Source organism: Melanerpes formicivorus, unplaced genomic scaffold, assembly GCF_026170545.1.
Source record: "Melanerpes formicivorus ecotype bairdi unplaced genomic scaffold, bMelFor1.0.p_v2 SCAF_1, whole genome shotgun sequence".
NCBI classification, from domain to species: Eukaryota; Metazoa; Chordata; class Aves; order Piciformes; family Picidae; genus Melanerpes; species Melanerpes formicivorus.
The window spans coordinates 58774407-58888397 of NW_027142353.1; the positions used below are offsets into that span (position 1 = coordinate 58774407).

Here is a 113991-nt window from a genome sequence, read left to right on the forward strand (position 1 = left end):
GTTCAGATAACAGAGCTACAGACTCTGCAAACATTTCTTGTTCTCTGTATATATACTGAATGTTGGATGGGGCTTTTGAGCAACCTGATCTAGTGAAAGATGTCTGTGCCCATGGCAAGGGGTTGGACAAAGATGATTTTTGATGGTCACTTCTAACCCCAATCTTTCTATGGTTACAGAATCTCCCATTATGACTTGATTGCTTGTTTCATTCCTGAGGGAACTCTTATATTCCTATTCCACTGCAGGAAAGCTGGGACAAAATTGCTATCTTTCAGTTTCATCCCATTTGCCTGAGTCTGGTGAGTGTACTGGCTGATGGCCATCAGTTACTGCCTCCTTTAAACAGGCACAGTGGTGCTGCTTTGTGCAAAGAGTGTAATGGTTTAGCACAAGGGCAATGAGGCTGGGGAGAGGCCTCGAGCACAAGCCCCACAAGGAGAGGCTGAGGGAGCTGGGATTGTTTAGCCTGGAGAAGAGGAGGCTCAGGGGAGACCTTACTGCTGTCTACAACTACCTGAAGGGAGGTTGTAGCCAGGTGGGGGTTGGTCTCTTCTCCCAGTCAACCAGCACCAGAACAAGAGGACACAGTCTCAAGATGTGCCAGGGGAAGTTTAGGCTTGAGGTGAGGAAAAAGTTCTTCACAGAGAGAGTTGTTAGCCATTGGAATGTGCTGCCCAGGGAGGTGGTGGAGTCACCATCATTGGAGGTGTTTAGGAGGAGACTTAATGGGGTGCTTGGTTAGATGGTTTAATTGATTAGGTGGTGTTGGATAATGGGTTGGACGCGATGATCTTGAAGGTCTCTTCCAACCTGGTCTGGTCTATTCTATTCTATTCTATTCTATTCTATTCTATTCTATTCTATTCTATTCTATTCTATTCTATTCTATTCTATTCTATTCCCAGATGTGTTTACAGGATGCTACATCAAAAGTTATTGCCATGTCTGGATGCTGTCAGCTGAACTCGATTCAGCACTTTGCATTGCAGCCTCTTGCTTCAGCAGTTCCTCAGGTCTCAGGGCAGTGTATTCAAAAAGAAAGTAAAGAGCTCAGCTATGTGCTTAGGTTTTGACTTAGATGTGTGGTTGTAGATCTTTTTCTAAAATACTTCAGTATTAGCTGCTTGCTTGCTTGTACCACTGAGAGGATGTTTAGTTTCTTAAAGGTGGTTTTGCATATGGACTGGAAGAATAAGGAATAGGCAAAGGCTCTACTAGTCTGACTTAGTTTTAGTTTCTGAAATGCAGTAGAGGATTGTGTTGCTGTGACTGGAGGGTGAAAGAGGAAAAAGAACATCATTTTATGCTATATTACTCTTCTGCCCTTTCCAAACCCCTGTCTCTGTTCTTTAAGTGCTGTTTTAATCAAACAATGACAAGGTTGCCACAAAGCCACGATCCTCAAATGTCACTCTCTTATGGGCTGGAAAAATGAATAAGTAGTCTGTTGCAGGCAATACTGTGCTCTGCTTTTCCTCCCTGTTCATCCTGACTGCACTGATGATGGGGTTTTGTGCCTTCAAAATGGTCTGCATCATCTTGTGGCCTGTGTCTTCTGCCTATATAGCCACAGCTAGAGGGAGCTAAATTGTACAGATAAGCAGGAGTTTTGATAATGTGAATGTGCAGCCTATGCCTCTGAACTCTCCTGTGCCCTTGCCCTGCAGAAGTTGATAGGACAGCCAAGGATTTTCCTCTTCTGCTGAAACTGGACTATTTATAGTGGTAGGTTTTGGGGTCTCTCAATATCAGAATAGTTCAGCCTAGCTTCAGTGTGAGCCAGAGATCTGTGCCACTTAACACCAAGAGGCTGCATCTTTCTGCCAGTGACATGCCTTGATAGTGTTCAGAACATGGACTGAGAGCATGCCCACCACTGGCACTTCTCCCCCTTTCCTGGGCAGCTGGGCAAAAAGAAATCATGGTTCTTCTGGTCAGCAAAGAAGGGATTGTTTTTCACAGCTTGGCTATGATAGCTGATGTAGCAGTATCCCTTACAGCTGACCCTCCTCTTACAGGCATGCCAAGTTCTGGCTTTTTGCTATAAAATACAGTAAGCTTGGTAAGATCAGATTTTGCTTGATCCACTATCTTCAGGGACCAGAATCACAGAGTGGTAGGAGTTAGGGACATCTGGAGATCATGTAGTCTGACACCCTGCTAAAGCAGGTTTACCTCAAACACATTATACAGGATCACATCCAGATGGGTTTTGAGTATCTCCAGAGAAAGAGAGTCCACAACCTCCTTGGTCAACCTGCAGGACAGTAAAAATGAGATGCAGAGCCCCATGAGAGAAGGCAGCAGGCAAGTGGGCACTGCAGTCAGACACTGTCTGGACAGATTGCAGCCTCATCCTCTGCTACACTCCAGCAGTGTTGGGATCCTGTCACTGGAGCCTAGGAGGCCACTGAGAATCCATATTGTGGGCCTGTGCTGGTGACTTGGAGTGCCCTGACCACAGTAGAGTTGGTGCAGTGGACCACTCCAGTGTTCCCACTTCATCTGTGTTGTTCCCATTTTGTGATGATTGTGCTGATGCTCAGCCTGTTCAGCACCATGGTGGAGGCCAGGCAGCCTTGGTTAGGTGACCACTACATCACACCACACTGTAGTGCCATGTGGGGTGGTGTAATGTGGCATGGTGTAGTGTGATGTGGCATAGCTGCTAGTGCTTGCTGTCAAGGGAGGCAGGCTGAAAGTGCAGGAGGGGACAGGTGGTCTTGGCCCTCATAGCAAACTGAGACCCATGTGCCATGCCCAGCAGACTGCCCTGGGCATGCTGAGTGTGCTCCCAGGAGCTGCTGTGAGCCATGAGGTGTTCAGACTCCAGGCTCAAGAGCTCCAGATCTCTTAGCCTTTCCTTGTAAGAGAGATGCTCCAGCCCCTTAATCTTCATAGCCCTAAAGAAAGGGCTAGACCCTAAAGACCCTAGAGAAAGCACAGAAGGTGGAGAAGGGTGGCACTGGTTGATAAACCCTACATACAGAGAGAAAATACTTTGGAACAGGAATGGAGAAACTGTTTGACATTCTGTTAGTAGTAATGTTCCTGTGCTGGGAGAATACTTGAGAGAATCTTCTCTTGAACATGGAAATCACCTGGTGTGGTGCTGAGTACATTGAGAACTGAGAGATAGAATAATAATAGAATAATAAACCAGGTTGGAAGAGACCTTCAAGATCATCGCGTCCAACCCATCAACCAATCCACCCCACCTAAGCAACTAACCCATGGCACCAAGCACCCCATCAAGTCTCCTCCTGAACGCCTCCAATGATGTGGTGGCTCCACCACCTCTCTGGGCAGCCCATTCCAATGGGCAATCACTCTCTCTGTATAGAACTTCTTCCTAACATCCAACCTAAACCTCCCCTGGCACAGCCTGAGACTGTGTCCTCTTGTTCTGGTACTGGCTGCCAGGGAGGAGAAACCAACATCTGCCTATCTACAACCTCCCTTCAGGTAGTTGTAGAGAGCAATAAGGTCACCCCTGAGTCTCCTCCTCTCCAGGCTAAGCAACCCCAGCTCCCTCAGTCTCTCCTCAACAAAGATAAGATGATCATGAAGGACCCACCTGATGTGTCAGCTCTGCCCACACCTGCCTACTTTTCCACCAGATGAACCTTCCAGTCCATATAAATGCAAATAAACCTTTATTTAGAATAAACCAAACCAGGTTGGAAGAGACCTTCAAGATCATCGTGTCCAACCCATCAACCAATCCAACCCACCTAAACAACTAACCCATGGCACCAAGCACCCCATCAAGTCTCCTCCTGAAAACCTCCAATGATGGCGACTCCACCACCTCCCCGGGCAGCCCATTCCAATGGGCAATCACTCTTTCTGTATAGAACTTCTTCCTAACATCCAACTTGAACCTCCCCTGGCGCAGCCTGAGACTGTGTCCTCTTGTTCTGGTACTGGCTGCCTGGGAGAAGAGACCAACATCTGCCTATCTACAACCTCCCTTCAGGTAGTTGTAGAGAGTGATAAGGTCACCCCAGAGTCTCCTCTTCTCCAGGCTAAGCAACCCCAGCTCCCTCAGTCTTTCCTCATAGGGCTTGTGTTCCAAACCCCTCACCAACTTCACCAAATGCAGATGTGCTTCATATGTACAAGGAAGTGTAAAGTGTGCATCATGCTCCTGGCTTTTAACTGAGAGAGTTGATGTTTATCACATCCTTGTTGGTACCGGATATCAGGAAACTAACTCACATTTCAGTGTTTTAGAGGTACAAGGCAATGTAGGAAGTCATGAAGTTGCTTTAATATACTAAGAGATATAAAATGAGAGAAATAATAAGAACAGGATTTGGGCAAGAGCCTGGTGAACGGAAATTACAGCTTAATACCAACAGAGCATGCCAGCAAAGATTGGAGACTTAGTGGTCAGTTAAATGGCATAATGCCAGGAGGAACAATTAAAGTAAGAGGACTTAAAATATAGGCTAGAAAAACAGCCATCAGTCTGAGTGAGAGTTGTTTCAGTATTCAGTAGTTTCAGTATCACTAAGGTTGGAAGAGACCTCAAAGATCATCGAGTGCAAGCTGTCACCACAGATCTCATGACTAGAGTAGGGAGGACACTACTGCCCACTGCAGGCGAGCAAGCTGCTAATGTGTATATGGGGTGAAAAGAACTTCTGAAACCAGTACAGAAACTCTGCTGTGTAGGTAAGGTCACTGCTGAGCAGAGCTCAGACAAGCTCCATGTAAAGTGAATGGGGAAGGGCACATTTTTAAGAACCACGTGCAAGAAATGAATGCCATAGAGCTGTCACTGCACACAGCAGAGTATGAGAGTATGGAAAATGCTGGGCGGATGGGAAGGCATCCCAAACACTTATGAGAGATTTAGAATGATAACATTTTTCACACATTACGAGATTTTCAGGTTTTCCAGAACTTGGAACTCCAGTTCAGATATGCTGTACCTGTAAATGCCACAGAAAGTTTCCATTCACAAAGGGAAAACCCTGAAGATTTGTCCACAAGTACTAAAGAAGATTAATAGTGACTGTCTCCAGTGAGCTTTGTTTTGTGTATTCCTCTGGCTGCTACAGTTAAGGATTTCCTGCCATTATCACATTCTGGGTCACTGTGGTTTGCTATAATTTATTGGGGAGAGAAGAGGGAAAGACATTTCATTCTTCATTGCAAATCTTTTGTATGTGTATTAATGTGCTTTATATGAAGTGATTACACTGACAACAGCAGCATTTGGGCCCACATTTATTATGCAAATAACTTGCCCCACATTAACTAATGTGTGTTCCCCTGGGGCAGAATCAGAATTGCATGGCTTTGTCCAAACTGCTCGGAAAGGCCACACTTGACATCTCAAGTGGCCAGAGATGAATAATTTTCCTCTTCTCACCTGTGTCCACACCAGATACTTGCTTCAGAGATCAAAGCATCACAGTATCACAGTATCAAACTAACATTGGAAAGGACCTCGAGGATCATCGAGTCCAACCTATCAACACAGACCTCATGACTAGACCATGGCACCAAGTGCCACGTCCAATCTCCTCTTGAACACCTCCAGGGATGGTGACTCCACCACCTCCCTGGGCAGCCCATTCCAATGACCAATCAGTCTTTCTGGGAAGAACTTCCTCCTCACCTCAAGCCTAACCTTCCCCTGGTGCAGCTTGAGACTGTGTCCTCTTGTTCTGGTGCTGGTTGCCTGGGAGAAGAGACTAAACCCCTTCCCGGCTACAACCACCTTTCAGGTAGTTGTAGAGGGCAATGAGGTCACCCCTGAGCCTCCTCTTCTCCAGGCTGAACAATCCCAGCTCCCTCAGCCTCTCCTCATAGGGCTTGTGTTCAAGGCCTCTCCCCAGCCTTGTTGCCCTTCTCTGGACACGTTCAAGTGTTTCAATGTCCTTCTTAAACTGAGGGGCCCAGAACTGGACACAGGACTCAAGGTGCGACCTAACCACTGCAGAGTACAGGGGCACAATGACTTCCCTGCTCCTGCTGGCCACACTATTCCTAATGCATGCCAGGATGCCATTGGCCTTCTTGGGTGCCTGGGCACACTGCTGGCTCATGTTTAGGCGGCTGTCAATCAGCACCCCCAGGTCCCTCTCTGTTTGGCAGCTCTCCAGCCACTCTGACCCCAGCCTGTAGCTTCGGCATGGGATTGCCATAGCCAAAGTGCAGCACTCAGCACTTGGACTTGTTAAATGCCTCTCCTCAAAGGGCTTGTGCTCCAAACCCCTCACAAGCTTTGTTGCTCTTCCCTGGGCATAACTCCTTCTGATGCAGATACACTCTGTGTTATCACTCTAACACAATGGCAACCTTAGCTTTGGTGTGTACCCACTGCCCTTTATCTAAAAAGTAAAATCAATCATCTATTCCAACAACCAGTCACATTGATGCATTTAGTATTTGCTATGCCTTTGTCTTCTATTCATACTGAAATTTACACATAAGAAAAACTACTAAACTAAAGTGTCAAACAGTATAACAGTTGAGTGTAAAATCTGTATTTTTGCAATTGGTTTTGTGCTGCTTCTTGCAATGCCTCGTTCAGAGTCTAGACAAAACCAGAAGCAGTGATTCTAAGACCTAGAATGAGTTTAGAAATTGTTGGCATCACAAATACCTCTGTCTGTGGCTGAGCCATCCTGTTTCCTCAGCTAGTTCATCTTTGATGCCTTGCGCAGAGCAGAAGCTGGAGAAGCACGTTTGTCATCACATTCAACTGCTCCAGCACACAGCAGTACTTAATGTCAGGTTCTCACACCCTTGGATGAGTTCAAAGTATAAACTTTCAACAGAGCAACTGCTAAACCATTCATCTCACGGAGGCAGAGTCCCTTACTCTGTGCTGCAGCTCTCTTCAATCATTCAAGTTGCAATCTGACAATAACTAAAGCTCTGTTATGGAACAATTACAGTGGCTATTGCACTCTTGCTATTGGAAGCCAAATCTTGCCTTCAGTTTTCCATTTCAAAGCTCCCCAGCTTTTCACACAGCTTTATTCTTCTCATTAAAGATGGCAAGGATGAAAAAAGGTTGGCCTTTTTTTTTTCCTCCCCTTGCCTCTTGCTTAGCTTCCAAAAGTAATTTGCACAGTATATGGTCTTGCTGCATTCTTTTGTTCCATCTGAATCTTTTTCTTCCTCTCCAAATCAATCTTCTGGGCATAACATCCCTTTCTGAAGCCTTGTTTATGTCTTCTGTTCATCTCTGCACCTTCATTAATGTACATATTTCCTGTCTCCAGCCTCATTGAAATCCAAATACTCTCCTCAGACTATTTGCTCCTCACTGCAGGACAATCTTTTGCATATCAACATCTTTTTTTCACTTTCAACCATCTCCTCTTGTGGCTCTTTTTTAACCACGTGCTGGCTTTTAAAAGGAAGTCTGCCATTCTGAGGAGGGATTCTTGTGAAGGAATTATGTGCAATGTGAACCCTTGAGCCTCAAAGAATAGTCTGTCTCATAATCAGCTCTGCACTTCCCCAGAGGATAACCCACTCACAAGGCTCAACACTGGCCAAATGCTACTCTTTCTGGATGAGTCTTTGAACCCTCTTTCTGTTGCAACCATAGCAATAAGCAGTGTGAGCAATCTGACAATATAAGCTTAGAGCTTGATAGAGTGGTAGGCCATGCTTAGCATAAGTGTAGAAGTAACTAGTAGTTTAGCAAAACAGTGCTGTGCTAGCAGTGTGTAACTAAACCAAAGCAGTGGTAGCTGTATACACAAAGAGTTATCTTGGAATAACAGCATGCATACATCAATCAACAACTTTGCATGATATTAGTAGTTTAACCAATCATGTATAACAGTAGGATGCATGGACAGTTGTGGGGAACCAACGAAGTTATGCTAACCATACTCTGTGAGTCTGTGTGTCTATATAAGCTGTAGAGGTTCCTTAATTAAACTGAACAATACTTTGATAATATTGCTCATCCCTGTTGATTCCGATCTCTGTCGCCAACATCTTTCTGCTTCAGGTATCCACAGAGGAGCAAGCATAACCAAAGGCCTGAATTTCACAGAGCTTAAAGCAATTACTTTTAGACTTTAATGATTAATATTTAAGTCTATATGAGAGCAGTTTGTAATTCGTGAAGCAAATTTTGGTTCTCTTTAGGCCTCTCAGGCTGGGAAATTTTGACATAAAGCCCTGTGGCCAGCAGGAGCAGGGAAGTCATTGTGCCCCTGTACTCTGCATTGCTTAGGCCACACCTTCAGTACTGTGTCCAGTTCTGGGCCCCTCATTTTAGGAAGGTCATCAAGACACTTGAACGTGTCCAGAGAAGGGCAACAAGGCTGGGGAGAGGCCTTGAGCACAAGCCCTATGAGGAGAGGCTGAGGGCGCTGGGATTGTTTAGCCTGGAGAAGAGGAGGCTCAGGGGAGACCTCATTGCTGTCTACAACTACGTGAAAGGTGGTTGTAGCCAGGTGGGAGTTGATCTCTTCTCCCAGGCAACCAGCACCAGAACAAGAGGACACAGTCTCAAGCTGCGCCAGGGGAAGGTTAGGCTTGAGGTGAGGAGAAAGTTCTTCCCAGAGAGAGTCATTAGTCATTGGAATGTGCTGCCCAGGGAGGTGGTGGAGTCACCATCCCTGGAGGTGTTCAAGAGGGGATTGGATGTGGCACTTGGTGCCATGGTCTAGTCATGAGGTCTGTGGTGACAGGTTGGACTCGATGATCTTTAGGTCTCTTCCAACCTTGGTGATAACTGTGATACTGTAACCAGCCTGATGCTGTTTTTAGTTTACCATAGAAAACAGATTCCTTGTAGGGTTATGCCCTTCAAGAAAGCATGGCTTCTTTGAGGAATGATTCCTATCTCATTTTTTTTAATGGCTACTGTGATGATTTCTGCTGTGTGCTCCCTTCACTTCTCACTTTCCTCTCTCTACATCCTCTATTCTGATAAAGAATCAGAGGATGTTTTGTTTAGAGGTCATCACTGCCTCTCACCAGGCCACCAGAAGGAGTGGATGTATTTCATCTGGCACAACTGTTTGGTTCCTTGTCTGCCTTCAAGCTGCTTCCTCTCAAATTGCCTAGATGTTAAATTACTGCAAGGATACTGGAAACTAGCATCCATATTCAAAGCATAAAAAATCTTTTTGAGTCCTCCAACCAATTTTTGAGAAATTAATTAGACTCTTCTCCAGTACCAGTGCTTTCTACTCTGGCCTTCGTGAACTGGGCTTTGCAGAGATCCTCAGAGAGAACATTAAAAGGCATCTAGTTTTTGCAGGTGGTTTGGTTTAAGACCTTCTACAGCACTGACAAGAGAAGGCTGTCACCTACAGCTTTTAACACTCTCTGTGAGCCTAAAGGTAGTGCCTGTTATAAGTCTCCATTGGTGAATGCCAGAGTAAGCCTGGTTTCCCTGTGAGATTCCTATCTGCTAAGTGCAGCCAGTACTTCTGGAGATACCTAAGACTGCAGAGGGATGTAGGAATCCTGCCTCTGGGATCTACTTGGTTTCCCAGGTATACAGGCCACTTACAGAAATTTTCCCTCTTCCTCACAATGAAATAAGGTCTCCTCATCTAGATTAACTTAAGCCTCAGACAAAGAAATAATGTTTGTAAAGGAGTCAGAGCATTACATTGACTGTATTACATTAAAATTAAATGAAAGGAGACTGAAATGCATACTGAGATTTCTCTAGGCTGTGTCACCTTATTCTGTCTTGCAAACATGTTTAGTGAAGGTGGTGATTTACTGTGCCATTCATTAATGCTGGGCCTATCCTCCCATGGATGGTTCTTTTATCAGTGTATAGGAGGAACATATTTGAGTTTTAATTTTTTTCTCCATATTTTTACCAGAAAAAGATCTCCAACCTTTCTTTCTAGGGCAATTCCATGTACCAGCATGTACCAGCACAGGTTAGGACTGATCTGTTGGAGAGCAGCTTAGGAGAAAGGGACCTGGGGGATCCCGGTGGGTAAAATAGAATAGAATAGAGTAGAGTAGAGTAGAGTAAATTAGAGTAGAGTAGAGTAGAGTAGAGTAGAATAGAATAGAATAGAATAGAATAGAATAGAATAGAATAGAATAGACCTTTGAGATCATCAAGGCCAACCTATCATCCAACACTATCGAATAATGACCGTGAGTCAACAATGTACCCCTGCAGCCATGAAGGCCAATGGCATCCTGGGGTATATTAAAAGGGGTATGGTTAGCAGATTGAGAGAGGTCCTTCTCTCCCTCTACTCTGCCCTGGTGAGGCCACATCTGGAATACTGTGTCCAGTTCTTGCCCTTCAGTTCAAGGAGAGGGAGCTGCTTGAAAGAGACCAGTGCAGAGCCACAAAGATGATGAAGGGAGCGGAACATCTGTCTTATGAGGAAAGGCTGAGGGAGCTGAGTCTCTTTAGCTTGGAGAAGACTGAAAGGTGGCCTCATTAATGTTTACAAATACGTGGAGGCCAAGTGTCAAGAGGATATAGCCAGGCTATACTAAGTGATGTCCAGTGATAGGACAAAGGGCAATGGATGCAAGCTGGAGCACAGAAGGTTCCACATGAACATAAGGAAAAAATATTTTACTGTGAGTGTGACAGAACACTGGAACAGGCTGCCCAGTGAGGTTGTGGAGTCTCCTTCTCTGGAGACTTTCAAAACCTGCCTGAATGCATTCCTGTGTGACCTACTCTGGGTGATCTTGCTCTGGCAGGGGGGTTGGACTGGATGATCTTTCAAGGTCCCTTCCAATCACTAATATCCTGTGATTCTGTGAATGTTATTAAGAATACATTCTTTAAAAAGCATCTTTATTTATTGTGTGCTTTCCTTGGGTCTCAGGCTGTATGTGGAGAGATGTAAACTAGAAGAAGGTAATCTGCAGTGAAACACATTCACAACAATTCCTTTTTAATGAAACAATTCTGATTATAAAGTATCTTATCTGTGTACTTTAAGTTAGAATGTTAAGTTACTGTGATTAATCTCTCTCTTTCTTTTGATACCTCACAGATTAAGTAAACAAAATTCTGCAATCTATGGAATTGTTCTTGTTCTCTCTTATTTCTGTTGTAAAACCTGAAAGACACGGAGCCAGCTTGCAAGGCACAGTCAACACCAGGATCCCTAGTAGGTGTGTTGTTCAGAGGGCAAGAGTTCTTGTCTCACCTTTGCTCTTCCCAAATAATCCTCTCAGATGAATCAATTCACTCAGGCAGGCAAGCATGCCAGGTAGTTGCCTGGGGGAACAGGCAAGAGTAAATACAGGGGCAGACATCACTTCTCATCCATCTATCCTGTCTAATATGTACTTATAAGTCACAAAGGCCTTACTATAAGGCATCATTCCTGTGTAACCAATCCCTTTCTGGATCCACCCATCTGGGCAGGATATTCTGCAGGGTTCTGTGTATCTTTGCCTGTGTCAGCAGCATCCTAGGATGCTTTTGACAGGCAGAGTGAGAGCTTGAAACCACATCATGAAGAAATACTGAGTGGGCTCCTAGGACAGTAGAGGCCAAAGAATGCACTAAAAAAAACCCACCATAAATCCAAGCTCCTCTCACTGTATGGTCTCTTTTCTGACTTGGTGCTATCCAACACCATGACATATGCTTGAAGTTCTCTGTGCTTGATGCTGCCTCTGTATTTGCAGTAACAGCAGCCTGGAAGGGCATTTGGTGGCTTGGGATATCAGGCACATTACTCAGTATTTGCAACTATTTCTGGGTCAAGAGCTGAGACAAGAACTGGCTGTGCAATTGCACTTCCATCTTGTCACAGTGCTATCAAATAAAGAAAAATGAAAAGCAATTCCAGGAATTGTGGGGCAAAAATTGGAGAGAAGTAAATTGTTCAAGTTGCTGCCAAAAGAGACAATTATGGACACGCTCCGTGGCAGCCAGATTCTCTTTAAAATTATCCTTACTGTGCTGTAGTGCCCTGGAGCCCCTTCCGTGGAGCAAGACCTCATGCTCTCAATGATTCTTTTCTGTGAGCATTTCATTAGAGAAAGACATGCTCTCATCCTTGTGTGGTTTTTGATTTTCTATTGCAATTCAGATGGGAGACTCTGCTCTGATACCCCACATGAGGAGTCCAGCTGCAAGTGTTGAAGCAGCTTCTTATAGTTTGCTGGGTACTGCCCTTGCTGCGTTGGACTGAGTAAGAGTGCTTGCAGGATAAAAGGGCAAAGAGAGCTCCAAGGTCTCTGGAGCAGCCAAAGGTGGTGATTTCTCTGCACAGAGGGTCTGCAGTATCATCTGCAGTGTCAGCTTATGGTATTGCTGCTCTTGTAACTAATGGGCTGATACAGCTGCCTGTGGGTCTAGGCTACAAATGGGCTTCTAGAATGACTTACTTTTAAAACAGAAAAATATGCTTCAATCTCACTTTAAAAACAAAGCAAACACATTGCATTGCATTGAAGCTCTGCCTAAAACTGTTTGAGGTTTTATTGCATTGGTCTGACGCAAAAGGACTGATAAACTAAAGGCCCAGAATTTCACTTCCTGCCCTGGCCAGGTAATCTCAGTCAGTAATTATGCCTCATTTTCATAGAATCATAGAATCCACAAAGATGGAAAAGACCTCAGAGATCATCAAGTCCAACCTATCACCCAACACGTCATGATTAACTAAACCATGCCTTCAAGTGCCACATCCAATCCTTTTTTGAACACCTCCAGAGACAGTGACTCCACCACCTCCCTGGGCAGCACATTCCAATGGCAAATAACTCTTTCTGGGAAGAACTTTCTCCTCACCTCGAGCCTAAAAGGTAGCTGATTTGAAGCTCCATGACATGTGCATTTCCATGACATGTGCATTTCTGGAGCCTTCCAAGTTGAGCAGGCACCAGAAAATACTTTCTCTCAAAGAAATGACTTCTGAAAAGGTATCATAGTATCATAGTATCATAGTATCATTCTGGGTTGGAAGGGACCACAAGGATCATCTAGTTCCAACCCCCCTGCCATGGGCAGGGACACCCCACACTAGATCAGGCTGGACAGAGCCTCATCCAGCCTGCTCTTAAACACCTCCAGGGACGGGCCTCGACCACCTCCCTGGACAACCCATTCCAGGGCTTCACCACTCTCATGGTGAAGAACCTCCTCCTCACATCTAGCCTGAATCTCCCCACCTCCAGCTTCATTCCATTCCCCCTAGTCCTATCACTACCTGAGATCCTGAGAAGTCCCTCCCCAGCCTTCCTGGGTTTCCAGACTCAGTAAATCAAGGACAGGATGTTACCACTGATGAGAGCTTCCTGCCAGTTTTCAGCTTCTGAAAGGAGGGGGGAGGGGGGAAGGCATGTAGAATTCCCACAAGAAATGAACGGAATGAGTTATCATTTCACATATGTAACAGATTCTCCACAAAGCTTGTAGTAGTGGTAATTGTCTAGAGAATTTCCCAGATGAATGATTCTCTTTATTACTATCATGAAGCTGGGGTTTCTAAAGCCCATCTTCCTGGTCTACTCAACTATCGCTGAAGCGATCACTGGTTTTCAAAGTAGCTGAGCAAGTTAAGAAAACACCTATGGCTCAGGGGCAACCGACACACGATTTGCTATTGATTAGGGAACAATGGGTGAATCATTCTTCGATCTGCCACAGTCTCCCTGTTTGTTTTCACTGCCATTTCAGCTCTCCTTTCCAAGGCAGGCTGTCAGGATTCTCAATGTCACAGGGGCTCTTTTGTTGCTGCCAGGAGCACTATTTTTGATGGACAGCAGAAAGTTGTCTGGGTTTTTTGTTTTGTTTCAATTCAGGTGCTCACTGCACAATTCAGGAATGAGCAACTAATAACCCAGGCATTGCTGCTGCATTGATTTCTGGGCAAGGTGTTCTATCATTTTACAGCACTGAGTTTAGACGCAGTTGCTTAAATTTTCTCCTGGGGACACATAATGAAGTTTCTGCGAAGGCAAGATGCGTCATTCATGGTGTGTGGTTTTGTTGGGGTTTGAGGTTTGTTTTTTTTTAACCTCTATGCAATTTCTCCAAGGACTGACATTTTATTTCTGAGACAAGTCATTGAAAATTCCCATCCCAGTCTAAGTAATCCCTCAGAGTTGAATGTAAATGATCAGGTGACCCGTCTGGTGGACATGGGGAGGCCTGTGGATGTGGTCTACCTGGACTTCAGCAAGGCCTTTGACACTGTCCCCCACAGCAAACTGCTGTCTAAGCTGTCAGCTCGTGGCTTGGACCACTACACTATGTGCTGGGTTAGGAACTGGCTGGAGGGCCGGGCCCAGAGAGTGGTGGTGAATGGTGCCACAGCCAGCTGGCAGCCAGTCACCAGTGGTGTCCCCCAGGGATCAGTGCTGGGCCCCATCCTCTTTAACATCTTCATTGATGATCTAGATGAGGGGGTAGAGTCAGTCATCAGCAAGTTTGCAGATGACACCAAGTTAGGAGCAGATGTTAGTCAGAGGGTAGAAAGGCTCTGCAGAGGGATCTTGACCAACTGGACAGATGGGCAGAGTCCAATGGGATGGCTTTCAACAAGTCCAAGTGCCAGGTGCTGCACTTCGGCTACGGCAATCCCATGCAGAGCTACAGGCTGGGGTCGGAGTGGCTGGAGAGCTCCCAAATAGAGAGGGACCTGGGGGTGCTGATCGACAGCTGCCTGAATATGAGCCAGCAGTGTGCCCAGGTGGCCAGAAGGGCCAATGGCATCCTGGCCTGCATTAGGAATAGTGTGGCTAGCAGGAGCAGGGAAGTCATTGTGCCCCTGTACTCTGCATTGGTTAGGCCACACCTTGAGTACTGTGTCCAGTTCTGGGCCCCTCAGTTTAAGAAGGACATCGAAACACTTGAGTGTGTCCAGAGAAGGGCAACAAGGCTGGGGAGAGGCCTTGAGCACAAGCCCTATGAGGAGAGGCTGAGGGAGCTGGGATTGTTTAGCCTGGAGGAGGCTCAGGGGTGACCTCATTGCCCTCTACAACTACCTGAAAGGTGGTTGTAGCCGGGAAGGGGTTGGTCTCTTCTCCCAGGCAAGCAGCACCAGAACAAGGGGACACAGTCTCAAGCTGCGCCAGGAGAGGTTTAGACTCAAGGTAAGGAGGAAGTTCTTCACTGAGCGAGTCGTTCGTCATTGGAATGTGCTGCCTGGGGAGGTGGTGGAGTCACCATCCCTGGAGGTGTTCAAGAGGAGATTGGACGTGGCACTTGGTGCCATGGTCTAGTCATGAGGTCTGTGTTGATAGGTTGGACTCGATGATCGAGGTCCTTTCCAACCTTATTTATACTGTGATACTGTGATACTGTAAATGACTGTTCAGCAGAACCAATGGCAACTGAAAGCCAGGTGGTGTAAAAAAAGTCAACAGAAAGAGAATTAACTCAAACTAAGTACATTGTTAATTGAGTGCACCCCCTCTCTCTCCTTTTCTCAGCATCCTACTCAATACTGTGCTTCTTTAGTATGAAGACTTCAAAATGTGTTATTAAAATTGAAGTAAGAAATTCTCCAGTGGCACTGTGGAAAAAACATTTCATATTCTCAAAGTAAAGAACCTCTTTTCCCTAGTGAGGCATTGCCTTTCATGTAAAGAGAGCTCCACAGGATCACACTGAGTGGAGAAGATTTTTTTCTCCAACCCTTTTCATATAAAAATAAAATACCAAACAGAGCACCAAAGGCTAGTAGTCAAGGTTAGCAGCATGGAGGTTTATAACACAGGTCAGTTGGAGAGTCACCAGCTTCCTTCATAGCAAATGTAAAATGTGCCATTAAATGGGAAATAGTAATTCACTCTGCAAGGCCAGCACCGCCCTCCAGGAGTTCTGCAAAGATCAATATCTCTGAAGCATTATTGGTTGATTAGCATGCTTAATTATGGCACTGAGACTGAGATGACTGAGCAGAGGTGCCCACTGACCATTAAAAATGGTACACTAAGGAAATAGAATAGAATAGAATAGAATAGAATAGAATAGAATAGAATAGAATAGAATAGAATAGAATAGAATAGACCAGACCAGACCAGACCAGACCAGACCAGACCAGACCAGGTTGGAAGAGACCTTCAAGATCATCGTGTCCAACCTATTATCCAACACCACCCAATCAACTAAACCATGCAACTAAGCACACTATGAAGTCTCCTCCTGAACACCTCCAGTGATGGTGACTCCACCACCTCCCCCGGCAGCCCATTCCAATGGGCAATCACTCTCTCTGTGTAGAATTTCTTCCTAACATCCAGCCTAAACCTCCCCTGATGCAGCCTGAGACTGTGTCCTCTTCTTCTGGTGCTAGTTGCTGGGGAGAAGAGACCAACCTCTGCCTGTCCACAACCTCCCTTCAGGTAGTTGTAGAGAGCAATAAGGTCTCACCCTGAGCCTTCTCTTCTCCAGGCTAAGCAACCCCAGCTCCCTCAGCCTCTCCTCATAGGGCTTGTGTTCCAAACCCCTCCCCAGCTTTGTTGCCCTTCTCTGGACATGCTCCAGCAACTCAACATCTTTCCTAAACTGAGGGGCCCAGAACTGGACACAGTACTCGAGGTGTGGCCTAACCAGTGCAGTGTACATGGGCAGAATGACCTCCCTGTTCCTGCTGGCCACATTGTTCCTGATACAGGCCAGGATGCCATTGGCCCTCTTGGCTTCCTGGGCACACTGTTTTCTAATCTAAAAACACATTTTCTAGTCTCACTGGAGATTTCTAAGGATGTGAGGAATTATCTGACATATTGAAAGAAATAAGGCTAAACTAAATTATGTCACTCTTTCCCTAACTGCTGACTTCAAAATTAAACTCAACTCTCAAAACTCCAATAGCAGAATGATTGTATTTATAAATAGCTTTCCAGTTGTTATTGTTCTTCAGATGTTGAGATTCTAGAGGACATTATAGCGCAGTTTCTCTCCTAAAAACAGGGGTACTGGAAATGTGGTTTTAAATGAAAATTTAAGTATCCTCTTATTAGTGTTGTAGAGAGTTACAGACACCAAGAATAACATCAAATGCTGCAAAAGCTCACATTCTACTTTGAGTTCTCTTCTTTGTCTGTCACTTTCTGCTGCAGGAAACACATTTCCTGTTCCCATTCCACTACTGGTGGAAGAAATTGTCCAAAGCTATTGCTATCCATGCTCTGCCACAGTTGCCAGGCTTTCTGCTCTCATGCAGTCCTTCCAAATACTTCCTAAACTCACTTATTCACAACTATTAGGGTCAGCTCAAAGAATCACAGAATCACAGAATAGTAGGGGTTGGAATGGACCTCTGGAGATCATCTAGTCAAAGCTCCCAGCTAAAGCAGGTTCTTCTAGATCAGGTTGCACAGGAATGTGTCCAGGAGGGGTTTAAAATTCTCCAGAGAAGAAGACACCACAGCCTCTCTGGAAAGCCTGCTCCAGTGTTCTGTCACCCTCAAAGTAAAGAAGTTTTCACTTACATTTAAATGAAACCTCCAGTATTGTAGTTTGTGCCCATTGCCCCTTGTCCTGTCACTGGGTGCCACTGAAAAGAGTCCTGCCCCATCTTTCTGACACCTGCCCTTTTTGTGTTTCTAAGTGTTGATAAGACCCCCTCCCAGTCTTATATTCTCTGGGCTAAAGAGCCCCAGGTCTTTCAGCCTCTTCTCATAGGACAGATGCAGATGGACTATCAATTTGCTGTTTAATAGATTTAATATAAATCTATCAGGCAAATATGCCTGGTCACGTGCTGAGTGAATTAGGAAGCACCAACCTGAGATGTTCTGGCTGCCTGGAGCAAGTGACAACACTGAGTGGAAAGAAACCAGTTTGCTTCTAAGAAGAGCACATCACAATCAGAAAAGAGGCTTTTCTTACTTGGTCAAACATGCTCTTCTCTTGCTTCTATCTCAACCAGTGTCCTTTGCTACATATAGCCGGGGACTGAGTCAGTCTTGCAGGAACATCTTTTATAGCCATCTGTTTGCTTTCTACATGGCTTCCCAAAGGGGTTTCACAGGCTGCTTTTCCAAACAGAGCCTAAGAAGCTATTGGTTATCTACAACAGATTCATCTTCATAGCTTAACTATCATAGCATAAATTGAACAAAGATGCAAATACGATCTACACATTTAATACCACCATGAAGAGGATGATTAAATTACCATTATCACTCTGAAAACATACTGTCCCATGCAAATAGCTAACAAATTACCCAACCACTTCACTCAGGCCTTTACCTAATTCATGTTGTTACGTAGCAACTGTGAACAGTTCGCATCAGACACACTAGTAACGCTATGATCTCATCTCAAAGAAACTGAGACAGGAGTCTGTCTCAAATCTGATTTGAGACAGCCAGCATGGCTTTACTAAAAGTGAGTCCTGTCTGACCAATCTAGTGGCCTTCTACAATCAAGTGACTGCATCAGTGAACAAGGGAAGGGCAATGGATGTCATCTATCTGGGCTTGTATAAGACATTTGACACAGTTCCCCACAATGCCCTTCCTTCTGGGTTGTAGAGATATGGATTCAAGGTGTGGACTGTTTAGTGGGTAAGGAATTAGATGGATGCTTGCATCCAGAGGGTAGTGGTCAATGGCTTGATGTCAAGATGGAGATGGGTGGTGTCCCTCAGGGGTCCATATTGTGACCAGCGTTGTTTAGTATCTTCATTGATGAGATAGTGAGATCGTGTTCACCCTCAGTGAGTTTGCAGATGACACCAAGCTGAGTGGTGCGGTTGATATGCCAGAGACACAGGATTTGATCTAGAGTGACCTGCACAAGCTGGAGAGGTTTAGCAAATCCAAGTGCAAGGTCCTCCACCTGGATCAGAACAATCTTCATTATCAATAGAGGATAGGGGATGAGGTGACAGAGAGCAGCCCTATGGAAAAGGGCTTGGGGGTGCCAATGGAGAAAAGGCTGGTCATGAGCCAGCGATGAGCACTTGCAGCCCAGAAGGCTGATCACATCCTAGGCTGCATCAAAAGAAGCATGGCCAGCAGATTGAGAGAGGTGATTCTGCCACTCTGCTCCAGAGTACTGTGTCTGGCTCTGGGGCCCTCAGCACGAGAAGGACATAGGCCTGATGGAGCGGGTCCAGAGGAGGGCCACAAAGTGATTGGAGAGGTGGACCAGCTCTCCTACAAGCACAGGCTGAGCGATTTGGATCTGTTCAGCCTGGAGAGGTCTCTGGGGAAGCCTTGTAATAGCCTTCCGATACCTGAAGGGGACCTACAGAAAAGCTGGGGACTGTTTACAAGGAGGACATATAGCAGTAGGACAAGAAGCAATGGTTTTAAACTAGAGAAGGCTAGATTTAGACTGGGCGTTAGGAAGTTCTTTGCTACGGGGGTGGTGGAACACTGGAGCACGTTGCACAGGCAAGTGGTTGAGGCCCCATCTCTGGAGACATTAGAAATCAGGCTTGACAGGGCTCTGATCTAGTTGGGGAAGCCCTTGCTCACTGCAGAGAGGTTGGACTACATGAGCTCTAGAGGTCCGTTCCAACCGGCGCACTCTATGAAGCAGCGCCGGGGGCGCCCGCCCCGGCCCGCCCGCGCTGCCAGGGACGCCGATTACGACAGTGTCCCTCGCTCGCCGTGCGGCAGAGCTGCTGCGCGGCGTCTGCGCAGCTTTCGTTTCCGGGTGAAACGGCCATGGCGTCCGGCTTTGAGAGCGAGCGGAGCTTGGCGGCGCGCAAGGAGCAGCGACAGCGGGAGCGGGAGGCGCTGCTGGCGCAGGTGGGGTGCCTGGCACGGCACGGCACGGCTCGGCTCGGCTCGGCTCGGCTCGGCTCGGCTCGGCTCGGCCCGGCCCAGTGCAGTCCAAGCTTTCTCTGGGGGCCGCTTAGCCCCTTCTCGGCTGGAGGCCGGGTGCTGGAGCAGTCGTGTCTTGGGCAGGGTCTGTGCTCTCCTGAGGGCAGCCCTGGCCGCGGCCTCCTGCGCTCAGGCCTGGCAAGCGGCAGTTAGAGGCGGGAGTCGCCGTGGGGTGAGCCCCGAGGGTAGTCGGGCCGCGGTACCAGGAGTGTCAGAAAGCAATCGGAACTTAGATTTGAGTGGCAGCCGTCTGAGCTTGTACGTTTTGCCACTTATAGCGGTATGGAATCGTTTGATATTTCACTTGCTGTGTGTTTCTGTGCTTACACCTTTGGACAGAGCCAGTCTTCGTTATGCCTCCTCTTCAGATCCTTCTGTACATCGATAAAACAACACCACCCTCACTTCCTGGCCTCCTTCCTGGCCTTCTTTAGGCTAAACAGCCACAGCACTCTGCTGTTCTTTAAACAACACATAAAAGACAACTCCCTCTCCTTGTCACTGGCGTCCCCAGTGCAAGATGGATGGGGAACTGTTGGAGCAGGTCCTGAGGAGAGCTGCAAAGATGATCAGAAGTCAAGCAGCCCTCCCATGAGGACAGGCTTGGAGGGCTGGGGTTGTTCAGACTGGTGAAGTGAAGGATCTGGGTAGACTTCACTGCAGCCTTTCAGTATTTGAATATGGCCTGCAGAATAACTGGAGGAGGACTTTGTAAAAACATGTAGTGATAGGATAATGAGTAATGGCTTCAAACTGGAAGCTAGATTCAGATGGACATTAGGAAAAAATTTTTCCCCATATGTGTTGTGAGACACTGGAATGAGTTGCCCAGAGAAGCTGTGGAAGCTCTAACCCTGGAGGTATTCAAAGCCAGGTTGGATGGGGCCTTGAGCAACAGCAGAGGGGTTAGAACTGGATAGTCTTTAAGGTCCCTTCCAACCCAAACCATTCTATGGTTCTGTGTTCCTGTGATCATGCAGCAAGGCAGTTCTAATTTTCTGTACACAACAGTGGGCTCAGAGTTGACTTTTTACCATGCAAGACTAACAGCTGGGGAGTAAATAGCTCTAGAAAGATCATGCTTTGTTGCTCAGACAACAGCTAATCAAGTGTTCAAAGATACTGAGAAAGGATCAAAGAACAAGGAAGTGGTTACACAGGTGTCTTAGTGATTTCTGTATAATATCACAGTATTGCTAAGGTTGGAAGAGACCTCGAGGATCAGCGAGTCCAACCTGTCACCACAGACCTCATGACTAGACCATGGCACCAAGTGCCACGTCCAATCCCCTCTTGAGCACCTCGAGGGATGGCGACTCCACCACCTCCCTGGGCAGCCCATTCCAATGACTCTCTCTGTGAAGAACTTTCTCCTCACCTCGAGCCTAAACTTCCCCTGGTGCAGCTTGAGACTGTGTCCTCTTGTTCTGGTGCTGGTTGCCTGGGAGAAGAGACCAACCCCTTCTTGGCTACAACCACCTTTCAGGTAGCTGTAGAGGGCGATGAGGTCACCCCTGAGCCTCCTCTTCTCCAGGCTAAACATTCCCAGCTCCCTCAGCCTCTCCTCATAGGGCTTGTGCTCAAGGGCTTGTGCTCTCACCAGCCTTGTTGCCCTTCTCTGGACTCAATGTCCTTCTTAAACTGAGGGGCCCAGAACTGGACAGAGCAGCTTGTCTGCAGCTTGTCCTTGTTGAGGCTTTACATTTCTGAGACACTAAATGAGACACTGGAGATGCATCCCACTGTTACTGGTCCATAGAAGAAAATACTACATGATTCCCTTAAGAAAGCAATATAACTAAAACATATCATTAAGACATGACTAGAACAGTCAGCAACACAGACAGCTTTCTCTCCAGGTCCCTGCATCACAAGGAGAAGTCAGTAGTCTTGAAGAAAGGTATCACAGTATCACACAGTATCACAGTATAACTTAGGTTGTGTTGGAGATGATCTTGGTACCATCTGTCCAAGGGTTTGTGGAGCAGGGAATAGAGATTTGCTATCTACTGTTTATTTCAATGCAAGAACTACATCCTATTAAGTTGATTTGCAGGTAGGCAGCTTGGAGCAGACAAAAGAAATGAACTCTCAGGAGATGCACTTGTAGGTGCTTTTGTATAGCATGTTGCAAATACTGACACTTCATTTCTATCCAGAGAAGGATAGCCTAAAGGTAAAAATTCACTTTGAAAGTTATTGACTGAAAAACTGCTGGGCCTCAGATTGCCACAGAATACAAGAATATTTTGAAGATGCCTCACTTGGGGCTTAACCCTGTATCTACTTCTGTCAGCTTCCCTGGTCTTCATTGTACATTTTTCAGTTGGGATACTAGATTTGCTGTCTACAACTACCTGCAGGGAGGTTGTAGCCAGGAGGGGGTTGGTCTCTTCTCCCAGGCAACCACCACCAGAACATGAGGACACAGTCTCAAGCTGTGCCAGGGGAAGTTCAGGCTTGAGATGAGGAGAAAGTTCTTCACAGAGAGAGTTGTTAGCTGTTGGAATGGGCTGCCCAGGGAGGTGGTGGAGTCACCGTCCCTGGAGGTGTTCAAGAGGGGATTGGACGTGGCACATGGTGCCATGGTTTAGTAGTCATGAGGTGTTGGCTGACAGGTTGGACTTGATGATCTTTGAGGTCTTTTCCAACCTTATTGATTCGATGATTCAAGTCTTGGTTCTGAGAATTACAAAGTGCTGAGAAATTCAATACAGGGAAGCAATATGGAGTATAATTGGTGAAATACTAGGCACTGTGCTTTTTTCAAGTCTGCTTTTTTGTGGTGTGCAGGAAGAGGTCTGGAGACAATGGCATTGTTTTCTACAGTATTTAGTCATTAGAGGTGCTTGGTCTATGTATGGCCATTGAGAAACTTTTGCTGTATGACTGTTGTGTGAATTGGGGGGTAGATTTAGTAAGAGATTAACCCCCTTGCATTCTAGTCAAGTCCTCAGAGACCAGAGGGGCTAGGTGTGCCTGGACTTACCTCTTTATTAAGGATGCCAGTTAGAATGGGTTTTTGTTGTCTGACACCAGACACACTAACAGCCCAGTTTTGCTGTAGGTTTGGTTCCCTTCAAAGGGAGCAGTGGGGTGCACAAATAACCACCACAATTTCCCATGATTATAGGTGCCACACCAGGTGTACAAACAGCCTGGTTTGCTGTAGGTCCAGCTGCATTTCAGCAGTCAGATGCACAAACAACATGGTTTATTGACATCTGTGATACAGAGTTTTTATGATTGCTGCTGATAGGAACGTAACTGCAGAAATCACTGTACAGCTTTAAGAGAAGGCAAATGGCATCCTGGCCTCTATCAGGAACAGTGTGGCTAGCAGGAGCAGGGAGGTCATTCTGCCCCTGTACTCAGCAATGCTTAGGCCACACCTTGAGTCCTGTGTCCAGTTCTGGGCCCCTCAGTTTAGGAAAGATGTTGACTTGCTGGAAGGTGTCCAGAGAAGGGCAACAAAGTTGTGGAGTGTTTTGGAGCACAAGCCCTGTGAGGAGAGGCTGAGTGAGCTGGGGTTGCTTAGCCTGGAGAAGAGGAGGCTCAGAGGAGACCTGATTCCTTTCTACAAGTACCTGAAGGGAGGTTGTAACCAGGTGGGGGTTAGTCTCTTCTCCTGGGCAGCCAGCACCAGAGCAAGAGGACACAGTCTCAAGCTGTGCCAGGGGAAGTTTAGCTAGATGTTAGGAAGAAGTTCTTCATAGAGAGAGTGATTGCCCATTGGTATGGGCTGCCCAGGGAGATGGTGGAGTCACCATCACTGGAGGTGTTTAGGAACAGACTGGATGGGGTGCTTGGTGCTATGGTTTAGTTCATTAGATATTGTTGGATGATAGGTTGGACTTGATGATCTTTAGTTTTTTTTCCAACCTGGTTAATTCTATTTCTATTCTTATTCTTATTCTTATTCTTATTCTTATTCTTATTCTTATTCTTATTCTTATTCTTATTCTTATTCTTATTCTTATTCTTATTCTTTCTTATTCTTTCTTATTCTTATTCTTATTCTTATTCTTATTCTTATTCTTATTCTTATTCTTATTCTTTTCTATTCTATTCTAAAAACACTCAGTAGCATGGAGGTTGCAGCTTACCCAAAGGGAAACCCGTCTGGGCAGGGCAAGGATAAAGCCTGTCAATGTGTCTCTAGGGCTTTGTTGTTGATTTTTTTCTCCACACCTGACCCCAACCAACATTTGTTTTTTTGATCCTGTCACAAACATGGACAGCTGGGCCTCCACTCCATTGCAATGTATGTTTTAGATCTGGATGCTAATCAGCAGTTATGCTTTCCTATTTCATGGAACCATAAAGGTTGGAAAAAACCTTTAAGATCCTTGAGTCCAACTATAACTGAACTACCATGACTACTAAACTGTATCCTGAAGCACCACATCTACATGTTTCTTGAACACCTCCTTGGATGGCGACTCCACTGCCTCTCTGGGCAGCCTGCTCCAATGCCTCATCACTCTTTCAGTGAAGAAATTTTTCCTAATATCCAATCTAAACCTTCCCTGGCACATCTTCAACCCGTTTCCTTTTGTCCTGTTGTTAGTTACTTGGGAGAAGTGACCAACACTGGCCTTACTACAGCCTCTTTTCAGGTAGTTGTAGGGAGCAGTGAGATCTGAAACTGGAGGTGGGGAGATTCAGTCTGGATGTGAGGAGGAAGTTCTTCACCATGAGAGTGGTGAAACCCTGGAATGGGTTGTCCAGGGAGGTGGTTGAGGCCCCATCCCTGGAGGTATTTAAGACCAGGCTGGATAAGGCTCTAGCCAGCCTGATCTAGTGTGGGGTGTCCCTGCCCATGGCAGGGGGGTTGGAACTAGATGATCCTTGTGGTCCCTTCCAACCCTGACTAATTCTATGATTCTCCCTCTAGCCTTCCCTTCTCCAGACTAAACAATCCCAGTTCCCTCATCGACTCCTCTTATAACATGCCCTCCAAACCCCTCTCCATCCTTCTTGCTTTTCTCTGGACATGCTGCAAGACCCCAATATCTTTCTTGTTAGTGTGGCACCCAGAACTGAAAGCAGTGCTCAAGCTGTGGCCTCACCATGGCCAAGTACAGCGGCATGATCACGTCCCTACTCCTGCTGGAATTTCAGTATCTGTGCTTCCAACCATGACTTTTCATCTCCTTACTGAAAGGGCAAAAGGCACGTTCTAAAGTCTGTTATTTTTCCAAGGTGTAATATTTTGACTTCTGAGCAGCCTAAATCTAAGGCAGACTCATGACTCCCAGGGCTTCTCTTGGGTGGATTGGGTAGCACTGAAATGTACAGTAGTGATCAGAAGTTTATCATTGCTGTTGCTTGTGGAATTACTGTCTTCATCATCATATATATGCTCTTGAACTATTTATTTTCCTTGCAGTAAGAACTGAAAGTTTTACTAAGGAGTAGATGTGTTGAAGGTTAGTAGCTCCCCTGCTGCCTTTACTGTACCACAGTTTTAGACTATGCTAGCAAAAGAGTATAATAAGCATTTTATCCTATTTAAGTTGAAGTGGGTCAAGGATAAAGGGAGTTCTTAAGCTCTGGTTCTTGACAGTTAGGACAGTGTGAAGAGTCTGAGAGAATGCTCACTATTTCTTTGGAAGTAATCCTCCCCAAATCACCCTTGCAGATTCCATATCCATAATCATTGGGAGCAGATGTTAGTCAGTTAGAGGGCAGAAAGGCTCTGCAGAGGGACCTCCACCGACTGGACAGATGGACAGAGTCCAATGGGATGGCATTTAACAAGTCTAAGTAACAAGTGCTGCACTTTGGCCACAGCAACCCCATGCAGAGCTACAGGCTGGGGTCAGAGTGGCTGGAGAGCTCCCAAACAGAGAGGGACCTGGGGGTGCTGATCGGCAGCTGCCTGAATATGAGCCAGCAGTGTGCCCAGGTGGCCAAGAAGGCCAATGGCATCCTGGCCTGCATTAGGAGCAGGGAAGTCATTGTGCCCCTGTACTCTGCTCTGGTTAGGCCACACCTTAAGTCCTGTGTCCAGTTCTGGACCCCTCAGTTTAGGAAGGACATTGAGACACTTGAATGTGTCCAGAGAAGGGCAAAAAGGCTGGTGAGAGGCCTTGAACACAAGCCCTATGAGGAGAAGCTGAGGGAGCTGGGATTGTTTAGCCTGGAGAAGAGGAGGCTCAGGGGTGACCTCATTGCTCTCTACAACTCACAGAGAGAGTTATTCGTTATTGGAATGTGCTGCCCAGGGAGGTGGTGGAGTCACCATCCCTGGAGGTGTTCAAGAGGGGATTGGACGTGGCACCTGGTGCCATGGTTTAGTCATGAGGTCTGTGGTGACAGGTTGGACTTGATGATCTTTGAGGTCTCTTCCAATCTTGGTGATACTGTGATCATCAGGAGATTAAATATTTAGTAGATTTTGAAACAGTTACAGAAATAGATTTCCTTAGTGCCCTTTAAAGCAAGCAGCAGAATTGCTTCTTGTTGATTTTTGGTAACATTTCTTTATTGTTGCCTATTTTTTTGCTGGTTATATGAACTTCCACTTCTTTTGAAGAAGTATCATCCCACTAATCGAGATTCCTTTTACATTTTGGAAGCCTATTCTTTTCTTTGTGTAGTCTGTCCTCCCAGCTGCACTGGTAAAACCCAGCAGCTGGTGATGTTTATGATAATGCTTGGTAATCAAATAATTAAGTGTTGACAAGCAAACTGTTATTAAGCTCCAGAAATAGCACGGTGTTTTGATGAGTGTGACAGTTCATGACACTGCTGTTTCAGTTTGCAAGTTTAGAAAGAGAAAACAATCTGATAGATGTTTTGTGAGTGCAGGGGTGTGTACTTTTTCTGAGCATGAGCACATTTTTTCCTCTTTGTTTGTTAAAAGCTAGCAATAATTCAATTTTGAATTACTCTTGCATCTGTGCTGTGACACAATATTTTGGTACTTCATGGTTGCCCTCTGTTACGTGGTTGGGGTTTTTTTTTGATGGGTGTGGAATAGAATAGAATAGAATAGAATAGACCAGGTTGGAAGAGACCTTCAAGATCATCGTGTCCAACCTATCATCCAACACCACCTAATCAACTAACCCATGCAACCAAGCACCCTGTCAAGTCTCCTCCTGAACACCTCCAATGATGGCGACTCCACCACCTCCCCGGGCAGCCCATTCCAGTGGGCAATCACTCTCTCTGTGTAGAACTTCTTCCTGACCTCCAGCCTGAACCTCCCCTGATGCAGCCTGAGACTGTGTCCTCTTGTTCTGGTGCTGGCTGCCTGGGAGAAGAGACCAACCTCTGCCTGTCTACAACCCCCCTTCAGGTAGTTGTAGACAGCAATAAGGTCACCCCTGAGTCTCCTCTTTTCCAGGCTAAGCAGCCCCAGCTCCTTCAGCCTCTCCTCATAGGGCTTGTGTTCCAAGCCCCTCACCAACTTTGTTGCCTTTCTCTGGACATGCTCCAGCAAGTCAACATCCTTCCTAAACTGAGGGGCCCAGAACTGGACACATTACTCAAGGTGTGGCCTAACCAGTGCAGTGTACAGGGGCAGAATGACCTCCCTGCTCCTGCTGGCCACACTGTTCTTGATGCAGGCCAGGATGCCATGGGTCCTCCTGGCCGCCTGGGCATACTGCATTGCTCTCTGTGTTGGATAGTTTTTCATGCTGTCTTGCTCTGGTGGTGTGCTGTAGAGTTTCTTCTGATTGCTTGTTGGAGATTAAGGCTTTTTTCCTTCTTCTTGATGGAGAAGTTATCTACCGAGTGGTGGTGATTATCATGTGAAGAGTTAGAGGTTGAGAAGAGTTAAAAATGAGAAAATTGCATGGTCTCTGCAGTGGCATGCAGAGTTTTTTCTGGCCTTGGTGAGAGCTGGAATGGAAAATAGAGTTGGCCCCAGGAAAGTGTTAGTCAGGGTTTCTATGAGCAAGGGAGGAAGTAGTTTAGGCTGCCTCCCTAGGTGACATCTCTCTATCCCTTCTGGGCATATTTGAGAAACTGTCACCTAATGACCTCCATTTATTATGTGGCCTGGACCTTGGCCTTTGGCAGTGTCTTTGATCTTTTCCACTTCTTTCCGGGGTGGCATGGTACAAATTTTACAGCTTTTGGTGTTTGTGTCTGCAGTCTTATTACAGGCTGCTTGGAGCAAATGTTAATCCTCATTTAGCTGATGCTGTTGTCAGCAACCACACAGGCTGGCCTTAATGACCTGACTAATGAAAACCAGAAAGCACTTTCTCTGAGCTTGTTTTCTTTCCTCATTCAGATGGGGCCGTGAAATGCAAGACCTTTTAGCCTGCTTGTGCTGGATAACACAAAGTTTGGCTCTCTTCACCTTGACAAACATTGCTAACATAGTGTAATTATTATTTTTATACAGCACCTTACCACCAGAACTTTCAGAGTGCTTTTTCAGCATTGTACTTCACCTTGTGCTTGTTGCAAAGGAGACTGTGAGCAACTTTGTTAGGGTTTTGCCAAAGTAGCTACTGTAGCTTTAAGTCTTGCCCTTCCTGACAGGTTGTTGCTTGCAACAATCCTCTGTGTTGGTGTGTGGTGTGCACAGTCACTTGTATAATTGATGCATTACTTTGAAACTGGTATTTGAGAAATGTGGCATTAGGTATTTATGAAGAAAAATTTATTCCTTTGGTGACCTAAAATGTACTTAGTGGTAAGTATTTGTTTGTAGAGGGGAAGGGATAAATTGTGGGATATTTTTGTGGTGTCATGAAATATTAGTGAACCTTAATTTGCTGAGCCCAAATGAAAAAGTTTTTCACTGTCAAATCACAAATCCATCAGGTAACTCTGGCAATTTGAAGTAGGGCACAATCTACTCACTGTTAGATTCTAGTTTACCCAAGTGGCTATCTCTTTGCTTTTTAACATGCACCCCAGAGAGAAGCATGATACTGGACTCCTGAACAGTATAATGGAGACGTTTACAAAGGTCTTGAGAAGCTGTTCCAAAGGTATCAAGAGCCCTTGTCCCTGTTATTTGACCCAACACGTGAAAGATTTGAACATGGGGAGTTAAGGACTGTGGTGACTGGAAGCTGATGAATTACTCTGAGAGCAGTCCTGATCTGTTTGCCAAGGCTGCCCTTCTGGGTACCAGGGGAGCATTCACAACTGAAATCAAGAATTCATACAGCAGACCACAGGTACAGAGATACTGAAACCACTGGTAGGATAAAATTGGCAACTTTATAGCCATGGAGCTATTCTGAAATATACAAATACACAATGTAGCTACATCATTGGAAACTTTACACTTAGCATGTTTGACCATGGATTACAAATTAACATTAGTGCTTCTGGATTCCTACCTAAACAAATCTAAAGGAATGGGCTGCCCAGGGAGGTGGTGGAGTCACCATCACTGGAGGTGTTTAGGAAGACACTGGATGGGGTGCTTGGTGCCATGGTTTAGTTGATTACATAGTGTTGGATGATAGGTTGGACTCAGTGATCTCAAAGGTCTCTTCCAACCTGGTCTGGTCTGGTCTGGTCTGGTCTATTCTATTCTATTCTATTCTATTCTATTCTATTCTATTCTATTCTATTCTATGAAATGCTTGAACTCCTCTGGGTTGAGATGTGAAACTATTGCAGTTTGCCTTCATAGCATCAAATAGTAAATAGCCTTAACTAGTTTTTCTTTCTTTTCTGTATTTTATAAGGTGGTAGTAAGCCCTGCATCATTGTAAGTAGAAAGGTAAAGTTTGAAGCTAATCATGTAGACAATTTTCTTTCTCTCCCTCAACTTGAAATAATTATGTATGTGTGTGAAGGGAGACAATTCACTGGATGGGGTGCTTGGTGCCATGGTTTAGTTGATTAGATAGTGTTGGATGATAGGTTGGACTCGATGATCTCAAAGGTCTCTTCTAACCTGGTTTGGTCTATTCTACTCTACTCTACTCTACTCTACTCTACTCTACTCTACTCTACTCTACTCTACTCTACTCTATTCTATTCTATTCTATTCTATTCTATTGCAATATTTCAGGAAGAAATGCTCCCAGTGTTAACATGCAAAGGCTTGCATGTAGCTGCACTGAAAAATTCAGATGTGCCGACTAGGGAGTCAGAAATTTAAGTAATACAGATACTGCTCCTAACTAGCAAACACCATCTTCATTCTTGGATATCACAAGAAAGTTCTTCCCTGAAAGGGTTCTCAAATACTGGAATAGGCTCCCCAGGGAGGTGGTTAAATCCCCATCTCTGGAGGTGTTTAAAAGAGGCAGAGATGTGGTGCCGAGTGACATGATTTCATCCCAGCCTTGGTAGAGTTAGAGAATCATTGGACTCCATGATCTCAAAGATCTTTTCCAACTGAAATGTTTCTATGATTCTTTTATGATTTCTGAAGTTCCCACAGTGTTGCAAATGACACCCCTGGAGGTGTTCAAGAAGTCTGTAGATGTTGTGTTTCAGGATATAGCTTAGTGGTTGTGTTGGTTGTATTACTGTTGGACATGGTGACCTTGAAGGTCTTTTCCAACCTTAGTGGTTCTGTGATTCTAACAGAATAAAAATTAGTATTGTAATTTGATGGTAGTAGAAACTAGAAACTGTGTAGTCTTAAGCTAAAATGATAATTTGGGAGAAAATATAACTTCTTTCACATTTTGAATCTCTAGGCAGCTTTCTCTTTATTTTACATACAGATGTTGTGAAGAATCTTCTATATTTTATGGTTTTGTCTAAGAAGAAACAATCTTCCACCTGATGCTTTTGTGTCTGTCTCTCTCCTTTTAACAGTCTGGTGGCATTGCCACTACAGGCTGATCTTGCTCAGTCTTCTTTCATTTAGTATTCAGGAGACAACAGTCTGCAGTTCAGTGATGATTTCCAGTCATTCTGTGTTCTGAATATGTATTTGTATACTTCAGCCAAACTGATGATCCACCTCTCTTGTTCAAAACATGCATCTCAATTACCTAAATACTTGTCTGTATTTTTTATGTTTATTCTTAGATCTAGCAAAAAGTATAAAAGCCAGTTTTGTTCTTTGCACGAAATGACATTAACATTGCAAGTAATGTATGCTTGTAGTGTTGGTAACATGAAGAAAATAGTCATTTAAAATGCACTGGTTACTATAGAGAAGTGTAAGAGGCTAAATCTTTGTAGATTTAGGCAGAGAGCATATTAAATGTAGATATGTTGACAAGCTGATCTTGACTGGCCTTTATTTCAGTTGTTTATAGATTTATATTCCCAAGAACTGAGCTATTCTGTCCTGTCCTATCCTGTCCTGTCCTATCCTATCCTATCCTATCCTATCCTATCCTATCCTATCCTGCTAAATGGGTGGGAGGTATTTCTCAGCTGAAAGTGGAATGGGGTATGCAGAAAGCCTGTCATTTCCCCAGTCTAAACACTTGCAACAGGTTTTGTGTTTACTTTTTGAGCAAATGAACGTGGAGTATGTTTTAAATTGTATTTTTCCCACCTAGAACTATATTCAAGTTCCCTTTACTTTCATCTGTGTTCAGTTAGGAGCTTAACTTTTGTGAACATGTGGCTTCTAAACATTTTTTTGAGTTGTGTAGCTGAGGTTATTACCTTTCACTTGTCCATGAAAGTGGAATGCTTAATTACTTTATTTTAGTCCAATTATTTTAATTTTAAGACAGAAGGGCCATCATCACAGTATCACAAAGGTTGGAAGAGACCTCAAAGATCATTGAATCCAGCCTGTCACCACAGACCTCATGACTAGACCATGGCTCCAAGTGCCACGTCCAATCCCCTCTTGAATACCTCCAGGGATGGTGACTCCACCACCTCCCTGTCCAATGACAAATGACTCTCTCAGTGAAGAACTTTCTCCTCACCTCAAACCTAAACTTCCCCTGGCCCAGCTTGAGACTGTGTCCTCTTGTTCTGGTGCTGGTTGCCTGGGAGAAGATACCAACCCCTTCCTGGCTACAACCACCTTTCAGGTAGTTGTAGAGAGCAATGAGGTCACCCCTGAGCCTCCTCTTCTCCAGGCTAAACAATCCCAGCTCCCTCAGCCTCTCCACATCATCTATGTGAACTGAAAATACAACTAGTGATTTCTGCATGAACTTTGCAAGAGTGTTGTTCCAGATGGTTAGCTGTCTTAGGGTGGCCGAGGTTAGCCAGGGAGCTCTCTGGATCACAGAGAGGTAGCAGGAACCACACCTGCAGTTTTTGGAGCCCTGGGTGGCAATTCAGAAGTATTTTTATTGTATTTGTATTGCAGTCCTGAAAAAGGAAAGGTTCTGAACCACAACTCTCAACACTGTGTTCGGTTGTGCCAGTGTGGCTTACAAAGATGTGTCTGTCACTAAATGGTACTGAACTCCACCTGGTTATTTTTCTTCTCTCTTCATCTCAGGCCAAAATCAGTTATGAAAAAGAGCAGAGGCACAAGCTGCTAAAGCATCTTCGGGGTGAAGACACATGGATGCTTGCTGACGTGAATGAACGTGTGGAACAACTGGAAAAGGTGACTAAAGTGTACATTACAGAACTCTGTTACTAGCTTAAACAGCATGTTCATATGAACAGAAGGGTTTGAGGGCTTTAAGATGAGCTTTAAAACCCCCTTGATTTCTGAATTCTCCATGCTTTCCTACTAGCTTTTTTTTCAAGAGGAAATAATCTTTTACTCCCAAGAAGGAAAATTTCTGTCATTCAATTGCAGCTTTAATTTCTGCCAAATGCAGAAGAGGAAATGCTGCCAGATGAGAGTCGTGCCATGGGAAGAAATCTGTGTAGATACTTCATCAAAGCACAGATGTGTATTGATACAGGGATTCCCAAGGAAGATTTCACTGAAATAAATGCAGTGTAGACGATGTTCTGTGTATAGTTGTGCCTTCATTCTGGTGAAAAAGATTGAGAGGAGGAAGAGGGGAAGTCAATTATGGGTGTGAGGCGTGCCCTCCCCATTCCAACCCCAATAGAATGGTAGAAGTAAAATATAGCTATGTCCAGCTCTGTATGTTTTACCTGTTTCATTATGGTTTGGCAACTAGGTTGTGATGGCTTTTTTTGTATGTGGGTGATTTGGTTTGTTCATTTATAAACATTTACTTACAGGAACATTCTGTGCAGAAAAAAAAGAAAAAGGATAAGCATTCAAAAAAAGCTAAGAAAGAAAAGAAGAAGAGTAAGAAACAAAAGTCTGAAAAGAGGGATGACTTACTTGATAGTTCTTCAGTAAGTAAGAAACTTTAAATACTTCAGTTGATATTTTTGAAACCTGCAGCATTTTAGTGTCTTTGGCTACACAGCACAAGCCCCATGGAGCACAAGCCCCGTGAAGAGAGGCTGAGGGAGGTGGGGTTGCTTAGCCTGGAGAGGAGGAGCCTCAGGGGAGACCTTATTGCTGTCTACAACTACCTGAAGGGAGGTTGTAGCCAGGTGGGGCATGGTCTCTTCTCCTGGGCGGCCAGCACCAGAACATAGAATACATAGAATAAACCAGGTTGAAGGAGACCTTCAAGATCATCGCGTCCAACCCATCAACCAATCCAACCCACCTAATCAACTAAACCATGGCACCAAGCACCCCATCAAGTCTCTTGAACACCTCCAATGATGGTGACTCCACCACCTCCCCAGGCAGCCCATTCCAATGGGCAATCACTCTCTCTGTATAGAACTTCTTCCTAACATCCAACCTAAACCTTCCCTGGTGCAACAACAAGAGGACACAGTCTCAAGCTGCACCAGGGGAGGTTTAGGCTGGATGTTAGGAAGAAGTTGTTCATAGAAAGAGTGATTGCCCATTGGTATGGGCTGCCCAGGGAGGTGGTGGAGTCACCATCACTGGAGGTGTTTAGTAAGAGACTGGATGGGGTGCTTAGTGCCGTGGTTTAGTTGATTAGATAGTGTTGGATGATAGGTTGGACTCGATGATCTTGTTTTTTTTTCCCAACCTGGTTAATCCTATTCCTATTCCTATTCCTATTCCTATTCCTATTCCTATTCCTATTCCTATTCCTATTCCTATTCCTATTCCTATTCCTATTCCTATTCCTATTCCTATTCCTATTCCTATTCCTATTCCTATTCCTATTCTATTCTAAATACCCTCAGTATGGTGCCATGGTTTACTTGATTAGATGGTGTTGGGTGATAGATTGGACTCAATGACCTTGAAGGTCTTTTCCAACCTGGTCTGGTCTGGTCTGTTCCAGTTCTGTTCTGTTCTGTTCTGTTCTGTTCTGTTCTGTTCTGTTCTATTCTATTCTATTCTATTCTATTCTATTCTATTCTATTCTATTCTATTCTATTCTATTCTATTCTATTCTTATGTTAAGGTGTTATTTACATAAAACTCTGTTTCCAGGAGTCATCAGTTGAATGGGTTGAATCAAATGTGTCACAGTCAGATAACACAGAAGATAACACAGAAAAGGCTTGGAAGGTCAACAAGCAATCAGATACTGTGGAAGAACCTTCCCTACAGGTGAGCAGTCTGGTAGCCACTCCAGAAATAGATTCAGCATGACCAAATGTGAAGTGTGCTTAGGTTTCTTGACAGCTTCTTTGCAAAGTATTGAACAGAACCTATTTTACAGACAAAGAAATATAAATCATTGGTAATTATACTACAAAACCATTTTTAAAAGCATTTATTGTAATCTGTGTGCTTCTCTGTTTTTGGACTGAGAGTGAATTTCATGGTCATTCCTACTTTCTGTATTTTGGCTTATGTTGTGAAGAGGTCATGGGAGTATATAATCTATTTCTTGTTAAACTAAATTAGAAGATAGGTTCTCAAAGTGCACCTAAGGTGCTCCATGGGACCAGTCTTGGACTAGTCCACAGTGTGCTTACAAAAGAAAACATCCCCAAACCTAAAAAACTTAAGTCAAGTCCCCCAAAATTCCCCAAATCATAGATTCAAAGCCTATATAGAGAAGTCAGGACCAGGCTCTTTTTGGTGACCCCAGTGACAGAACCAGAGGCAGCGAGTACAAACCAAACCACAAGTGTTTGACCAAGAGAAAATAGTGTTATGCTGTGAGCATGACCAGGCACTGGCACAGATTACTCAGAGGATATATTTACAAGCTGTCCATATGTGATCCTGAGCAACTTGAGCAAGGTGGTAGGACCAGATGACCTCCAGATGTTCCATGCACATCCAGTTGTGTTGATCTATGTTGATTGCTAGTGTTGGCATAGATACTAATGAATCAGTTGAAGACAGGTTATTTTCAATTCCTCCTCTTCCTTAGAGGAGATCCAAGAAGTGGAATGTTGCATTTCATCTGTGAAGCTCCTTGGTGTGTTGTCTAATAGAGTTTTTGAGTAACAGAAAGTGTGAGATACAGCATCCATCTGGGTTGACAAGTCAGACTCAAGCCCTGCTGAAGATATGGAGACTTTTCTGCAAGGACATGTTTCAGAATGAATGTAATCTTGTTATTTTGATTGTGATACTACCAAAGTGTAGCGTTCCAAATGCTTGTTTTATAGTGTGTACATCACTGCCTTTTTTTGAGGCTTCAGGTTATGTGTGTGTAAAGGTAGTAGGTATATCTGGTTTTCTAATGTGCTATTTTTCTTCAGAGAGTAGTCCTTACTTTTAAAATATTCTCAGCTGGGCTCAGGCTTTGTAAATGCAGTTTTCTACCTGCTGTTGTGGGCACAGTTCACAGAGCCTCCATGTGTAACTTAAATTTGAGAGTGCAGTTGGTGCCTAGATACCCAGGATTTGAGCTGAGCTCCATTATGATTGCAGATGTTGTATACATTAAGGGGTGACAAAGCTAGAATAAGCAAGAGGACAAAAGCTTTGGTCCGGCTGTACAGTGTTCATTTAAGCACCTGGAATGGGCTGCCCAGGGAGGTGGTGGAGTCACCATCCCTGGAGGTGTTCAGAAAGGGATTGGACGTGGCACTTGCAGCTGTGGTTTAGTAGTCATGAGGTGTTGGGTGACAGGTTGGACTTGATGATCTCTGAGGTCTTTTCCAACCTTATTGATTCTATGATAATAAGCAGTCTGTACAGTTTATCATAGAATCATAGAATCAGTCAGGGTTGGAAGGGACCACAAGGATCATCTAGTTCCAACCCCCCTGCCATGGGCAGGGACACCCCACACTAGATCAGGCTGCCCAGAGCCTCATCCAGCCTGGTCTTAAACACCCCCAGGGACGGGGCCTCAACCATCTCCCTGGACAACCCATTCCAGGGCTTCACCACTCTCATGGTGAAGAACCTCCTCCTCACATCCAGCCTGAATCTCCCCACCTCCAGCTTCATTCCATTCCCCCTAGTCCTATCACTACCTGAGATCCTGAGAAGTCCCTCCCCAGCCTTCCTGCAGGCCCCCTTCAGATACTGGAAGGCCACAATTAGGTCACCTTGGAGCCTTCTCTTCTCCAGACTGAACAGTCCCAACTCCTTCAGTCTGTCCTCATAGGAGAGGTGCTCCAGCCCTCTGATCATCCTTGTGGCCCTTCTCCGGACACGTTCCAGCACCTCCATATCCCTCTTGTAATAGGGGCTCCAGGACTGGATGCATACATTGTGAAGGTGTGCCTCAAATTACAGAAAGACATGAAATTATGAAATTGGTTTGTGTAAGTGAATGTTTAAAACTCGAAAGGTGGAAGTTCTTAAAATCATATTTACTTTTCATTATAGTATTTAATATGTGTCGGTAAAGCCTGTACTGTTTAGTTTAAATAACATTTGTCAGGTGTGCTGGTTGGATTTGTACCTAAGCCATATTTTTCATGGAAATATGACAGGCAGTTCTCTGTCTTTATTTTAAAGAGGGAAGAATGGATGAATTTAGACTTCATGTTATTGAAAACCACGTCAGCAGCAGCTGTCAAAGGTGAGAGAAACAAAGAAAAAATACTGGAGCGCCAGAAAGCTCAAGAACTTGAGCAGGTAGGAGAAATTGATATATATGTGTTTTTCCCCCTTTATGTTACTAAATTCTGTGTGATGAATGAACCAATGAATTGGCTCTGATACCTGTCTTTGTATAGTTTTAAAATGAATGCCTGACATGTTGTGTGATAGTGATTTTGGATTTTATTGATCAGCTGTTTGTCCTGTTTGGGATGGGAACGTCTCATACAATAAGCTTATCTTAGTATCATAGTATCATAGTATCATTCAGGGTTGGAAGGGACCACAAGGATCATCTAGTTCCATGGGCAGGGACACCTCACCCTAGATCAGGCTGGCCAGAGCCTCATCCAGCCTGGTCTTAAACACCTCCAGGGACGGGGCCTCACCCACCTCCCTGGACAGCCCATTCCAGGGCTTCACCACTCCCATGGTGAAGAACTTCCTCCTCACCTCCAGCCTGAATCTCCCCACCTCCAGCTTCATTCCATTCCCCCTAGTCCTATCACTACCTGAGATCCTGAGAAGTCCCTCCCCAGCCTTCCTGTAGGCCCCCTTCAGATACTGGAAGGCCACAATTAGGTCTCCTCGGAGCCTTCTCTTCTTCAGACTGAGCAGCCCGAACTCCTTCAGTCTGTCCTCATAGGAGAGGTGCTCCAGCTTGAAACCATCTTCTAGGTATGGAGAAAGCCAGTTTTATTAGTGCTGTGTTCTGTAGTATTTGAAGGGCTTTGGAGATATTCTGCTCAATGACAATGACACGCTGTTGGTTTGGCCTTCCTTCCAGTGGGTTGTGTATGAAAGAGAGGTTGTAGGCAGGTGGGGGTTGGTCTCTTCTCCCAGGCAACCAGCACCAGAGCAAGAGTGTGATGGTTTAAGCCTTAACTGGAAATTAAGAGCTCAGATGGGGGCAAGGCTGAGAATCTCTCCCCTGATCCCCCCTCCTCCCTCCCAACAGAGAGGGGGAAAAAAGGGGAAAGGAGCAAATCCACTAAACAGTAATTTGGAGTTGGCTTTGAAGTGGAGGGGTAAACAGTTTTTCTTTAAAAAAAGACAAAACAAAACAATATATATATATCTCAATAACAGGTAAGGTTCACAAGGGCAAGGAGCAAGGATGGATGGGAGGGGACAAATAGGAAGAATACAAAACCAGGCTTTTCTCTGAAGAGGCATGGAGGGAGAAGGATCAGGCCTGACCACGTGGCAGAGGAGCAGGAGGGCAGCTTCGGTAGCTCTCATCCAGGAGAGGCAGGAGCCAAAAGGAGAGCTAATGACCCCAATGCCTCCCCTTTCATACCCTAGCTGGGCAGGGAGGGGGGAGTGGAACAGACTCAGTTTCCCAGGGGGAAACACCCTGCAGGGAAGGCAAAGCACTCACAAGCCCCCCCCTCTTTGTTTTCAGAAAGGGTGTTAAACCACCACAAAGAGGACACAGTCTCAAGCTGTGCCAGGGGAGGTTTAGGCTGGATGTTAGGAAGAAATTCTTCATAGAGAGAGTGATTGCCCATTGGAATGGGCTGCCCAGGGAGGTGGTGGAGTCACCATCACTGGAGGTGTTCAGGAGGAGACTTGATGGGATGCTTGGTGCCATGGTTTAGTTGATCAGATGGTGTTGGATGATAGATTGGATGCGATGATCTTGAAGGTCTCTTCCAACCTATTCTATTCTATTCTATTCTATTCTATTCTATTCTATTCTATTCTATTCTATTCTATTCTATTCTATTCTATTCTATTCTATTCTATTCTATTCTATTCTATTCTAAAATAATTTCTGTTTTAGGCCATGCTGTCTGAGAGAGAACTCAATCCATACTGGAAAGATGGTGGTACAGGTTTGCCACCAGAGAAGGATGAAGCAACTTCAGTTAAGAAAGGTAAACAGCAACTTTTAGTAATAATCTTAGATTCCTGACTCCAGGCTCTGGTCTTTGTGCTGCTATCAAGTTACTGATAATGTTGATGTAAAGAAGGTATTGATAACATGCAGTAAAATGATATTTGGATGAAAATTTGATAATGAATAGCAGGTTCATATCAGTCTGTTGGTTTGTAGAACTTATTTTCACTGGTTTTTAATCTTGAAGGGTTTGACCTTGTACAGAAATTCTCCATTTTGAACTAATTAAGGGAAATCATGATTTAACCAAGACAAGATAAATTGTTGTCATCTCATTTGGTTCCTTTCATTCCATTACACAAATTATAGTTTTAAAATATTCAGCCACAGAAGTCTGAGTCACATGAAAATGAAGCACATTACAGATGCAGCTTGTGAAAAATATTTCTGTAACCTTTTCATTTCTTTCTTTACCCCAGGGTTATCCAGCCTATTTCCATCAAGAGCAGATAGATAATGTTTTCATAATGTCATGGAGTGTTTATTTTTTTATAAGAAGGGTCCTTGTATTCTGTCAACAGGGAACAGTAGGGTCCCTGGCTTTTCTGTTTGAGAACCTTTCCCTGTGGACAGTCTGTCCTGCAAACCATTAGCCTCATGCTTCTCTTCTAGGAGTCACAGAGATCTGTGATCTCTAAGAGGTGACAGGCATCAGTGAGTATGTGTCCTGAATGTTAAGAAGTCTGTTAGCTTCTCAAATGGAAAGCAATGGGCACTCATTAATTCTCCGAGGAGGCAAATGGACTTTTTTGTATGAAAGGGGTATGCCAAAGAACAGGCACAGAAAATGGAAACAATAAGAAGATTCTTTAATTTCATAAAGCCACCCCTGCAACTTCTCATGTGGCACTACTGTGGTGGAAACTGTTTGTGGTTTATGATAAAAAGCTGGGGAGGGGTTTGGGGCACAAGCCCTATGACGAGAGGCTGCGGGAGCTGGGGTTGCTTAGCCTGGAGAAGAGGAGGCTCAGGGGAGACCTTCTTGCTGTCTACAACTACCTGAAGGGGGGTTGTAGCCAGGTGGGGCATAGTCTCTTCTCCCAGGCAACCAGCACCAGAACAAGAGGACACAGTCTCAAGCTGCACCAGGGGAGGTTTAGGCTTGAGGTGAGGAGAAAGTTCTTCACAGAGAGAGTTGTTAGCCATTGGAATGTGCATCCCAGGGAGGTGGTGGAGTCACTGACCCTGGAGGTGTTCAAGAGGGGATTGGACATGGCACTTGAAGCCATGGCTTAGTTAGTCATGAGGTGTTGGGTGACAGGTTGGACTTGATGATCTCTGAGGTCTTTTCCAATCTTATTGATTCTATGATTCTCTTTCCCACTTCAGTTACAGCTGTAGAAGATGCTGGATTAAGCTGGTTACGAAAATCATACCAAAGGATGAAGGAGCAGGCTGAGAGAGAGAAACGAGATTTTGAGGAAATTGTGGCTGAGAGATATGGGGTAAATGCTTGGAAATGATTACTTTCATGGTTATGATACAAATACTTAATATGTAGTGTAAGACATAATGAAAGCAAGAAGAAATATCCTCTGAAGAATTTCTCAAGTGGATAAGAATTTAAAGTTATCTAGACTTTTATATCTGGGTGGTTTTTTTTCTTTTTCTCAAACATTTTTTTTCCTATATGGGATCCTATAATAAATTTAGAACAACTTATCCTCTACATCAGGAGGTTCAGATGATCCCAGTACCTGAGGGCTTCCAAAATTATCATGCATACCAGAAAATATATTCTGTTCTCTTGCATGTAGCAAAACAACCCCATGGTAAGCTACAGACTTGGGGATGCATGGTTGGAAAGCTGCAGCCTGGAGAGGGAGTTGGGGATATTGGTTGATAGTTGACTAAGTATGTCAGTGGTGTGCCCAGGTGGCCAAGAAGGCAGATGGCATCCTGGCTTGTATTAGAAACACTGTGGCCAGCAGGAACAGGGGGGTGATCATCCCCCTGTACTCAGCACTGGTGAAGCCACACCTGGAATATTGTGTTCAGTTCACTGTAAGAAGGGCATTGATGTGCTGAAGCACAGCCAGAGAAGGACAATACAGCTCATGGAGGACTTAGAGCACAGGTCCTACAACGAGCCTCTGAGGGAGCTGGGTTGTTCAGTCTGGAGAAGAGGAGTCTGAGAGGAGATGTCATCCCTCTAAAACTACCTTCAAAGGAGGTTGGAGTGAGGAGGGGACCAGCCTCTTCTCCTTGATGGCAAATGACAGGATCAGAGGAAATGGTTACAAGCTGTGGGTTTAGCCTGGATGTGGGGAAATAGTTCTTCACTGAAAGGGTTATCAAACATTGGAATGGTCTGCCCAGGGCAGTGGTAGAGGCACTATCCCTGGACGTGTTGAAGCAGCATGTGGACCTGGTGCCTGGGGATATGGTTTAGTGCTGACCCTTCAATACTGGGCTGAAGGTTGGATTGGATGATCTTGAAGGTCTCTTACAACCTAATATATTCTGTGATTTTGTCTGTGAAATAATGATGGACGTTGTGACTAATAACAACGCTAACGTAATTTGGAGAGCTTCTGGCCACTTGTGATCTGCTCAACCCAGATATGCTGAGGAAGCTGAAGGGTTTCAAAATCTTCAGATGTTATTTTTAATAAAACAGTCTGCCATAACAGTATTAACCCTTTAAGGCCTGGCTCTCTACATATGGTGTTGTCTTTAGAAGCATTGATCAGAGGTCTGGGGTGTTATATCTTTGCCTTAGTGTTGTATTTGAGTTTTCTGGTTTTGTTTGTTTGTTTGTTTTAGTTTTAATTTTAAAAATGTTTATTTTTACTTTTATTGTTTTTATTAAGACTAGCTTGGTTGTGGAAATGTGAAATAAGTTGATATGCCTGTTGTCTTTAAACTGAATTATAGTCACTCCTGAGTGATGATGAGCGCTGGTAGAAATTATTCAGTGATTGTAAAGAATATTATTTTCATTGTTTTTCTCAAGAAAAGGGAGCTCAAACAGCATCAACCACACTGGCTGCTGAAGGTCTGCTCCTGCTCTTTCAATTACAGGATAGTGATTGAAAGAGATCCCTGCCTGATTTGCTTCAGTATGTAATATTTTGAGAGAAGAAGAAAAAAAATGATCTATGGCTTTTCATTCAGTTCAAAAGAGAGAAGAACAGTCCACAATTTCATAATTGCCTAGTGGGTAAAGTATTTATCCAGTAACCTGGAGACAGGGGTTCAAAACCTCTTTCAAGCTAAGGATTTTGAACTCACTCTCCTGTGTTAAGAGTTTAACTAGGCTGTGAAACATTTTAGTGGGAACATCCATTGGTTCTGTAGAAGCTGAGCATCTGGTGAGCATAAATGCAAAATCAGTGAGTAAGAAAGAGGAAACCTTTCTCCTTAGCTCATGCCCCTAATCTCCAGGAATGCAGGAAGAAACAAATTCTGAGGCTTTAGCATTTTTATCATCATGGCATGAAAGTTAGGAATCGTTTAAGAGAAGGGATCAGAAAGCCTTCCCCACAGATCATTTAACACACAAGGCTGTAAGGGACTTTCTAGTACTCGTCTGTCTTTCTGCTCTGTGGCTTATGCCTTGCCCTCTGCACAGCAACTCATTTTCACAGAGTGATACCTGTTTTGTAGTACTTTGTAGGGAGCTTCACAATAGCCCATGATTTTAAAAGCAATATAACTTTTGTTGTTGTTGTTAAACTCTTTCCTGCAGTCAATGGAGATATTTCAGTCACGATTAGAAGAGGCTGAAAAAGTTGCATCCAGAAACAAAGACTGTGATAGAATTGGAAGATGGAAGAGAAGTGACTCTTCCAAAGGTGAGAAAGAGAAGACAGAACAGCATATGAGAAAAGAGACAGGAGATGAAGATGATAGGGGATCTGCTAGAGAGAAATACGGCAGGAGATGGACACAAGAAGACAAAGGTTATAAAAGAGAGAGGTCAAGAGAAGACCAAGAACGTGGACACAGTAGCACAGACTCAGTAGCGAGAGACTACAGCTCCAAAGCAGGAAAACACTCTGATTTCAAACGAAGCTGGGAAAAAAGTTCATCTCTAAGCAACATGAAACACAAATTTCTGAAACCCTCTGATGATGATTTACCATCTTACAATGCATCTAGAGACTCTAAGTCACAACAGTCCTCTTCCAAAGAGCCAGCTCACAGCTCTTTGAGCAGTCGTTTCCAAAAGCCTAGTGAGGATACTGCACTGTGGACCAAAACACACAGAGAAGATGTCCATGAGAAATTGATGTCTGATCAAAAATCATCAGGTAGAAGGGAACAAACTGATGACAGTAGTTGGGAGAGAACTTCAAGTGAGGAAAAAGAGAAGTCACCGCAGGAGTACCTGAGTGATATACCTGAGAAGAAACAGAAGTTAACTGACAGTACACCATCATTTTCTAGGTATTTTACAAACATCTTTACTTGTCTTTTATTTGCTGTATTTTTTGTGAATCTTTATGTTCCTTGTGACAGTATTAGGTCAGATCTCCTTAGTTAGGAGGAGGTGAACCTCCCAGCCTAGGGATGGCTAAAACGGTCTGCTGTGGAAGTAATGAACAGTCCTTACTTGCCCTCTCTCCTCAGCATATTTGAGAATTGTTAATGATAGATTGTCTTCTACTTCATTATAAATGTTCATTCACACTGCAGTAGAACTGGCCTCTTGGTCAAAACCCCTGCAGAACAGTAACTTAACAGAATTTATAAAAGACAAACTGGAAATGTTAGAAAGTGCTGACTAAAAATTCAGCTAATTAATACAGCAGGGATAGGTTTGCCACCAGTGAGGTGAACTCATGCTAAAGTAGTAGTAGCATATGAAAAATAGTAGAGGGTGTTGATTGGAAAAGTGAATTTTCTTTGAAAAAGAGGCAAAACTGCGTAGGAGAGGGAACACAAACGTGTTTGGAATCTCAGTTTGCCTGGCTTGCTTTTGTGAAAGCCAGCACAGAATAGTAAGGAGTGATGGTCAGAAAAGTAAGTTCTAGACAAGTGAGCTTTTGCTCTCCTCAAAGGTGCCTGCATGACCAGCTTACTGGTTCTTCAAGTGATATGAGTAATGTGGTTATTACTGTGAATGCTTTCCTTCAGATCTTCCCAATAATATGTAACATGTACAGAAGTATTTTTGAATCAAGATGGTGTTATTTAATTGCTTGGAGAACCTGGACAATAAAAACTCTTGGTTGTGGGGTGTAAGAAGGATGATTTCAGTTGGAAACAGCATTTGATGAATATGATGAAGTGTAAGCCCTTTCGTATGCTTATGTCAGTTATTTGTGTTGATCTGTTGGAGGGTAGAAGGGCTCTCCAGAGGGGTCTTGACAGGCTGGACAGATGGACAGAGTCCAACATGATGGCATTCAATAGGTCCAAGTGCTGGGTGCTGCACTTTGGCCACAACAACCCCATAGAGCGCTGCAGGCTGGAGTTGGAGTGGCTAGAGAGCAGCCAGGCAGAAAGGGCCCTGGGGGTAGTGGTTGACAACTGGCTGAACATGAGCCAGCAGTGTGCCCAGGTGGCCAAGAAGGCCAATGGCATCCTGGCCTGTATCAGGAATAGTGTGGCCAACAGGAGCAGGGAGGTCATTGTGCCCCTATACTCAGCGCCAGTTAGGCCACATCTTGAATACTGTGTCCATTCCGGGCCCCTCAGTTTAAGAAGGATATTGAGACGAGTCCAGAGAAAGGCTATGATGCTTGGGAGAAGTCTGGAGCACAAGCCCTATGAGGAGAGGCAGAGGGAGCTGGGGTTGTTCAGCCTGGAAAGAGGAGGCTCAGAGGAGACCTTATTGAAGGGAGGTTGTAGCCAGGTGGGGGTTGGTGTCTTCTCCTGGCTGGCCAGCACCAGAACAAGAGGACACAGTCTCAAGCTGCACCAGGAGAGGTTTAGGCTGGATGTTAGGAAGAAGTTCTTCCCAGAAAGAGTGATTTGCCACTGGAATGTGCTGCCCAGGGAGGTGGTAGAGTCACCATCACTGGAGGTGTTTTGGAAGAGACTGGATGGGGTGCTTGGTGCCATGGTTTAGTTAGATTAGATAGTGTTGGATGATAGGTTGGACTCTATGATCTTGAAGGTCTTTTCCAACCTGGTCTGCTCTATTCTATTCTATTCTATTCTATTCTGAAACAGCATTTGATGAATATGATGAAGTGTAAGTCCTTTCTTATGCTTATGTCAGTTATTTGCAGAAATCTTATAGCAGGGGTACGAATTTAATACTTAATTGTTGGATTCTTGCAACAATATGTTAAATGTATTTATTTGATTTGTAACTATTCCTTCATGTAGTATTTGCAGATATCTCACTATGTATTTGTAAAAAGAAGTTATTCATTAGATCAGTACTGCATGACTATCCAGAAACAGGTAGCTTACTTACACAGTTCTTTGCATTATATAGGTTGGGTATGTTTTCCAGATTTGACTTGCTGTATTTTCTGCTTTAATAGGACCCTATGAAATTTACATTTCCTTTGATAGTGGGAAGATAGATTGCATGCAGTTCACTTAATCTAATGTGTTATTTATTTACTTGTTAATTTTTAAAGCATGAGTTTGAATACACATCGTGGCAGGCCCAGTTCCCATTCTGGCATGAATAGTTTGTGTGCGCTACGGGAAGTCACAGTCAGAAGTGTTTGTCATGTCCTGTTTTAGTGTTTATTTTAGTATTAGCCTGGGCATTACTTTGCTGGGAAATAAGAAATATATCTTTATAGCTGTTTTAGTTACTCTGAAAAAGAGGTCTTGTAGCATTAAGCCTGTGATGTATGAGACATAGTAGACTTCTGAATTTAGACTAGACTAGACTAGACTAGAATAAACCAGGTTGGAAGAGACCTTCAAGATCATCGTGTCCAACCTATCAATCAATCCAACTCACCTAATCAATTAAACAATGGCACCAAGCACCCTATCAAGTCTCCTCCTGAACACCTCCAATGACGGTGACTCCACCACCTCCCCAGGCAGCCCATTCCAATGGGCAATCACTCTCTCTGTATAGAACTTCTTCCTAACACCCAACCTAAACCTCCCCTGGCACAGCCTGAGACTGTGTCCTCTTGTTCTGGTGCTGGTTACCTGGGAGAAGAGACCAACATCTGCCTGTCCACAACCTCCCTTCAGGTAGTTGTAGAGAGCAATAAGGTCACCCTTGAGTCTCCTCTTCTCCAGGCTAAGCAACCCCAGTTCCCTCAGTCTCTCCTCATAGGGCTTGTGTTCCAAGACCCTCACCAGCTTTGTTGCCCTTCTCTGGACTTGTTCCAGCAAGTTCACATCCTTCCTAAACTGAGGGGCCCAGAACTGAACACAGTACTTGAGGTGTGGCATAACCAGTGCAGTGTACAGGGACAGAATGACCTCCCTGCTCCTGCTGGCCACACTGTTCCTGATGCAGACCAGGATCCATTTAGTGATCCTCTTTGTTTTTCTATACATTGCATTGGAGTGCCTGGGGTTCTTACCACTAAAATGGACTCTGTAAACTTACATGACTTCAGTCAGGTACAAGATCTGCACAATCCACAGGTGTTTTCTGCCTGCCTTGGATGGTACATTGGTTTACATAAGGAAACACAGGTATTCCTGTAAGGAGGAACGCTGAGTGAGTTCAGAGAGTGCATCTGTGTGCAGTTCAAAGACTCCATGAAAATGAAAATACACAGAACTACCTCTGGAAAAACCCTGCCAAGAAGCTTCTTTTTCATGCACAAAAAGGCATGATTATACATGGTTAGGGTCTTATCCTTCTTTTTAAATATCATACATTTAAAAAAACCCAAAACACAAAGTTCACTGATTAGCACAAATAATCTGTGCCAATCACATAATCCTTTAGTATGTCTACCTTCCTTTTCATTCCACAGTGTGGTGTCTAGTCATACAAATAGAGCATTTTGTTTAGTTGTCTGCTTTTTTGTGGGGTTTTTTTGTTTGTTTGTTTTTGAGGATGGGGGAAAGTGTGGAGCTGGATGTTTCTTTGCATGTTTACCTCAGCAAGCAAGTAAGCCCATATCCAGCTGCTTGCTCATTCTCCCTCCTGCAGAGGGAATCAGAAGAACAAAAGGGGGAGAAACTCCTGTATCAATAAAGACTGTTTAACAAGTGAAGAGACAAAAAGAAGTGATGCAAAGGTAGTAACTCACCACCTCCCATGAGCAGACTAATGCCCAACCAGTCTCTGAGCAGCAGCTACGTTGGAAGGGCTGCACTGCCCATATTTTATTGCCGAGTGTGATGTTATATGACCTGGAATAGCCCTCTGGCCAATTTGGGTCAGCTGTCCTGGCCATGCCTCCCCCAGCCTTTTGCCCACTGCAGCCACCTTGCTTGGGGTGTGCAATGAGAACCGGAGAAACACTTGAAGCTGTGTAAGCAGTGTTGAACAACAGCCAGAACACTGGTGTGTTATCAGTGCTGTCACCAGTTATGTCCAAAGCATGGCACCATACAGGCTGCTATATGGAGAGTATGAGCTCCATCCTAGACAGACCTAGTAGGGCATGTAACTATTGAGTAGAAGTTTAGTGATACCATTGCCTCATGAATGTGTCCTGACAAGGGTGACAAAACTAGTGAGGGGTTTGAAGCACAAGCCCTATGAGGAGAGGCTGAGGGAGCTGGGGTTGCTTAGCCTGGAGAAGAGGAGGCTCAGGGGTGACCTTATTGCTGTCTACAACTACCTGAAGGGAGGTTGTAGCCAGGAGGGGGTTGGTCTCTTCTCCCAGGCAACCAGCACCAGAACAAGAGGACGCAGTCTCCAGCTGTGCTAGGGGAGGTTTAGACTGGATGTTAGGAAGAAATTCTTCATAGAGAGAGAGATTGACTATAGGAATACGCTGCCCAGGGAGGTGGTGGAGTCACCATCACTGGAGGTGTTTAGGAGGAGACTTGATGGAGTGCTTGGTTGCATGGGTTATTTGGTTAGATGGTGTTGGATGATGGGTTGGACTCAGTGATCTTGAAAGTCTCTTCCGGTCTGGTCTGGTCTGGTCTGGTCTGGTCTATTCTATTCTATTCTATTCTATTCTATTCTATTCTATTCTATTCTATTCCTATTCCTATTCCTATTCCTATTCCTATTCCTATTCCTATTCCTATCCTATTCTATTCTACTCTATTCTATTCTTCTACAAAAAGAAGCAACTACTCCTTTACTTTTTTTGGTTGTTGTTAGTTCAATAATGGTGATTCACTTTTTATTGCAAGTACAAAAGCTGTACCTTTAGCTTTTGATTACCCCATGTATTAAGTGCAATGCTAACTGTAACTGGACAAAGCTGCAAATTGGGGGAAATTGAATTGTGTGCGGAAGCAGTTTGCTTGTTCAAGCTTAAAGAATTTGATTATTGTGATAGAAAAGATAATTCTTTGCTGTTCCTCACAGAAAAGAACTGAGCACAGAAACTATTCACCTGATACTTTCTTTTGCATGTGTGTTCTGGTTTAGTGCTGTTAAACCGAATTGTGCATCTTCTTTGATATTTTAATTCTATTTCTTAGCCAATACAATTACTGAGCTGATTTATTAGTGAAGTGGTGATTATTTAAGCCTGGGAAACCATATAGCCATATAGCCTCTGCCTATTGACTTAGTCAGCTGCCTGAATATGAGCCAGCAGTGTGCCCAGGTGGCCAAGAGGGCCAATGGCATCCTGGCCTGCATTAGGAATAGTGTGGCCAGCAGGAGCAGGGAAGACATTGTGCCCCTGTACTCTGCATTGGTTAGGCCACACCTTGAGTACTGTGTCCAGTTCTGGGCCCCTCAGTTTAAGAAGGACATCGAGACACTTGAACATGTCCAGAGAAGGGCAACAAGGCTGGGGAGAGGCCTTGAGCACAAGCCCTATGAGGAGAGGCTGAGGGAGCTGGGGTTGTTTAGCCTGGAGAAGAGGAGGCTCAGGGGAGACCTCATTGCCCTCTACAACTACCTGAAAGGTGGTTGTAGCCGGGAAGGGGTTGGTCTCTTCTCCCAGGCAAGCAGCACCAGAACAAGGGGACACAGTCTCAAGCTGCACCAGGGGAGGTTTAGACTCGAGGTGAGGAGGAAGTTCTTCACCGAGCGAGTCGTTCGTCATTGGAATGTGCTGCCCAGGGAGGTGGTGGAGTCACTGTCCCTGGAGACGTTCAAGAGGAGACTGGATGTGGCACTTGGTGCCATGGTCTAGTCATGGGGTCTGTGTTGATAGTTTGGACTTGATGATCCTCGAGGTCCTTTCCAACCTTAGTTATACTGTGATACTGTGATACTGTGATTTCTCAGTTCTTTTAAGCTCCTGTACGACCCTGTCTTCTTCACTAGGGAGTGGTAGAATTTTGTGGGAAATTTTGCCTTTTTGGAACATTTCAGGTGTGACTGTATGGGGTAGTTATCTGTGGGGAATCATTTATGAGCTGGTGCTATTTTTTTCTTCCTAAAATTTCAAGTCATGGAATACATGTACTCCCTCAGTGGTGCTGTCAGTCACAGAAAATAAATCTGCATTGATGTGGAGGCTTGGATTAATAGGTGTTGCTGGTTCAGTTCCTCATCTCTCATGCTGACAATGTACCTTTAAAGTTTTATGCCTTACAAAACACAGAGTTTCTTCAGCCTATAAATCAAAGTGCTTTGAACAGTTATGACACAGGGTAATTAAAAGTGCTGATTGGATGTCCAAGGGATCTCTCCAGAGGATAAGTCCATCCAGCTAGTGTTTGCTGGAAATCACAGTAATGTGGCTGGTGCAGAGTTTAATTTGAGGCAAGACAAAAAAGCAAATCAAAACAATGTCTCTAGTGTCAGAAAGTTCAGATGATTCAAGCTCTCTGGCACTGCTTAAAAAAAAAGCATATAATATGAAGAAATAAACATTTCCTCCCTTTACTGAAGTAGTCTGCCTTACTTTGAAAAATACAAGTTAAGGAGAAGTGAGAACTTAATCTTTGAGGGTTTTGTTTCTGGTGAATGTAATGTGAATGTTACTGCTGAGTTTTGGGGCTTTGGATTTGGCATCTCCAAAGCAGACAAAACCGACTTTGGTAATTTCCTCAGGGCTGAGGAGATCTGGCAGTTAAAGGTGACAAAGTTCACCTTCAAATCCTGCAAACATTAACCATATTGAGTAGTGAGGGGATTCTTCCTCCCTCTTTTATTTCCTCTGCTCCCTGCCCCTACTCCCAAGTCCCCATATTCTTATATCTCTTTAGTGTTTAGGGTTAGTTGTTTTTAGTCTTTCCTAAGGTTAGAGGAAAAACCCCTCAAACTTGTCATAATTCTTAGAGACCTTATTTATTATTGTAAGAACTCATACACCGACCTTTTAATACTAAAATTAAGATACAGTGCTCTTTATTACTAGCTGTGGCTTCTTTAGGGAACTTCCTATTTTGAAAAGGGCACCTGCTAATTTTCCATCGAAACTTGACCATATCAGCCATAACATCCTTAGAAGAAGAGCATGTGCTGTGCACACATGGAGAGTTTTCAAGAGGTGGAAAGCCATTTGGTGTACAGGACCTTTGCTTAAGCTGTGAAGTAAAAACATGACCAAAGCCTTTAAAGAAGAACTACAAAATGGTTTAAATTACTCTTTCTGCTCTATTTCCAACCTGGTCTATCCTATCCTATCCTATCCTATCCTATCCTATCCTATCCTATCCTATCCTATCCTATCCTATCCTATCCTATCCTATCCTATCCTATCCTATCCTATCCTATGCCTATTCCTATCCTATCCTATCCTATCCTATCCTATCCTATCCTATCCTGTCCTATCCTATCCTATCCTATCCTATCCTATCCTATCCTATCCTATCCTATCCTATCCTATCCTCCTTGTGTTTTGTCTGCTAATACATGCTACTGGCTTTTGACTGGTTTTCATGCACAGAAAATGGTCACAAATAGCACTTACATCTTAATTGTTCTCAAAAGCAGGAGGAGACATGCCTTATAAAAAGTTTGTTCAGGCTTTTTGGTTTGAGTACTTGGCAGCTTCTGCAAAGACATTTCCATATTAGGTTGTTGCCAATTTTTTGGCAATGTGAGCACATGTACTGGTACAGTAGGCATATAAAAATTAGTCAGGTGACTACTACATTGTGTTTCCTGTGGGTTTAGTATTGCTGGTGTTTTGCAGTTACACATCAAAAGATGAGCCACCTCGGATCCTAACTGAAGAGGAGATGAACAGACTGGGAGCAAGGATTGTGAAGGCAGAACTCATGGGAGATATGGTAATGTCTTCAAAAATTGTCATGTGTCCTGGTTTCAGATGGGATTTTCTTCCCAGTAGAATCATAGAATCAATAAGGTTGGAAAAGACCTCAGAGATCATCAAGTCCAACCTGTCACCACAGACCTCATGACTACTAAACCATGGCACCAAGTGCCACGTCCAATCCCCTCTTGAACACCTCCAGGGACGGTGACTCCACCACCTCCCTGGGCAGCACATTCCAATGGCTAACAACTCTCTCTGTGAAGAACTTTCTCCTCACCTTGAGCTTAAACCTCCCCTGGTGCAGCTTGAGACTGTGTCCTCTTGTTCTGGTGCTGGTTGCCTGGGAGAAGAGACCAACCCCCACCTGGCTAGTTGTAGACAGCAAGAAGGTCTCCCCTGAGCCTCCTCTTCTCCAGGCTAAGCATGCCCAGCTCCCTCAGCCTCTCCTCATAGGGCTTGTGCTCCAAACCCCTCCCCAGCTTTGTTGCCTTTCTCTGGACCCAAATAAGAGTAATTTGAATTAAAAATTGCAGATATTTCTGTGGGGAGAGTGCGATTCTTCTATTTCTCTACCATTTTGTTTTGACCAAAACATGTAGCAGAAGCCAGCATTACAATTTCACTGTTGATTTTATGTGGACATGCACTCTGAATTAGCCTAATTAATCAACAAACCCCACCATGTAAATAATAAAATAATGAATCTTTGCCTTGCTGCTCTCTAAATATTTTTTCATGGGCTTTCTCTGATGAGATTGAAAATGTAGCTTGTTTAAACAAGTTCATCACACACCAGAACAGATGGTTATGTGACACCATGTCCTGGTGGCTGAAGCTCAAGGTTGACCATGTGAGACAAACACATTTTGCATCCGTTTTTGTTGCTGACTTGCTGCTCAGTGTTGGCCAGATGACTTAATTTAGGGTGGCAAGTGTAGGCATGATTGTTGGAGTCCAGTCAATGAAACTGATAGTGTTCAGAGTAGAAATGGTTGTATTTCATATAGGTTAATAGGTTGCCATCTGGCAATTCCTAGCAAACAAAGATATTGTACAATGCTAGAATTTATTGAACAGACAGATGGATGAGAAAGCAGGATCATCAAAACCAATTTGTGCAAAGCTGTAAACAATTCTCATTTTCCACCTCTTGTACATTTTAATACCCAGAGTAAGGTCTTAAGTGCCAAGGTTGGATATGCAGCATAGAGATACATGAAACCAGGGAGGTGGTGGAGTCACCATCCCTGGAGGTGTTCAAGAGGGGATTGGATGTGGCAGTTGGTGCCATGGTTTAGTAGTCATCTATTTTCCTTATACTGTAATTGCATTTTATTACAGTATCACAGTATCACAGTATCACTTAGGTTGGAAAGGACCTCGAGGATCATTGAGTCCAACCTGACACCGCAGACCCCATGACTAGACCATGGCACCAAGTGCCACATCCAATCTCCCCTTGAACGCCTCCAGGGTCGATGACTCAACCACCTCCCTGGGCAACCCATTCCAATGCCGAATGACTCGCTCGGTGAAGAACTTCCTCCTCACCTCGAGTCTGAACCTCCCCTGGCGCAGCTTGAGACTGTGTCCCCTTGTTCTGGTGCTGGTTGCCTGGGAGAAGAGGCCAACTCCCTCCTGGCTACAACCACCCTTCAGGTAGTTGTAGAAGGGTGGTTGTAGCCAGGAGGGAGTCATGACCTCATTGCCCTCTACAACTACCTGAAAGGTGGCTGTAGCCAGGAAGGGGTTGGTCTCTTCTCCCAGGCAACCAGCACCAGAACAAGGGGACACAGTCTCAAGCTGCACCAGGGGAGGTTTAGACTCGAGGTGAGGAGAAAGTTCTTCACCGAGCGAGTTGTTCGTCATTGGAATGTGCTGCCCAGGGAGGTAGTGGCGTCACCATCCCTGGAGGTGTTCAAGAGGAGATTGGACGTGGCACTTGGTGCCATGGTCTAGTCATGAGGTCTGTGTTGATAGGCTGGACTCGATGATCCTCGAGGTCTCTTCCAACCTTAGTTATACTGTGATACTGTGACAGGTTGGACTTGATGATCTTTGAGGTCTCTTCCAACCTTGGTGATTTTGTGAAACTGCATAGCAAAAATGTCTGAGATATTTCCCTAGACCCATTGCATACATATGTGCGTGTATACATACATCTGTATATTTTATATATATATTAAATAAATGAAGGGATATACAGCATAAGATGGAAAGGTTGTACATTTGATGTGTTCAGCCTTCCTTAGCTTTCTCTACCTAAACCAGTGTCTATGCTTAACTACACAGAGCATTTATTAGGATAACTAAGTGATGTTTAAGCATAATTTTCTGATGTTTTTATGACAATATATACTTTTATCCTTTCAGTGCCTCTGTTCTGAACAATTTTTTCTTCCATTTTATTGTCAGTAAAGAGTAGTGGGAATTGCATTGACATCTTTTCTTTAGTCTTTTATGCCATTAAAGTGTAAGAAAGTACCAAACATGAAGAAATGGAATGGTTAATTCTGATGTTTTCTTTAGTCTTCTATGTCATGAGAGTTTTATAAAAAGCACTGAACTTGAAGAAATAGAAAGGTTAATACTGATGTGAAAGGTCTCGAGAAGTTTTAAATGTTTAAATTAATGGGGTGCTGCCACTTTCTTTGAAGGAGTTAGCTTCAAAACTTCAAGAAGAGCTTGAGAATGCTCGTAAACTGAGAGAGACTCAAGGGCAGCTTCCAGCCAAGCCTGGAAAAGAGGTAAGGGGAAGTACTCTTCTTTTCTTTGTGCTAACACATTGGTACAGGCAGGCAGCAACTGAATTACAGAGAACATGAAATGTACTTAAGAAAATTATGGGGTGTGACTTTAGGTGAGTTACTGTTCAAACTGACTTTTGTTGTAAACAAAACTTTTTTGATTGTGCTTCTGCAGCTTCCATAGGATTTTTTTTTTCCTGGTAATATCTTCTCAGCAATTAAATGTATCTTCATAGTATCATAGTATCAGTCAGGGTTGGAAGGGATCACAAGGATCATCTAGTTTCAACGCCCCTGCCATGGGCAGGGACACCCCACACTAGATCAGGCTGGCGAGAGCCTCAGCCAGCCTGCTCTTAAACACCTCCAGGGACGAAGCCCCAACCACTCCCTGGACAACCCATGCCAGGGTTTCACCACTCTTATGGTGAAGAACCTCCTCTTCACATCCAGCCTGAATCTCCCCACCTCCAGCTTCATTTCATTCCCCCTAGTCCTATCACTACCTGACATCCTGAGAAGTCCTTCCCCAGCCTTCCTGTAGGCCCCCTTCAGATACTGGAAGGCCACAATTAGGTCACCTTGGAGCCTTCTCTTCTGCAGACTGAACAGCCCCAACTCCTTCAGTCTGTCCTCATAGGAGAGGTGCTCCAGCCCTCTGATCATCCTCGTGGCCCTTCTCTGGACACGTTCCAGCACGTCCATATCCCTCTTGTAATAGGGGCTTCAGAACTGGACGGAGTACTCCAGGTGGGGTCTCACCAGAGCTGAGTAGAGGGGGAGGATCACCTCCCTTGACCTGCTGGCCACACTTCTCCTGATGCAGCCCAGGATCTGATTGGCTTTGCGAGCTGCAAGTGCACACTGAGAGCTCATGATGAGTTTTTTGTCCACCAGCACCCCTAAGTCTGGTGTCCACCAGCACCCCCAAGTCATCCATTAAAAGTAAGACTGGTAAGTGTTGTGTTACTGACTGTGCTGACTGTTAGATAGCTCTGATGTCTGAAATAGCTGACACTTCAAATGTTGCTCTTTTGGAGGGGTGATGTTCAACAAATGGATAGTAATCTTCCATATCAACTTTGATACAGCTATAAGGCAGCAGGGTCAGTACCTTCATTTGTGAGCTCTGTCGTCATGATGGTGAGGAGACTTAGGCAAAAACTAATGTTCTTTTCCAATTTGGCCCCAGTGAAAATTCCGTTGCAAGTCAGCTGAGCTTGAAAAGCTACTAATGTTTTTTGAAAAGGCTTCATCTCAGACCTGGAAGAAATAGGGAATCTCATCAGTGCTTATAGATATCTAAAGGGTGAGTGTTAGAAGGATGGGGCCAGTCCATTTTCAGTGATGTCCTGTGATGGACAAAGGGCAGTGGGCACAAACCAGAATGCAGGAAGCTTCACCTAAACATAAGGAAAAATTTCTTTACTTTGAGGGTGATAGAACACTGGAGCAGGCTTCCCCAGAGAGGCTGTGGAGTCTCCTTCTCTGGAGACTTTCATAAGCTGCCAGACACATTTCTGTGCCACTTGAACTAGGCTGACCTACTTTAGCAGGGGCTTTGAATTATTTGATCCCCAGAGGTCCCTTCCAACTCCTACCCTTCTGTGATCCCCCAGGAGAAAAATAATTCAGAATTTAAAACTGGAAAGTAGAGAGCATGTTATGGGTGGTCCTTAGAAATACTCATGGTGACCTGTTAATTAAAAACTGAATCACAAATAACAGTTTGGGATAGCTTTACTTTTTTGCCACAGTCTGATTTTATATTTTAGTGATAAGACTTTTGAAATTAACAGCAGGCAGTCATTACAAAAGTATCAAATGTATATACTTGGCTTTTTTAATTGTTTTTTTCTTCCTGAAAATTCAAGTGAGACATGTTTCGTGTGAGGTCTCTTGGTCCAGATCTTCATCCTGAAGCAAGTGGTCTCACAGTTTATGCTTTTTCCAAGTGACAGGCTGCTCTGGAACAGGGAGATTCCACCTTAGTATCATAGTATAGTATCAGTCAGGGTTGGAAGGGACCACAAGGATCATCTAGTTCCAACCCCCCTGCCATGGACAGGGACACCCCACACTAGATCAGGCTGGCCAGAGCCTCATCCAGCCTGGGCTTAAACACCTCCAGGGACGGCGCCCCAACCACCTCCCTGGACAACCCATTCCAATGCTTCACCACTCTCATGATGAAGAACTTCTTCCTCACATCCAGCCTGAATCTCTCCACCTCCAGCTTCATTCCATTCCCCCTAGTCCTACCACTACCTGAGATCCTGAGAAGTCCCTCCCCAGCCTTCCTGTAGGCCCCCTTCAGATACTGGAAGGCCACAATTAGGTCACCTCAGAGCCTTCTCTTCTCCAGACTGAACAGCCCCAACTCCTTCAGTCTGTCCTCATAGGAGAGGTGCTCCAGCCCTCTGATCATCCTCGTGGCCCTTCTCTGGACACGTTCTAGCACGTCCATATCCCTCTTGTACTAGGGGCTCCAGAACTGGAGGCAGTACTCCAGGTGGGGTCTCACCAGAGCTGAGTAGAGGGGGAGGATCACCTCCCTTGACCTGTTGGCCACACTTCTCCTGATGCAGCCCAGGATCTGGTTGGCTTTGCGGGCTGCAAGTGCACACTGAGAGCTCATGTCGACCCTCCCTTCCACCAGCACCCCTAAGTCTCTCTCTTCAGGGCTGCTTTCCAGCCAGTCACTGCCCAGCCTGGATTTGTGCCACCTTACACGTAGAAGTAGCAAGTGCAGCAGTGCAAGAGTTTGAGGATCCAGAAGGATAAACTGGCAGAGGAAAATAAGTTTGCATCTTTCTGGCCTCCTAATCTGTCTCTGGACTGACATCTGAAAAATGCATACATAGTCCAGGAAGAACCTTACTGAAAAAGAAAAATGTATTGTAGACTATAGTGAAAATATGATCTTGCTGTTCTATAGCTCAGAGGGATTGATTTAGTAATTTCTATTCATGAATATCCTGTAAGATAATTACAATGTTTATTTTACCTTTTTTTGTGCCTGTCCATATTCAGTTTTGCACTCTCTGTGATTATTTACTTAAGCATGAGTCTGGGGAGCTAGGGGGCATGTCCACTCTGTTTTCCATTCCCGTTAAACATGGTGGAAAGAGTTGTCAGCTCTCTTATTCTGCCTTCTTTCTTTATTCCTCTCCAGTGTGAGCTTGCCTTAGCCCCCACTGATCACCTTAGTGTTGTGATTGATACAGGCTTCTGTGGATGATTGAAGAGACACAAAACCAGGGCTCTTTCCTCTCTGAAATATCTTGATTGCAAAGTGTCCACCCTTGTGAGTTCCATTTTGGCTTTCTCTGATGCTCAGGGTCAGCTTACACAATTCCAGACAAATGCTTGTTTTATGGACCTCTTGATCTTGGAATATTTATTTCTATATTAGAGTCCATCTGCCTTGCAGAAACAATCTTCTGTGGAAGCCACAACTTGTTGGCACTCCCACTGGTTTGGACTTTCTGTGGTTGGCATGGCCTGTGTCATGCTGAAAGGTCCTATAACATGGCTTTGCCTTGTTTTAACTTTTCTGTTGGGAGAACTGGGGAGATAAATCAGGCAGCAGTGAATGCAATTCTGAATGCATCTCCCTAGGAAGTTTCTTTTCTTCTTGATTAATTGGACATGGATCAATATCCCAATTCAGTTTGCTATTTGACTGAATGAAGACTCCTGCTAGTAGAGAGGGATGTGCTTGGGCAGCTGGGCTTTGTGCAGAGGACAGGATTAATTCTTTTGACAGTGACACTGGTTTATTCTGCTTTAAAGTGATCAAGAGATTGAAGGACTGTGAAGTGGAAGCTTAAATCCTGGTTTTATTTATTTGTTTGTTTGTAAATGAGAATGAGTTCTAGGCCCCTCAGTTTAGGAAGATGTTGAGTTGCTGGAATGTGTCCAGAGAAGGGCAACAAAGCTAGGGAGGGGTTTGGAGCACAGCCCTATGAGGAGAGACTGAGGGAGCTGGGGTTGCTTAGCCTGGAGAAGAGGAGGCTTTGGGAGACCTTCTTGCTCTCTACAACTACCTGAAGGGAGGTTGTAGACAGGTGAGGGTTGGTCTCTTCTCCTAGGCATTCAGCACCAGAACAAGAGGACACAGTCTCAAGCTGCCCAAGGGGAGGTTTAGGCTGGATGTTAGGAAGAAGTTCTTCACAGAAAGAGTGATTGGCCATTGGAATGGGCTGCCCAGGGAGGTGGTGGAGTCACCATCACTGGAGGTGTTTAGGAAGAGACTGGATGGGGTGCTTAGTGCCATGGTTTAATTGATTAGATAACGTTGGGTGATAGGTTGGACTTCATGATCTCAAAGGTCTTTTCCAACCTGGTTAATTCTATTCTGTTCTATTCTGTTCTGTTCTGTTCTGTTCTGTTCTGTTCTGTTCGTTCCGTTCCGTTCCATTCCATTCCATTCCATTCCATTCCATTCCATTGGCAAGTCTTGCTTTTGTAGTTTGATTTAGACAAGAATTCTACCCCAGGTGACCTTATGATTTCTGATGTGTGTTATTTGTGTGCTTTGCTTTTTCAGGTTTATTCAGGTTTTTTTCATGCTTTCTTTGGTATGGTCCCTGTGTAAGATTTATAATCAAATCTGCTAAGTGAAAACCAGCTTCCTTTTGTGTTGCTGCAAACTGACTTAATTGTGGTTATTTTTTTAATCTGGAAGTATCCTGATGTGATACAAAACTAGGTAAAGCTGGACTTGCTTCATGGTGGTGGATGAATGAAGTGTAAGGGGATGCATCTTTCAAAAGCTGTTTTCAATTCCAAATGGAGTGTATGGCCTTTAAGGAAAAATGCTTCTCAACCTTAAGCCTGCTGCTGTGTTCCACAGCACTTAATCAGTATGTAGGAAACAGAAAGCAGTCTCTGCTGAGCAATTGCTAGAGACAGTTCTTAATAATGATAAATTGTGTTTAAAATACAAAATCAATACAAAATGGATGGAAAGGTGGAAGGTGGTACTTTAAGGAAAATAACATGGTAGAGGATATACTGTCACAGGGTATTTAGAAGAGGAGAGTGAAGCTCTGAAAGAGAGAAACAAATACATGCTATTCTGCCCTGCATTTGGGAAATTGTATGGAAAACACAAATGATTTCAGCATAGCCTATCTTCATTTGAATAACTGAATTTTCTGTGTAAGTCTCTCAGCATTCAGTCTGCTAAAATTCATTTGATGGATAAAGTGTAAGGACTAAAGCAGTGATTGGGATAGGTGCAGACATATATACATACACACACATAATGTATGTAAATATGCCCATATATTTTGCAAGAGATACATACATTCCTCAAAACAGAGCAAAAAACTCCAGAAGCTTTTCTAATTAAGGGTGTGAAACGCTTCTGTGGAGCCTTTTGGACATCTATAGAGCAATAGTCAGCCATTTTGGGAGACTCTGTATTTCACTTTGTAGTAGGCGTGATGCTGCTTTAAAGGAGAATACATTTACCTGGGGGTGCTGGTTGATGGCAGGCTGAACATGAGCCTGCAGTGTGCCCAGGCAGCCAGGAGGGCCAATGGCATCCTGGCTTGCATGATGAACAGTATGGCCAGCAGGAACAGGGAGGTCATTCTGCCCCTGTACACTGCACTGGTTAGGCCACACCTCAAGTACTGTGTCCAGTTCTGGGCTCCTCACTTTAGGAAGGAGGTTGACTTGCTGGAGCATGTCCAGAGAAGGGCAATAAAGTTGGTGAGGGGCTTGGAACACAAGCCCTATGAGGAGAGGCTGAGGGAGCTGGGGCTGCTTAGCCTGGAGAAGAGGAGACTCAGGGGTGACCTTATTGATCTCTACAAGTACCTTAAGGGGGGTTGTAGACAGGCAGAGGTTGGTCTGTTCTCCTAGGCAGCCAGTACCAGAACAAAAGGACACAGTCTCAGGCTGTGCCAGGGGAGGTTTAGGCTGGAGGTTAGGAGGAAGTTTTGCACAGAGGGAGTGATTGCCCATTGGAATGGGCTGCCCGGGGAGATGGTGGAGTCACCATCACTGGAGGTGTTCAGGAGGAGACTTGACAGGGTGCTTGGTTGCATGGGTTAGTTGGTTGGGTGGTGTTGGATGATAGGTTGGACGCAATGATCTTGAAGGTCTCTTCCAACCTGGTCTGGTCTAGTCTGGTCTGGTCTATTCTATTCTATTCTATTCGATTCTATTCTATTCTATTCTATTCTAATTTTCTAGGCTACCTGTTGCTTCTGTAAAAGTAACACTCTCCATTCCATGCTTGTGCTCCTCAGGTGGAGAAAATTTAGATTGCAATGAGAAGTTCATTTAGCTTGGCTAGGGCTTGTCTTCTCTGGTGAAAACTTCCATAGTATTAAGTTTCCTGTATTTTGAATACAGGAATTTTTAAATTTAATTCTAATGTAAATAATGAGGAGGATTTGGTTTCCAGTGCAACCCCTTAGAAACTACAGTTTGATATGTTGAACGTCTGATATGGTGAATGTCTGATGTTTAATTTGGATCCCTGAGGTGCGTTAAAGTCCAGACTGAGAGAGAATTCTGGGCAACCTAGCCCAATATAAGTGAATTTAGTTTTATCTTCTTTTTGAAGAATTGTCACACCATCTTCCAGAGAGGGAACTGAACACAGCAACTTGACTTATACCTCAAATCTCACTTATGATAAAGTACCATCCGTTGCATACCGTTGTGTCTAGTTCTGCATTAAGACAGACAGAATGAAAATGGCTGGTGTAGCAGTTTGGGCTGGGTGCCCTCTGCTGGGTTCATATGAGGGGTACTTCCTGTGTCCAAAAGTCCAGCCCAGAGGGCTGGACACAGGAACCTAGGTATTTCATCCCATAATTCCCTGCACCACTATAAGATCCCAGTGCGGGGTCTGGCACTTTCTCTTTCTTCCCTCGCCGCCACCCGGTAACTTGGGGGAGATGTCTCCCAGCCTTGGGCCTGGCTAGGCCCAAGGCTGGGGGGGATGAGCAGTCTCAGACCTGGCCAGCTGAGACTAGCCTAGCAGTGGAGTGGGAGTTGGGGGAAGAAGGGGCACTGGGGGTCTTGGGTGTACCCTCAGGTGGGGATGGGATGTTTCTGGGTCTGCTATGGGATTTCTTTTGTCACTTCTTCTGGCTCTCTGTAAACATTCACCGCTTCTCATTTAAACTTTCCACCACTTTAGCAATCACTTTGTCTGAGTCATTATTTTTTGCCTGTGGTGGGGAGGGGGTTTGCCCCAACCCAGAGAAATTCTAGAGAAATGACTTGCAGAACAGTTATTGTCTTGAGACAAGAAAAGCATATGACATGAGGAGTAGCTGAGATGAATCAGTTGTGAGAAAAAAATTGAAATAATATCCTATTTGTCCCAGTAATGATAATAGGGAAAAATCAGGATTTTCATCTTTTCAACATTAACCTTTTCAAAAGTAGCTAAAAAATTACAGCAATTTCTTCAGAAAAGAACCAGTTATGTAGAAGTAAAGTGGGGGGGGTGTGTGTGTGTGTATGTACATATGTGATTGTACACATAAAAAACTATCTATTTATCTATATTTTGGAGCAGGAAGTGAAATAAAGAATAATAATCAGGACTTCTGATGTGTTGGGTTTTTTCCTTCAAAAACCCTTCAAAACTAACACCAAAAACACCTAGCCCAAATCACTCTCAAAACTGACATTCAAAATTGTGAGTGTGCCAGCATGTTTAATTTTAGGTTTGGAAATAGAGTCCATCAACACACGTTTTTCTGTGATAAAAATACTTGCTTGTCGTAATTGACCTGTAATATGTTTTAGTAACAAATAGTTGAGAGATGTTTTAATGTGACATACCCAATGCAGAACTTAAATACAGTTATATAGAATGGAATGAAATGGAATGGAATGGAATGGAATGGAATGGAATGGAATGGAATGGAATGGAATGGAATGGAATGGAATGGAATGGAATGGAATGGAATGGAATGGAATAGAATAGAATTCTCCAGGTTGGAAAAGACCTTTGAGATCATCAAGTGCAACCTATCACCCAACACTATCTAATCAACTAAACCATGGCACCAAGCACCCCATCCTGTCTCTTCCTAAACACCTCCAGTGATGGTGACTCTACCACCTCCCTAGGCAGCCCATTGCAATGGCCAATCACTCTCTCTGTGAAGAATTTCTTCCTAACATCCAGCCTAAACGTCTCCTGGTGCAGCTTGAGACTGTGTCCTCTTGTTCTGGTGCTGCTTGCCTGGGAGAAGAGACCAACCCCCACCTGGCTACAACCTCCCTTCAGGTAGTTGTAGAGAGCAAGAAGGTCTCCCCTGAGCCTCCTCTTCTCCAGGCTAAGCAACCCCAGCTCCCTCAGCCTCTCCCTGTAGGGCTTGTGCTCCAAACCCCTTCCCAGCTTTGTTGCCCTTCTCTGGACACATTCCAGCAACTCAACATCTTTCCTAAACTGAGAGACCCAGAACTGGACACAGTACTCAAGGTGTGGCCTAACAAGTGCTGCAGTAATGTTTTTAGAGTTACTATACATAAAGAATAATTGAAAAAATATTTAAAACTTCATCTCAGGAAAGGAGAAGCTGAGACACTTGTCTGAAAACTAGAATGCTGGGGATTAATGATCCTTGCTAAATGCACAGTAAAAAATCTGTGATTTCATTTCAAACTTCAGATGGTGGCGAGATACAGCAACAGATGGCTCTTGGCCTGTTTACTCTCAGATGTTTTCAGCTCCTCATAATTTCTAATTCCTGGTGTTCTGTCACACTTGAATCATGTCTGCAGGATGGCTCTGCCATTCTTTCTTCAGCAAAAGTTGGTGTTTTTCATGAACTGATTTCTCAAGCTCTAACTGGGAGAGGGAATAATGAAGTGGAGATACTTCAGCAGAACAGCTTTCATGTCATTAGTGCCTACTTGTAAAAAACAATAGGTATATACACTCACCAGAAACTGTCTGTCATGAACACTCTTAGTGGTGTCTGTAAGAGAAGATTACACAGATAATTATAAGACAAAAATCTATTGAGGCAAAGTGGCACAGCTTCCTGAATGTAGTTTTTTAGGAAGTTGGGTTTTGCCATTAAAAAGTACTGGAGAAATTGTATCAGTAACTAAACAATGTAAAATCATACTGACTTCAGTGTATGTAACAAGTCTAAAGGGCAGAGCAGATAAAACTTCTAAGAGTTCTAACTGGTAATACAGAAGCTTTAGAGTAAGCTTTGACACTGGAAGCAAAAGCTGTCCGCCAGTGCCATTCTGCTTTTGCATTTGTTGTAGTTTGGGCTGGGTGCCCTCTGCTACAGGGGTGTTTCCTGTGTCCAGAAGTCCAGCCCAGTGGGTGGACACAGGAAATTATGTATTTCTGCTTTCTCCTCACCTCGAGTCTAAACCTCCCCCGGTGCAGCTTGAGACTGTGTCCCCTTGTTCTGGTGCTGGTTGCCTGGGAGAAGAGACCAACCCCTTCCTGGCTACAACCACCTTTCAGGTAGTTGTAGAGGGCAATGAGGTCTCCCCTGAGCCTCCTCTTCTCCAGGCTAAACAATGCCAGCGACCTCAGCCTCTTCTCATAGGGCTTGTGCTCAAGGCCTCTCCCCAGCCTTGTTGCCTTCTCTGGACACGTTCAAGTGTCTCGATGTCCTTCTTAAACTGAGGGGCCCAGAACTGGACACAGTACTCAAGGTGTGGCCTAATCAATGCAGAGTACAGGGGCACAATGACTTCCCTGCTCCTGCTGGCCACACTATTCCTAATGCAGGCCAGGATGCCATTGGCCCTCTTGGCCACCTGGGCACACTGCTGGCTCATGTTTAGGCTTCCTCTGAATAAATTCTGTGTTTTATTAAAAACCCCAAGAGAAAAGATACTTTCAATCCCAAATGGAAAGTTAGAACCTCACTGATGGTTTTTTTGGTCCTCACATAGCCTTGGTAAACCACAGAATCACCAAGATTGGAAGAGACCTCAAAGATCATCAAGTCCAACCTGTCACCACAGACCCCATGACTAAACCATGGCACCGAGTGCCACGTCCAATCCCCTCTTGAAATACACAATATTGAACCTTTCTGGACTTAAAATAATTTACACCTAAAGCCATTTATTAAAGGGTGAACAGTAAGTTAATCTTTTGTGTGTTTAATCAATGAAACACAGTAATTGTGTTCAAAATGAGATTTTGAAAGGAGAATTTGATCAACTAATGACTGTTGGCACTACCCAGTCTTTAGTGTAATTACATGTTAGGTCTCATTAGCCATTGCTACCAACATAAACCAGAAATATTTTATAGCAATAGGCTGTTTAAGAGGAGCAATTAAACTATACACCCATCTCCCTAAAATAAATGAAGACATCTGGGTTTGGGCCAGCACATCTGGGTAATGAGACACTTTCAGCTAGCGGCGTCTTTACAGAGGTTCTTCCCAGCTGCTGCACTGACGACTGTGGAGAGTGAGGCTGGTGTCTGGGATGGAAGTGCAGCTACCAATGACAGTGTTAGCCTTGCTATTCTATTCTGCTTGCCTACGTTAGAAGATGTTGTGGACTCCTTCGTTTTGCAAGTGTTTTGTTTTCTTCCTGAAATAACAGAAGTGCATGAATGGACGCTCAAACAGATGCAGAGCTGACTCTTCGTTCTGCAACATCTAGTTGTCCACGTTCTTTCTCTGGTTTTTTGTTTGTTTGTTTTTTAAGACCATTTTCTACATCCACTCCTTTAATAATTGTTCAGGTTGGCCTACCACTCTTTCTAACAAAAATGCATTATTAAGTTCCCTCATATGCCTGTGTGGTAGTTTGGCCCACCAGCACTGACAAAAGCTCGGCTCACTCAGTCAGAAGCAAATGGAAGCTATATTTACAGAGCAAAAAAAACCCTGTATTCTATGATGGAATGCAAGGAATATGTACAAATACACAGGGAGGTGGTGGTGTCACTGTCCCTGCAGGTGTTCAAAAAAGGATTGTGTGTGGCACTTGAAGCCATGGTTTAGTTAGTCATGAGGTGTTGGGTGATAGGTTGGAATTGATGATCTCTGAGGTCTTTTCCATCCTTACTGATTCTATGATTCTATGATGTCAAAGTATGGCTAACAATTTCAAATGCCCAATAGTCTCTTCACACCTTTTAAAAAGTTGTATTTGCAAGGTCATGTGGCTTCCTGATATCCAATAATATGTTGAGTCTTAGTTGCTTTAGTTTTTGCCTTTACAAGGCACATCACTGGACACATTGCAAGCTGCTCTAAGTTCTAGTTCAAATGGTAGTTCTAGTTCAGGCTGGCAGTATGACTCTTTGAGATTTGAGATTTGTGTATTTGTCCATTCTACTCCATGATATATAATTCTGATTGCCTGTGTCAGAGGTGCTCTGAGGAAATAACTGCTGAAAGCAAATAGGAAGATTTTTGAATACAAGGATGATTGCAGGCATTTAGTATAAACAGGAGATGAATAAGAAGGTTGGATTACTTATTCTGAATGATTAACAGTTTAGCTAAAGTACTCCTTTTCAGAATATAAGAACAAAGAATTGTTGAATTTAAGGAGCAATTTATTTTATAGCCACAAGATGAAATTAAGTTTTTTACATAACATGTTATTGACCTGTATCACCAACTGAGGGAAAGGACAGAGACTAAACAATTAGTGCTTATCTAAGTACCTAATCATCTCTAATAATTAATGTTTTTACTTATAATTAAGAGCTATGGTTTAGAATTTTTCTGTGTTTGTGTTCTTTGTTTTGGTGATTCTTTTAGTCTCATGCTTTACACATAGTTTTAGGGCTACCTGTTGAAATACTGTTAGATCATCTAGTTAATTTCTATTTTCTGTTCTATTCTATTCTATTCTATTAGACTAATTCTATTCTATTAGACTAATTCTATTCTATTCTATTCTGTTCTATTCTATTAGACTCATTCTATTCTATTAGACCTATTCTATTCTATTCTATTCTATTCTATTCTATTCTATTCTATTCTATTCTATTCTTCTAGTGCTAGTCTGCATTAGATTTTTAAGGCTTCTCACTGTTAAACACAAGGTCCTGATTATGGTAGACCAATTTTCTGATCTTGTAGAGCCTATTTTTTAATCCTATTTTCTATTAGTTTAGTACTTTTGCAGGTCGCATTAGCAATGCTTACTACTCTATTTACTGAGCGCTGAATCTTTCTTGGAATACTAAGTTTTTAACCTAGGCAGAAGTTTGCTCCCATTTCCTTTTCTCATGCTGCTATTTTTGTTTATTTATCTCTTTTTTTTTTTCTGCTATAAGAAACCCAAATTGAAGATGCAAGTTTCGTACCGTGGACTGCTGTTACACACCTCTGATCATTTTATTTCACCCTGCTGGGGGATCCATGTTTTAGTCTTGGCATGGGGAATAGTCTACCTATTGATTTTATAAACATTACCTCTAAGCTGACAGTTCCATTTTTCACAACAAATGAGAGAAGCATATCTTAGGTGCTTTGAAAGCTATACTGCATGAGGACTCCAGGCACTGACTCCTCAGTGATGAGGTGTGCCTTTACACCCATCACTGAAAGAGGCAGATTGCTTCCTCTAAATGGAATTGACCCATCTTTCTGGTAACTCTGGTGGTGAGGGGTAAACCCTGATGACAGGTAAACTGTGTTGATGATGGGAGAAGAAAAAGTAATGGAAGAGAGTGGGAGGCAGTGAATAGCTGCATCTAACACTCTATGAGAAATGCTAGATGTCTTCTAGATGCTCACGTTGTGTGATAAGGATAAGCTTTCCCAGAATGCAAAGCATGTCCAGTGAAAGGAAACAAGTTGTATGCATAGTCCGGTATCCAATTTGTCCATGCCTGGCTTGTGAAGGTAGATGTTTGTTCCTTGCTGAAGACTGCCGCTGAGCTTTGTTGTTCCTTCATTATACTGTGATTGTACTACTTTAGTGTAGCTCTCAGTGTAACATTTGCAGATAGCTCTCAACTCAAGCAGCATGCAGCTTTTTGTTAGCACAGAAATTACAAAAAAGTTTGATTTGCCTCGCTCAAGTTTCTTCCTGTCCCACAGTATACTGACTCTTAAAATATATTTTATTCTCTTTAATGCTGAAAACCAGTTCCAACTGAGTAGACCCTACCTCAGATACTTGGCCTTGCTGACTCCCTTTGTTCACCTACGCTGGTGTCTGTTCATCAAGTTGAAACGTGCACCTGGTGGCTGAAATTTTTCTTTCTCCCCTGCTGGCTTATGGAACAGACATCATCTCTGGACAGCTCAAAAAACACTTTTTCAGAACTCTTCTTTTCTTCTTTCTCTCCTTTCTTTCTTCCCTCCTTTCCTCCTTTCTTTCTTTCTTTCCTCCTTTCTTTCTTTCTTCCTTTCCTCCTTTCCTCCTTCCTTTCTTTCCTCCTTCCTTTCTTTCCTCCTTCCTTTCCTCCTTTCCTCCTTCCTTTCCTCCTTTCCTCCTTCCTTTCCTCCTTTCCTCCTTTCTTTCTTCCTTTCCTCCTTTCTTTCTTGCTTTCCTCCTTTCTTCCTTTCTTCCTTTCCTCCTTTCTTCCTTTCTTCATTTCCTCCTTTCTTCCTTTCTTCCTTTCTTCCTTTCTTCCTTTCTTCCTTTCTTCCTTTCCTCCCTTCTTCCTTTCTTTCTTTCTTTCTTTCTTTCTTTCTTTCTTTCTTTCCTGCTTTCTTCCTTTCTTTCTTTCCTCCTTTCTTCCTTCATTTAAAGCATTTATCTTTCACAACCAGGCTTGTCTGCTTTGTTCAACTGGGTGTTAATCACTGTGCAGTTATTTGTATGTTTGGTGAGAACAACTGTGTACTTTGCATATTTATTTGGCCTGAAGTAAAATTCATGTTCCCTAATTAATAGCAACAAGCAGTTCACCTCTCATTCTGTAAATACACACTATCTTTTTGTTCCTTTCAGGCTATAAAGTATATTGCTAGTGTAAGAGTCGTCACAAAATTCAGGGATAGTGATTGTCTTCTCCAGTTTCAAATTTAGCATTTAATAATATGTATTATAAGTTGCCACCCTCCATTGTTTTTGTGCTGGACTGATTTAGGTGATAAAATGCATACTGAAGGATGTGGATGTTAAGTGTTGGAATTCTTTGTGGGAGCTCTAATGAAAGTCAGCTCTTCATGGCAGCTTCCTTCTACTGGTATTTCAATTGCTAAAGTTAAACTCTGTTTTTCAAAAGCAAAAATGAGTTGTTCAATAGGAAAATCTTAGAATGCAAATGATTAATTTATTATTCAAATGTCATCTTCTCATACTGCTATAAGCATTTGGACATCTTATTTTTTTCTAAGCAGAAAGCTTTCGGCTTCTGATGTGTTTATAAGCAGCTTTAGTATGTATCATTAGTGATATCTTCCTCAAAATCATCTTTGGTCTTGTTTTTTAACACAGCATTCTGTATTTGTGCTGTGTTTTTAATTCTGTTCTGTTTAGACAGGATTTTGATTCCAAAAGATTTCTCTACTTCTAATAACATCTTTAATCTTCTGAATAATCATGCCTGGCATATTTGATCCATTGGATTCATCTCGAGTCCATAGCATGCTTTTACTTTTAGTCTCTAACATTACTTCACATTAATCTTAATGCTGTCCATAATTATCCTTTTATCTGCTGCTTTAATTTGTCTTTGATGAACTGCTCCTTTCCCCCACCTTTGCCTTCTAAAGATAAATATTACTGTCATTTTTGTCTTTCCTTTTCTCTGGACCATTAAATATGTTATGGTCCGTCTCGTATGCCTTTTATCAGGACTCTGGACTCTTTGAAATTAGAGAAAAAAACAAGCACAAAAAACCCCAACTTCACAAACCCCACAAAAACTTCCCAGCTGTATGTACTGTATCTTCAGGCTGGATGTTAGGAAGAAGTTCTTCACAGAAAGAGTGACTGGCCATTGGAATGGGCTGCCCAGGGAGGTGGTGGAGTCACCACCACTGGAGGTTTTTAGGAGGAGGCTGGATGGGGCACTTGATGCCATGGTTTAGTTGATTAGATGGTGTTGGGTGATAGGTTGGACTTGATGATCTTGAAGGTCTTTTCCAACCTGGTTATTTCTATTTCTATTTCTATTTCTATTTCTATTTCTATTTCTATTTCTATTTCTATTTCTATTTCTATTTCTATTTCTATTTCTATTTCTATTTCTATTTCTATTTCTATTTCTATTTCTATTTCTATTTCTATTTCTATTTCTATTTCTATTTCTTTCTATTTCTATTTCTTATTCTGTTCTATTTCAATTCTATTTCTTTTCTATTCTGTTCTATTCTATTCTATTCTATTCTATTCTATTCCATTTCAATTCTATTTCTATATCTATTCTATTTCTATTTCATTCTATTTCTATTCTATTCTATTCCATTTCTATTCTATTTCTATTCTATTCTATTCTATTCTATTCTATTCTATTCTATTCTATTCTATTCTATTCTATTCTATTCTTCTATTAATTTCTATTTCTATTTCTATTTCTATTTCTATTTCTATTTCTATTTCTATTTCTATTTCTATTTCTATTTCTATTTCTATTTCTATTCTGATTTCATGTTGCATGACTGAAAGCCTGCTGAAATCTCTCATTAGAACTTAATTATTGAGCTTCCCTCCCATGCCAACTCATTCCATGGTTCAGATACAGAAGATACTCCTCCACAGCCTCTATGTTAGTGTGTTGGCATGTAGAAATGAGAAGAGAAACGTTTAACTGTTGTTAAACACACGTGAATGCAGACAAAATCTGGTTTCTTGACACGTAGAACACCTTGTGAATTCCATTCATCTGGGGAAAATACCAGGCTGCTCAACAACATCATCCTTTTTGAAGTGTCTGTATCTAGAAAAATTTAGTGAAGACACTTAAATCTTGGAATGAGTACTTTAAAAAGGAATTCAGTGCTTGTAAGTTGACAATAAGGGTCTGAGGTTTACTGTGCCATGCAGTTGCTGCAGAGTTTCTCCTATGATGCCTGCTGTTTTTAGTGATGTATCTTTTTGAGAAATTATGTGTACAATGTGGTGAAATTCAAAGACTGGGAACAGATAAATTGTAGCCATTGCTTGTGAGAAATTTCCATCCCTTCTCTTGTCTCAGCAGCAGAGGGGGGGAAGGGGTGAACAATTAGTGTTTCTGAAGGGCCCAGTTTATGTGAAATCCTCAGTCAGCTATGTCTTTCCCTTCCTTCATATCATTTGACTCCTGCTACTTGCTGCCCCTTCTGTGTGTGGATTTGATGAGTTCTTTTGGGAGAGCTGCCATATTGCTTGGCCACGTGGTTTGGTAGGTTTGGAACAAAGTAGGGTTTTTTTTCCCTCCACAAAGGTCGGTTTCATTTCATACTAATAAACAATGCTGTGGATTGTTGTGGTTTTCAGTGTGACTTCTATGGCTATGTCTTCAGCTTCCAAACTTGTAGAGTTATCCAAGTCTTTAAAGAAACTAGGGCGTTTATTACTGCTTCCTATGATGTGTTCTGGTGGCGTCAGCTTCACCTTGACTTTCTCTGTCTGCTGTGTATAACTTTTTTTAATGACTGTTTCCCACCTCATGACTGACTAAACCATGGCTTCAAGTGCCACATCCAATCCCTTTTTCAACACCTCCAAGGATATCGACCCCACCACCTCCCTGGGCAGCCCATTTCAATGGCCAATCACTCTTTCTGTGAAGAACTTCTTTCTAAGATCAAGCCTAAACTTCCTCTTGCACAGCTTGAGACTGTGTCCTCTGTCACAGGTTGCCTGGGAGAAGAGACCAATCCCACCTGGCTACAACTTCCTTTCAGGTAGTTGTAGAGAGCAGTAAGGTCTCCCCTAAGCCTTCTCTTCTCCAGGCTAAACAATCCCAACTCCCTCAGCCTCTCCTCATAGGGCTTGTGCTCCAAACCCTTCACCAGCTTTGTTGCCCTTCTCTGGACACATTCCAGCAACTCAACATCTTTCTTAAACTGAGGGGCCCAGAACTGGACACAGTACTCAAGGTGTGGCCTAACCAGTGCTGAGTACAGGGGCACAATGGCTTCCCTTCTCCTGCTGGCCACACTATTCCTGATACAGGCCAGGATGCCATTGGCTTTCTTGGCCACCTGGGCACACTGCTGGCTCATGTTCAGCCAGCTGTCAACCAGTACCCCCAGGTCCCTTTCTGCCTGGCCACTCTGTCCCCACTCTGTAGTGCTACATGGGGTTGTGGTGGCCAAAGTGTAGAACCTGGCATATAGGCTTATTACACCCAGACCAGTGGTGGACATCTTGGCTTGCTTTGAGAAATGAAATTTGCCTTTGGTGATACAGAAGAGAAGGTGTTTGCTTAGGCAGCCTTTTGGTCCATAACTTCTAATTTAATTTTACTTTTCTTGGAAAAATACATCATGCCAGTGTACTTCAGAATGTTCAGACTTTATTGGGGTTTCTGGGACAAGCTTTCATTAGGCAAGGATGGCAGATGTTAAGCAGACCTCAGTTGTTTGGTGAAAAATAGCTTCAAATTGAGATGAATAAAGCTGTTAATAAGATTTGACAAAAGTCTGTCCTAATATCACCAGATGTAGTGATGTTCCCATTATTTGCTCATTTAATCAACCAATGTGCCTAAACATCTTTGTAGTGTAATCAAGGAGATTTCAGGCTTTCTTAATTTATATTTAGATGAGGTTTTTTTGTTTGGTTTCTCAATTTTGTTGAAGGTTAAGTGCCAGTTTTTCTGGGAAAGAGTTTCTTTTTTGTATTTCCTTTTTGTATATGTATATGTCTTTAAGTGTGAGCATGCTCCTATGAAGCAGATATATCCTGTTGTCTGTGTTTTGGAAGGCTCAGAACAGGTGTCCATCGGCTGTAAAGGTAGTAATTTCCATTCCAAATGAGCAGGTAGTTGGTATGAGCAGATGAAGGTTTGAGAAGACTGGGGGCTGGGCACATAAAGGGAGTGGTATGGAACAGCACTTAGCACTCCTGTGCCTTACCTTTAGGCAGGTGGCAACAATAGTGCAACTGTAAGTACCTAGAAATTGGGATTGCAATAGCTGAGGTGTAATGAAGTATTTAAGGAGTCAGTTGGGAAATGGATATATTCATTTCTACTCCCTGGTGTTTTGTCTGAGGACTGGAATCCTAAATTCTGTCTGGATAATGAGTCCTTAATGGCAGCTCCTCACTTCTGCTATGCAGGTATTCCAGGCCTTGTCCTCCTCTCTCTGCTTGGCGAGAGATATATTTGTAATGTTCCTGAGCTGCTAAATCAGTGAATGCTACTCCTCCAGAATATTTTCACAAAAGGGCTGTTTTTCTGCATTACCTCTGTGGCCACAGCCTTTTTCAATAAGCTCAAGAGTTGTAGAATAGAACAGAATTAATCAGGTTGGAAAACACCTTCGAGATCATCAAGTCCAACCTGTCATCCAACACCATCTAATCAACTAAACCATGGCACTAAGTGCCTCATCCAGGCTCTTCTTAAACACTTCCAGTGATGGTGATTCCACCACCTCTCTGGGCAGCTCATCCCAACAGCCAATCTCTCTGGGAAGAATTTATTTTCAGTGAGCACTGGATCTAAATAAATCAGCTAGGGATAAAACTTGGGAATAAGGGTGCTTTGTCCAGGCATTCTGTTTGGGTTTTAATATGAAATAGATATGAAAAAATCTCTAGCTGTGCTGGAGTGCCTGCTGTGGCCTCTCTCTGTCTCACTTGGAGGTGTCATCTTCAGCAGTGGCCCCAGATTTCTTCAGAACACAACTGCAGTGAGGATGGCTGAGGAGGCTTTGGGCCAGGGAGGAGCTCAGGAGGGTTTTGGCCAAGGAGGAGATGAGAGAAGGGTTTGGGTCAAGCTGAAGCTCAGGACAGTTGTGGCTTCATTTTGGGCTTCTCCCTCCAAAGCTGCTGCTTGGGGTGGGCAGGGCAGGTGACTTTCTGCACCTTGCCTCTGCTGCCAGTTGCAGGTGACCCGTCCTTGGTCTTCCAGGTGTTCAGAAAAGGTTTGGATGTGGCCCTTGGACCCATGGTTTAGTTGTCAGGAGGTGTTGGGTGACAGGTTGGACTCGATGACCTCTGAGGTCTTTTCCAACCTTACTGATTCTATGATTCTAAATCCATTTGGCAAAATGGGAGCAGATTTGGGGGTGCTTAGAAACATAACTCCACTGGGAAAATTAAGGTGCCTTTAAGACCTTGAGTGCTGAAGGTTAGACTGGGAATTCAGGGATTACACTTTTCTGTGCAAACTAAAATGAATGTGCTTCTAGGTAATTCCTTGAGGCAGGTGTTTCCTCCTGAAGATGCCCATGAGGATTTATGCCACCTGGCAAAATGTTCCTATTGTACAAGGGATGTCTCTGTGCTCATACAAGTGACAGTGATTTTACTATCCACTTGCCACTAGCTGACAGACTAAAGTGAAGCTAAGCAGTTGAAAGCTTACTTCTTGGATTTTGATGGAGTGAAATCACTGTTACAAGTAGCTTTCATATTAGCCTTCTGTGTCTGCACCTAATGGTGAGGACTACTCCGTGGACATCTGTCTTTCTGATATCCAGCATTTAATGTGTTCAGAGTTCTGTTTTCCCCCTTTGTAACACAATCTCAGAAGCACTGCCAGTCATGGCTAACAGGGCTTTTGGGTGGCATTTCTTTTGTCCCCCTACCTTCCAAACATCCACTGAAAGATTAGAAGCATAATGCAGAATGGAGATGAGATACTTTTTTTTTATGACAGCATCCCATAACATTCCTATGTAAGTCATGACATGGATCTTGTGATACCTCACCACTAGTGATCTACCTTTCAAGTTGCTGTGTAAGAGTTCAAAACTTCTAGGCCAGATACAATAAGAAGATTAAAGAAAAAACCCCAACATACTCTTATTTTTTCTTTGCTTGTGTCATAAAAAAGGTCTCCATGCTTTGTTAGGCAATAGTGATTGTGAAATAGCTGGTAAGGGGAGACCTTATTGCTGCCTACAACTATCTGAATGGTGGTTGTAGCCAGGAGGGGGTTGGTCTCTTCTCCCAGGCAACCAGCACCAGAACAAGAGGCCATAGTTTCAAGCTGTGCCAGGTGAAGTTTAGGCTCAAGGTGAGGAGAAAGTTTTTCACTGAGAGAGTTCTTAGTCATTGGAATGTGCTGCCCAGGGAGGTGGTGGAGTCACCATCCCTGGAGGTGTTCAAGAGGGGATTGGACGTGGCACTTGGTGCCATGGTTTAGTCATGAGGTCTGTGGTGACAGATTGGACTTGATGATCTTTGAGGTCTCTTCCAACCTTGGTGATTCTGTGAAGATGTGCATTTAGTGCTGCTTATTTTAATCAAGAAAACAGGTTAGAACCTGTTGACCACATTAGTAGCAGTAAGAGAGCTGGGTTTTGCTAAGAAGAAAAGATGTCTTACTGGTATCCATTGATTACAAGGGAAGCAAAGGCAATATAGAGACTTGTGAAGTGCATAAGTTTGTCCCTGAGATTTAGCCTTTTTGAGATTCCTGTCAGCCTGTTCTTTCAAGCTGCTGAAGCTCCCTCTGAATGCAGCCCTACCCTCAAGCCCTATCACCTGTTTGATGTCTCTGCAAACTTTCTGAAACTGCATTCTGTTCCCTTTTTCAGAGTGTTGAAGTTAAGTTGTCTTGATAGATATCTACCCCTGAGGGATGGCATATGACCTAAATAATCAATGTGTATCTACTCATCTGTTTCTTCTTCACCACAGAGACATGCTTGTGTTTGTATTTCCTATTCTGCATGTCCTAGAGTCAAGATTAAAGGAAAATACCAGTGTTACATTGTGATAAAAGTGATGTGGACTGGTAGTAGGTGTAGTGAAGGAAACAAAAGTCTGATCTAATGGAGTATCTTGAAAAGCAGGAGCTAATGTTCTGCCCAGTAGTTCTTTAGCCAAGTTTTGAAAGGAAAAAAAATACACAAACCAAACACAAAACACCCCCAACACTGCCAGTCCATAAAAGCCCAGGAGTTGGTAGTGTGCTGCAGCTTTTCAGATGGTTTTGAGGAATACACTGATAGAATGGTGGTGGTGCATGCTCATTTATTGTTATTATAGATTTCTTTGGGTTTTATTATTGTATATTTCTTTGGGGGTTGAAGCTCTAGGAGAATGAACCAAGAATACAAACTTGTTTCTTTTTTTGAATGGATTTGTTAGCTCTGCATGTCATGTGGTGGGTTGAAAATTCCCCCCTCAACATTAAATTCACCAGACCAGCTTATTTGGAAGCAAATGAAAGCTGTATTTACAAGCAAAACTGCAATCTACAATGGAATGCAATGAATATGTACAAAATACACAGTATTTACAGGTATTTACAATTGATAAACAGCACAAGGATCCCCCCTGGCCTAAGACCAGAGGGGCTGCAACAGCTTCTCCCTCCCTGCCTCCTGCTTAGCCCCTGTACTCAAAAGGGACAAGAGAAGGAAGCAGAGAAGTTAATACCAGTCACAACAAAGCAGTGCAGCCAAGGTCAAGCAGAAGCCAGTTAGTGACTCCCAGTCTGAGGAAGTGAGAAGATTGTTTTGCACAACTGGTTTAAGTCCCTTATCTCTCCAATGGGATTGTTTAGAACAATTGTCACCATCATTGGAGGTGTTCAGGAGGAGACTGGATGGGGTGCTTGGTGCCATGGTTTAGATGTTTAGGTGGGTTGGATTGGTTGATAGGTTGGACGAGATGATCTTGAAGGTCTCTTCCAACCTGGTCTGGTCTGGTCTATTCTATTCTATTCTATTCTATTCTATTCTATTCTATTCTATTCTATTCTATTCTATTCTATTCTATTCTATTCTATTCTATTCTATTCTATTCTATTCTATTCTATTCTATTCTATTCTATTCTATTCTATTCTATTCTACCATTATTTTCCTTTTTACACCCAATGGTGATTTATTTACATTCTACCACTTTTCTGTTCAAGATCTGGGGAATATTTTAAAGGCACAGCCTAAAACTACCCCACTGCACTTAAGCAGCTGAATATCATTGTAATGTTCTGTGCTTTGTGACCATGGAAAAGACAACCTTGTGTAATGTCTGGTTTGAATTACAGTGAATCTCTTACTTGATCTTTTGGATTTATCACACTTAGATTTAAACCATTTAGTGTGGATGAAATGTTTCTTTTGGCTTTGTTTATATCATCTGTTTTAAACTTCTTCTTGAAATCTGACACAGGCTTCGAGCCGTCAAGAAGAGCAAGTGGTCCTTGTCAGAACAGATCATAGCGGAAGGGCATGGCCTGTGGCCTCAGCAGCTGAACCACAGGAGCCAAGAGGAGGCCGGAGAAAGCGGCAGATGGTAAGTTCTGTAAATGTGAGTATGAAACTGTAATTCTAAGTTATTTTGCAGTCTTACTTTCATGATGCCATGATGTCTTATCAGAACATCAGAAGGTAGTTAAAAAGTTCCTTTGGTGAGATGATTGAAATTAAGTTTTGGAGTACATATTTATTAAGCGTATGCTCAGTTTATTTTCAGGCTGCTTCCCCAGGGATCACTTTAGGGCTTATTTATTTGCACTTTCAAGGAAAAGTAAGTTTTTCAAGTAATCACAGTCTCTCAGCCAATTAGTTTATGTTACATGAAGTTATGTAAATAATAAAGATTAGCAGAGGTGAGTATTTGCAAAACAGGAAAGATTTGCCTGAGAAAGTCAGCTCTCAGGGGCTAATTTTCTTCAGATCAGAAATGCTGCTACTGCTGATGAAGGAAACCATGACCTAATCTTGGTAACAGTGCTTTGGGGAACAGTGAGAGGCTTGGATGCTGGAGCACTGTTTTATTTGTGGGATGGTTTCTTGCAACGCTAATAAGCTAATACTTGGGTCCTCTGAGGATAAGAGGAGATGACAGTACCTCGTATTTCAAGTAGTCATGTCCTTGATTACTAGGACAAATTGGTTTGGAGGTGTAAAAGGCACAAGAGGATGAGGAATTGGTTGTCATCCACCTGTTTCCATTTTGGAAAGCACCATTTTACTTTATGTTAATGACCATTCCCTGTGCTCCTCCAAGATTTAGTTTATTTCTGCCCTAGAGGACAATCTCTGTTTTCTTGTGCACCCTAAGATTTCAACATTTCCCACCAGAAGTACCACATTTATGCAAGTTTTCAGTACTGTCTGTGTTTCAGTAGTGTCTGTGAGGTTGCATTTCCAAAGCTTCTGTAAATACTGGAGATTACTTTTTGCAGTATCTGTTTTTGTGATCTGCTTAACTATTTCAGTGAATTATTGTGCATCTTTCCTTAGTAGTAATGTTGTAGCCTTGATAGCTTAATGATACAAAGGATATAGTGATTGTGGGAAGAGGCTGTGTTTTCATTTAAATGTACTGATGCAGTTGAAGAAAGGGGAAGATGGTCTTTTCCTTAGGTCAAATGAAGCAGCAGGCCTAGTTGTTTCAGGTGTGCCTGGCTTAGCTCATGATTCTTTAAACTTGCTGAAATAATTAGGCACTGTATTTTTGTTGAAAAGGGGTATAAATTTCCTTTATTTATAAAGGAGACAGCAATATTAATCAAAATATTAATAACCTTTATTAATGTGAAGATTGCCAAATGTATCAAAAGGTTCAATGTACAGTTAGATATATTTACAGTGGGAATGTATAGGATTTCGGCTACTGTAACAATTGAAACAGTTTTATGCAAACCTGGAGGAACTAACAGAAAGGGAACACCCTGGGAGCGAAATGATGCTTGACCACAGTGGGGGGGGGGAGACTCAACAAGAACTGTTATGCCAAAGAGGTAGTTAATTAATTACTCACAGCTGGTTGTACCCAGCTAGGGAGCACTGCTGCTGTGTAGCCAGGAAGGGGTTGGTCTCTTCTCTCAGGCAACCAGCACCAGAACAAGGGGACACAGTCTCAAGCTGCGCCAGGGGAGGTTTAGGCTCAAGGTGAGGAGAAAGTTCTTCACAGAGAGAATTGTTAGCCATTAGAATGGTCTTGCCAGGGAGGTGGTGGAGTCACTGTCCCTGGAGATGTTCAAGAGGGGATTGGACATGGCACTTGGTGCCATGGTCTAGTCATGAGGTCTATGTTGATAGGTTGGACTTGATGATCCTCGAGGTCTCTTCCAACCTTAGTTATACTGTGATACTGTGATACTGTACTAGAGGCTTTGGGGTGCTCTCAAGTGCCAGGCATGGCAGGTTGCTGGCAGGGATGTCACGCAGTTGTCAATGGCTAGTCCATCTTCAGCAAACAGTGTGCTGTTCATGATGCTTCTTGTGATGGGTGCTTGCTTTATCCTGGGTGAATTAAGGCATGGCAAAATCCTGGTCACAAGGGGAAGCAGGTTTGGTTCTGACTCCTAAGCTCCTGGCTTCTCTGGTAGCTTGTGGTGTGTATGCTTGTGGCTTTATCCCAGGCGCTGGGCCGGGCAACTCGAGGCTGTGCAACTCGAGGCTATGCAACTCGAGACAGCTTCAAGCCAGACAAGGTCCAAGCGGGTTCAAGCACGCAAGGCTAAGCAAGGCTAAGCAATACACAGGCAACTAGAAATCAGCTTGTATATAAATCTTGCCCTAGATTGATTGGACCAGTAGGGCATGAAACCAGCACATAGTTACCCATTGGGAAGGGTTTCTGCCAGGCTGTGGCCAGCACACATGCCCTTACCATAGATAGAGGGTTGTTTACCAGACACGCATGGTCCTGTCCCATTTGTTCATTTTCCTGTGTTACCCTGGCTTTCTGCAGGAAGGAGCGGGGAGAGAGGCACCATGTCTAGACACCTTAGTGTTTGTCTGGGTTTGTGCTGGGGATGTTTGGCCCCACCATGACAATTTTATAGCTGATCTTTCTCACCTAGTTAATATTTATGTCTAATATGTTTGTTTCCAGATCCCTACTCATATAGATAAAGAAAGAGTAAGATATTTTCAGGATGATGATAGTATGGACCTGAAGGACTTGGTGAGAAATGAGAAGATGAGAACAGCAGAGGATCAAAACTCACTGTTCATGCGTATGGCATCCAAGGTAAGCTGTTGTGTATGTGGCTTTTGAATTAAGCATATTACGATTATAAATATAACAGGGAGAAGATTAGGCCTCAGTGCTCGAGGTATGGAGTGTTTTGGTTTAGAATGGTCTTAATAATCAAGTCTCTTGTAAGTTGGTCCTGGTAGATGTTATCAAAGTGATGGAAACCTGAGTGCATGCAGGAAATGCATTGCATTCAGTTCCTTCTGAGGGGTGATTGTGCTCTTCCTCTGCTTGTAGAATTCAACATTTTTGAGGTGAACGCTTTGAGTGTGTTGTACATTAATACATTAGTAGGTTACTTATGTGCAACAAAGGGGCTTTTCCCCAGATTAGTGATGAATAAAAACAGCATTTTCTTAGTGTTTAGAATGTCTCTTCCATCTGGACTGGACCTTGGAGTCTGCTTAAATAAATGTGTCTTGTTGCCAGTATTTGATTTCCTTCTTCACCTTGCCTTGATAGCAGGTTACTTATGTTCAACAAAGGGGCTTTTCCCCAGATTAGTGATGAATAAAAGCAGCATTTTCTTAGTGTTTAGAATGTCTCTTCCAGCTACACTGAACCTTGGAGTCTGGTTAAATAAATGTGTCTTCTTGCCAGTATTTGATTTCCTTCTTTACCTTGCCTTCCCCAAAAAACCCACCCAAAACACATAAAACTTTGCTTCAGAACCTGTGTAACAGTGCAAACTATAACAACTGGCATATCTGGCATGTCAACATTTACCAGTAAAGGAAAATGTAAGGACACAATAAAACTTTGTAGTTTGTGCATCAGATGATAATAAGGGTAACAAAGTGACTTAGTTGCCATTTTCTGGTCTTGTATAGTCCTTTTTCCACTAAGCATTTTTGTTAGAAGAGGTTAAGTTGTGAGAAGTGGTAGTTAGAGTGTGTGTGTCTATAGTAAAACAGAAGTGGAATGGAATTACAAAAACAAAAGATCTTTAGCTCAAATCTGGTCATGGAAGTTGAGTTCATCAATCAATATTAACATGACTTTCTGAAATTCTTACTAATGTGATGAATTTGTCCTGTGTTTAGTCTGATGTCTTCATGAGACTGCTTTCAGTGAACAAGTTACAGGATTGGTTTTTGCACTCTGATTCTTTTCAGAGATGTGAAAATAAAATGAGGCAAATTTGGGCTCACTGAGTCAGGTAATAGCAAATGTTTGCAGTGTCCCTGTGAAAACATAGTGGAGAGTGGTCTCAGAAAGAGAAGCTGCTTTTTGGTTTGGGATTTTTTGTTTGTTTGAAGGCAAATGGCATCCTGGCCTGCATCAGAAATAGTGTGGCCAGCAGGAGCAGGGAAGTTATTGTGCCCTTGTACTCAGCGCTAGTTAGGCCACACCTTGAGCCCTGTGTCCAGTTCAGGGCCCCTCAGTTTAAGAAAGATGTTGAGTTGCTGGAATATGTCCAGAGAAGAGCAACAAAGCTGGTGAGGGGTTTGGAGCACAAGCCCTATGAGGAGAGGCTGAGGGAGCTGGGGTTGCTTAGCCTGGAGAAGAGGAGGCTCAGGGGAGACCTTATTGCTGTCTACAACTACCTGAAAGGAGGTTGTAGCCAGGTGGGGGTTGTTTTCTTCTTCCAGGCAACCAGCACAAGAACAGGAGGACACAGTCTCAAGCTGCTCCAGGGGAGGTTTAGGCTTGAGGTGAGGAGAAAGTTATTCACAGAAAGAGTGATTTGCCATTAGAATGTGCTGCCTAGGGAGGTGGTGGAGTCACCATCCCTGGAGATGTTCAGAAAGGGATTGGCCGTGGTACTTGGTGCCATGGGAAAGGGAAAAAGAGAGAAAAGAGAAAGAGGTTTATAACTACCACCAACGTGAGGGTTCAAAGACATCTCTCTGGTCCTAGGTCCAGTTCTGCTGATGCTTCTGATCCTTTCTTGATCCTGGTGGGGAAAGCTCTCCCAGTCTTGTTGCTAGGGAGGCATCTCTTATAATCAATTTTTCACCTGCCTATGTCCAAACTCTCCCTCTTTCCACTCCTTGTGCCCCCCAGGGTTAAGGCTTCCATACATATATTTAGAATAAACCAAACCAGGTTGGAAGAGACCTTCAAGATCATCATGTCCAACGCATCAACCAATCCAACCCACCTAAACAACTAACCCATGGCACCAAGCACCCCATCCAGTCTCCTCCTGAAAACCTCCAATGACAGCGACTCCACCACTTCCTTGGGGAGTCCATTCCAATGGGCAATCACTCTTTCTGTATAGAACTTCTTCCTGACATCCAACCTAAACCTCCCCTGGTGCAGCCTGAGACTGTGTCCTCTTGTTCTGGTACTGGCTGCCTGGGAGAAGAGACCAACCTCCGCCTGTTTACAACCTCCCTTCAGGTAGTTGTAGAGAGTGATAAGGTCACCCCTGAGCCTTCTCTTCTCCAGGCTGGGCTCAATGAGGTGTGTCCAAAGCACAGTCTGCCTTGGAGGCTGGTACCCTTTGGCCCAGAGGTGTGTTTTTATATTATGATAACAGTATAGTGAGAAGAGTTAACTAAGGTTCATGGTTCCCTTAGCAACACCAGGGCATCAATCCTGTTTGACAGCAGCTATGATTCTTCTTTCTGAAAGAATAATCAGGGACAGTGGGGCCATCCATCATACTTGACAGGTATGGATGGTTGGTACCAGATTGTCTTCTTCCCATGGGACCTGCCTATGCAAATCCATGGAGACTTCATTCCATTGTACAGGCTCAGTAACCTAATCAGTAACTTACTATGGAACAGGCCACTGCAAACTCATGCTAAGATGTTAGCCTGAAATCAGTCCGAGTCTTGAGGTATGGAGGTCCCAATTCATGGTGACAATGATGAGACAGATACTGCTCTTTGGACCACTCCTTACAGACGGTAATCTTTAAAATGGAAACAGGGAAAGGAATCAATGTGGGCTTTTCTGTTTGTTTTTAATATAAAAGAGGTAATTTTTGTAATAAAAGAGGTAGATCCATCAGGAATCTCTTCTGTTCAACGCATACATAAAGCATCTGAGGAGGGGATACTTCATGACCTGACAATTTGTTATCATTACATAGCGAGTCAGGACTGTCAAAAACAGAGATCACTGTAAATTATGGAATCTCAAAATACACAGCTGGGATTTTTCCAACATTGTGAAATTTGCATCTGAACTGATTAGTAAGATAGACTACAGAGTGTCTCTGGAGAGAGATACCAATTTTAGTGGTTTCAGTCATGAGTCCTATTTGGAATGCTGTCTGAGAGACATGGGTATAAAGGGAATTAAGATGTGTAGCTTAGACAGAGGAGATTTTGCTTTAGGCCTCTTTAAGTAGGGAGAAAGGGATTGCACCATAGGTATCGAGGCAATAAATCCAGCTGGAAGTGAGAGCTGATGAATGCAAAACAATGGTAATTGTGAAGTTGAGTGAAACCATAACTGTGCATAGACCACAAGAGGCTGTTACATTTGATTTGGGAGTCACTGCAAGTCTACAAACATCACATCATTGCTGCTTGCATTAACAAGAGAAACAGGAATTTGGAAAAAAAAAGAGAATTTAGGACCAATTGAAAACATAAAAGGCTACTGTAGCATAACCATAGTGCACCTATAGATTAGAATCATAGAATCATTTTGGTTGGTCCTTTAAGATAGAATAGAATAGAATAGAATAGAATAGAATAGAATAGAATAGAATAGAATAGAATAGAATAGAATAGAATAGAATAGAATAGAATAGAATAGAATAGACCAGGTTGGAAGAGACCTTCAAGATCATCGAGTCCAACCTATCATCCAACACTATCTGATCAACTAAACCATGGCACAAAGCACTCCATCCAGTCTCTTCCTAAACACCTTCAGTGATGGCAAGTAGATAATTGAATCCAACCATATCTAACTCTACCAAGTCTGATGCTAAACCGTGTCCCTTAGCATTACCCAAGCTTGCAAAGCATACCCTGTGGTCAAAGGCACAGAATGGTGGTAATTGAAGAAAACCTAAAGAAACAGTTTCTACAACGCTGGAGAGAAAAGGCAAGCTGGTAGACCAGAACACACAATTAGCAAAAAATATTAATAGAAAACAACTGTATTTCACAGAAAGAGTGATTGGCCAGTGGAATGGGCTGCCCAGGGAGGTAGCGGAGTCACCATCACTGGAGGTGTTCAAAAAAAGATTGGATCTGGCATGTGGAGCCATGGTTTAGATGTCAGGAGGCATTAGGTATTAGATAATAGGTTGGACTTGATTTGTGGCCATCAGGAGCAGGGAAGTCATTGTGCCCCTGTACTCTGCATTGGTTAGGCCACACCTTGAGTACTGTGTCCAGTTCTGGGACCCTCAGTTCAAGAAGGACATCAAGACACTTGAATGTGTCCAGAGAAGGGCAACAAGGCTGGGGAGAGGCCTTGAGCACAAGCCCTATGAGGAAAGGCTGAGGGAGCTGGGATTGTTTAGCCTGGAGAAAAGGAGGCTCAGGGGTGACCTCATTGCCCTTTACAACTACCTGAAAGGTGGTTGTAGCCAGGAAGGGGTTGGTCTCTTCCCCCAGGCAACCAGCACCAGAACAAGGGGACACAGTCTCAAGCTGCACCAGGGGAAGTTTAGGCTCGAGGTGAGGAGGAAGTTCTTCATGGAGAGAGTCATTCGTCATTGGAATGTGCTGCCCAGGGAGGTGGTGGAGTCACCATCCCTGGAGGTGTTCAAGAGGGGATTGGACGTGGCACTTGGTGCCATGGTCTAGTCATGAGGTCTGTGGTGACAGGTTGGACTTGATGATCCTTGAGGTCTCTTCCAACCTTGGCGATACTGTGATACTGTGATTCTGTGATTTTGTATTTGCTTCTCATATGAGTGGTGACTGCAGAGCAGTGAATGATTGTTTTGGTTTGGTTGGGTTTTGGGGGTTTTTTTGGGGGGGGGGGGTTTACAGTGAAGAAGAAAATTGTAGAATTTGTGCTCTAGATGCTGTGGAGGAAAAACAATACAGAGACTTTGTGAAACACAGTTTGACTGGTAAATATTAAACAGGGAGACATTTGCTTGGTTTGGACTCATGATTTTCACAGTGAAACGCTGAGAGCTGCAAGTATGTAGCAGAAGTGTCAGTTCTATGTGCTTTATGTTTTTCCCCCAAGATTTTAGTCATTGCTGGAGGCGGATTTGCAACATTAAATGATCACACCAGGGTAGAAAAAGCAGTATATTTTGTTCTGAAACCTTCTTTTTTTTCCCTTTCCTTAGTTTGTTTTTTGTTTGTTTGTTTGTTTGAATGTGTTTTGTTTTGTTTTGTTCCGTTTAAGGATAGAATTTCTTAATAATGCTGCGAGAATGCTTTGTATTTTGTGGCTTAGGCAACTACTTTGTTTTGTTGTGGGACGGACAGTGTTTCCTCTTTTTGCTACCAGGCAAAGATACACTGCATCATGTTATTGTACTAGAACACACTTCTTGAATTCTTGATTAGTCTTTGAAGATAGAGCCATAGTATTTGTATAGTAGCTAAGTGTGCTGGAGCATCAGCTCAAATTAGATGTTTTCTGTCAGTTACTGTTGCAATGGATTTTAATTGTCCACATTTTAATTTGTAGTATTAAAGTACTCCATTCCCATACTGGTGAGGGGTTTGGAGAGCACAAGCCCTATGAGGAGAGGCTGAGGGAGCTGGGGTTGCTTATCCTGGAGAAGAGAAGGCTCAGGGGAGGCCTTCTTGCTGTCTACAACTACCTGAAGGGAGGTTGTAGCCAGGTGGGGGTTGGTCTCTTCTCCCAGGCAACCAGTACCAGAACAAGAGGACACAGTGCCAGGGGAGGTTTAGGCTGGATGTTAGGAAGAAGTTCTTTCTAGAAAGAGTGATTGGACATTGGAATGTGCTGCCCAGGGAGGTGGTGGAGTTGCCATCATTGGAGGTTTTTAGGAGGAGACTTGATGGGGTGCTTGGTGCCATGGTTTAGTTGATTAGATATGTTTTGGATGATAGGTTGGACACAATAATCTCGAAGGTCTCTTCCAACCTGGTTAATTCTATTCTAATTCTAATTCTAATTCTAATTCTAATTCTAATTCTAATTCTAATTCTAATTCTTATTCTATTCTATTCTATTCTATTCTATTCTATTCTATTCTATTCTATTCTATTCTATTCTATTCTTCTTATTCTATTCTTCTTATTCTATTCTTATTCTATTCTTATTATATTCTATTCTTATTCTATTCTATTCTATTCTTATTCTATTCTTATTCTATTCTATTCTTATTCTATTCATGTTTGAAAGTAATTTTTGTTCATTGCAGAGGCCAGTTCTTCTCTGTTAAAACCTGACATACTTTTGGTAGTTTCTGTACAGGTGATTCTCAGCTCTTGTCACCTGTTCTTTCCCAGATGGTGATTGTTTCTTGATGCTAAATTAAGAAACTGGCTCCTGTGCCTGCTGAGTTTTCCATATCTTTCCATGTCTGTTCACAGCATTACAAGATCAGTGTTAGTGCTGAAGTGTTGTCAGCAGTCTGAAAAAATTGGACATGATCACAGATACTCTAAAGGGTTTCTTTCTGTACTCAATAAACCTATTCTGTGTAGGGTATCTACATGTACCTAGGGTATATATATGTAATCTATGTAGGGTATTCTGTGTAGGGTATCTGATCTGGACCTCAGTGAGACAATCTTCTAAAATTTTGCATCTCTCCTAAGTGGGTTCAGCAAGGTGGTTTATGCCCAGCAAGAAGTCTAACAACTGACCTCTTTTGTCAGTTGCAGTTTGACAACAGTACACAAAGTTGACACAAATTGTTTTCTCTTTGTGCCTTCATTTGAAAAGTGGAAAAAGTATCCACAAAAATGAATCTGTCATCCTTCAGGAGAGCAGTGGGAGGAAACTGCTGAAGGTCTATAAATAATATCCTACCTAGACTGGGAGAAGGAACATCCTATTCCTTAATTTCTTTGGAACAATTTCATTCATCTTATCAGTCTGAACAGATTTTCTTGAGTTATTGTTGTGATTTCCTAGGCGTGGCTGCTGGTCTCAAAGGTTATCCACTGCAAATACAGCCATTGCTTCTGAAGAATAAAACATAGGGCATATTTTCACCACAACCTTCCTGTAAGGATCTCTACTGCACAACTGCTTCTCATTACAGTGGTGTTTTTGCTTCCCTAAGTTCTAATGTCAGTGTAATTTGTAGGTGATGTGTGATGGATGACTCATTCTTAGGTTCACTTGGTTGCCTCTTTGAGCCAAATGGAGAAACAAACAAGCAAATAAATTTGTTTGAATTACAATATATATACATATACATATAGATATAGATATATAAATATATATAAAAACCAACTCTTGAATTTGTTAGCTGTGTCAAAATTACTGGCTACACAGCAAAGTAAAATTAAAGTTAGACTACAAAATTCTGCTATCACAATGTAGCCAAATATGCCTGGGTTGGGATTTTTTGTTGTTGTTGTTTTTTTGCTTTGGTTTTCATAGTTTCATAGTTTCATTCAGGGTTGGAAGGGACCACAAGGATCATCTAGTTCCAACCCCCCTGCCATGGGCAGGGACACCCCACACTAGAGCAGGCTGGACAGAGCCTCATCCAGCCTGCTCTTAAACACCCCCGGGGACGGGGCCTCGACCTCCTCCCTGGACAACCCATTCCAGGGTTTCACCACTCTCATGGTGAAGAACCTCCTCCTCACATTTAGCCTGAATCTCCCCACCTCCAGCTTCATTCCATTCCCCCTAATCCTATCACTACCTGACATCCTGAGAAGTCCTTCCCCAGCCTTCCTGTAGGCCCCCTTCAGATACTGGAAGGCCACAATTAGGTCACCTCGGAGCCTTCTCTTCTGCAGACTGAACAGCCCCAACTCCTTCAGTCTGTCCTCATAGGAGAGGTGCTCCAGCCCTCTGATCATCCTTGTGGCCCTTCTCTGGACACGCTCCAGCACCTCCACATCCCTCTTGTAATGGGGGCTCCAGAACTGGACACAGTACTCCAGGTGGGGTCTCACCAGAGCTGAGTAGAGGGGGAGGATCACCTCCCTTGATCTGCTGGCCACACTTCTCCTGATGCAGCCCAGGATCTGATTGGCTTTGTGGGCTGCAAGTGCACATTGAGAGCTCATGTTGAGCTTTTTGTCCACCAGCACCCCCAAGTCTCTCTCTTCAGGGCTACTTTCCAGCCAGTCACTGCCCAGCCTGGATTTGTGCCTGGGATTGCCTCGACCCAGATGCAGGACCCTGCACTTGCTCTGATTGAACTTCATGAGGTTGGCTTGTGCCCACCTCTCCAGCCTGTCAAGGTCCCACTGGATGGCCTCCCTTCCCTCCAGCATGTCTGCTGCACCACACAGCTTGGTGTCATCAGCAAACTTGCTGAGGGTGCACTCAATGCCACTGTCCATGTCCCCCACAAAGATGTTGAATAAGACAGGTCCCAGGACTGATCCCTGAGGGACTCCGCTTGTCACTGGCCTCCACTGGGACTTTTGTTTTATTTGTTTTGGGTTTGGTTTGTTAGCATTTCTATATTACTGTGGATTATATTTTTCCATATCATGTCTATCTTGTTCAGTCCAATGGATGTTCATTTTCTGGCAACAGGATGGCTCTCCAGTCCTTATAACTCTGGTTATGCAGTATGATCACCTTTATAGCCACCTTTTATCCAATGTGAATTTACCAGTGTGAAGATGAGCCTAAACCCTCCTGTCTTCATTTTCTCAGTCTTGTCCATCATGTTTTCTTGCACTCCCATGATGTGTTGGACCAGTCAGCAGTGCTGTCCGCCACGTGGCTCTGGTCAACTGTGGTTACTGCTAAGCATACAGAGGTTTAGGCTGGACGTTAGGAAGAAGTTCTTCATAGAAAGAATGATTGGCCATTGGAATGTGCTGCAAAGGGAGGTGGTGGAGTCACCATCACTGGAGGTGTTTAGGAAGAGACCGGATGGAGTGCTTTGTGCCATGGTTTAGTTGATTAGATAGTGTTGGATGATAGGTTGAACTCGATGATCTCAAAGGTCTTTTCCAACTTGGTCTATTCTTCTATTCTATTCTATTCTATTCTATTCTATTCTATTCTATTCTATTCTATTCTATTCTATTCTATTCTATTCTCTACTTTTCTATTCTCTACTTTTCTATTCTCTACAATTCTTTCTTTCCCCCATGGATTTAATTATCACAATCCAACCAAATAAAACAAATTAAAACCCAATACTATTCTTTTTTGTATATGGACAAAAGTAGGCTTTAAAGTCTGATTCTTTCATATTTCCCTGTTACACCTAAAGGAAACTAAGAACTGAAGTTACTGTTTTTCTACTACTAATGGAGTGAACTGGAGGTGGGGAGATTCATGCTGGATGTGAGAAAGAAGTTCTTCACTATGGGAGTGGTGAAGCCCTGGAATGGGTTGTCCAGGGAGGTGGTTGAGACTCCTTCCCGGGAGGTGTTTAAGACCAGGCTGGCTGAGGCTCTGGCCAGCCTGATCTAGTGTGGGGTGTCCCTGCCCATGGCAGGGGGGGGTGGAACTAGATGATCCTTGTGGTCCCTTCCAACCCTGACTGATACTATGATACTGTGATACTCTTCTCCTTCTGTAGCTAGGCAAACAGATGTGGTTGTCTCTGCTACAGAAACATAACTATAGGATACAAAAAAGTCAACAAACTATTTGAAAACTTCTTTTTTCTTTTTTTCCTTTTTTTTTAATCCTAGATTGAGTATACAACATATGTGTGAAGTCTTAGGTTTTCATACTTACAGCTCTAAGAACCCTGTCAGTAGTTCTTTCTGCCCTTTCCTGTTGTAAGTAGTTCCGTTTCCCCCAAATTTGTGTTGCTAAGCCCTACGTAATCCTTTCACATATGTCAGTAGATGCTTGTGGGTGTAGAGGGACAGATTTATAGACCATTTTCTGAATAGAAACTACCTTCTATTTGTATGCATAAATTCTACTAAGGCTTTGGTTTGTTTGTTTTTTAATTAAGTTTTACTAAAAGAAAGTGTGAAAGTAATTTATGGCCATTTAAGTTTTGGCCATAAACTCAGGGGTCTGGAGCACAAGCCCTGTGAGGAGAGGCCGAGGGAGCTGGGGTTGCTTAGCCTGGAGAAGAGGAGGCTCAGGGGAGCCCTTATTGCTCTCTACAACTACCTGAAGGGAGGTTGTAGCCAGGTGGAGGTAGGTCTCTTCTCCCAGGCAACCCACACTAGAACAAGAGGACACAGTCTCAAGCTGTGCCAGGGGTGGTTTAGGCTGGATGTTAGGAAGAAGTTCTTCCCAGAAAGAGTGATTGGCCATTGGAATGGGCTGACCAGGGAGGTGGTGGAGTCACCATCACCATCACTGGAGGTGTTTAGAAAGAGACTGGATGGGGTGCTTGGTGCCATGGTTTAGTTGATTAGATGGTGTTGGATGATAGGTTGGACTCAATGATCTCAAAGATCTTTTCCAACCTGGTTAATTCTATTCTATTCTATTCTATTCTATTCTATTCTATTCTATTCTATTCTATTCTATTCTATTCTATTCTATTCTAAATTCTCTGTAGTAATCCATATTGTGAATTGAAACAGTGAAAAATGCAGAACTTTATTAATAATGCTGACCTTTGCTTGCAGATTTCCTAAAGAGGTATGCTGACTTTACAGATTTTTTACAAAGGGAATGTACATGTTGCATTTCCTTGGTTCTGAAGTCTGTAAAATGGAAAATTTCAGCTTTATCATTTTTGCTTACTATATAAACCTACCTGTTGCACATCTTCACATTTCCATCACCTTAAACCAAAATACTAGTCTAGAAACATTATAAAAGCCAAGTGGAAAAACAAGCAGAATGTTGCTGCTGCCACTCTTGTAACCCTTTGTCACTTCTTTCTTCTGATGGTGAAGCCATTGTAGCACAGTATTAAATAGACATGATGAAACTAACAAAGCTATGATGGACTGTTGCTGGCTGGGGTCAGAGTGGCTGGAGAGCAGCCAGGCAGAGAGGGACTTGGGAGTACTGGTCGATGGCAGGCTGAACATGAGCCTGCAGTGTGCCCAGGCAGCCAAGAGGGCCAATGGCATCCTGGCCTGCATCAGGAACAGTATGGCCAGCAGGAACAGGGAGGTCATTCTGCCCCTGTATACTGCACTGGTTAGGCCACACCTTGAGTACTGTGTCCAGTTCTGGGCCCCTCAGTTTAGGAAGGATGTTGACTTGCTGGAACGAGTCCAGAGAAGGGCAACAAAGTTGGTGAGGGGTTTGGAACACAAGCCCTATGAGAAAAGACTGAGGGAGCTGGGGTTGCTTAGCCTGGAGAAGAGGAGACTCAGGGGTGACCTTATCACTCTCTACAACTACCTCAAGAGAGGTTGTAGACAGGAGGATGATGGTCTCTTCTCCCAGGCAGCCAGTACCAGAACAAGAGGACAGAGTCTCAGGCTGTGCCAGGGGAGGTTCGGGTTGGATGTTAGGAAGAAGTTCTATACAGAGAGAGTGCTTGCCCATTGGAATGGGCTGCCCAGGGAGGTGGTGGAGTCACTGTCATTGGAGGTGTTCAGGAGGAGACTTGATGGGGTGCTTGGTGCCATGGGTTAGCTGTTTGGGTGGGTTGGCTTGGTTGATGGTTTGGACACGATGATCTGGAAGGTCTCTTCCAACCTGGTTTGGTTTATTCTAAATAAAATGCCTGAGTTTATTCTGTTTGCACATTTGCTTTACATCTACATGGTTTGCTGTAAAGCATATGAAAATCCAAAAGAAAATACTTTCAAACACCCTGTTCTGTGTTACACTGGTGCAGTTCAATGCACTAAGCAACTTTCTGTGTATATTGTGTGGACACAAAGGAAAAGGAAGTAATTAACTGTAAGGACAGATAGATTAGGAAGGAAAACCTGCAGCCCATATTAAATGGATGCATGAGGATTTGGCTTTCTTCACAAATTGTGTTGAAATTACCAGATACACTGCAGATGAAGACTTGTGCAGGAGAACCTTTTTTAGACATTAAAATTATGGTGAGAGATAATCAAAGTTAAATGCTAATCACACTTTTAATAGTATTCTGTGCCTGGAGGTATTTTGTTTGGCTTACATTTAATTTCATTGACATGCATATAAAGTTTTATCTGCTCTAATAGCTAATTATAGCAAAATCTACAGTTCTTATTTCAAATAACTGAAACAAGAACTTACCCTACCCATTGAGCATTGCTCTGCTGGCTTTTTTAATTGCTTGAATCATAGATTCAATAAAGTTGGAAAAGACCTCAAAGATCATCAAGTCCAACCTGTTACCCAACACCTCATGACCAACTAAACCATGGCTTAAAGTGCCATGTCTAATCCTTTTTTGAACACCTCCAGGGACTGTGACTCCACTACCTCCCTGGGCAGCACATTCCAATGGCTAATAACTCTCTCTGTGAAGAACTTTCTCTTCACCTCAAGCCTAAACTTCCCCTGGTGCAGCTGTGTCCTCTTGTCCTGGTGCTGCTTGCCTGGGAGATGAGTCCAACCCCCTCCTTGCTACAACCTCCCTTCACATAGTTGTAGAGAGCAATAAGGTCTCCCCTGAGCCTCCTCTTCTCCAGGCTAAACAATCCCAGCTCCCTCAGCCTCTCCTCATGGGGCATGTGCTCGAGGCCTCTCACCAGCCTTGTTACCCTTCTCTGGACGCGCTCAAGGCCTTCTTAAACTGAGGGGCCCAGAACTGGACACAGGACTCAAGGTGTGGCCTAAGCAGTGCTGAATACAGGGGCAGAATGACCTCTCTGCTCCTGCTGGCCACACTATAACTTCTTCTGCTTAAAGGTAACCCTAAGCTACCTTGCTCATCAACATGATTCATATTTTCCTGTCAGTGTCGTAGGCATGAAGAGCACTCTGTGTGTTGATACGCTAAACTGCTTTGGTACAATGTGTCTGACATATTATTGATTTCACTGGAATGATAGGTTTGGGAAATACCTCTATCCTGAGTTATATGTTGAATTAAACCTCCAAATTCAGGTATCTGTGGTTGTAGGGAGTTTGGACATGTAGAAACATTGGTGTGGTAAATCTATGCCTTCATTTGGCTTGAGCAAATGTTATTTGAGAGCAGAGAGGTCGAGGTGATTTTGCTATAAACATTAAGTGCTAAATGCTGAATAAATTTAAATGTGATCAGATATGACACTCAGAGTTATACTCTAAAATAATAGTTTATTCTTCTTTATTGAAGCTTCCCAAAATGTATTATGAGTCCAACCTTCCACAAATATTAACTCTGTCATTTAAAGTTGAAGACGTCAGCGTTGCCATGACAATTTAAAACCAAACTGATACATTTTGTACAATCTATAGGCTTTTTTTTTTTTCACATCTTTTCCCAAGCAGATGCACTTTTATTAGCTTATATGGAAGTAACTTTAACTGTGATTGCGTTAGCAAGAAAGGCAGGAGTTCAATGCTTGCATACAAAATAGAAGAAGGATGTAAGCAGAAAAGCATGCATACAAAAAAGCTGGATGTAACCCCCACTAGAGAGATGCAGGCATATTTTGTTACCATGCTGATTATATTTAATGGAATTTCCTGTTTCATCCTCACATATCAGAAGAAATTTGAAGAGGGGGCAAAAAAAACCCCCCATACTCAGGGTATCATAAAAGAAAGATCCCTGATGATTAAGAATTCTGCCTCTTGAGGTTTTTCTTTCAGTATCACAATGATGTTAACTTCTTCCATAGAACTTGCTTTCCAAAGAGCACCCAAAGAGCAAGGACTAGCAGCAGTGACAACCCACAGCCCACTTCAGGTGGAGTGTGTAGGCAGCTGGCAGTGTGTGAGACTGCAGGGTTTTAGTGTACCAATAAGAAAAATACAATCAGTTTAACAATCAGTTTAACATTAAGCTATGAGATCCAGTTCCACTTACCTGAACACACATTGTAAGGAAAATGTGACTGACCCTGGAGTGTGCCTTGCTCAATACCTACCAGGCTTACTTTAGGAGATGGCTCTGTGCCAAGCTGCCTGAGGGTTTCAGTAATTGTCAACAGTTTTAAAAGACATACATTATTTTATGAAAAGACTGTACTGCAATGAAGTTATTCATGTAATACATTGATACTACTTGTCCTAATTGTAATGTTAGAAATGTAATCAGCAAACACTACATTGCAATTTTCCCCTCTCTCAAATCCTTCCCGTTTATGTGTAGTCAGATACTGATCGGCTGCTGAGTTCCTGTGCTGAATGGTTAAAGGTCTGAATGGTTAGAGATGGATGTGAGGAGGATGTTCTTCACCATGAGAGTGGTGAAGCCCTGGAATGGGTTGTCCAGGGAGGTGGTTGAGGCCCTCTCCCTGGAGGTGTTTAAGCCCAGGCTGGCTAAGGCTCTGGCCAGCCTGATCTAGTGTGGGGTGTCCCTGCCCATGGCAGGGGGGTTGGAACTAGATGATCCTTGTGGTCCCTTCCAACCCTGACTGATACTATGATACTATGATACTATGATCTCCCTCCTTGTTTGGTGATTTGGCCACATTTGCACTGTATTAGAGCTGTCCAAATGAGAGCCCAAAGGATGAATTTTATAAGCTCCTGAAAGAAATTTGGATGCATTCCCTGACTGCTGTTTAAATGTTTGTGTATCATTACATGCCTTTCTTGGACAGGGCAAGCAAAACTGTGATGCTCTCTCTTTTGGTTGAACCAAAACTGCATCCTGCTTGTGGAGAATGGATCCCTTGTCAGATGGATGGTAGAAATTTCACAATTATACAATTAACACTATGAGGTGTAGGAGGCTATGTCATTTTCCTGGTGTTAAGGACATCTGTGTGTTCTCTGGTTAACCAGTGCTTTCCAAAAGAGAAAGAGAAGTTGAAAAACAAAGGCTGCACACGAAGGAAGAATGTGGCAGATGATCCCAGAACAACAACAACAAAAAAAAACCACCCCAAAATTAAATGGGAGAGAGAAGACAAGGGGCTGTGGACATGATTTGTCTTATGAGCACATCAGGTCAGGTCCTCAGGTTATGTCAGGTCCTTGTTTTGGCCAATCTCTGGTGGAAACAAGAACTTAAAGTGCTTTGCCTTCATAGGTGGCTGTTAATTCCAGCAGTTCAATGATGCTTTGTAGGATATCCTACCTTAAAAGTGATGTATCTGTGTGAATTCCTGCTTCTTTGTGATCTGTGAAGCACCTGAAAGACAATGACGACAATACTAAGCAATATCAAGTATGTTGAGGGAACTGAAGACAGAACTTCTAGATTTCATTGACTTTGATGATTGACAGGGGTGATGTTTCATCTGAGTTTAGGAAAGATGGTGAGTTGCTGGAACGTGTCCAGAGAAGGGCAACAAAGCTGGTGAGGAGTCTTGAGTACAAGCCCTATGAGGAGAGGCTGAGGGAGCTGGGATTGCTTACCCTGGAGGAGCAGAGGCTCAGGAGAGACCTTATTGCTCTCTACAACTACCTGAAGGGAGGTTGTAGCCAGGTGGGGGTTGGTCTCTTCTGCCAGGCAACCAGCACCAGAACAAGAGGACACAGTCTCAAGCTGCACCAGGGGAGGTTTAGACTGGATGTTAGGAAGAAGTTCTTCCCAGAAAGAGTGACTGACCATTGGATTGTGCTGCCCAGGGAGGTGGTGGAGTCACCATCACTGGAGGTGTTTAGGAAGAGACAGGATGGGGTGCTTGGTGCCATGGTTTAGTTGATTAGATAGTGTTGGATGATAGGTTGGACTTGATGACCTCAAAGGTCTTTTCTGACCTCAAAGTTCTTTTCCAACCTGGTTAATTCCTATTCTATTCTATTCTATTCTATTCTATTCTATTCTATTCTATTCTATTCTATTCTATTCTATTCTATTCTATTCTATTCTATTCTATTCTATTCTATTCTATTCTATTCTATTCTATTCTATTCTATTCTATTCTATTCTATTCTATCCTATCCTATCCTATCCTATCCTATCCTATCCTATCCTGTCCTGTCCTGTCCTGTCCTGTCCTGTCCTGTCCTGTCCTATCCTAATGCAGATCAGCAGCTTTCCAGCAACTCTACTGCATGAGTGTAGTTCCTTCTTGTTGTTTTTGCTAGCTCTGTCTTTTGTGTGGAAGAAGATACATATGAAAGAAACCAGGTTTTGAATGATTGCGTGCTTTCCTTCTGGTATCTTGGAGAACATTTTCTTCTTGCTCCTTCAATTCCCTTTAATGCTTTTTGGAAGATTTTATTATAGCCAAGTAGTGCAACTGACAGAACGCACTCAGCACCTTATTATAACCATAAGAGCATAAATTGTTTTAAGGAGAATTTCAATTTTCCTCCTGATAGCTTTTAAAAAAGACCAATATTCAGAGTAGCAGCTGAAGAGTACTCCTCAGTCTGCCATAGTAGCAGCTGTGTTCTATTTTATTTCACTTCTGACACATTGGTGCTTGGCATTTTTTAGGATTTGAGGTATAATCACATTGAAGGAATTGTGCCTTAAAAATATTTGTAATTTCATGTTCCTTGCTGCTGGCAGGGGTTGTGTCAGTGATGTTCACTGCTGCTATTCTAATATTGCAGGATAAATGTCATTAGTGGGTGTTTGTTTGTTTGTAGGGCAGAAAACATTGCTGAATGGATTTTTCCACTTACATTCATATAATTTCAGTAGGAGTACACAGATCTTGCCAGTTGATATTTTTCCCTGGTTTTAGGTTTCTGTACTTCCTGAACTGTGTTGAGGTATGTTGGAAGAGCACTGATAATAGGGGAGTTGCAAAGGATTCTTATTCCTTTCATGGCTATTGTTTCTAGAGTTGAAAATGCATCCCCTTTTAATGCTCTTTAAATTCATCTAAAGGATAGGCTAAAGCATAGCAAGAAACAAAGATTCAAGGACAGAGTGACCATCTGTAACTTGGTTTCTGTCTCAGAGCTGCAGTATTCTAGCATTGTGCATTGATGTGCTTGATTTATGACTTCAGTAAAGGTCTCATAAACTCTTTAAAGGTATGAAAACGGGGGGACAAGGGGGAAGGATTTATTTTTCCACTTTGTCCTTGTCTCATTTTCTTCAGCAAGGGAGGGTATGGTGCTTGGAGGGCATCCAATTGAACATGAATTATTAGTGACTAGGCTTTTTAATTGCATGAGAAAGTTGAAATGCTTAAAATATTTTTTCCTTAGGCCCTGCTTATTTCAAGCACTTATTTACTGTCTTGGAAGCTGGGGTCTTGGTTTCTTGAACTGTCTTGCATTCCTTATTATCTTCTGTATTGCAATTGCAATTGTATTGCAATTGGACCTATAATTTGCTGGTACTTGCTGATATAGACTCCATGGTAGAGAAAAACTGGAAATGATCTGTGAATACTTCTCTATAATACCCCTTTCATATGGCTTCTTTCCTCCAAATAAAATAGAATAGAGTAGAATTAACCAGGTTGGAAGAGACCTTTGAGATCATAAAGTCCAACCTATCATCCAGCACTATCTAATCAAACTAACTATCTAATCAAACTTCCTCTGGCACAGCTTGAGACTGTCCTCTTCTTCTGTCAGAGGTTTTCTGGGAGAAGACACCAACACCCACCTGGCTACAAACTCCCTTCAGGTAGTTGTAGACAGCAATAAAGTCTCCCCTGAGCCTCCTCTTCTCCAGGCTAAGCAACCCCAGCTCCCTCAGCCTCTCCTCATAGGGCTTGTGCTCCAAACCCCTCACCAGCTTTGTTGCCCTTCTCTGGACACGTTCAAGAGTCTCAATGTCCTTCTTAAACTGAGGGGCCCAGAACTGGACACAGGACACAAGGTGTGGCCTAACCAGTGCTGAGTACAGGGGCACAATGACTTCCCTGCTCATGCTGGCCACACTGTTCCTCATACAGGCCAGGATGCCATTGGCCTTCTTGTCCACCTGGGCACACTGCTGGCTCATGTTCAGTCAGCTGTCAACCAGTAGCCCCAGGTCTCTTTCTGCCAGGCCGCTCTCCAGCCACTCTGACCCCAGCCTGTAGCACTGCATGGGGTTGTTGTGGCCAATGTGTAGAACCTGGCACTTGGATGTGTTAAATCTCATGCTGTTGTACTCTGCCCATCTGTCCAGCCTGTCAAGGTCCCTTTGCAGAGCTCTCCGACCCTCTAACAGATCAACACCTGCCCCTAGCTTGGTGTCATCTGCAGATGTACTGATCATGGACTCAATCCCCTCATCCAGATCATCGATAAAGATATTAAAGAGCAATGGGCCCAGCACTGATGCTGCATTGCTGCCTACCTTTTCTCGTTCCTTCTCCAAAGTAATTTTACATTTAGTCTGCTTCCTTCCCCAGTGTGCTTCATCTAACTCTGTTAACCAACACAGATCTTAAATAAAATATCTGGTAATATATGCTTTAAAAAATCGTGTGCCTGTTTAAAGCTGAAGTTATGTTGATAATAATGAATTACCCAGCCCTTGAGATGGATTATAGTAATATGCCTTTCTTACTGCTGTCACACATCTGTATTTTCATACCTATGCTGTCTAAGACTGTGTGTAACTGCTCTCAGGAGATGTACCTGACAATTCCTTGTGCTTCAGATGCCATATGGAAAGTACCAAAACACTCCTTGTATAATTTGTGCTTTTCTTACTAATAAAGGATCCTACAAGGAGCTCAGTATTCTTTCTTGCTTATTTATGTATTCATGCAATTTTTCTGTGTGTCTCTTTCAGCTCATGGAAAAAACTGACAGAGAGTACTACACTCTGGATGACATGTTTGTTTCCAAAGCAGCCAAAGGAGCACGCAGTGGGGAAGAGGAGGAAACACAAAGAAGAAAAGCAATACGTGAGCACCAGCAGCTCGCTGCACGTATGGAAAAGTGCCCGTACTGCTTTGATAGCAGTGAACTATCTAAACATCTTATTATTGCAATTGGCACCAAGGTAAGAAAATAGCAATTTAACACAAATGGAAGAATAAAATAGATAAAGGAAAGCAACATTGATGCTAGATTGCCCAAGATTAAGAAGGAAATTGCATCTATGAAATGATTTAGCCTGGAGAAGAGGAGGCTCAGGGGTGACCTCATTGCCCTCTACAACTACTTGAAAGGTGGTTGTAGCCAGGAAGGGGTTGGCCTCTTCTCCCAGGCAACCAGCACCAGAACAAGGGGACACAGTCTCAAGCTGCACCAGGGGAGGTTTAGGTGAGGAGGAAATTCTTCACCTAGCGAGTCATTCGTCATTGCCATGTGCTGCCCAGGGAGGTGGTTGAGTCATCGTCCCTGCAGGTGTTCAAGAGGGGATTGGACGTGGCAGTGGGTGCCATGGTCTAGTCATGGGGTCTGTGTTGATAGGTTGGACTCGATGATCCTCGAGGTCCTTTCCAACCTAAGTTATACTGTGATACTGTGATACTGTGATTTATTCTGCATTTTATTTTCCTTGCCCTTCCAAGTTCTTTCACAAATTTCTCACAGCTAAGGGAGAAAAAGATATAAATCCATCATGAATTTTAAAGCAAATCTTTGATATCAGAACTTCACATTTGTGGATTTGTGAAAGACAGAAGCAATAATGAAAGATCTGAATGCAGAGATTAGACCGTAGGTGGATTTGTGGAAGACCAAGTTTCCTCCGGTGCAGTGTGATTTAAACTAGTAAAGATCTGTATCTCAATGATACAAAAGAAAATTAAGTGGAGAATTCCATTTTAAAGCCTAAAATCCTTTAAAAATAGAAGTTTGGTTCAGGGAACCTTCCTGTTTCTCTTAATGCTTTTTAAAAGTTGCACAAATATTTGGAATTATAGCATCTGACAAAATGCTTCAGTATAGGCTTTGCGCTTCTCTCTCCAGAGTTTTAATTTATTATTGATGTTTTTCATTTGAAAACTTTTTGCAGAGCAAAGAATTAACTCCTTAGGCATCTATTACAGTACATTGCTTTCATTTTTTTCTGTATACAGATAATTTATATATTTAAAAAACACATGCAGATGTATATCTGTGTATGTGTATATATATGATCTGTGTATATATGTGTGTTTATGTATCTAACAGATACAGATATATGCATGCAGATATATATCTGTATCTGTATGCATTAGATATAAAAAATATTAACATGCATACAGATGGGCACCTATTGTAAAAAAAATAATGTACTGAACAGTGTCACTGAATGGTAAGTTTTGGAAGGGACCTCCAGGCATCCTGGCCTGCATCAGGAACAGTATGGCCAGCAGGAACAGGGAGGTCATTCTGCCCCTGTACACTGCACTGGTTAGGCCACACCTTGACTACTGTGTCCAGTTCTGGGCCCCTCAGTTTAGGAAGGATGTTGACTTGCTGGAGCGTGTCCAGAGAAGGGCAACGAAGTTAGTGAGGGGCTTGGAACACAAGCCCTATGAGGAGAGGCTGAGGGAGCTGGGGTTGTTTAGTCTGGAGAAGAGGAGACTCAGGGGTGACCTCATTGCTCTCTACAACTACCTGAAGGGAGGTTGTAGCCAGGTGGAGGTTGGTCTCTTCTCCCAGGCAGCCAGCACCAGAACAAGAGGACACAGTCTCAAACTGTGCCAGGGGAGGTTTAGGCTGGAGGTTAGGAGGAGGTTCTACACAGAGAGAGTGATTGCCCATTGGAATGGGCTGCCCAGGGAGGTGGTGGAGTCACCATCGCTGGAGGAGACTTGATAGGGTGCTTGGTTGCATGGTTTAGTTGATTAGGTGGGTTGGATGATAGGTTGGACACAGTGATTTTGAAGGTCTCTTCCAACCTGGTCTGGTCTATTCTATTCTATTCTATTCTATTCTATTCTATTCTATTCTATTCTATTCTATCCAACCCCCCTGCTAAAGCTGATATGCCTAGATCAAGTTGCACAGTCCCGACTGCTTTTGAGACTTTTCAGAGGAGGAGATTTCACAACTTCTCTGGGCAGTGCTCTGTCACTCTCGAAGTAAACCAGTTTTTCTTTATGTTTAGGTGAGACTTTCTGTGTTCTGCTTGGTGCCCATTGCCCTTTGTCCTATCAGTTGGCACCAATGAAAAGTGTCTGGCCCCATCGTCTTGACCCCCACCCTTTCAGATCTTTATAAGCATTGGTAAGAGCCTTTCGGTCTTCTCCAGGCTAAACAGCTCCAGGTCTCTTCTCTTCGCCTCATAAGAGAGAGGCTCCCATCACCCTGTCGTTTTTGTAGCCTTCTGTTGGAATCTCTTCAGTTGTTCCCTGTCCCTCTTGAACTGAGGGGCTCAGAACTGGACACAGTACTCCAGATGTGGCCTCACTAGGGTAGAGTAGAAGGGTAGGAGGACCTCCCTTGACCTGCTGGCCATTTCATAATGAATGATTAGGGTACCAGGTGGCCTATAAGACTGATAATACTGCCCTGTTAGTGGTTGATTCTGTGAATTACTCCATGGATACTACTAGTTCATTTGAGCTACTGATGGATAATGGGACCTTTATGAAAACAATAATACTTTGCTGTTGTTAGAAGATAATGGCTTTTGTTGGTTTGAATTTAGCAAACAATCTATTTCTTAACCTTAGGAATGGGAAGGTTTTTAATGCTAGTAAAATGGGCACTTCAGTTTTTGTTTGGTTTTATAGGTATACTTGTCTCTACCAAGCAACCAGTCTCTAACTGAAGGTCACTGCTTGATAGCCCCTCTACAGCATCATACTGCAGCCACTCTTCTGGATGAAGACATCTGGGAAGAAATCCAGGTCAGCTGAGAAACTGTCTCATATTCTAAGAGTTTTGTAAAACAGTGTTGTTTTCAACAATAATTTCCTTGTCATATGTGCTATTCTCATAATTTCAAGCCTGGCAGCTCTTTTATGATTCTACTAAAAGGCAGAATGTTCTTGCATTATGGATGAAAATCAGTGGTCAAATACTGAAAAATGGCATTGCAGGGTAAACACAGAAGAAAAGTGCCCATTTATGAGCACTACAACAGTTGCCTGGCATGCTGCAGAACCTCTTTTGTCTGAGGTCTTTGAAAGCAGGTTAGAGAAACCTCTATCAGGGATAACATAGGTACAGCTGATTCCTAACAAAAAGTAGAATAACTGGCTTCACAGTTAGAATTTCATTGGGTGTGACAAGGAAAAGAAAAGAATTGTCAGAGTGAATGATCACTTATGATGAAACAAAGCTGAAGATACATTGTTTACATATCTTCAGGCTGTTTAAGCTGATGCAGTTTTTGGGTGGATGTCAGTTGAGAAAGAGCTCTCTCTCTCTCCAAATCAGCAAGGTCCCTGTTAGAATGCAATTTCCTACTGGTTTGAAAAGAATTACTAAATAAACACTAAATAAAGTGCCAAGAATAATGGGTCATGCTTTTGAACTCTCTCATGAAGACATTTTGAAGGTTTTGAGTTCTGTTTTCTTTAGAAAAGGAAAAAGAGGGGAGGAATATTACAGCCTTCTGCCTAAGAGGTTAACTGTGATTGTCAATCCATACCCCTACCATCAGAACTATAAGAAGGGGAAAACAACTTGCAACCTCTTACATAAAACTATTGGAAAATATTTGAGAATAGAGAAAGTCTTTCTTGCTTGCAGTTGCTGGGATTTAATAATGGGTTAGTTCATGAGTTTGACATGGTTTAAGTATCACAGTGTATTAGAAGTTGGAAGGGACCTCCACAGATCACTGGGTCCACCCCCCCTGCCAGAGCAGGATCACTTAGTATCATAGTATCAGTCAGGGTTGGAAGGGACCACAAGGATCATCTAGTTTCAACCCCACTGCCATGGGCAGGGACACCCCACACTAGATCAGGCTGGCCAGAGCCTCATCCAGCCTGGGCTTAAACACCTCCAGGGACGGGGCCTCAACCACCTCCCTGGACAACCCATTCCAGGGCTTCACCACTTTCGTGGTGAAGAACTTCCTCCTCATGTCCAGCCTGAATCTCCCCACCTCCAGGCCTGCCTTTTGCCTGCTCTTCCTTTTATCATTGATGTATTTGAAAAAAAATCTTCTTGTTCTCTTTCACCCCTCTGGCAAGATTCAGTTCCAGGAGGGCCTAGGCCTTCCTTGTTGCATCTCTACCTTCTCTGGCTCTCTCTCTGTAATCCTCCCAAGTGACTAGTCCTTTTTTCCACATATTGTAAACCTCCTTTTTATTTTTGAGTTTTACTAAGAGTTCCTTGCTTCTCCATGCAGGTCTTCTGCTTGCCTTACTTGTGTTCCCCCCCCCCCCCCCAAAGGTAATACATTTCTCTTGAGCTTGGAGGAGGTAATGTTTGAATATTAACCAGCAGTCTTGGGCCCCCCTTCCTTCCAGAACCCTAGTCCACTGGATATTTCCAAGTAGGGTCTTGAAGAGGGGAAGTTGGCCCTCTTAAAGTCCAGGGTTGAAATTTTATTTGTCACCCTGCTTCTTTGTCTGTTGATATTAAACTCTTAACATGTCATGGTCACTGCAACCAAGATTATCCCCAACTTTAACGTCTACAACCCGTCCTTCTTTGTTTGTTAATAACAGTTCCAGCACTGCACTTCTCCTTGTTGGTTCCTGTGGTAGTTTTAGGCTATGCCTTTAAAATTTTGTAACAGATTTTGAGCAGAAAATGAGAAAAATATAAATAAATCACTGCTGGGTGTAAAAAGGAAAACTAAAGATAATTCTAAGCTATTTCATTGGAGAAATATCTGCTATAAGATCGGCTGTACCAAAGCAATCTTTCTTCTTCGGAGGGTTTCTCTGCTCCCTTTGCTCAGAAGAGATTAACCTGCTTTTGCTGACCTTGATTGCATTATTTTGCTTAAGTCTAATTGCTACTTTCTCTCTGTTCTTTTCTCCCGTTTGTACAGGGGTCGGGGGGGTGAGGGACAGCTTCCCTGGTCTGTGACTGGGGGGTTTTCGTGTTGTTTGTTAATTGTGAAGGGCAGCAATGCTGGTAAGGGGTTTGGAGCACAAGCCCTGTGAGGAGAGGCTGAGGGAGCTGGGGTTGCTTAGCCTGGAGAAGAGGAGGCTCACAGGAGACCTTATTGCTCTCTACAACTATCTGAAGGGGGGTTGTAGCCAGGAGGGAGTTGGTTTCTTCTCCCAGGCAACCATCAACAGAACAAGAGGGCACAGTCTCAAGCTGCACCAGGGAAGGTTTAGGCTGGATGTTAGGAAGAAGTTATTCACACAAAGAGTGATTTGCCATTAGAATAGAGGTGGTGGAATCACCATCACTGGAGGTGTTTAGGAAGAGACTGGATGGGGTGCTTGGTGCCATGGTTTAGTTGATTCGATGGTGTTGGATGATAGGTTGGACTCGATGATATCAAAGGTCTTTTCCAACCTGATACATTCTCTTCTATTCTACTCGAAATAATATAAAACATTATTTTAGAAGGTTTGAAAAGTTAATTCACTTTTTTTTTTCCTCCCCCCTCTAAATAGAGGTTCCGAAATGCGTTGGTGAAAATGTTTGAAGCTAAAGACTTGGACTGTGTGTTCCTAGAAACAAACATGAGTGTGAAGAAACGGTATCACATGGTGTATGAATGCATTCCTCTTCCAAAAGAAGTGGGAGACATGGCTCCAATCTACTTCAAGGTACACAAAAAATGGTTTTTGTTAGATCATTTGCATGTATTTATTGTAATTCATCTATTTCTGGAAAGCTTTTCTTGATATGGATGTAGTGGTTTTTGAAAAGGTGCATTCTTTGATCCTACTTCTTGATCCATTCTTTGATCATATTCCTTGATCTGAAAGTAAGCCCTGTGAGGTAATTCTGGTTTTCAGGTAGTCAGTGGAAGAGCTGTATGTTACTGTGCAGTTGTCTCAAGTCTGTGACTCCACTGACGAATAGAATAGAATAGAATAGAATAGAATAGAATAGAATAGAATAGAATAGAATAGAATAGAATAGAATAGAATAGAATAATAAACCAAACCAGGTTGGAAGAGACCTTCAAGATCATCGCATCCAATCGCTCAACCAATCCAACCCACCTAAACAACTAACCCATGGCACCAAGCACCCCATCAAGTCTCCTCCTGAACACCTCCAATTATGGTGACTCCACCACCTCCCCGGGCAGCCCATTCTAATGGGCAATCACTCTCTCTGTATAGAACTTCTTCCTAACATCCAGCCTAAACCTCCCCTGGCACAGCCTGAGACTGTGTCCATACTGGAAGAAGACAAGAGAACTGTAGGTTCCTGAAGCGCTGTAAAGATTGCAATACTTCTCACTTCCCTGTAGAAGAATTAAAATCCCCATAGGTGTGCCTTAGCAAGCATAGTAAGAAAATAATAAGAAAAAACTAAGAAAATAAGAAAAAAAAAGAGAAAATAATGACAACTGATTTAAGAAATAGCAATACATAATGTTTCATCCCCATTTTATTTTAGTAAGCCCAAGGTCTCAGACCTCTGATGAACATTAAGACAGCAAGATAGATATTCCTTGTATAGCTTTCTTGGTCTCTTTCTCCTGACCCTGTAAGTAAAGGCTCTTTGGAAGCTTTTCCCTGGAACTTTTGCCTTTCAGCTTTCAGCTACTGGATCATTATTTGTTCTTTATACATAAATTACCATTCTTAGTCTTTGGAACTATTTTGTATGTTTGTTTTCTGGAAATAATGTGGTTGGCTTTTGATGAAGTGGAGCAATCAGTCTGATGAGCAGCAGTACAGTAACTTTTACCATATTGAAACCTCCACCTGGTTGGTTTCAATGCTGTGCTTCAGGTGCTTGTAGAACTTGTGTTTTGTCTAAATATTAAAGGAAAGGTGAAGAGCCTGATTGAATGCAATGTCATCTGCATAAAATTTGTTTCAAGAAATGAAATGTAAAAGGTAAGCACAACACACTGTCCCCTCCTCCATACCATGGAGGATGCAGAGACAGTTTTAAAGGTCTTTAAACAGAATCAGCTTTCTAAGCTGGGTTCTCCCTCTTAGTGTTTAAGAAAGGTGGGGAAATAAAAAAGCTAATATAGCATAATCATAGAGTCATAGAATGATAGAATCAATAAAGTTGGAGAAGACCTCAAAGATCATCAACTCCAACCTGTCACCCAAGACAAATTAATAGGAGGTGTTGTATGAGCTTATTAAAAAGAGAATGTGACCATTTAGGTCAAATTTATTAGAGAGAATTTGTATCTGGCAAAAGTTAATTTTTGTGTTGTTTAAAAAAGAGGATCAGAATTAAATGATTTTTAAGATAATACACGATGCCTTTTGTCCCAGTTTGAGGCAGATCCTCCCTTGCATCCCCCCAGGGCAGAAAAATGAGACTCAGACAAACGGATTGCAGAAGTGATGGAAAGTTTAAATGGAAAAGCAGTGAGTGGTTTACAGAAGCTACAAGCACAGTGACAAAGGAGATCCCAAAGCATATCCAGAAGCCTCCCAGCACTCCCCTTTCCCCACCTGAGGGTACACCCAAAACCCCCAGGGCTCTTTCTCCCTCACCCCCCCCCCCCCCCCTCCGTTTAGGCTAATGTCAGCTGGCCAGATCTGAGATTGCCCTTCCCCCTTCTCCTCCTGGCATTAGGCCTAGCCAGACCTAAGAGGCCTTGAGGTAACTCCCTTTCCATTACCAGATAGGGAGCATCTCCCACGGGAACAGTGAGGGAAGAAAGAGGAAGTGTAAGACCTTGCATATGGATTTATAGAGAGCAGGACATTACGGGTATGAAATACTCAGCTTCCTGTGTACACCCACTGGGCTGGACACCTGGGGCACTAGAGGTGTATCTTGTGTGGCAGCAGCAGAAGGCAGCCAGCCCAAACTGCTACACCTTTACAAAATGAATTGTGGAAATCAGAAAGGTTACTGAAAACAAAGTCACTTTGTCAGCAAATAGATGCAGTGCAACTTACTTCACTACATTGAAAAGTTAGTTCTTTGCTTGTTGTATGAAGGACTGTTTTCACATTCAGATAAAATGATTTTACAGAAAGCTATAATGGAGTCTGATGAGGAGTGGTCTGTGAACAAGAAGTTAATTGATCTTTCTGCGAAAGACATTCGGAAGTCTGTAAGTAATGAAATGCACTGAGCACTGAATTTCTCAGCAAATCCTTCTCATCTTTCTCTGTGACTAACTTTTTCAAAGAGAGAAGAAAGGGGACATAATTAGGTTAGTGCATCAGGAGATGGCAGAGGTATTAGGGGAATTGCCAGGCTGAGCGAACTCCTAACTGACATTAAGGAAAAGATTCCAGTTTGTTTCAACAATGGGTAGACAGCTGCAGGCAGTGGTTGAGAACAAAGCTGGAACTTTCAGAGCATGAACCAGCATAATTTTCTTGATTAACTATAAGAATTAAGGCAGATCAAAGATTTGCAAATTGCTTTGCTGGAGATAATACAATATGTCTTCTTCATTGACCTAGAACAGCCTTTTGTGTTGCTAAGTTTGTGGAGCAAAAATATGAGCAGCATCATAAAGTCTTTTTTTTTCTGAAACAAAGCAACAGTGCTGTCTCCTGGAGACGAAAGCAAAACATCTTTGTATATACAAATCCTAAAGGAAATTGCTAAAACTATTGGGCTCAAAGATTGTGCCATGTGTTTAATAATAAAGTGAAAGATGTGTGGTTTAGAGACTTTACCACAAGTAGGTTGCTAGTATGTAACAATAATAATTGATTTGTGAAAGTATCTTGTAGTGAAGGTAGCACCTTTGCACTAGTAAGATCCTAGTTCAGTGGAAAAAGGAGATGGGTTTTAATAATAAAACATAAAGCCTGATATGACAAAGGAGATTAAATGATGGTGAGTGAGGAATTTGGTGGCTGTGTAGTCAGAGAGGATTTGTATATTGTGATGACTCTTGACCTGGAGAAGCCTGGAGAAGAGGAGGCTCAGGGGAGCCCTTATTGCTCTCTACAACTACCTGAAGGGAGATTGTAGCCAGGTGGGGGTTGGTCTGTTCTCCCAGGCAACCAGCACCAGAACAAGAGGACACAGTTTCAAGCTGTGCCAAGGGAAGTTTAGGTAGTTTGTTTAAAATGCTTTATGGTCCTTGCTGTGCTACATTGCCCCTCTGTGTTAAATCTTAATTATTTCTAGAGTGAGTTTTCAAACAGTATATGGAACATGCCTTCTGTAAATGGCACAGTTATTTGGACCATAGCTTGTGAATTTGAAGCTTTGTAAATCTTATCTGTACAGGAACATTCTCAAGAATTAAGAGTGGAAAATAAGTTTTTGCAGTGAAGTATCAGAAATTACTTGCAATACAGTAGTAATACTGTAGCAATAAATGACACTTCTGTCAGGCTGAAGGATCTTTGTGGCAGGATAATTAATATCTCCTCTGTAGGCTGGCTGAACTATTAACCTATCAGGAAGGCATTTGCTTAGTGTGCATGCTGCTGCCTAGTCTCCCCCAGTCTCTTACCTGGTGCTGCAGCAGTTCTGGAGGTTCTATCATCCACTAATCATCTTCTCAGTTCTCATTGTCTTTTTATCTAGCTGTTTACTGTAAGGGTGTTCACCTTATGTGTTTGTTTCACTGTTTCTGTTGCAGTTTTCCACTGCCTATGCTTGGTTTGAGAGATGGCTTAAAATAAAATGTGATACTATCTCCTGTAAAACCACTTTGAAGTTCATTAAAGTGTGGGGAAGTTAACTAAATGACTACATTATGCTGAACATCTGAAAATGTGGGTTTGCATGTATAGGTTCCTAAAGGATTACCATACTTCTCTGTGGACTTTGGCCTTCAAGGAGGATTTGCTCATGTCATTGAAGACCAACACAAGTTCCCTCATTACTTTGGAAAGGTATTGTCATGTAAAAGATTAATTTACCATTTTGTACAATTAAAATAATCAAAAGAGATGCTGCCAGAACAGTCATTTAGATATACCTTATCCCAACTTACTGCCTGTGAACAGGCATCTTGATACACATTATCCCAGCTTATTAGCTATCATTCCTTTGTTAGTTGTCATAACTCGGCTTGTTAAATAAAGGCATAGTTGATTTCTTCACTGGTTGATAATCAAAATGTGATCCTAGATCCATGATTCTTTTGGATTAAGTCTAAACATTTGACATGTAATATAGTATGATTAATATAGTATAATACATAGTATACTATATTTTGTATAGTGTAGTATATATATGTATATATATGTACATATATATATGTAGTATATATAGTATAGTGTAATATAATGCAGTATAGTATATAATAGATGGAAAATACTTGCCTCTGTTTGAGAGTTTTTATGGCCATAGTATTCTCATACAAGTGCACTGACTCCTGCTTGTAAAACTTAGGATGCATACACACATGGCCATAGTATTCCCATATAGGTGCACTGACTCCTGCTTGTATAACTTAGGCTGCTAACACACATGGCCATAGTATTCTCATATAGGTGCATGACTCCTGCTTGCATAACTTAGGCTGCATACACACATGACCATAGCATTCTCATATAGGTGCACTGAGTCCTGCTTGCATAACTTAGGCTGCATACACACATGGCCATAGTATTCCCATATAGGTGCACTGACTCCTGCTTGTATAACTTATGCTGCATACACACAGACTCAGAGATGACTCCTGGTAAAGCTCCCATGTACTATAGAGGGTATAGTATCTACAGGAAAAGCTGCAATGAAGTCTCCCTTTATTATGTCACATCAATCATTTATTCAGAGACTTAATACTGCAAAAATAGTAAGTGACTGTGGAGACTCACAACTTTAAAAGGAGTTAATAGCAAAGTGGGCAGATTTCTGTTTTCTCAACTTTCCTTAGTCACAACTGTTAGGATATTTAGGCAGTTGATGCAGTGAATTGCTGTGTTGTGCCTAAACATGTTGCTGAGGCAACCATCTGACAGCTACAGTTTGAACTGGTATCTTTTTCAGAATTTCAGGTTTTAATAACCAGCACTCAAAACAAATAATCACATCACTTGAAAAGATTTGTTTCTTTATCCTATGGTAAAGTAGTGTTATGTAACAGACTGTTTGACATTGCTCATGGTTTATCTTTCTTCTGCTTGCAAAGGAAATTATTGGTGGCATGCTGGACTTGGAACCACGGCTCTGGAGAAAAGGAGTCAGACAGAACTTTGAGGAGCAGAGGAAGAAGGTGCTGCAGTTTGCACAGTGGTGGAAACCATATGACTTCACAAAAGCCAAAGAATGAGTACATCCCAGAAGTCAAGGACTGTATAAGCCATAATTTATGTTCAGAATAACTCCAGTTTGTTATGCACTGCTAATAAACTTTGAAATGGAGAGTATTGTTTAATTGCTGATTACCTGGATTTGTTTTGGGCACTATGGATCACATGAAGCCCTAAGCCTGACAAACCAGAAGTGTATGGTGCTTTTAGTTTTTCTTCTTTTTGAGCTGAGCCTAAATAATGCTATCCATGTGGCCACTGGAGTTCTTCACAATGTAGCTTCTGCTGTTGGACTTTTATAATCCTGGAGGCAACTGGGTTTATTTCATGGTTTTATAATACTGTATTTGGCGTCAAGCCAGTGCTTAATTATCTTGGTGACCTTTTGTAGGCAATGGTGTACATTTTAAGAACATTTTGATTAATAACAAATACATTGTTGCAGAAGAAAGCTGTACAGCAAGTAATTTTCAGGGCTTGAGTTCTTCTGTTCTCTCAAGTTGTGGTCATTCCAGGAACACAAACATTCATGCAGGATGTGATTGAGAAACCTGCTGCTGCCCCCTGCACAAGAATTCAGGCAATGTTTTTGTACTTTCATTTGATATGAATAGTATTTTTCAAGCTGACTTGTTGCAAGAAGGGTAACGAGACAGTCCGTAGGTGGTGACAAATGACAGCTTTAATGGTCACAATTACTTTTGATGACAATAAAAAACTTAAGAGAGGAGAGTGGAAGAACTTTAAGGGAAAACACCCTCCAATGGCTAACAGAGAGGAAAGTCATCAGAGAGATTTGCTTGCCCAGGTGACTCTTCTCCCCAGGCATCCCCTCAAGTGTGGCAGGTGGTCTGCCATAATACTTTTCTGATAATAACCATATAGTTTTCATCAACACCTGCTCCAATTCCCTGCTGGTCACTCCTGCTTATGATGCTGTTAGCACTGATTGGAGCACGCTCTGATGAGAAGCAAGAGTTGCACATTAATTGATGAAAGCTTTGTGCGTGGTGGTCACTGGAAAATGCCTGTCTGCTGTTTGAAGGACTGCTGCTACTGTGTTATTCGTTAGATCTGAGCGTTCTGCTTTTGTGTAGAAGTTTGTTGAGGGTTGAGGGGAAGGCCAGGCCTTCTCCCCCCCCTGTAAAGTGAAGGGAAGAAAATGGAAAGAAAACCACAGCCGGATGAGCAAAAGGAAATGTGCTGTATTTACAAAGCAGTTTAGGAAATGCAGGGGAATATATACACAATTTACAGTATCTGCAATATATACACAGGAATATGCAACAAAGTAACACAGGAATGAGATTTCCTCCTCCGCTAAGGAGGGTTCCCCCCCGGTTTCTCCCCTTTTTCCCCAAAGAGGGTTAGAAAGAGAGAAAAAAGAGCAATTGTTAATTAAAGCAGAATATGGTTAGTAGAGGCCTTATCTGTTCAAGGTCAGTCTGGCCGAAAGCCCAGAAGCTGCAAGCTGCGAGAGGTAGCGGGAGAAAGTGCGAGACTGCACTGAGACAAGTCTCACTGGGAATCAAAACTTAAGGCAGTACTCTGCCACTCCACCAATGAAATTAGTTTAGACCTGTCCTTTGTTTATAAAACATTCGGCCATGGTGTCCCTTTGTTAAAGGCACCGCCTCAAACGGTCACAAAGTTGCAGAGTGGGAGTAGGAAGGTGTGAGGTGGGGAAAAGGATGATTCTTCCATCAGCTTCAATCACTTCCCACGGGAAACCTGACATAGCAGGCTTGGGCTTCACAGATACAGAACTGGAGGAACACAGGACAAGGACAGAAAGACATGGATGAAAACATTGTGACAGGGTCCTTCCGGTGCATAAGAGAAAGGGTGCAGACTTGCCAACAAAGGACTGCACCGCTGCAAGGCACCAAATGGGAAGTGGAAGGCCTTTAGCGTAGGAGGAGTTAAGGCATCGTGTATCTTAATGTTCTTCCTGGTCTTTTCCTGATGAACCATTGCCCTGTACAGCTCTGTTAAATCTGTGAGCTGCTCAAATTCAGAAATGGTTCTCTCGATGTTACAAGGTTGAGTAAGTGTAGAGGCGAAGGATTCTGTAGAATCCTTGTGCATTTGTCACTGCAAGAGAAGTGACTTCAAAATGAGCTCATGATAGTTTTAGTGATTTCAGTGCGTGACTTACACTGTTTTGTACTGGTAAGCCATGGATAAAAGTGCCAATTCTGCTGTTATCCAGTAGGTTTTGATCTTTTTTAGGCTACTGGAAAAGATTACAGAGCATATAGGACATGAAATAGTAGTTGCTTAGTATGTGGTAACTATTGACACAGATTTAAGTAAAGTGCAGTCTTTGGTGAGAGCATGACTAAAACCTGCCTTGTATGGAAGCCTATGTTGCTTGCAGTTGCACCTGATCTCCTGAAAGATAGTTGGGAAGCAGCAGTGGCAGTCTTTTAAGGCCAGGGAAAAGTCTTTATCCTGTGATGTGCTCAGGAGGCATTTTCCCTAAATGTTACCACTTCTCACCAAATTTGCTCCTAAAGGGAAGTGCTCTGTTTCACAGAGGATATCAAACTTGGGTGTAGAAAAGTCTTCCTCTCTGCCTCACAGTCTGTGTATATTTTATTATTCCAGTTTCAGCAAAGCCACTGACATTCTCTGGACCAGAAAGAACTCTGAACTATGGAGTTAAGGGTAACAATTTTGAGCTAGTGATACAGTAAAGTGTGTCCTACCCTATTAGAAGTTACCAGAATGGGAAACTCTCCTTGCCACATACCCTGAGAACAGTATCTTTGTGTAACTGGTCACAGACCAGAGGTGCATATCTTCAGGTTCTTCTTTATAAGTATCTTTAAATATGTAGAGTAGAGTAGAGTAGAGTAGAGTAGGAGTAGAGTAGAGTAGGAGTAAAGTGGAGTAGAGTAGAATGGAATGGAATGGAATAGAATAGAATAGAATAGAATAGAATAGAATAGAATAGAATAGAATAGAATAGAATAGAATAGAATAGACCAGGTTGGAAGAGACCTTCAAGATCATCACGTCCAACCTATCATCCAACACCACCTAATAAACTAATAGAATAGAATAAACCAGGTTGGAAAAGACCTTCGAGATCATCAAGTCCAACCTATCACCCAACACCTCATGCACCAGGGGATGGTTAGGCTGGATGTCAGGAAGAAGTTCTTCACTTGCATTGGATTGGCCATTGGAATGTGCTGCCCAGGGAGGTGGTGGAGTCACCATCACTGGAGGTGTTTAGGAAGAGGCTGGTTGGGGTGCTTGGTGCCATGGTTTAGTTGATTAGATGGTGTTGGGTGATAGGTAGAAGATAGAAGAATACCCAGTACCTAAATTCTTTGGCACTAAGAGGTGGAAAATGTAAATTCAGATGTCTTTAGGGAGATCAGAGATTGGGATCTGGATTTCTTACACTACTATAAATGTGCTTGTGTGTACTTTCTGGTGCATCCAAGGAGGAAAAGAGGTTTCTCTCTTCACGTGAATCTGTGTGTGTGATTTAGCAGGTGTTAGAACATATCCATGTCCATATCCAAGGAAGATTCTTACACATAGTATGTGCTGCTACTCTTCCACTTGCATTTTCCCAAGAAAGAAACTAGGGAAAAGTAGCACACACAAACTCAGGATTGAGTATTTCTTGTCTCTATGTAGCTGCCTGGAAGATTGTGTGGATAAATAGCATTCCATATTTCCCACTGAACATGAAACTGCTTAAAAACTTAGTTTAAAGCTGAAAAGCAGTGTGAAGCTGTTCAAGGAAATCTTAACCCTCAGGACTTTCATCTTCATAGCTCTTTGCAAACAACTTCATGTCTGAAGGCTTTGCCCAGCATCTGCAAAACTGCTGTCCTGTGGTAGTTTTAAGCTATGCCTTTTGGACTGAATGAATTTGCTCCCATGCCTCCTTACATCCTGTGCTCTAACCCAGAACCTGGGCTTTGTGTTGCTGAGAGCACCCAGAAGGTCCTCTCAGTTCCCAGCTGCTTGTGTGCCACTGACATCCTCTTTACTTCAGCTCCCATTCACCTCCTTGAAGTGCTCCTTGTCTGTGAGTACCGTTTTAAACCACTTATACGACTGTGCAGTCTTGTATTTAGCTTCTGTGCAAAGCTTCCAAATCAAATCTTGGTGGGAGCTGCTGTCTGTGATAATTTTGTTGTCTTCCTCTCCTAATGAAAAACAAGTTCAGCCTTGCAATTAAATGGTATGCTTGTCTTCCTTAGTACATTTTTGCACAAATCAAACAGGAATACAGGTAAATGAGAGCAGTAATAACATTCTGGCATATTAAATAATTAGCTTAAAAAAGGTCAATGAGTCAAAGCAGCCAGGCTGGAAAGCCTGGATTGTCTTTTAATGATGGGAAGAGAGGGCACACAAGTGAGTTGTGAGGGCTCCACCATTTTCCTGCTCTTGATTCACACAGGGGTTTCACAGCATTCATAGGAAGTGAGTTTGCTATAATGCTCACTTCTCCCCTTTGACTTCAGGGCTCTCACTTGTTTTCTGTGAACTGCTGTGGTTTAAGCATTAATACTTATTTTTAAGGCAGTGAGATGTGGAAATACCAGATGATGATACAGGTTGCTTCTAAATTAGAGCAGGTGCTTTGCCAGCTAGTTGCAGAATCCTGGCTGTATTTGCATTAGAGACCATTCATCAGTGGCAGCATTGCCTTCCCACTGGTACCTGCAGCCTTAGTCTTCAAGTGCTCTACAGGAAGAAGCACAAAAGGCAGAAATGGAATGAAGTTAGTATGGGACACACTTGCATTTCAGGAGACTCTGGAAGCAAGATGCTGAAAGATGAGCAAAACACATCCATGTTGCAAATATGACCTGTTATAACCCAGACAGGTATGGATGACAGCAGCTGCAGCTTCCTTTGCTTAGTATATGCTATACTAACATACATGAATGTGTTATATGTCTTCTCCAGCCAGTGACTGGGGTAGCGTACCCTGTTCTAGGCTCCACAGCTCTGGCATCTGAGGTTTTGCCCCAAGGATCCTCTAGTTCCAGCCCTTCTGCCATGGGCAGGGACACCCTCCACTAGATCACGTTGCCCAGAGACACATCCAGCCTGGCCTTAAAAACCTCCAAGGATGGGGCTTCTACCACCTCTCTGGGCAACCTGTTCCAGTTTCTCACCACCTTCATGGTGAAGAACTTCTTCCTGATATCTTACCTAAATCTCCCTTCCTCTAGCTTGCATCCATTCCCCCTAGTCCTATCACTACCCAACACCCTAAAAAGTCCCTTGCCAGATTTCTGGTAGACCCCCTTCAGATATTGGAAGGCCACAACAAGGTCTCTTCAGGGCCCTCTCTTCTCCAAAGTGAACAATCCCAACTCTCATAGCCTGTCCTCATAGGAGAGATGCTCCAGCCTCTCCTCTTGGAGCAGTGGAGTTCACTAATTCATCCTCAGAGTCCCTCATTGTGCATGGCCTGTGTTTTCT

The 113991-nt window shown here is 43.1% G+C and overlaps 1 protein-coding gene across 2 annotated transcripts; it reads left to right on the forward strand.

The window, feature by feature from the left end:
• Positions 1-19565: 19565 nt before the first annotated feature.
• On the forward strand, positions 19566-108992 carry CWF19L2 (CWF19 like cell cycle control factor 2). Of its 2 annotated transcripts, none has more exons than XM_068144832.1 (18): positions 19566-19668; positions 32111-32230; positions 32818-32937; positions 34073-34192; positions 36515-36634; positions 38385-38478; positions 39831-39946; positions 42193-42893; positions 50618-50714; positions 53359-53448; positions 75623-75745; positions 78299-78436; positions 97128-97340; positions 100009-100125; positions 102811-102966; positions 105327-105407; positions 107059-107160; positions 108405-108992. In XM_068144832.1, the coding sequence occupies exons 1-18, from the start codon at positions 19585-19587 to the stop codon at positions 108543-108545; spliced, it is 2733 nt and encodes a 910-aa protein (XP_068000933.1). In that variant the 5' UTR covers positions 19566-19584; the 3' UTR covers positions 108546-108992. The 2 variants fall into 2 exon arrangements, with proteins under 2 accessions (XP_068000933.1, XP_068000942.1); XM_068144841.1 differs by having other exon boundaries at positions 32111-32221.
• The last annotated feature ends 4999 nt before the right edge of the window (positions 108993-113991 follow it).

Bases quoted from the DNA above. Each gene is read 5' to 3' on its own strand.
- CWF19L2 (XM_068144832.1), top strand. From the start codon at position 19,585: ATGGCGTCCGGCTTTGAGAGCGAGCGGAGCTTGGCGGCGCGCAAGGAG. The intron at 102,967-105,326 runs GTACACAAAAAA...ATGATTTTACAG, and splicing joins TGGCTCCAATCTACTTCAAG to AAAGCTATAATGGAGTCTGA. The intron at 107,161-108,404 runs GTATTGTCATGT...CTGCTTGCAAAG, and splicing joins TCCCTCATTACTTTGGAAAG to GAAATTATTGGTGGCATGCT.